The sequence below is a fragment of the Anopheles nili genome, chromosome 2, assembly GCF_943737925.1.
Source record: "Anopheles nili chromosome 2, idAnoNiliSN_F5_01, whole genome shotgun sequence".
NCBI classification, from domain to species: Eukaryota; Metazoa; Arthropoda; class Insecta; order Diptera; family Culicidae; genus Anopheles; species Anopheles nili.
Window position 1 is genome coordinate 25,043,691 of NC_071291.1, and position 121,588 is coordinate 25,165,278.

The following is a 121,588-nucleotide window of genomic DNA, read 5'->3' on the forward strand; positions in this document are numbered from 1 at the left end:
AGCATCCTCTTGGGCTGTGTTTGGGACCGCCAAATTACAGGGGTTGAAATTATACCCACGCACACAAACAGACACACACACACACACAGTACGCAGCTCGGACGCTGCATCTCGGAACGTTCCGGGAAGGATGGGATGGTTTTGTTTTTCCTTCGTTTTTTTTGCGAATGATGATGATTGCTTCCCCTTCGCTTCCGCTTTGCTCGAGCAGCCCGGAATGGGGCTGCGGTTATTATGCACTTGAGATTCGGTGTCGAGTGAGTCCCAAAACGAGCTGTTAAGCGTTTGTACATCATAAACGCATTTGCGTGCGTTTGCGAGACGGATGTGGGCTTGCGATGGTGCGATGTGCAAAAAAAAACCGATTGGCCTTTTCAATCAGACAAACGCGACACGATCTTCACCATTAGGTTGGAATAAATGTGCTTCGATGCGACGCTCGGCTGGCCTCGTCGAAGAATCGACGCTTATAATCACAATTCACGATAAAAGATTTTACAGGTACATTACGAAATATAACTTACTGCTCACGGTTTGCGTTTGGCCGCGATGTGATTGGGATGAATTGTGTGCAACACCCACACTCGGAACAAAACTTATCAACCCAAGTGGACCGTGTTCCAATCAACGGGCACATTTTATACCGCTTTGAATCATCCCTCGTTCGAAGGTGGCCATTCGCGCCCGCGGGATATTAAAACGAATCACTGCATATCGGAAGATCGGTATTTCGGTGGGTTGTTCGTCCCTGGTCCAAACAACCTCCCCGAGGCCCGAGGAACATAATCCATCAACCTGTTTTTTTTTTCTTCCAAACTACTGCGCGGTTCGATGGGAGAGCGAGCAAATAAAGCAACAGCGTAGATAAAGTCATCGTCAGGCGAGTGGATGCTGGCGGTTTAAAACCGAAACAGAAGAACACGCGGCGAACGGTTCGATTAAGAACCTGGGGGAAGCTCTCGATCGCATTCTCTCGAATCTGTCAATCATCAGCCCATAGATTTGGGGGTTCCGAGGTGGGCTTGTTGTGCCTCCCACAAACGCTACTACGCAAACGCGGCATTTTGGACCGCAAGAAACCCGAACCGAGGCCTCCAGGCCAATAGGTAAGAAAAAGATGACAGAAGAGTAGAAAAAAAAAACAACCAAAAAACACACACACACACCTAGCGTCCTGACCTGAAAGTGTTTGAAATCGAAAGTTCGTCGAACTCGACGTTAATCCGTCGATCCCAAGCAGGCGGATATGTAGCTAGAAGCAGAAGTAGCCAGATGGAATCGTAGAGCCGGAGCTGAACCGCCGGTACTATGCGCCATCAAACGCGCAAGGCCACGATCCATCATGCGTCAGTCCACATTTGCATATTTTTCGATAATCTGACCGCCGGGCGGATGCTACAAGCAGCTAGAGAGAGAGAGAGAGAGAGAGAGAGAGAGAGAGAGAGAGAGAGAGAGCCAGAAGTAAGGTGGTAAGGTTGGATTTCCAAGCACGACCGAGAAAGACCTGTTAGGCGGATGGGCGGATTCCACGATTCAAGAGAAACCAACAAACGATCGCTTTCGATCGTGTCGTGTGGCTATTTGAAGGCTCGAATTCGAAGACGATCGCTAGCTAGAACTAAGGCACTGTAGAATAATCGCCTGCATGTAGAAGTCGTGCCGCACGCACATATATATATGCATTCCATATGCAGCGCCAGTTCGTGACGGACGAAAGCTTGCGGCATTTCACTCGATACCCAACATGGCGCGACACGCGCGCGCGCGCCCGATATCCTTGTGGGCGTCTTCAGGTGGTGCGTTTTTTTCTTCTTCTTCAAGCATTTCCTGTTCTTGCTTGAGCCGCATCGTTTCGCATCCAAAAAAGCTTGTTTTTTTGTGACTCCTCCCGAAGGTGAATAACACCTAATGGGATGGTGCACACAAAGTCAATCGATTTGGGGTGGATTTTCGAGGGAGGTTCGAGTTGGACGCGAGTTTCCCGGAATTCCACACCGACCGATATCTTTATTGGCAGAGAAGCATAAATTTGGCTGCTTAATGGCGCGTGTGCTGACCAGCGCGTTCAATTGTTCCGCGATTGTTGGAAATGCATGTGGCCAGGTTTTTGCTGCATCGCCGGCGTTGAAGGTGGCATCGAACTGTGAACAACGCGGACGCATAAATCATAAGGCGCAATTCATTCAACTTACGCGAACGCGCCTGGATGGTCGGGAACGGTTTTAATCCGCGAGCCATGTGCCGCTAAAAAGGGACCGCTTTGGATTTGAGGAAAAAGAAAAACCACCCGTTTGCATGAATCATCTGCTTATGCCTGTGTCCCGTTCTGAACTGGCCCCCATACGGACGAATGACATTTAGCAGAAGGGCTTGAGAAGGTAATAAATGATGCAGTGAAGTGAAGCAAGTGAAGAAGAAAAATAAACGCGAAAGCAAACAGTGTCATTTCATTTTTTGGTCAAAAAAACTCACGCAAGTTCAGTTATCAGACAAGCGGACGGTGGTGTAAACTTAAACCAATTAAAGTTGGATTGCGAAACGCTGCAAAGAAGTGCGTGAGTAAATAGCCGCTAATGACCCTGCTGGGTGGATTAGTTTAAGACCCTGTCTGCCCAATAATCGCATGCAGTTCAATAAATCAACGATATCTTCGCGCAAGCCCAAAAGGCGCATTACGAGTGTAGCTTACCGCGTCGCCCGAAAGCGCTGGCTGGTCAATTGAGTTACACGAGCGCGTTATAAATTGACAGATTTTTATTCCCGACATGCCTCGTCCGGGCACGCGGTTTCGTGTGGTTAACCGCGAACCAGAATCGAACAACAACCAACCAGAATGGACCCTTCACGTGCGGTGTGTATGAATGTCTTCGCGCTCGTTGGAATAAAAAATAAAAAAGTCCCTCAGTCCCTCGGGTGGTTACATAATTTCCTTGCCACGGGGCACCAACCTCGAGCGAGATACATCCGGTCAGTCGGGTGAACATTACGACCGGCTCACGAGCCCAGGCAGCGGTGCTTCGTTCGGGTTGAATATCTTGGCCCTTGGAATGATAGTGTTGGGCGGTGGGTGATACGCAGCGTGCTGAATAATTAGAAGCGCACGCCATCATTATGCTACCGCATACGATCCCGTTTCTACGAGCGGGATAATTATTACAAGCAGTTAGGCTACCGTTTGAGCATCACGAGCCACCGCCGTTGGAGAGTGTAGAAATGAGTCACAGTTCGTTGACAGTATCTAGTGACCATTCAATCTTACCATCCTTTATCGTCCGAAAGGTTCTGACGGCGCATTTTTGTACCATTTGTATGATCGGTACATCTTGGACATAAAATTATTCTAGCATAGCGATGAATTCAGCATGATGGAGACACAAAAAACACGTTTTGGGACCGTCTACAAATTGATGTTTAATTAGCTGAACGTCGAAATGTCACGTTTCGGGTGGGAACGTAAAATTTCATGTTTAGAATTGGTAAGAATTGCTCACGTAGCTTGCTCACCGACAGATCGAAGGGTATGAATCGGCCACTGCCGATCGAGTGCTGATGAAGAAGCGTGTTGAAAAAAAAAAGGATTACTTTGCACAACTGTCCCTTTTTATTTCATCAGTAGTGTTCGCTGAAAAGGCATGCATGGATGCAAAGAAATCATCCACTAGACTATCCAATATCCACCAGAGATTCTTGTTCACGAGCAAAAAAAAAACACCCAGAACAGCTTCTGACGCTAGAGTGATATTAATGCTGCGTGCGCAATTTCCGAGACCGTCAATAATGACGCTTACCGCAAACATGTTTTAGCAGGAATCCATCAGACGTGCTCAAACGTGGCCATTTGTTTCGTGTGGCCTTCTGTAGAACCACGGAAAAAGGGAACGGCTAATGAAAGTAAATTAATTTCGCGTGTCGCGGTTTAGTTCACTCACCAGACGCATCTGCTGGACGGTCACTTTTACCGTCGCGAAGACAAACGTACCCCGGACTGCTCACTTTCATCACCGACACCGGACCGACCCGGACGGTTGTCGTCCAGACCGAGCCCAGACCAATGTTTGCACAAGTTAATCGCTATGCAAATAGTGCTCCCGCCACACGGCGCCCGTTCGATGCTTCGGTCGCCTTCTCATCCTTACGCCATTAGCGACGTGTCCGCGACGAGCAGCCACCAAACCAAGCCATCCCTGCGCGCCACGAAACGGCCAAGCTCGTCCGGCTGACCAATAAGTTATTAATCGCCGCTTGCAGCGACCTGCAGCTTAATGATTTAATAAGCTTCTGCGTAACGCCGGAGCATTCCCTTTTTTTGCTGCACTTCCATCATCGCCACCGTTGGGGTTCTTGTCACGCGAGCCTGGTTCAACGAACCACAAGCCGCTTCTTCGCCACGGATCCGGCCGCGTGTGCCGCGCACCGATTGCGAGTTGATTGAGATTTTAACCGCATCATTTCGCTATCGATTAACGCAAGAGACCACGCGCCCGGCCACATGTGGGAGGGCGCACGCAAATGTAAAACGCGCGCACGCGGTCAGTCGCATGGCGGACGAAATCGAAATATCGGAAACGAAGCCCTACCGTGCCCAGGTGGTGGTCGCGACGGCGACCACTCGGATCGGAATGTAATTAAATACGGTGGAGCCTTCTTAACGCTTGTCACGTACCCAACCTGGCCGGGTAATCGTCGAGACTGTGGGGACTTTCCGCGGGTTGCCCGACGGAGAAGGGTTTATGATTCTGCCGTGAGCGGTGATTGAATTGTGCACGGATTGGAAGGAACGTCAATCCTTTATGATGAATGCTGCCCCGCTCCGGTGGGTGATTAGTTATGCTGCAATCGAGTTGGGACTTTGCTGGTTCGCGATTCCGTTATGTGACCGCTCGAGCGACCGAGGAGTTTTCTCGCGAAAGCGATTGTGGATGGAAATGGGTGGGTTGGAAATCGCGACATAAATGCAGATGTTCGCAATCCACACGCATGAAAACTATGACACATTTCTACAACCTTTCCGTGGGTCATTTTGGCAAGCGAATCAACCGCTTGTTACTAACCAACCTTGTGGCGTTAAAGTGAAAAATCAACACGAGCAAAGGTGCACCGGTGATGAGCGGCTGTGAAAGAGGAGATCGAAATCCGCCCAATCCTGGAAACGTGACAAGCGACGGTGTGGGTGAGTTTGATGCAAATTTAAATTGCATTTTCCCGCCGACATGCCCCACACACCATGTGCACGTGCGAGCCCGAAAAAGGTCCTTTGCGAGGGAGAGAGAATGAATGCGAAAAAAAACCTACTCCCTGGCAGTACGCTACGCTCCTGTCTGTCGATCGTCTGGCAGGGAGTAGGAAAAGAACTAAACACCTGGACGGAAGGGACCCGTTCGGTTATGTCCCTGCCACATGCACGCGTAAATAATTTGTCCTTCCTAAAGCTGTTTATTTGCTTCCGTCCCGTACGCGGGTCGAGTCGGGCTGTCGATCCTGCCAGGATTCGGTGGTGCTCTGATACATTTATGGGGATTTTTTTTCAACCTCCATAACACACCCTGAACCTGGCTGTTTTGCTGGTAGCCGGGGAACAACACTCGATTGTTTCCAGTTATTGTGCTGCTGCTTCACCGAGAGAAGGCATGCGTTGGTGTGGCTCAATGTGGTGTTTTTCATCGCCCACTGACGCGGGGAGTGTCTCGCGTTTGGGTGCTATCGGTTCCGGACACGGTAGAAACCATCGATATTTTGCATCGATCGATTTTCGTGCGAACAGAGACACCCTCCCGGAACGGACAGTGTCGGTGCAATAATGAAAACTGAGGGGATAAAAAAAGTACACAAAAACTTAACACACCCAAATTGAAGATTTCCTCGAACAAAGGCGACAGTAGAGTGTCCTGTAACTGACAGGTGGCTTAAATGAATGGACTCGGGCGAGTCTACACCATGCGGATGGACCGAATAGATTGGCGATTCCGAAAACCATACAAACGAACCGAGCTGAAATGGAGCAAAGTGCTTTAGTGTTCGGTGACAATTTTCCATTAAAATTGGAATCAAAAATCAGCAATAAAATGCGTGTAAAATGTCACATCATCTCATCCCACAGCCTGCTGTGACTGTTTTACGGCGCACGCATAATCGGTAACGTTATCTTAAAGGCGTGCGAACTATTGCTAATGAAAGGCTATCATAACCACACAGCCTCTTATCGTCCGAAGTTTATCTCCACCGTGTATCAGTGCGATCAGTGCAAAGCCAACAAAACGCACAATTAAAAACTTGCCATTATAGCGGTTTTCCTTGGCCTATTACGTACCACCGCGTACCGGGCGAGCCTAGCACTAGCTGGAGCAGTATTTAATTACGCGAGTGCAAGCCGCGAGAACATTTTTCTGCTCACGTCGTACTATTTTATCAGCCGTTCTTAGCGTGGAAAAAGAAATACGCATCCGGATGAATTTCCTGTGCCCTTGTGCCTGCCAACTGCACCGACCGAGAGAAGGATGTCTTCAATTGAACCGGTTTTCCATCGGCACTTGCCAAAGCAAAAATCATGCACGGCTCCATGATTAAGGGACGACCGCTCGGGAAGCTCGGGAGGGCGAAAGTTGACACTGATGGGAAATAAATTGTACTCTTTAGAACAACAAAAAGTCCGCTATTAATCATGGATAGACAAGGTGTGCGTACCGGCAAAAGGGAACGTTAAGAAGATGGGATTTTTTTTCTCCTCCGTTCTGCTGCAACGGTGCATCCGCTTTGCCCGGGTTTGTTCGTTCGTTTGCTCTGTGGTGGACAAGATTGTCGCTTCCGTTCCGTGGCTGCTCTAGAGCACGAGGTGCACGCAAAAGGGACCCTTGAATCGTTAGGGTTAGGAGCCACAAAGAGCTAAACGAACGCACGCACAGCTGCGGACACAGATTATCGCAAATTTGCACTCCTCGGCTAACCGCTAGCGAAACCCCCTGCAGTGGTGATGAATAATTTGCCCAACAGGTCGATAGTGCGAACGTTGGGCCTCGCCCGGGAAAGAATCGCTACGATGATCGTGCGTTCAACGGGACTCGTCTAGTTGTGTTGCTAGCGGGATGAAAGTTTTCATCTGGCTCGCTAAAGACTACTGGGACAATATAAATAGGTCGTATCTGATAAGAGCGAAAATCGTACTTAACAAAAATCATCTTGCACAATTGATATAAAAGATAACTTATTTCACAGAGAGTGTCATGGTATAGATTTACGTGCACGTTTTCATAATTCAAATGTCCCATCCGATACATCATACTTAGCTTCATTTTTCTTGGTTTCTAAAAACATCCACCAGCATTGAGGCTAACAATCTTTGGCGACAAATAATCCCAAGAATGTTCATCAACGAGATTGCGCTACTTAACGCAGCGTTTATCTGCACGATAATTTGCATGCTTCGGAGCTGCACAATATGTGGCAAATATAAATCAGCTAGGAGGAAAAAAACTAACAAATGAAGTTTTCGTTCGTGATATCTCTAATATTGTCGTGCGAGGTCGAGAACGTCCAGCAAAGAAGATCGGAATGAAAAACATGAAGCAAAAAGGCTTGAAAAATGGAAACAACAAAAAGCATACATCACCGAAGAAATGGCGATTGTTTTGCATGTTCCGCTGAAAGTAATTTCTGCATGAATAAATGAATCCGAAATAAGACTTTTCGCGGCATGCTTCCTGCATATCAATTACACATAAAACGGTATCACAAATCAAACGGCTACAAAACGACCCTTTTCTTTCATTTATTGCTACTTGAATGGGCTAAGTATTCCATCCGCTGATGTTCTGTAGAATTTTATGTTCTTTTTTCTACTAACTGATTTACAGGATTTTTTTGCGGGTTGATACTAGTTTAGGCAATTACTTTTCCGTATATTTAAAGGGTTTTTGTTGGTTTACTCTTCTGCATTATTGAACTCATTTTATAAATCGAATGCATTGTAATCCATGTTTCTGTTCCGCTCTCTCCAAAATTTTACCAGTGTTAGCATTTATCCATTTCTAAAGTCTACTATTTAAGTCTTCGGATACATATTGACATACTTTACCCACGCTAACTCTTTTCTATTTAACTAGTAAAACTTGACTTGCTACCAAAACCAGCTTGTAGTAACAGGAGATCATGCGTTCGGAACGTTGCCTCGATCGATATGTGTCAAGCATTGTCCAAATCGACCAACTCTCTTTGAAAGGATGCGCTACCGAAAATCACAGACATAAATCAACATTCCTATTTATTTTATAGTTGATTTATGTTTTGATTGCTCTTTGCTTCAAAGTGTAATGCTTGAGCAGGCTCATTTATTTTAGGTGCTGTAAACAAACTGCTAAATATTAGTGAGAAATAGGTTGGAGAAATGAAATGGTTGATTTCATTACAATGAGGATGTTTTTTCTATGAACAAGTAAGCTCCCTCATTAGGCCACACAACCAGCAATAGTGATGCAGTGTTTGTGCTTTTGATTGGGTCAAAAATGAAGCGGAACATTTCGATTACGTTCTCGCATACATTGCGTTGTGTCGTTCTACTCTTATAAAACGCACGGTTGCATAGTTTGTGTATGCAATAGACCAAAGCAACCGACCAATGTTTACCCATCAAAAATTGCTCCACTACCGCAATACTTCACGCTCTGTCCTTAAAATCAGATAGAGCGAGATTTATATGAATTTTATGGACCAATAGCCAAACCACTTCTCTAGCAACGCAACCGGGAAAGGAAAAATGGCAAAAGTTGTGTAACTTATGTTGATTTAAAAGTTAGCCCGATGATGCCCTCTGTATGATAAGCTGGTCAAAGGGTTCGCCCACGCTGAAAGCGCAGAGTAAATATTTAAAGTGGACACCCAAACGGCAAGGACAGTAGGATGGGCTTTGCGTTGGTAAAATCTACAAAATCTGTCTCCGGACTCGGACGAGGACACATACAATTCGGAAGGGACCAACCGGGGCTCTCGTTGCTCCGGATTCGAGTGGTTGGGCGCCCATTTGCCTGTTGGGCGAAATGAAGCGTAAAGATTTATAGTTTGTTTGCTAATGAGTTGAAAAATGGGTCGTTTGTGGATCATTGGCTGGTAGGTCGCTATTCAGCCAGCCGTCTTGGGTTGCAATGGGGCGGTGTTTCTGTTTGCAATGAAGGTTTTTGAAATTTTACGAATGCTGAAAAGCCGAACGGCACAACCAGGAATGTATAAACAGAAAGGACTTAATGCTGGAGGGCAAAAAAAATGGGCTTTAACCACCACCACGGCATCAAGTGAGGCACCACCTGAGGGAAGCTATTCGGAAGGCAGAAACAATAACATTTACAAGGCGCATCCGCCCACCGTCGGTGAGTGAGGTACAATCCCGGGAAATGCTTGGCGCGCTGTTCTAAATTGTGGGGCTTGCTTTGTTTCCATAGAAACGTAGCGCCGGTGAAACCCGACCCGTGCCAGGATGTCCCATTCGGTTCAGGTTTGCAATGAGCTAAGTGAATGGCTCTCCGGTGAAGTTGATGGAGCAGATTCTGCAGTTTATTCGCCGCCCATTCATTGAAGCTCCATTTTCCTTTATTTCCCGTATGAATCCATGTGCGTCTTAAGTTATAAAACCAAAATTCATCATCCTAATATAGGCTCCTGGAAACGAGCGCCGGTGCCGGAACTGTATCACCTTTCAACTCACTGCTGCTGTAATCTCTGGGATGCAAATACAGTGTGAGTGGAATACTCCTTTGACAGGACGCTCCAATTCGTTACAAGAATTACACTCTATTCAGATTGTCTATCCTTTCTGGGAAATTGAAGCACCTTTCCTGTGGGCAGGTGGGCTCTACAGCAGATTGAAAATGCGAGAAATATTGTAATATTGCGTGGACTCTGAAACTTCATATCATATATTCTTCCGAACCAATCGACGCTGATGAATTGCCAAGCAAATGAACTGACAAGTAGATTGAAAAATAATGCATTTACTAGAACTGACGGAATTTGTTTAATACACTTTTCTCATTTGATCCACAAGCTTTAAAGTGAGAACAAACAACCCAACTTAAGGCTTATAGTCAGTGTTTGCCAGCAACGTTTTCTCTCTTTTTCGGTGCTAAATAGAAAACAAAATGCTGAACCAGCTCAAGTACCAAAAGCTCGCACAAAAAAATGCTCACCAAACAAACGTCAACTGCGCGTTACCATCCCTGCCGGTGCTGGACGCACACCAAAACGAATGGCCCTGTATGTTTCACGCGGTCTGAGCAGCTGGTAATCTCCCTTCTGGCACATTTCCACCCGCTTTCCACTTGCCGTGCACTGTGGGGAGTGGCTGGTGGTGGTTGAAAAAAAAAACAAATTATAATCCCATCAATCATGCCGTTCTGATCAAATGTTCACGACACATTCCAATTATCTTATCATGGTGGGGCGTTCTCTCGGGACTTGCAATCGAAGGCGGGTTCGCACCGGTTCACCAGTTCGCCACCGGTCCGGGGGGATCCATTCACTAATCGAACGGTCGAATGAATCGCAGCTGCAGGAGTGCCAACGTTCGAAATTAGAACGCACCCCAAAAGGGAGCGAGCATTAAAGAAGAAAATTAAACACAAAAAAAACAGGCGTTAAAAAAACCTTCAACCCACCAGCGGTCCAGAGCGAAGCGTGAATATCCTTAGCGCGGGTGAAAGCTCCTTGTTGAGGCGGGATCGACTTGTATTTCAACGTAAACAGCATGTTGACTTAATTTCATCCTTGACGTACGATGGAAAACGCCTTTAAACAGGTCGTTAGAGGTGAACAAAAACACCGTTCAGGAAATGCTACCTATCGTAATAACAATTTTTGCTCAAATGTTACACAAAAATCGTATTCCCACGCCTGTAAGTGAATCGATCAGCAACTTTCACGCAGGAAGAAAGAAAATTCAAGTTGCAAATTCAGTCCGTTGCCAAAGGAGCCACGTCCTTTTTGTTCCCCCCTTTCGTGGTGCTTTAAGAAAAACGATCATAAATCAATTTCATCTTTCCGCACGTAACCATCACTCAAGCTGGCGACGTGAAAAATCACCAAGTGGGTGAAAATTTATGCCAAACCACCAGGCGTGTTTGTGCGTCCTCGGGCGGGACCGGGAAGCGTTTTGTCACGGGCGCTCGTTGCCAAGGATTAACGGTAAGCCGAAAACCAGTTGCCAAGAAGGATAGCGGGAAAGCTGACGGGCTGGTCGGGAACACAGCCCGCTCGCAGCGCTCGAGAGTGAAAACGTGATAGGGGGCGACATTTGGGCGGAAATCTGTTACATATTATCAGGGGGTAAATGTCGGCTATTATATCGAGCCGTCGATCAATGGGCCTGTTGGCGGCAGCCGACCGGAAGGCAGACAAACCACTTTGGCGCTGGCAAGAACTCAGCCCTGCCAGCGCGACGCCAGCATACGAGCCGTGAAGTTTGTTAGACAAGGGCCATTTCCAGCAGCTGCTCGCTGGTTCGCTGGTGCGTAATCACAACCGTGTGTACTCGATCTCGATCCCGCTAGCTGCTGAGCTAGAGACGTCTAGAGATCCCAAGCCGGCTGCCGCGAGTCGCATCGCATCGGGAAATCGCGAAATCTGTTACCGTTTTAACGCAGTACGCTTCGCTCGAGGGCACGTGTTCGCGTACGACTGCCAACCAACCGTTTGTGGTCGTTTCTCGTGTTTTCGAGTGAGGGATTCGCACCACCACTAGCTCGCCCACATCAAAGGACGCGTGGGTATGGCCGCTTTGGTGAACGCGTGTCGCGAAGCATGTGACCCATGCCGAAAAGCAAACAGCACTGCCGGCGGTAAATATTGTTATTTATTTCATCGCCATAAAACTATGAGCGGTGGATTTACGTGCGCCATTATGCGCCGTTTTCGTTTGTGGCTCTCGAAAGGTCAAAAGAAGACAGCATTAAAGCTCGCCGGCCCAGCTACCGGTTCGAAGTGGAGCAAGTGTCAGGGAGGAATTTCAGCGATCCGATCAAACGGACGCGATAAGACGAATCAACGGCACAAAGCCGAGCAGACCGAGCGCGGACATAATCATAAGTCTCGAACACGGGGGCCCTTCAGCATCCATCATTTATCTCCCGCTTCTTTTTTTTTGCTTTTTGTTCATGATCCCAACGCAGCTCGCAGGCCAGATTAACGGTCGCCCGTTCTCGGAAGTCCGGCACAGAGCATTTTCTCCGAAAACGGCCGGCAAAGAAAACGAGCGAAAACATAAGACGACCATAACCGAACCGCATGGTACGGCACCGTATGGAAACTGTTTTCACCACTTCGACTTCGTTGATTTCTTGCAGGCGTCTTTTGTTTTCCCAAAACGAATTCTTGCCGTCGGATGCCCGCTAGGTGCGTTTAGCTTTTTACGGGGTTGTAATTTTACAGCATGCAGCTTCCTAAATAGTGGGTGTTGCGGCACGCATTCCAGGAATCGGGATGCGCATCATCGGATGCATTCATTCAACAGAAAAAGAAGGCACACACATTTCAAGGTTCAGTAGGTGAACGATAAACGATGCTTAGCGTTTTAATTCACGCTTTGTGTGCCTGCATTTGTGGTTTTCAACGACGCCTGTGGTCTTGGATCGCCTCAAGAGTGACATATTTTCGCAAATCTCAATCACCCTAGCTTCTGTGCAGACGCATTTGCCCATGGGCCGAAATCAACTGCTTGCCTGCCTGCAGCCGAAGCTATTTCAAGTGCAAAACTTCCGTGCAAGAGGGGCTAAATATTGCGCCGTGATTGCGAACCCATCATTCCCGGGAGTCCTGGCAGCGTCCTGAGGCGGCCAATTTGCAAGCACACGCAATGCACGACGCTGGTGTGCCGGTTGGCTCGCGGCCACCTGAGTCACACAATTGCACCATTTGCCTTTTTCCATCCCATTACATCCCGGGCAAACCTTCTCGCGGGACTGCTTTGTTTTCTGGTACGATCGGTTTCCTCGGGAGCGTGCGTTTTGTCTGGGATTACCGTGCCGTTGGCGGTGGTACACTTGAGTTAATATTTGCATGTTATTGTATCATTAAGTTCATTCACAATTTTCTACCGCATCCTTTTCCCGTGGCTTTGGGCGTTAGGCGTTGGCTCCTGCCAGTCGCAGTACTGCTGCATCGCACAATTATCGCAAGACCGGTTAATATGCAAGCATTTCAGGGCCCGCAAAACGCTACTTACCGCCGTTGAGAGAGTTGTTATTTTTTTTTCCTTGTTGCCTGCACCCATCCAGGAAGCCGGAGGATGCGTTCGGTTCGGCAGTAACATCCCGCGCTCATGATCCTTATCCCACCTGAATGGGTGCAGTCGGCTTGGGAGGTGATTTGGAAACCAACCAGGCACGACAATGGGGGCAAAACAAAAAAGAACATTCGCCACATTCCCAGGCCAACTCGGTTCGGGAGCGTGTGGGAAATTTGTGCGATAGCAATGAAATAGCCACCCAGTGCAGTGCGTACTTCGGTTCTAAGGACCTCGGAGGAATTTTGCGGTTTCCCGGGATGATCATACACCGCAAGGATTATACACCCGCGAGCATTCGCCTGAGCATGCGGATGGTGAGGCAAAATAAGGCGCAAGAAATGAACGTGGCTTGGGGCGCTTTTTCTGGGTCAATTATGTTGGATCGCCGAAATTCACAATTTTGCGATCCGCGTCTCAAGGCTAATGATTCATCCGAATGCTAGCGGATGCGGTAGAGTACGATCTTTTTGCGCGTGTGTATGTGTATGATCGCGTGTTTTCGTTGTTGGTGTTGTTGTTCTTGCACCCTTTGCAAAGTAATACGTTGGGTTTCTCTGTCGGCACCGGTTTTGCGAGCAGCGAGTTATTAATTCTTGCAGGATCCTCCTCCCTTAGGACCATTGAGCATTCGCACGTTTATTTTCGCTGTTGCTCCGCTGCTGCTGCTGCTGCCGTTGGTGTGTGCTTGGGCCAAGTTCAAATGCAACTCGTGTGGTAGGGCGAGTTTAAGGGCGGGTGCTGTGGAGACGATTAGTGCACCTCGCGTTTTGTAAAGCCCTTCGGGACGGATTCCCATCGATGCGGATGGGGCTCTGCTTGCCACTGGGTTTTTTGGCGCGAATTGCAAACGGACCAGTCAATGAAGCTGGGCCACACAAACTAACCGAAAGCGGCCGGAAAACATATAATTTCCGCACAGCTCGCTCCTTTCCCGCATCGTTGAGCGCATCGGCCAGGCTTCGGTCGGGAAACGTGTGCTGAGAGCCACCGAAATAAGCGGCATCAACCGGAATTTAATACGAATGCTCAATAACGATTGAAATCTAATAACATTCGTACAATTGGGCAAATTAACGATTTATTGCTATCCCTTTTAGGGCATTCCGTTTCGCAGGCTTCGTTCTGCAGTGATGTTTGCTGCCGAAGCTTATTATTACGAGTGTGATGGATTTTGCTTTAAATTAATAAACAATTGTTTTTATTGTCTTCCCGGGATGCGAGAGTTGTTGTGCTTTAAATGAGAAGCGTGCTTTAAATGTAAAACAAAATAGAATGCCACAAAACATGCTTTATTTTACGACCAACTTGTGCAAAGAAACAACACTTCTAAGTGAATCCCCTCGCTATGCTGAAATAAAAATCAATATTTAGGTTTTCAATTTTCTGTTGAAAAGGCTTTTATTTTTTTCAATAGTAACAGGTCCGTACCGACGATTTGTTTGGTTGTGATGGAACCAACACTATTATTGATTTTAATACAAAGTTTTTTTGGCTCTGTGTTATGCATTTATCATGCACGTGCTTTTTAATGAAAACATAAAAATAGGTTTAATATTTAACAATCATAGAGATTTATCAAAGCAAAACAAAAAATAACGTTATAAATATCGGCAATTGGTGCAAGGGAAACTATATCCCTGATAGTATAAAGAGAACAAAAAATCAACATTTCATTTTATATATTTTCCATCTGATTCCGGGTTTTGAATATCGCCATTTTGTATCCATTAGTCGGTTGAAAGAGATATTAATCGTTGGATGCGAGCATTGGGGTAGCAGAAAGCACGAAGTAATCAATCATGATTCTGTCGCGAATCATTGAAGCTAAAATCAGTAATTAATTGATAACCCAAAAATTGCCGCCGACGGTTTGGGAATTGAAACGACAATTCGCGTAATTTCTTTCCCCATCCGTGCGACGGGCTGCATCCATCACAACAAGTGGGTGGTGGTTTTCACAAATAGAAAAAAAATTGATAACACGACAGCATCCCGACCCTGCGCCCTCAGGCCGACAGATCAACAGTCGGAGATTGTGGCAGCAGCGTTAACAATGGCGACCAGTGTGGGGCGAGGGAGCCTGCTACAGTGGCTAGAAGTCAAGTACAAAGTAAACTTTTCCCCGGGAGTCGTTCGTTTTTCATTTATCATCGATCTCACCCTGTCAGCGGGGGCGTGTTGATATCGAGCGAGGGTGCCGGCTCGTATGTTGCACCACCCCTAACTAAGCTCCATGCGACATGATACAGCCCCATTGTGGGGATGTTGCATCTCAACACTCCGAGAGAGAGAGCTACGGACAAAGGTGTCCAACGCAAGGGGAGCGAGCATAACCGGGGGTTGCTGCCTTTTCTGGGATATTTACTTTTGTACTTGAGAATGAGCAAGAATAGAATTAGAATTCATAATACTAGTAACCACTCTGAATAATGCAAAGTAATCTGATTTTGATCAGATGAAAATTATTTTCATTGTACACATCTTTTAAGTAAATTTTTGCTGCATTTAATTGCAAAGTAAATTAAGAAAAAATGATAAATTATAATTCAAAATTTCATCTTCTCAAATCACTTCTCCAAATTTGCTTAAACAGTGAGTCATTGAATTAGCCTTTTGAATAAATTTTATATATCATACTTTTATTAATTGTGCAATTTAGAGCTTTCCATCGATTTGACTGGGTGTTTAAGGAACAGAAGTACTGACATTTCCACCTCATGCGGCCGGCTTTTCCCGAAACACGTGCGACACTCTTGAGGCGCGAAGTAACCCCTTTAAATCTCGCGGTCTGTCACGCACCACCCCTCTCTTTCGAGAGAGCGAGAGAGAAAGAGAGTCCATCCTGATGCAATTCTCTCCATTAAACTCTCGCTCTCGCTGCGCGGTTGTTTATTGGGGTTCGATGCTGCGATTCGCCTCCCGCGCTCAGCAATTCTCGTGGAGCTGTCGAGCCGACAGCAGCGTTGTCGAATGCGTGAGAGCACGCGTGTAAATCGTGCGCCGCCAGGACTACACGCTCGTCGGAGCCGCGAATTGGTGCGTTTCGTCCGTTTGGTCCAGTTGCCCCATGCCTGCGGCTGGCCCTTTGGCAGGAAGTGAACATCTAGTGCGATTCGTTACACACTCTGGTTTCGAAGTCTCGTTACGCCCTCGTGGCCGGTGGATTACGCGGTGTGCATGTTTTCGCAACCCCTCGGTGCCCGGGTCGGTTAGTGCATTCGTAACGTTCCTCCACGGTTTGGGGGGGAGGAGGGCAACGACAACGACAACGACAACGTGTGGGTGTATGTGCGCGTGTGCGTGAATGTGTTGATATCAGTAGGCAGTGCATCAAGTGGCAACGGTTGCAGGTGCACTATCGGTGCATTGTGAGTGAATGCGCGCGTGCCATGGCCAGGTTGGCGCCTGCGAAGGTGGAGAAAATAGTTCGATAATTGATAATTAAAAATTCTCCCCCCCCAACCTGTGGGCCGAGTTGCAGGTAGCTGAACAACCGGTGCATGCGCATCGCTGCATGCGTTTCGGTGCATCGAGCTCGAACGTCGCAATAGAAAGGCGTGATGAAAGTGAGAAGTTGTACGCGGCTGATGGTGCAAGAAATAAAGAAAGGTAATGCAACGAAGTAAACGAAGCGTCGAAAGGAAAAGCGGGCATAAAATGTCGATCGGGAGGGTGCCTTTTCCTTTTCGTCTCCTTTTCGGAGAGAGAGAGAGAGAGAGAAAGATGCGTGCTTTGTTTTCCCTATTAATTATGGCTTGTAACAAGAAGATAATCGATGCTCGTTTGACTCCACCCGCTCGCGAGCGAGCTTGTTAATTATGGGAACGATCGCGCAGGGCGAGCAATGATTAGTGATAAAGCCGGTGACGGTGATGAAAAACGCATCTTCCACCCTCGTGTTGGGATTTCGTCGTAGATCGAGTGAAAGCTTTCGGGTTTTCTTCCCATCACCACGCCTTGTTCCATTCGCCTTCGCGCGACCTGCTGGATGTGATAACGACCCTTCTGCGACCTGAACCCAGTGGCAAGATCCACCTGGTTGAGTGCGTTGAACGTGAAAGTGAACAGTGGCGGTCCCAACAATGGGACACCAGCGACGACAGCAGCGGCTCGGTTCTGGTTCGCGCTTCTTAAGATCAAAGACCGAGCGATGGGGCTTGTTGGAAAAACGGTTGCACTGGTGCTTCGCCGTATGTCCAGAGGGCAAGCATCTTGCTGCTTGGCCACGATTCACCGCCAGCCCGCGATGCACTATTCGCAGGCATTGTGAGCATCCACAAACAGAACAAAAGCGAAGCGTAAGATATGAAAAGTTGACTCGTTAAGTTCCGCACCGTTCTCAGCATTGTTTCTCGCGCGGTGCGGTGCTTCAGCCGGAACGTTTTGGTGTCGGCGAAGGTCTTCGGATCCTCCATCGCGTGCTGCCATCGCAGGGTCACGATGGGCATTTGTGAGCAAGTGGACGCTTCAGACCTCACCGATTACTCCCCGACAATGGTCGTGTGATTGTGACAGCAGTGTTTGGCTATTTGGCAACAGTTTATACGGTTTGTTGGGGCTAGTGGACGACGAGGGAAAAAAAAACAACCCCCGACGTATCAGGCCAATTGAACGGGTCCTGGTAAAATTCACCCCCGTGTGTACACGGCTCTCGTGCATTTTGGAATTGGAAACTATTTCGCAACGAAATGGCGGCTGAATGCGGCTCTCAAGCCAATTTCAACGCATCCAAGTAGCCAACGAGGGCGCAATCTCGAAACAAAGGCGTGAAATCTTGCCCATAATCTCCACCCTCCCACGCCGCATGGGAGAGGTCAACGGTACGGTGAAAATTGAATTGTCCCTAAAGAGCAGCACGGCTGTACATCCCGTGTACGACACGGTGTCGCCGCTAATCTCAACAAGCTGGTTGGGAGAAATCCGGCGACTTCGTTGGTCGCTTGGCTACCCTGCCAGTTTGGTGGGTCTGGTGGGATAATTAAAAACTTCCCGCTTCCCAAACAATGGCCGCTGCGGATCTTCCGCAAAGTTCGCCAGTTTGGTTCCGGAATGGCTGCGAAAGCAGCGAAACAGCACTCCGCCACGATGCAGCAGCGAGTTTGATTAGCGATGGGAGTTTGTTCAGATTATGTTTCGTAGAATTAGGTTCCCAGAAGCGATCCCCACGCCAGCAGTCGTGGGTTGGGAAACTGACAACCTGCCGGGGGTTTATAAACGTGGACTGCGCGTGGTCACAAGATCGAATGTTTGATTAATGAGGTTTGCTAATTTGCCGGTGCCGTATGATTGTCTCAGGCGATAAGGATTTTTTTTTTCAAACAAAAAAAACCCCAATCATTTACACGGTGCCAGTTGGCTTGGTACGGTAGAAAGGTCTGCTGCACCTGTCCGAAGGCAGCTTGTCGAGCTGGCAGTGCCGGAGTTGGAAATAGACCCGTGACATTTCCATTGTGCTTATTCATCTGCCCGCTCGAATCCCGCAGTCGTGCCGATCGTCAGGCCACACGATCATCCGTCAGATCGGCCACCGTTCTAGTAGTTCCGAGCAAACACCGCCAGAAAACTAACCAATCTGAAGACAACCGATTTGAAAACTCATTAAAATTTCATAATAAAAATCCCACCCCAAAAAAGCGAGGCCGGAGGTCGAAAGGGTTTTCTCTCCGTCCGCTCCGTCCGTCCTCCGGGGCCTTGGACTCGCTCAGCATGACGCCACCGAGGCGACTTAGTAATATCGTGAAAGTTTTTCAATTAAAATTAATAATTTTCCCTCCTCACCGTCCGTGCAGGGCCGTGTTGGCGGATGCGGTCGGATTGTCCAAACGCACGCCGCGTCGGGGGCCCAGTTTAGGGCAAGGGATACATAATATTGTGGATCGGTGTGCCAACCCCAATCCGAATGCTTGCACGCGACAGACACCAACAGATTGAGCAGGTACCAACGCCTGTTACAACCCGTGCTGGAGACATCAACGTGCTCGCACCGTCGCTTAGTGAAAGGATAATTACAAGCTGTTGCGCGTGATGTTCTAGCTGACTTTCGCAAAAAACTTTAAATGGTTGCCTTTCACCAAGCCCCGGTACCGGGAACCTTCGCAAGCTAATCAACACCCCCATGATCGTTGGATGAGCAAGCGGCACTGAATAATAAATGCGACAATGGCACCTGCGAATCTGGTCGGTGGTTCCGATTGCGTAATGGCAGGCGTGATAGATGTTGTGCAACAGCTTTTACACGGGTGTTCTCTCGCCCCCGGCCCTAACAACCCCTGCGGGAAATGGTTTTTCCCACACCCCCCCCCCCCCCCCCCCCACACACACACGGCGTAAAGTATCCGATTTCCTCGACAGGCAAACAAATACATCATCGGTTATCGAGCAATTTGTTACGCCAGCTCCAGCCGCATCGTTGGCTTCTCGCAAATCACGGTGCCTTCCCGGTGGAGTTCACTATCGGTTGCGATTATTAGATTGATACTTTCATCCCCGATTTGCTCGACGCGAGCATCCATAATCTTGGGCCATATTTCACGTTGCTCTGGCGCGCCGCTGGCGGGTATCGTGCCGTATCGTGGTGGGTTTCCTACCTTTTTTTTTTCTTCTTCCTTCCGTTCAGTTGTTTGTTTCGTTCTGCCGGGCGCCAGCGGATTAGAACACCAAACCGGCAGAAAAGATGGCGCCGCGAGTCACGCGATACGAGCGGAAAAACCACGAACCGGTGGGATGATGGGCGGTTCGTGCGCCCGGCTCGAAAGGTGCCGAGGATTAGAGGGCGAGATTTATCTGTTTACTCAAGATTGGGAAAAAATTTGATTGACAAATTGATCATTGCGATTTCCAGCGGGTTGGATGGGGTGGTTTGTTGTTTGCTTTTTTTTTGGTATTTTTTTTATGTGAGTGTGTATTTTGCACTGTACGCCTCGCTTGAAGACTGATAAGCGAGGTAGTTAAATTGAATTATCGTAATTTATTGACTTACTTCAGGTTCGTTATTGACTTTGTCCGCGTATCGCTGCGAGCGCTGCATAATACTAGTATTGTGCCATCGGTGGAGAAAAGATCCGCACTTCGTCTTCGCGAGAACGTACGCAAATAGCGAGTCAATCCCGCAAGGAATAACGAGGGGCTTACCAATCCAATTATGCTTTTACAATGAAAATGGAAAACAACTTCCGAAAACAATGACACAACAGCACACGACGCATAATTGATGTTATGGGGCCGCCTTTAAAAAGCAAATGCGTGTGAGCAATACTTTCGTCACCATTCGAGCTACCTCGCAGTGTCTTGAGCTGCTCGTTCGCAAAAGGAGCGAACCATTATTTTACCATCAGACGCTCGCAAATAAATTATTGATCAACGCGAACGCGAACGCGAACAGCTAAACGTTTCACGTGCCGGCCGAAACAAACGATCGCCAGCAGATAGACGACCAGGGCAAGGATCTGCGCCAGGCAGTAGCGAGAAAACATAATTAAAAATTCTTTTGACTTTCGCACTACTCGTCGGTGCGGCATTCCAAGAACCCTACGGGTACGCTCCGAGTCGTCCGTGCCTATTAATTGTTGCCAATTAAAACTGGTCACAACTAGGCCGAGTGCTTCGCGGTACGCTTGGGCGGTGCCGGGCATTAGTTATGCGCAAAGGAATGCGATCAAAGAAGCGATCCGGGGACGTTTGAGAGTGGCGTCGGTGGTTCGCTTTCTTGCGATTAATCTACTACGTACCCGAGAGAGAGAGAGACCCGTTGGTTCTGAACAAAAAAAATAAAGAAAAGCGAAACAGAAAGAACACAATGCGATAAGAAGCATCGAGAAAGCGACAAATTTCAGTGGAGTGAAGTGATCCAATTAGTGCAAAACCGATGGCCGTTACTACGCTGCCATTCGGTTTCGCGAAGGTCCTTTCTGAGGGGCGAAGTTTCTGCTTCTAATTCAATTCGCTCTCTACCATGGGTAGACGCACCCACAGGACATCAAAACAAAACCATTAATGCGTGCGTAATGGCACACGGTTGCTTTCGCGGAAGTGTGGTCTGGGAGTGTGCCGATGTCAAGTACACCTTCGAGTGGTGTACGAGTTTGGCAGGGAAAAGTAAATTATTCACTCGAGTGGAGCAGTGAGATGTTGGAAAATGTCCATCCTCCCTCGCGTGTGGACGATTCACCGATGTGATGTGGCTCCTGTGCCACACAATTACTGCGAATTTGGTTTTCTTCGACCTGGTGGTGTAGTTGAAAAGCGCCCCTGAAAGGACGATGAGAAGGTGCTCTTCGACAAACGCTCTCGCTCTCTATTTTCTGGGAGTTTGGTTTGGAAGGGGGTGGCACTCGGAATCAGCCCACGCCGGGGTGATTTGTTAAGGCAACGTTCGTCCTTTCCGAAACGACCCATTGGAGTGATGTGTTTAACATTTCAGTTCAATGCCTCGAACACCGTGGGTGAGTGGAATTGGTCCCGCTGAGCCGTATAATGGTGTTTTTTTCTTTCAATAGTCCTTTTTTTCTCCCGAAAACCGTCGCACACACACATATTGGCCGATGATGGATCGTGATGCAAGCCAACGTATTCAACGCGCGTGTCACCACCGTGTCATGGAGTGCAAATTATTTCGCGCTCAAAATAATCCCCACCCAAAAGGCTCGCTTGCGCCCAAGCCCATGGGATGCTGGTTTTTTTCTTCTCCTTTTACGGCCACGCGCTTATCCTTCCGATGGCTTTTCCCTTCCCCCGAACAAGCCCGATAATTTTCCGGATGAATAAATAATGAAGCAGTTTCCGATGAGATTTCCCGACCAGCCCTGCGCCAAAACGGGGCCCGACTCAGCGCTGATGCTGAGTGGGCGCACGCATGCCGAATTACGGTCGTTATCTAATTTTCCCTCGTCCGTGGCTGACCTTTTTGCAGCCCGCGGAAGGATCGACCACCGGAACCAAGCGAGGGGTGGATGAACCGGGTCGCCACCCCACCAAGCCACGGGGCTCCTTTTTTTGTCGGTTGTCCATTTTGTTGTTTTCCCGACTCTGAGCTCGCTTGTGTGGACGAGAGAGAGAGAGAGAGAGAGAGAGAGAGAGATGAATAACATCGAGCAGCTTTTTGTCCTCGCTCTCTGCTGGCTTCGCTTACCTTTTTCATCCCCATTTCTGGGGGGGTTTTGCTATCGCATCCTTGCGTTTACGTGCGCGTTTACTCGAGTCCTGTGCGAACTCGAAAATTCGCTCAAACCAACCACCAGCAGGACGACGCGTGGGAGACCCGGGATCCTTGTGTATGTTCCGGGTTGTTTCCGGTGGGCGAAGCGTGACGTTGACAGGAAAACGATAGCGCGGAGATTTACGTGCCTGCTGCTTCCACGCTGAGGGCCACAGGGACCATAGGGGGGGCATCGGAAGAAAAAGGAGAGAAAAAAAGGATGTTTCATATTTTCCACAAGCTTGCCGGTTTGCCAAACGGTCGAAAGGGACAGCACATAATGCGGTGGCCCATGTTATTTAATGCCTCATTGTGTTCAGAGTTCGAGTCGCGTTTGCCGAGAGGTCGCTCGCCCAAGACGCGCCGACCGGTCCCGGGATTTTGCTTCCGGAATGGGTTTGGAATCGAATTCACATGTGCTTTTGCCCCTGTTGAGCCTGATGGCAGATTACGGCCGAAATCGAGGGGCTTACGTCTAATTTGATGCGATGGGTGGAACATATGCAATCATGCTGATTGACACGGCTGACGTGGGCCGTGGTGTTCGATTCGTCGTTGTTCGATTCCACGAGAACTGCAGCTTCTTCGGCGTACACGCTGGGAGCAGAAATTGGAACCGTTCGTCTGCGTTCGGGTGAAATGTGTGTTCCATTTTCCCGGCGTACGGTTGTGGGTGATGAGAAAATAGGCCCTTCCCGCCATTGGAGCGTTTGATATTAGACCGGCAAACTGTTGCATTTTCAGCTTGGGCTCGTTTCACGCAGGAGTGTGTTCGAGTTTCCAGCAAACCGGTCATTTTGCCGAACGCCAAGGAAAATCACTAGCCGATGAGTGAGAGCTCCCAATACCGGCCACAGACTGGTATCGAATCCGCTTGAAGACGGGAGAAAGAGAGAGACAGAGAGAAAGAAAATTTGCCAACGACTAAAGAGACTACCAGGTCCCTTACGCTAGTTGGGGTGGAATCGAAGAAAAGCCCTCGCCAGCAGGACACGCATCTGCTTCCCATCTACGGAGTGTTCGATGCCGGGGAACCAGCTCGGGGAGATAGATAAAATGTTAGCAAGGCCACGAGCAAGACGGATTTGATGAGGATTTTCCTTCAACGTAGCCTCCCCCACAGCATGCGAATGAATGCGCAATGATAAAACAGCCCACTCGGTCCCTGTGCGCCCGTTTACGATCCCGAATCAAGCGCTCAGGGAGCCCAAACGCGTAGAAAAATCAAATGAATCAACGAAACAACCCTCCCAACGAGGCAACGGACGAGCGAGATGATTGACGGACCGGAACCCGGGCCTGGGCACTTTCTTCGGCTCGCCGTAATGAATAAATTAGCAATCTTGCTTGCCGGGAGGGTGGAAAATCACCACCAAGAGACCTGTTTGCGTTTGCGGTTGAGTCAACGCGGGCTCGCGCGTGTCCTGATGGACAAACAAAAGGAAATAAAAATGGGACAAAATTGGCGACTAATTATTTCCCACACCCAGAGCGCCGGAGAGCAGATTGCATTACATTCGACCGGCGATGGATGGATGGGATGGAACGGTTAGGTACCGTTCACCCGACAGTCAGGGCTAGCTGTAATGACAGACCACGGGACGGGTGTGACATTGTAACACTTCAAATCCCCTAATCAGCAGTCCGTGGCGATGTGGCCCGTGGTGTCAACGCGACGCTGTCAGCGCTGGCTGGCCTTTTTGCGCGCACGGAACTCGGCGACATCCTTTGCGGGACCGGTTTTGCCTGCCAGCACTTGTTGAACTTGTTATGCAAATAGCACCGCACCGAGGCACCGTAATCGATTTGAAGATGACAAGACATCTTACGGCGATAACGACATGTGTGCATATCGTCGCGAGGCGTAATGGCACTGCAAGGACCAGCCCGGGAAACTCACGTTTATCCCTTGCGACCATCGTCGCTTGTTGGCGTTCGTTCCATTTTTTCTTTTGCCATCTTCCGCAGCGAGATGAAAAACGCCGAGTGGCAAATATTGATCCTTCACCGGGCCTTGAGGGTGAGCGGACGATTTGGGGGTGAATATGATAGCCTTTCGAGCAGTTGGGGTCGAGATCCTTTTTTTTTTCGCCCAGCAACCCACCAACAAGCTGTGCCCGTGCCGGTGAAATAGGGCTCGATGCATGACGTGAAGTGCTTTTATTTCTTTCTCTTTTGCTACACTCTCCCAAGCCCAACACCACCCTTTTTTTACGCGCGTTAGCTCGTTAGCTCGCAACGTCAAGTGCGACATCCTTACGCGCGCCCGGAAAAAAAGGGCAGCGGGAAATCGCAACGAGTTATGTCTTTTTTAGGTCCCACCGGCGAAGGCTCGAATGCACGAGTCCCGGTTTGGCAGCGTCCCGTTTTGCTCGTGCGTCTCGCACCCGCAGGATGGCACTTTGATCCGCAAGTCGGCAAGGGTGAACGTCATTTTCTTCGGTGGGTGGTGGAGTTTTTTTTTGTCTTCTCCGCTCGCTTGTCAATCCACGCTGCGGCACGTTTTTGTGATCCGCATCCACTGATCCGGATGCTGCAAAGCGAGAACTGTACACGTCATCGAATCCGACGATGGCGTGTTAGTGTTATCTGCCGTACGCTCGGAATTCCATGTTGAATGGGGTTGCTTCCGGTCAACCCCCGCATCCAGGGCGCGTCGAAATTATTCTAATGATATCGCGGGCTATCGAGAACGGGCCGGTGAGCGGAAATAATCATCCGAAGATAATCAGCGCGCTACGATCGGTTCTCTACCTGCCCGGCTGCCGGCTGCCGGCTGCTGGCTGCTGATGATGATGATGAAGATGATCTTATGGTTCAGTGGTTCGATTTTCACCGGAGATTCGAGCTGTTTTTACGGCGCGTTTTCCATGCGGAGATCGTGGACGTAGTAACAAAAACTAAAAAAAGAGACACAAAGCTAGAACGTTAATCATGCCGAACCCGTGGCCGTTGAGCTTGAAGTTCTTTAACGAATCGTCGAACGGAAGGGATCAAGCGAGGCATTAGCGAAAAATGAGGCTCCGATGGGTCGGTCGGTCGTAAAAGAAAGGGCCCCGCGAACCGTGCAGGACGGAAAGAGAAAATACCGTTCGCTGGGTTGATGTCGTATCGCCGTTTTTTTTTTTGCTTTCTTCTTTATGCTCCTCTCCCCACATCTCACTCACGCGGCGTCTAATCTCGGTGGGGCTGGTTTATGCTCGTTCATTTCTCGCCCCGGCTCACGTGGCTGGAAGATCTCGACTCAGGCCCGTTCTGGACCGGTTGCCAAAGAGGGGGGCCCAGTTGACCCATTGAGCGGAAAGTTTATCGCTGATATGCCTGAAAATCGTTTTCTTTTATCATTTAAATTGGATTGATTTCCCGGTCCCAGCCCAGCGTTGCGTTTTCTCGCTGCCTTTTCTCACTCGGTTCTCGCGCTCGTTACCTTTCCGGCGCCATCCCAGATGGGGTTCGGAGACACCAACGTTAAGATCACCGGGGCCAGCCTGTTACGTAAAAGTGTGCCTCGCGAGCTGGCGTTTCTTTTCCGCTTGGTCGTGTCGGGCGCGATTCGCAATCGAACGGAGGAATTTGAACGAATGACCCATTTTCGAGCCAACAACTCGCACCGGTTTGGCCGAGTGACCGAACGCAAGGACCACAGAACCGGCCCCGTGATGATGCTGCTGCTGATGATGATGATGATGATGATGATTATTATTATGATGGTGCTTTATACGGTCGCCATCGATCGGTTGTTTGGTGAGGCGAATTGGTTTCCTAAACTGTTATGATTGTTGTGAAATTTTGGCTTAACGGTTTTTCTGCCCTTTTTCCTCGCTCTCTCTCTCTCTCTCTCTCTCTCTCTCTCTCTCGTTCGACCGGTTACCCGGAGCCGAGGAAGATCCACCGTTACGGTCATTTTATGGTTCTATTACGCGGAACCGACGCCGACCCAGCCCCTTCGCAGCAGTGCCACATTTGCTGGCGTTCGCTCATCGCTGTCAGTCCCTTTAATGAGCCGTTGTGCTGATCTTTGCTAGGTTTTTGTCTTATTGCGCCGATGCCATTGTCCCACGAAATAATGTTGTACAAATAGCCTTGGGAGGCTTCGGTTCAACCCTGCGAAACAGAAACGTCAACACTGCGACATCCTTTTCAAGGCCGTTCGTCGATTGTGAGCTAATTGACGTCAAAGTGAGTCATTATTAGCCCAGCCCGCTCCTTTTAGCAGGTCCTGTAGAAGGACACGCGCCTGAATTCAGGCCACTTGATCGACACACGATGATCGTCTGCCCGTAATTGTCGCCATTGTCGTCACATCGAAGCACACAAAAAGTGTTGATATAAGAGTGAGCAAAAAATAAAGCTACACCACCGGTGATGGAGTGCTTTTGAACCCACCCAAACTCACACCCGGCCACTGGAACTCGCTTGCCATCGGGGCCAGAAATGGGGCATGCTTTGGAACTTCCTTTTTTTTTATTGTCGCCTTTGTGCGGAGTTGCGTCCAGACGGCCGGAGGACAAGCGCGTTTGGTCGCAGAACAAACAGTCTCCATTTAGCTCGTTGTCCTGCGCCCGGTCCGGTTTTCCCGAGAACCGAGTGGCTCGTGTTACCTACGGCCAGACGGGCTGTTCGGTTTCAAAATTGCCGCCACACCGCAGACGCTGGAACGTTCTAGCAACGACTTCCCGCGTTCGAGTGAAGCGTTTAATTAATTAATTAAAGAAAGATAAACACTGGCCCATGCGTCTCGGAATTCCAGTCAGTACCAAGCCATGTCGCTCGGCTGCTGGAAAGAAAGTTTTGTGAGCGCAGTGTGCTCGCTTTCTGAGCGCAGTGTGCTCGCTTTTGGGGGGAAATGGATGGAAATGGTTTTTATTTTATTTTAAGCCACGTCGAGCGCAAAAGAAAACCGCTCCAGAGAACGCACCACACGATGGGTTCTACGATCTCGGGTGTATATTGGTGTTGGTTTCTTTCGGTGGCTAAAGTCCCCGAACCGGGCAGCTTCACGGAGCTGGTTCCGGTTGAGCGCTCGAACGGTTCTTCGGCCACTTTGTGCCGCATTTCTGGGCCTTCCCTCGTTTTAGCACGTTTTGTTTCGTTTGCCAGCCACGGCCCTTGACTTAAGCTACTTCTTAAGACCGTACCGTAGCCGGCATCGGAACCGTGTGAAGCGCGCAGGAAGCCTCGACGTAAGCGAACGAATCCCACCTGCCCAGTGGCCCAAAGGGGTTCTGGTGGGAATCAGAAACCCTTCTTCAGCTCGACCGAACGTTTATACGCGGTTCATTTGAATTTATTGTGCACCACGATCCATCAACCCGTGAGGGCCCGCTTGAAAACAATATGCTCTCGCGCTCCACTTCGCCACCCGAGCAGGGAGGTTGGAAAACTGCGAGATTTGACCCCCTTTTTCCCGGTTGAAACCGTGAACCGGCACCGGTGGTCTGGAGCCGGGAATCCGGAGCCGGGAATTCTTTCCCGCGCCTGAATGTCAGCACGCGTGAAACATGACATCCCGCGAGTGGCAGCTCCGATCGAGCGCATAATAAGGCGTAACGTTTAATCTCCACGATCTTCGAGCCTCCGTTTAGGGTTCCCTCTCCACGCAAGTAGGACCCCTAACGGCCTGTGAGATGTCTGTGAGATGTTTGTGTTGAATTTTGCTGGCAAAGGGGAAAGCCTTCAGCGACGCATCCCCACGGTGTGCGAGCACACGCGCTCTCAGCTGGAGAACCGTTTTCCCGCCAATGACAATGCTCAGCCTCATGGACAACGAGCTCGTGCTGTTACGCGACCGCATTCAATGAAACCGCGTGATCAGAGAGCGCGGTTTTATTCTTCAGTGGTTTTTTTTTCTCTTCTCGCCTTCCCCATCCAATGAGCCTCCCATTTCATTAACCTCCTTAACCGATCGCGACTTAATTGTGTTCGGTGTGGTGTGTCACCTGCTTGAATCGGTGGCGCTTCACGTGCCACAACAGCTGCGTGTCATCATCGGCTGCATCTTGAAAGCTTCCACCATCGCTGAGTCATGCGTCGCCAGCCGTAAGGTGGAAATGGTTTGGCCCCCGAAACGCAAACATCCCTGAAGCGTAACATTTGGTATCGATTCTCCGGCCTGTTGATGCTGGCGCTTTGTTCCTGTTTCCGTGCAGTCCACACTCACGGCAAATGGCAACCATCTGGTCATGCGGGGGGTGCCATCTTGTGTCGAGCGCGCCCTAAAACCGGCGTTCTAATGGCCGACCACGTGTGGCAGATATTGGCGTGGCAAATTCCGGATGCGAGTCCTCGAAACGCACCACAACGGTACGCGTTCTTTCACGAGTCATCGGTTTTAATGCGTCCCGGGTTCGTGGCCCCCCAGGGACAAATGACCTCTACGGTGGAAAGTGCCCCACGCTCGTAGATCAAATATTTATAATTAAAGAACACCTTTCACCGAAAAATGCGCACGGTTAGTCCGTGCGCTAGAACCGCCCGTGCGAGGATGATTCGACGTTGCTCCAGCATCCAGGTTTTGGTAGCGCATCCGCTCGGTTAGCTAACCACCGGGTATCGGGTCGCAACATGGAGCCGTTTTCCATTTTCCGTACGCGCATTGGCCGCAGATATCAATCATCTAATGAGCGGCATATACCCACCACAACACGGGCAACAACTGTCCGGTTCTCTCTCACTCTCTCTCTCTCTCTGTGGAAGATGCTGCTCTGGACAGTTGCCGCCTGCGAGGAGGCGAAAGTGATGCCCAACTCAAAGAGGGACCTGAAGTTCCACTGAACGACGACGGTCTGATCAGTTCTCCGTAGGTTCCGTAGATCCGTGCCAAGATAGCGAACGCCGGCGATCCGGCGGTCGAGCTTGGTCGATGGTCAACGTTCGTTACGTTTCGTTACGTTTCGTGTCCATCACCATCTGATTGAGATATGTGATTATGGAGAATTCGTGGTCTTCTTGGTTGCTACGTTTTTTTTCTTCTTGTTGTTTGCCTTGCTTTCGTTCCTTTGTTTCCCATCCACACGCGGTTTCCTCGATCGACCTAATCTTTCGATCGACCATCACCGTCCGTTTCGTCAGCACATGGAGCTTTTCTTTCCAACGCTTCATCCGTTCGAACGGGGATGGTCCAAAACAAAAAACCGCAACGACCCACGGAACGGAGGCGGAAATCGAATAGGTAAACACAGGTATTCTGGCTTGTGTTTTGTGTTGTGGTCTCTTTCGCCTGCTAGGATGTCGATCAGTTACAGATCAAAACGCTTCACCAAACGCCTCCTGGTCAATGACTCGAAGGCTCGGCTTCGGGTTAAACTAAACCACTCGTTCCGTACGGTTGCTGATGCACCTGATTCGCCGAGAGAGCCCGCTGGCTTCCGGAACAAGAAGCAGAAACCATCCACCATTTTCACCATTGCACCTTCGATCAAAGGCCCACCGGGTTTGGTCGGGTGAATTAACGACGTTTCCGTTAATCGCCCCCAACGTGCAAATGAGCATTCCAGCGAGCGAGTGGTGGCTTCGCGAATAAATTTGCCGTTGACAAATAGCCGCTAACGAGTTGGAATGGGGCTGTCCCGAGCTAGAACCTGGCCGGGAGGGCCCTCATTTAGGGCGCTAATTATGTCGAACGCAGCTCCCAAGACGAAGCTCCCGATAAATCAACAGGCCTCCTGGTTGGGTGGAAGGCTTTTGGCATACCGCCCAAGGGCTCGAGGCCACCGTTCGTTGTTATTAGCGGTAATTAATTACGCTCGGTACGGTTCCCGGTGCTGATGGGCTGCTTTCCCTACTACGAGCTATAAGAGCTGAAAGAAAGCATTACGACCATGCTTCGGTCTTTTCTCGTGAGACACAACCGAAGGCCGGGCGACTTTTGTGAGCACGGAAATTGTTTCATAACGCATCTCGAGAACGTAACCGCAGGCTTTTGGTGGCTCTGCGACGACGAGTTTGACCCTCGCAAAATGGCAAAAAACCAAACCAACCCCAAGCGGGAGTAAATGCCGATAACACGCCGGATGCAACTGCGCTTTACTTTCTTGCCTCTCAAGCTGGCTGTGATCGTGGTTTGCGCAGCATAGCTGCGGGATAATCCCGTAACACCCGGACCGGAAACCACAAATTATCCGTTCGCCTTTCGCCGCGTGATCAGAACGGTGCAGCGAGGCGGATGTTTGGTCGTCCTGAGATCACCATCACCGGGCACCGCAACCTGCCCAACAGCAGCTGTACTTTATCCGGCTGCGGCTTATTTCGAATCCGCCCCCCGGAAAGTGGTGCAGTCGGTCGGGCAAGGTGCCATCGCTCGGCGAAAGGGGAGCAGATTTGCATTGAAAGAGAGGAAATTGAATCATAAAATTTATACCCTTAATGGAAGAAATTCATAAATTCTCCACCGCACTCACCAGCCAGCGGTCGGGCACCGTGTCGGGAACCGGTGTTGGCCTCATTCGATGTTGGCCTGTCGTCGTCTTCTCGGCTCTTGGGAACGGGCCACAAACTGCGGCACAACGGGAATTGATGGGAATGGGTCCAGGTTCGGAGACGTTCGCGCAGCATTCGGAGGCTTCCGGAACATCCGCAGTAATGGTGGTGCCCGCGTTTGGGCCGCGTGTGTTCGTGTGGCTATTCTATTCAAATTTCACGTAATGCGAAACGTCTGAAACCTGCCTGGAAGGGCACCGAGGGTTGGTGCTAATTCCGCCACCACACCGTACCGCCGGTTTGGTAATCTCTGGCCGGCCTTTTTCCCCCAGCAACACCGGCGTAATGGAAAGAAATTACCCCCCCATTGGGTGGTGTTTTGGGGTGGGATGCTGGCCGATGCTGGGTGAGACTGGAACGTGCCAAATTCGCTAAGCAGCGCGCGTAGAAGCTAACACTATTTAAGGGCGAATGATTGGCAGCGAGTGCCTGGATGCGTCACGTCCTCGGTCGCCATCACCGCGATGGGCGGAAAAATGTTTACACTTATTGCGGTTTGACCTGGGGTGGGCGGATGTTGGCATTTATGGGTCCCCGGGGTATTTTCCCGACCACAGGAAATGGTCGCTTCGGCGGGTGCGATCGTAAAACGGTCGTGTCCCGTTCGAAACGGAACCGAAGAGGAAAAGCCACCAATTTCCCGGTACGATGAGGTGCCATCCGGGTGATTGAACTTCTGCCCGTCAACATGGCCTCACGAGGCTTAGAGCCTTCGTTGCCCACGCACGCGGTAAAAAGCACAATTAACACAATTATCAATCGCGCAACACCACGCACCGATTCACGCGGCGCAAATTTGTTTGTCGATCACTTACCGGCAAATGGCAAACAATCGCTGCGAATGGAAACTCAAACTCCCATTAGGGCAGTAATGCAGTAATAGGAAAATGACGAGCATCGCTATAATCGAATCGTAATCTCGTAACCACCCGGTGCCGAAATTGGGCCTCGACTTTAGGCTGATGCAACGCCGCCTGATTCACTTTGTGCGAAGATTCGCACCTTCGAAGAAGCGAACGGCCCATCGTGTTGGCCTTTATTTTGTTGGCGCTTTTGTTGGCCAAACGTGCCACCGTTGCCACGGTTGACCTCCGACACCGCTGGCAGTTGCATCAGATTGGGTCGGAGATTAATGAATCGCGGGCCCGAACTCGTGTTTGGTCAACGAGACCCAAGGGATGGCCGCGTATGGTTTGCGTGGTTTTCCCACCAAAAACAGCCCCTACCTCGGTTCGGTCGGTGCGTACTAAATCGCCGTTAACAAAAACCAAAAAGAAAAACAAACCGCCGTTCCTGCGCTCGCGTAGAGTTTTTCGCGCCACCGCATCGTTGCGGATTCTTGCGATCGTTGCGCAACCAGAGTTGTGGCGTTCGGCGAACCGTAAAACGGCTGGGAAGAGGTTGGCAGGAGGCGTGGAGTGAGACCACGGTGCCATAAACCAGGTGCGGCGTTTATGGCCGACCTGTGTGTGTGTGTGTGTGTGTGCACGAGTGAGTTTTTAATCTTCTGCCGGTTTCCAAATCAAATCAAATTACAATCGTAGTTCCAGCCGAACGGACCCAGGCACTCGGGAGGGGGGGGGGGGAAGAATTAGCTCGAGCATCGTCGAGTTAAACCCTTTTTTTTGACGGGGAGAGAATGAGCTGGAAAAGGAGGTTGGGCAGCTAGCGATGGATTTGTGCGGACGCGGTCAGTCAACGCGTCAGTTACGCAGCGCGCAGTCATCACCGGAGTTAACCCGTACTCGGTTCTGGTGTGTGGGGGCGCGTTCGAGGCGGAATTGGAAGCGACGATGTCTTGAATATTTAATTTTCCCCGAAAGCGAAGCGGGAGAAGGAGAATAAAAAAAAGGTAAAACGGCCCAGCAAACAGCGTAGTGAAAAAACAAAAAAAGTCCTAAAATAACACATCACAGGCGCGCCGGAACGTGCCGGTCCGGGCAGAACCACAGCAACGGGCAGCAGAAGGTGTTGCGTTCTCGTCTGCACGGCTCGGGAAGTCGATCGAAGACGATCTTGCCAGAGCTGCGCAGCGTGCACCAGAGGTGAATGTAAATGACTCCCGAATGCGTGCCTCCCTCGGGAACGTTTTTCATTTGGTACGCGAAAACATGGGGGGGGGTGAGAGTCTCGCACGTGGGAGGGGATGAAACAACAAAGTCCAGAAGTTCGGGAAAATTGTGGGCTCCCGATGATGGAATACAGACAGGCATGGATGGACCGTCGAGACGAGAGTGCCAGTGCTCGGACACGGTTAAAACGAAGATGCACCGAATCGAAGGAAAGAGAGAGAAAAAAAGGGGTGGCGAAGGATAGAGAGATAGAGAGAAAAGGAGAGAAAGAGAATGGTGGAGAAAAGCAGAGCCGGCAGACAGTAAATATTTTTCCCGTTATTTATGATTTTATTGAAGTTGAATGAATTTTTTCTTTCTCTCTCTCTCTCTCGCTTCTTCCGAACTCCTCGAGGCGAGTCGCATAAAACGGTCTTGACGGATGGATGGATGGGTTGGGTTATGCTGGCAACATGAAGGTGCAGCATAGGAATGCCACGTACGCCCTGGAAACGGGTGGAAGCGGCTCGACTGTTTATAGTTCATACATCACCTCGCCGGATGCGTTCGAAAAGTGCGCCTGTTTACGCCATCGAACGGACGCGCAGAAGAAAGTGAACGACTCGTCTTATGTGCGCGTGGTTTTGCTGGAACCAGAAGTCTTCTGGCAACAGCAGTTCACACAGCACAGGAACGGTGTTCAGCGGGAACGTGCCCGCGGATGCATCTCGTCTTGGGGGCTGAAATAATACGCTCCGGAATGCTTACGCAATAAGGGCGGCTTCCGTAAGGGAGCTGTTTGCAGTATCGCAAAATTACTGCACCGATCAAAGCGCGTCTTGCTTCGGTGTAAATATATGCGCTTGGGTGCGATTGTGCACTTTTGTTTCCATGGTAACGCAACATCAAACGTGTTCACGGTGCGCACACGTGTCTTTGGCGAAGCGTGTTCAGGAATAAAAAAACGCACCATTCCTTGTTCAAGATGCTTTGAGTTGATTCGAAATGACAAAAAAATAAAAGCTAGTTCACCCTTGAGATGAGTGGTGTGAGCCACAGCCTCTGGAATGCAACCCTTGTCACAACGCGCTGTGTGCACGTGGCTGTGTGAGTGTTTTTCCGCATTCGGGCACCGTGCCATTATCGGTTTACGAGCGCCCGACATGTGTCACTGGAAAAAGGGGGTGCATCAAACCGAAAGGGCATAATCTCGTAAAGCGAAACTTAGTCACCGGTCAACAGCGCCAGGATCGCCGCGAGGACCAAAGGGCACCGTTGGGTTTGCGGAACTCTCCAAAGAAGCGCATCGAAAGCGATATGAGAAAAGTTAGTCCTTCCGTCGACCCAGCCGGCGCCAGGATGCCCATGCGGTGAGCTGAGAAAATCCCGTGGAAAATCTCACCCCACCCGGCATTGAAATAGAAATTGCGGCAGAATTATTTACCGTCTTGCGCGCCGAAAAACCACGCGCCACCCGAGAAAGCGGCGCCACGGTCCAGTTAGTTGTGTCATTCGCGAGTGCGCTGGTAAAACCTTCGCTAGCATCCCTGCCAGCACACCGTGTGCCAGCCATTCGGAAAAGTGGGGTGGCAAAAAAGCAAAAAAAAAACGAAGTAACCCAAAAGCAGACGCACTCGCCAAGACGTTCAGAAGGAATGGTTCTGCGAGCGAAAAAGTGCACCCGGAGCTCGATTTCCTCGAGTTGCAGTGGGGTTGAAACTTTGCGCTTTATGTAACCATCTTGCAGTGGTTGCCCGTTTTGCTCTTGAGCCGCTTTTCGCCTTTGCACCACCGTCACACAGCGCATATGGTACGCTCCGGTGGCCAGCGAATCGAAACTGACTGATGGCGCATCGTGTCGACAGCTGGTGGGGCTTTTAATTTTTTTTTCTTTTTGCTTTCCTGCCCCACTGGAATCGGAATTTTGCAATTCCCAATTGCATTATAAATCACGCCCGATCCCTTCGGTAAAGCGGCGTTTTATTACTTCGACCAAACAGCGCCCACCCGCTGGGCGAACGAACGCGAGCACAATCTGGCCACCTCCATTTGCCGACTCCTTATTATTGCGATCGTGACGGAGTCCGGTTCCGATCCGATCGTCCCCGGTCCTGGTGCTTGTGGTGGTGCTGTCCCCCGAAATGTCCGTGACGGCGGAACAACGCCGGCACAGGAAGAACACGCGACACGGCAGGCGCGCACAATGACGGCACAATCACGAACTCACAAAATGGTACATTTTATTGCAAACGCGCTGTGATACGGGGTGACGGAAGGGCGAACATTTAGGGCGCACCGGTTGGGTGAGCGACGGCACGATCGCACGATGGAAAAGGACCACCAGCTGACCGGTTGGGATAAGGGCTTAGGGCTCGTGTTTCGCGGCTTTCCACGACGAATCTCAGCTAGGGTTGGCTGAGTCACCAAGCTGCAGCAAATGTGTAATGTCAGCCAGTGTTTGAGCAGGCTTAATGTCAACGTACCACGTCAGATAGGGCGTCCCAATCTGGGATGCGTTCCAGGTCCTTACACGCCACGCAGTCTCTGAACACCCCCGGAAACCGGACTTCCTGCAAAAGGTGGCTCAAAACCCTCACAAAGTCGGGGCAAGATAAATCGCGTTGTCGTTGTCACAGTGGTGCTCTTTTTTTTTTGCTTGCATTATTTCGGTCTTTCGCGGTCGTACATCTCCCGATAAGGGGTTGCGTTTAGCTCGCGGTTCGTTCCTTATTAATTTGATGACGACTTTGCAACGCGTCACCGTGCGTAGGTCGACCCCAAAACCGTCCAATTCTCGTCGTGTCCGTTCCGTTTCCACGTCCGACCAACGTTCCGACACACAGAAAGCGGATTACACTCGAGGACGTGGGCTTTTCATCATCTACACCCGCTACCGGGATCTGCACACTGTGACAAAGAAGGTGACAAGTCTCTGGCCCCGAACGTTCTCAAACCCAGGGGACAATTGACGCACCCCTAAACCTGCAGGAAGACGCTCGCGGTCGTAGTCGCGTTCCAGTTATGCAATGATTTATTGCCCGGACATCCATCACGTACGCCAGGCTCGTCGGTTGGCTTCGCGAATGCGTGACAGACTCACCGGACAGACCCGGCTTGCTAAGATGGAACCATGACTCCACTGGTGTGTGTGTGCGTGTGTGTGGAGAGGGTTGGGATGTCATCAACCCGCGACAAACGTGACGTGTGTGATTTCCACACGCACCGTAGTAATACGACCCTGCGAGAATAGATTCACCACCACCTGACGAACGGACGGACAACTGAGAAGGGATGAAATATTGCTAGCTCGGTTTTTGGAGAGCGCGTATTCGCTCCACATTCGAATGGTCCGAATGGTGACAGTCGTTCGATCAACAACACAACACACAACGGAACGGAACGAAGCCTAATGAACCGGGAGGGAGCGTTTGTAATTAGGCAAAATGGTTGTCCTCGACGGTTGGCGTGTGGCGCTTTACGGATCCGGATACGCTGCACCGTTAACGATGGTGACCATGATAGACGGTGTTCGAATCAACACTCACTAGCTGCACTAGACGGGTACGGGCATCGAACCCAGCCAAGCCAAGTGATAAGTGGAATTAATTAGCTCGTGCAGCAGCGAGACCCGTTACTCGAAGAGTCCATGGGGACAGAAAGAAAAGCACCACCGAGAGTGCGGGAATCCTGATGAAGCTCTGCGCAACCGAACCGAAAGGCGATGGCCGCCGGAGGAGCATTACGCAGGATGGAGCTGACGTAACCGGGCTGGGAGCTGTTCCCGTTTATGGGCATTCCAGCAGCCAACATTGTTGGCCCTGAGGCATCGTTGCACCTTTGGACTCGATCGCGTGCATTCGTACAAAATGGCGAATGGACGGCTTCGACGGGCAACTCTTGTCCAGTGGGTCAAAGGTATCGGTGATCGGGCGAGAACCGGCATTCGTCGGTTGCTTGGCCTCGAACTTGGATCGCTGGCTACCGTGTAGAGACCCTTCGAGGGCTCGTGTGATCGTCGCGTTTATGACAAGTACGCCGTTTCGCGCGCACCGGGATCGACTTCCTGCGTGAGAGGTCAGCGTCATGTGCGGTTGTTAAATCACTGTGGCGATTGCGACCAGCCCGCGGAGGGACCTATAAAATTGAAACCCATTCCGTGTTGGCCTAACGGGCCTAGGCGAAGGGTGCTCAACTTAGATCACTTGCCTTGCGTTCGCTGTGGTGGTGCAAAATGGAGTGGAAAAGGAAAAATGGACCCACACGTGCAGGATGACGCATAGCGGTTTGGAAGGGTTTGTGGTACAAGGGTGCTGGGAGAGAACGAGAAGCAGTCAAAGGGAACTGGAAAAGAGAGCAAGATGAGTCTATTAAATGAAAAATGAATGATGGTATATATATATTTATAATATATATATATATATATATATATATATATATATATATATATATATATATATATATATATATATATATATATATATATATATATATATATATATATATATATATATATATATATATATATATATATATATATATATATATATATATATAACAATCGATTCAAAGCCCCTTTAATTCATTTCCCGCATCAAAGGTTAATCGATCGATCATTAGTTTTTCCCTCCATGATTGAAACATTTAATTGGTGGTTATTCCAATTGACTATTTTGCCAATTGATTATTTGGCTAATTAGTTACGGCTAAAAAAGGAGAGCACGACCAATATATAGGTAGAAACAAATTGGTCAGAAAAGGTTGCTCGGAAGACGAAAGCACTATGTATTGCATTTTAGTCAGGCAAATCTGCCTAAACAGCTACAGAGATTAGGCAAATGAATTCGAAGAGGAAGAAGTGCTGATCAAACCTAATGACCCTCGAACGAGCAAACAAGTAATTCCCTCAAACAACATCGACCCCAATGAAATCGGGAACATCAGACTACGGTACTAATAAAAACGTCACCCGCGGTCACGCTGGAATGGGGCTTTTTTTTTGCAGTTTCGTGACCGCGCGATCCGACGCGATTTGCCACTGGCCTGCGCGTGGTCGCGTAATTCGATCACTCGATCGAGACCGCAGCAGCTGAAAGGAGCAACGCAAAACGAAGACGCAGAGACTCACGCAAATAAAAAAAGGAAGAAAAAGCAGCAGCAAGGCTCGATGGCTAACGATGCACTTTGCGCGACCGACTTCTGGTGACTCCAACGGCACTGCTGGCTCGACGCCCGCCGAAGGAGATGATGAAGCACATAATACGATAATTGGCTCGACCGGCCAACGGGCCAGTCCCGTAATTGAAATGAATCCGCGGCTCGGGCCACGGACGGGTGCGATCGATTATGTGGCGGTGGGTGGCACTTGGGACGGTTACGGAGAGCGAACGCTTCCGCCGCTAAATTATGGACTAAATGCACTAAATTTGCCGACAAGCGGTATCGCACCCGGGTTCCTTTTCGCAGCTACTGCCCCCTTTTGAGCCGGCTCGGATGTGGTCGATAGAGATGGGCTTTAATTTTTAGCTGCCTCATTTCGCTTAATTCCCACTTGATTCCCACTTAAACGAAAGTGTGCCACAAACCGGGACCCATCTTGTCGCCTTCTCGATGCGTGGTAAAATCGTCTAAGCGAGGTCCTCGTTATGATCGCTTCCTTGTTTCATTGAAGGAGCACCTTCGCTGAAGTGCCCTACGAACAATGCGTGATTATCTTATGCAGCAATGATTTGTTGCCACACCTGTGACCTAACAAGCGACCAATTCACGATGGCAGACCGTTTTGAGACGTGACGCACATCGCTAATGATGCCAAACGGACGCCATCGCTGGTTCTAGGAAATCAACGTTGTGGAAATTGCACCTTCCCGTCGGTGTACACTGATTGCATGTGTGTTAAGTCCACACCCCCACCCAAACAGCCCAAAGTTCATTGGCCTGCAGACCAACGCGACCAGAACAGCTGCAACTTGAATGCACCTCCGGGCCTTCGTGAGCGTGACATTTTTTCTTGCCTTCTTTAAGCCCCCTATTTATGCCACATGAGCCGGATTTACCGTTCACCCCAGTGGCCGGTAGTCCGAATTCCGTATCCAACCCGTAGACCCATGAATGGTGACTCAATTAAGGGCGACAAGGGCCCGAGCAGCCACCTAAATACCACGAGCTGCAGTCACTTTTGTACGGACACCTCACCGGACAGTAATTCGTTGTGACAAAGTAGGCAGGAAAACAATTAACAATAACCAAATTAAAGACCCCGCGTGTCCATTTTCCACCCAGTGCAGTGGCACGGTAAACGATCGCGACGTACAGCACCACCACAACCCCTGGAGCGCGGCTTCACGAAAGGGCGTAAACGAAAGCGAAAGTACTCGACCTGCCCGACCATGCTGGTTTCGCGGGTTTGCGTGCTCTCGTGTGCCACAAGTGGCATTAATTAGAGCCTGGCGCGATGGTGAGCACCGATTTGTGGCGTAGGTTGCGTTCTTCGGACACCTTTTGAGCGTGGGGACGGCGTTGAGACCCACGCGAACCTCGAGGACCCTCTGGAAACCGAGGGAAAGAGAGATCAGCACATCGTCAAAAGGAGCCCGGAATGACTTGTTCTTGAAGGTGTTGGTCACCAGGTTCAGGAGCGCGTGCCGTGTCACACGAAAACGCGATGCTTTCGACATTCCAAAGAAGGGCGCGAAAAAGGAAGCCAAAGAAGGGCGCGAAAATGAAGCACGAACGTGACAGAACGACCAGGAACTGGTAGATCCAAATTTAAGACTACCATAACCGTGCCGTTAAGCGAATGGCGAAGCATAAATAGACAACCACCCTCTGGGTGGGGGGTGTTCCATGTTCACCCCGTAAGATGAAGATTGTACACGTTCAACGGCCGTTAATGTGTAATTCCGGGAAAGGAAGAGCTAGCGCTCGGTTTCGCTCCTTCCATTCCCGGTGTCAGAGGGATCCGTTCTGTGCACCAAACGTCGCTGCGCTTTTCGCAAACTCGGAAGCATGATTATAAATGTTACGAGAAACGGGACACCATTTTCGTCCGCCCAACCACCACGCCACCCCCGAGAATGTCAACAAACATACTCACCGTGCGCGCCTGACAAACGTTTCATCTTTCATCCATTCATTCCGGCTCGCGATGGGTTCTTTTCGTTGTCGCGTTTTGTGCACACCGAATCCGGTCCGTTCGTGTGTCCTTGCGAGGGTAAGAATCTCGCCCTTGCTGCCTGGACGCGGTGAAGCGAATATTAGTGAAATTCCACGTCCCGTATAGCGCATTTCGCTGTAATTCACGCCACCTGATAAAGCTATCGCAGGCGGCCATGAAAAGCGTCACCGTTGGAGCTTTTTTTCATTTGGTTGCTACGATACCGGGCTGCAGTGGAGTCACACTTTTAAACAATTCCAAGCTTCCCAACGAGTGCTAAGAAGCGGCATTAGAGGGGGTGAGTTTGGGCGCATTACACGCTGCTAAACATTTGCACTGGAGCTTTTTTTTTGTTATTCGTGTGTGTGGCTGTGCGGTTGTGTGTGTGTGCGCGAAACCATCCTAGACCGGTGGATCGGTGGACTAATGTGGCCCGTTGGGAGCACTGGGGCGTTTCAGTTTAATGATATCGTCACCTCTCGGTCCGCCTTCTCAGTCTCCCCCGCTCAACCACCTCTCCTTCCCCCTCCCCCTCTCTCCTGCAACCCTCTTCTACCATGCGGGATAAAAATATCCGATCAACAAACGGTCCCTTGGAACCGTACGGACTGCAGCCACCTACAATTATAGACCATCGCGGACTAGCTCGTGGGCAGGGGTGGGTGAAAGGGGGGGGGGGCGTGTCCTGAAAGGGCACCCCACCCACGCAAAACCTCGCTTCCACCCAACCCTTGGCAACGGGATGCGGAATTCTCGCCGAGGGCGCATGGAGCAGCCAGTTGTTATGTTACCGTTGTTGTTGTCATTCGAGTGAAAGGAGATCGACGATAATTGCCAACTTGTTTGGTTACCTCGATATCCACCCCACGCCCACCGCCATCCCAAACCCCCCCCCCTCTTTTGCTCCCACCCAGTTCCACACGATGCCGGCCGGTTTGCTTTTTCATTCCCATTTTTTCTTTGTCCAATTCCAGCCGAGGGCCCCGGAATGGCTGGTCCCGAACTGGGTCCCGTCTGGATTTGCTCCACATTTTGGTCCACCCTCTCAATGGGCGGAAGGGGGGTGGTAAAGGGATTCACTCCGACGGGACTTGACGGGACCACTGGGCCAGAACTTGCGACGACAAGGACCCGTTCGTTCGCATCGAGAGACCACGATCGTTCGCCTCCGGGTGCCAACTGCACGTATACCGTTAATGATGTGTCCCCGGGCGCGATGATAGGGTGTGTTCTGAGCATGTGTGTGTGTGTGTGCCTCTCCCCAGTGGAGAGTGCTTTCGAGGAAAACGCAGCAAAGAACGCACCACCGCGAGCACAGCAGGGTAATCATTGACGGCGTTGGAAGCACCGCGGGACACGCGAATCTGTTATTAGCGTGATTTCAAATCGCTGGCCCGACGCAGCCCGTAACCAGGAGGGGCAGCTTTCCATGCACCCCTCCAAGGATGGCCCTTAGATGGCGTGTTTTTCCGCGCGCAAGACGCAGTTTTGTCGGTAGAACCGCGCCTGGAAGTGGCCATTTTCGCGCGGTCACCTTTTGCGTTGAAACGCGCGAATTCGCGAGCTAAGCGGATTTTAAACGAACATTTGTGCTATCAATGTCGGGAACCTTCCAACAGGTCCACAGTGAGGTCACGCAGAGGGCTTTACGAGGTGGACCCGTTAATTTTTAAATAATTTTCCTCAAACGCTCGACCCCCCGAAAAGGTTCTCGTTTGTGGCGGTTCCTCTCGATTCGTGTGGCCTTTGATGTGCGTGTGTGTGTGTGTGTGTGTCACAACGGTGAGTTGGGCAGCTAATTAGGGAGGGATGGAGAAGGATTGCCGCCTTTTCGCAGATGAGTATCGCGAAGGGGCGGTGCGTAAATGTGTGCCCGCGCGCGCCATTACGGTTTGGACGGTCGTGTGGATGGACGGCAGAAAAAGGGAGCAAGTGCTTTCGCTAAAGTTTCGTAATCTGCACGCGGGTGCCATTGGCATTTATGGCACTTCACTAGCACTTCATATTCGTTAGGTCTTAATTTTCGGGGCGTTTCAAGGTGCTTTTAATGGGCCTTTGGTGGGTCCTCCACACCACGCAACTGCCACACTTTTGCTTGACCATTTCGAAGGGCAGCTGAAGAGCCGTCGCGATGGATGGGCCAACGAGACGAGACGCATTAAAAAGCACGCTCACACACATGCACACGCACGTCGGTATAAAAAAGCTCACCCACCGAACCTCGAGACGGCTGGCAATTTGCTCGTCCACGCATTGAGCGAAGGGTTGACGTTGGTTTTTTGCAAGCTGACCCGACGCTGGCATGGCTTGGGTGGCCCTGGGAGTCGAAACGACCCTGCTAGAGGTCGTTAAAGAGGTGTGCGTGTGTGTGTTTGTGTGTAGTGAGGTGGAAAAATAAATCAGGACACTTAGCTGTCGGTTCCGTAATTTACACCGTCCAAAACCTCGCCAAACAAGGAAGGAAAAAAAAGGGCCCAGCTCCGATTGACTCCAACCGGAAGAGTTTTGTAATTGAAATAGTTTCCAAAGCTCCAAGCCCCCCACCATTCATGCCAGGTGCAAACCGAGTTCGAACGAAGAAGGCACAATCACCTGCCAGTGACACCGTCAAAAGCCGAAGTGCACTCGAACAACGCAGCTGCATAAGGTCCACGGTGTGAAGCACAGCTTCCGGCGTTCTTCTCGCAGTACGTCGTCTGTCACGCTGGAGTGTAGCCTCAAGGACACGCCTCAAGCGCCACTCGAACCCACACTATCCGCCAGGGGGAAGCGATTCATTCAATGCGCCCCCAAGTGCCCGATCGTTACGCTCCGTGGCTCGAGTGGGGTCTAAATTTTCCTAACCACTTTTGTCGCTGTCAGGCGACGTCAGACGTCCCGGAGTGTTTCTTTGAAATCGGACCCGGTTTGCTTGGCCATTGCTGCTCACGATGGCTCACTCGCTCGGTCGGCAGTTGTTGATAATTTATTTCAATTACTCTTCGCGGGGTCGCTTTTCACACTTTCGTCTCCGTGCGGCGACTCGATGCTATCGATGTGGCCGTATCGATGCGCCGGGATCGCCGGTCGAATTGAATCATCCACCACGGTCGAGCGAAGACCGGAGATAAACGGCACCGGCACACTGGGTTCCAGGGAGTCTCGATTGTGTGGCCCCTGAAGGGAGTCCTTTTCTCCCCATAATTGCGGCACGGCATCGTTCGTGGCCGTTGACAGAGCCGCAACCTCCCAACGGGTGAACGGCTTCCGAGCTCGTTTGGTGGAGCGATTTTTGCGATTTATCCGCTTGACGTGCGCGGTTAGTTATGAGCGCCGGTTGCATCAGTTCTGCCCGGAAACGGAGTGGTTCCTCGGTTGTTTGTCTTCGTCTGTCCAAGGCAGGCTGCTGGTTTGGCCGCTTTTCCCGAGAGGCTGGCAGGGCCGTCGAGATTAGCAGAGTGCCGGGAAATGGGGCGGAAAATCGCAAACATGCAATCCCATCGCAATGGTAATGGGTCAGATAAGGGAAGAATTTATGCCGGGTGAAAAGAAGCTCGCGTAATGCGAAACGCTGAGTAATTGAAATCGAGCTCAAGTGTAGCCCGTACCATCGTGGTTGCGTAATGCGTTGAAAATACGCAGAAAGCGAATGAGAAAGAGAGCCAAAAAATGTGTGTGCGTGTGTGTGTTTCTTACCGATTGCAGATTAGTCGTGAAATTAGGGATTCGTTACAAAGGGCCCAACTCGTTAGCCTTTGCCTGGCATTCAAGACATTTGCGGCGCACTAATTCACCCCGAAAACTCGAAACGCCAACTCCGGAAAGCTAACGCACCTTTCGCCGGGCGCCTTGGCGAACAAATTGGGCGGCTGTTTTGAGGGGAAGGTTTGGGAGCACATTATGTACGAATATTATGACCGTTCGCCCAACACCGGGTGCACCTTTCAGCGCATCTGTCGAAAGCACGTCAGTTGGCGGCGTTCCAGCGTGCCCATCTAATAACTCCAGAAGCTGCCCGTGGGTTGAGACTTTTCGGCTCGCAACACGAGAAGGATAATAGCCTCCATGCGTTCCGTGCCTTTTTTCGCGCGTTGCCCAATCATCTGGCCCCACCCGAATTACCACTCGCTCGCTCTCACGCTCACACTTCGTCCATTTTGTTTTCCATTCCAGATGCGCGCGAGATAATTATGTGAGGCGCTGCGGGCGTAATCGGCAACAAACAATAACCGGCACAGGCGCATTCCGGTGTGTAATTTATCAAGCCTTCCCAGCCCGCCAAACCAATCAATCAATCAATCAAACGGATCGCGCGGCCCCGATAGCTCGATCGCTCGATCCGGGCTCATATATGCCGCGGCTGTCCTTCACTGGTGCTCGTGCCAGAGCCAGAGTGCGAAAGTAGTGGACGAGTGAGTGAAAACCGGTAGAAAAAAATGGGGGAAAAAACGCCCCCTCCCAAGTGAAACCCTGCGAGCCTGTCAGAAGCCATCCTTGACCGCCGTTGAGTGCCCGGGCATCTTTCGACGTCCTTCGCGCCAGGAATGCTGCCTCCGGTTCTGCTTTATACGTACATTTTCGCCGTCTGCCCGGTGCTGCGTTCGGTAGTGCGCTTGCAAGCGATGACTTTCAAGTGACCTCTGTGAGCCGCGGAAATTAGAAAAAGCAAAAAGGCGCAGCACACCCCCGGTTCGGTTGGTGGGGTGAATATTGAACGTGAGCCGCAAACGGGCAGCACAAAAGGACACACCGAAACGGAAGCAAAATGTATTGCCTTTGCCGATCGTCGAAAACCATCACCGTGCGGATCGTGCTGCTGGACGAGACGGACTTTCTTCACGAACTGCAGGTGAGTGGCGCTCATTAGCTTGTCGGCCGGTCTTTAGGGGCTGGCCCCGCGTTACCGGAAGTCGCGTTTAATTCCGTGCCCCTTAAAGCACCACGGGCTCCAGGGTGGCATGTTTAAGGGCAACCGCAAGACGAATGGAAAATTGAATGGAAATTGAGCTCGTTAACAATCGGCACCTGTGCCAGAGCCGGCCAGCCTTGGTAAATGCCACTCCGTGCCATCGACCGGGGCCAAGCGAAGCCACCGATAATCGGGTGCCGCCATCTTGCCGCTCAGCTTGCCAAGGGCCGGATTTTATGGCCACGGCACACCCTCCGCTGGGCCAGCGGGACAGCTGCGGGATGAAATTTATTCGAATTGAAAATCAAATTTATTCAATTCCATACAATAGTTATATTATCGCCTCATTGTTCTAGCCCGCGGGATCGGTGGCCGGTTTCTCGTTCCTTCCCGGGCGGCCCTTTCGGCAAGGAAGCCAGCCAGGTTGGTGGGTTCGTAATTTCGTGCCGTGTGCCGCGGAAATGTGTCTTTCGCATTATTTCGCTGCTGCTGGTGGTGGGATTCCTGCCGCCCGGTGGCTCGTAATGAATAATCCGCCCTCTGCCGTTGGGGATATTGAATTCTGCCGTCGATCGCTATCGTTCTGATCGTGGGCAAAGGCTGCTTACGCTTTGCCGCATATTTAAGCGTGCAATTTGTGGCCAAAGAACGAGGAAAAATGCGTACGTTCTTGGGGCGACACGTTGGCGATTTGCTGCGTTTTGTCGCCGGAATAATTTATACTTATGATTTCTGCCCGTTCTTTTGCTTCCACCAGTACGCCGTCCACGGATATCACTAGCCCTTGCTGAACTTCGAGCTACTTTTCGAGCTCCGAAAAGCACAAACACTTAAACAATCCTCAACGAAAAGTGAAAAGCCCCTCGGGCTTGTGAACTCTTATCAAGCTTTTGTAAAAACGCCAAGCGAAAAACGCCAATTAAAACTCTATCGTTTCGCCCATTCCAATCGCTTGCCACCGTCCTTGGGAGCTTTCGCGTCGATAAGCCACTGGCGTAGCGGTGGCAATTTACAATTGTAAAATAATACCATTCTGCCGGCGATGGTGGTGGTTTTTCGAGTTCCGTTTTCCCAACCGCCATTATTGCGACTCGTTGTCGATTACGATTGGAGACGATTGGAATGCAACTCGAACGGCTTATCGTTCGATACGCTGTTAGTGCACAAGACAGCAGACCGAACCGTGGTCGGGTGAGTGAAAATTATGTGTCTTAAATTCTGACTCGCTTCCTACCAACGTTAACTAGCGTTGGCTGGACTAGACCAACGGTGCAAAAGGACACCGATCGCTTGTTGTCGATGTGAATCGACCGCATTGAGAACGCGAAACATTGTGCTGTTATCGTTGCGGACCTCGTTTTTGTAGAATCGATTAAAGCTAGCGCCGTTGGACGAGGAGCCTTTATGGGTAGTGATCATTCGTGCTCCCGTCGGAAGTTCCACCCATTCAATGCAGCAATGCTTTACGGCACAGGATGCGGGATTAAACGAGGCTAGCATGAAGAGTTATGTGTGTTTAAACCCGTTTTTACATCCAACCAAAAATTTAAACGAGCCCCTTCGACAGGAAACCAACCACAACCGGTGAGAACACGTTGCTAACCAACAATGACCAAACTGTGTCGGTAAACGGCAAAAAGGATACGGATAATCGTTTCACACCTCGGGCCCTCGGGTTCGGATACTATTTACTGATTCATTAGTCCTTTCCCGGAAAACAGCATCACATCCCGGCCCCGTCTACTTTTGTCGCACCGGCGCACGTCCTTGCAGCAAGGACCTTTGTAGCGACCGAATCCGGGCCCCCAGTCCCATGTTCCCGTTGTTCTTATTTATGTTTGAGCCGACCAAACCAACCATGCGCCTGCCCTAGCCGATAGCAATTATAGCATCTCCATGCTTCGAAACTTCTAGCCAAAGGCACACCCGAAAAGCCCGCATCGGGACGGTTGTATGTCTTTAAGATGAATGGTCCCAGCAGAGCGGATGCGCAAAGAAAGCACCCGGCTGCCGATTGTTCACACTTTCCGCAAAAAACCCGTGATCGTGGGTGTGGGAATGGGATGAGTTATTACGGGGCAGGCCTTTACGCGCTCCAATAACTCACAAGTTATGTGAACTTTGCAACGGGGCCCGGTATTTGTTGTCCGTTGCTTGGTTGCTTGGTTGCTTGGTTTGCGATTTCGAGCCTCTCGGGGACAACGTAACGGAAGTCTGGCCAAATAAATTCCAATCTTTTACGGCCATCTTGGAGACAATGGTGTACCAGGCATCGAGTTCGAGCACTGGCAACGAGTGTACTTAGCGCTGGCGAGGTTCGAATTATGATTACTATCAATTTTGTGTGAGTGTGCGCGTGTGTGTGTGGCTGTTTTCCGTGTCCCATGGAAAACTCTCGGTCACACCGGCTGGCTCGTAAAAAGCGTGCCAGTAATCGCTTAATCGGATCCGCTTCGAATCCGGTGAGAAAGCGGCGAGCGGCTGAATTAATGTCGAGCAGAGGAAAACCAGCACACTCGCCGATGCCGTGGCTTTCGTTAGGATGGTTCTTTCACCCACCGACCGCTGACGGTTGCTCCAGTTTATTCTTAGCATTAATGCGACCGGCAGCAAAGCTGCTAATTAACTGCAGGATTATGGGTTTGGCATCTTATTTACTCCGGTGCGAAAGAACAGCGCGAGGCCACCCGAAAGCTCCCCGATGGGTGGCTGCGTCCGGGTGATGGGACTTTCGCAAGAAGAGCCTCATTTTCCCGCAAAACAATGGACCGTTCCCTGACAATGGTATCGCAAATGGGTCGTAGCGGGAATGACGCCCCCCTGGTGGGACGTGTGAGTGTGTAAGCCAGATGGCAGGCTGTTATATAGGTGAAGGTTAGTGCTGGGAAAGCTGAAGCCAGCGCAATAAGGCTAGGGATTACGCTCGGCACGGATCAGTCCCCGGCCAGTGGGAAGAGATTGGATAAATCCGTCGAAATACGCCCCAGGGAGTGTAGTGTCCGTGCGAAGAAAGATGCAAATTTTCCAAAGCGCTTGTGCGGCAACAAAACACATTCAAACAAGACACAGAGCGCAAGGCTGTGGGAAATGTAATGGATTTCAAGCTGATGGTGCTGTTCGAAGTTCTTAGAGGGCTTGAAACATTCAATTTGGCTTGGTTTTTCTCATACAGTTGCAGTGAAACTGGTCAGTTTATCTGGCTGTCCAGTAGTCTCACCCTACGAACAGGCCCTTGGGAGCGACTTCGTAGCCTCCAAACAAGCTCTAGTTGCTCGTTTTCATCACTCTAGAAAAGCGCATCGCGCAACGAAAGCTGTAGGCTACCGAACCGGTTCATTGTTTCTTCATCACCCGCCCGGATAGATCACGCGAAAGCCTCCCCAAGGAAGAACCACCACCGTTTGAATCGCGTCCGCTTTCTACGAAATAATTAGCTAACACCGGCTCGATCGATCGAAAAGTGAGAGGACGCCCAGCAAACCGACCAATACGGCCACGGTGCAGCAGCTGCATTCCGCATGGCCGAGTTGGCGACGCGCTTGGATGGCCACTCGAATGAGAAGCCACCCCGTAATCGGTTCGTGAAAACAGGCATCAAGCATCCGCCCTAATACGCGACGCCACTCCGTTCACGCTGGGCTGATCATCCGGGTTTTTCACGATGCACGAGTCGCGGCTAATTAGCTCGATCGGTATCGGCGCTGGAATGGGGGCCAACTAATGGCCCCGACTAAAGACGTGGGTACTATTTTTCATACCACACCGTTGGGTTGGGCTGCATTTTCCTTTTAGGAATTTTCCACCGCTTTACCGGTCGGTGTGGTTTTCACTTTTACTCCCAAAAGGACACCCTCCTTGACTGGGTGGTACAGGGCAAGCGGCCGATTCGTCGATGGAGCAGATTGCCAAAAGTTAATTATGCACGAACTGGCCATCGAACGAGCCGCTTCAACGGATGCAAGGCCACCCACTGCATCGCTGCACATCCAATCGGAAATTATCACCGTTTTGATGAACCTCTTTATAGGCTCCATTGAAGCTGGCAGCTAACGGAAAGAGGCATCGATCCTGATGGCAATTCAGCTTTAAGCCGGCCCCGCTCGTTCAGCTATAGATAAATGGTTCGATTTTCAATAATTGCATCCGAATCGCGATCCGTTCGCTGAGTGACACTGCGCTGGGTGCATTTGCGGTGCAGCGACCGGATGTGACAAGGCGTGAGAACGGAGTAGGATGGTGGGACACATTATTTACTCGAAAAAAAATTCATTACCTCGTTTATAATGCAAATTTCATTTTTGATCTGATGAACGAACAAAAAAAAACCAGCTGGTCAGCGGCGCTACACAGAAACGCCCCATTATATCGCATTTTCACAAAGGGCGCCATCTCCCCGGGTTTGCCAAGAGCTGGGATGGGAAATGACCTGCGGTTGCGGTTTAAGCTGCGGTTCGCTTATTCGGTGTCGGATGGTGTGGCTGAATTTTATTTGATGAGCTAACCTCCGCTCCACGCGTAATGGGCCGCAGGGATGCAAATAATTAAATCATACACGTGAAGCCACCGCGCGCGATGGGAGTTGTGGTATTTAATTTAAACGCACATCGATTTCGGTATCGATCATGTTCAATAAAGGCATAGCTATGAAGCCACACCGGAATGTAGCGACTAATCAACCACATGTCAGAGGGCGCCGCTTGCGTTGTTCACGCGTAAAGCATGATCTTAAATGCCGAGAAGGTGATGGTGTCGTTGTTGCTGGCTCCAGTTGGGTCTGAAACTGAACCGGCACTGTTCAAACGCGATCGCGGGGGGAATTTGAATATTTTATCGTGCCCTCCATCGACCTTCACTCATCAATCAGCGCGAGATCCGCGCGAGGCCCCATTCGAAGCAGGCGAAGCTTGCGAGGGCTTGAATAAGTCTTGAATAAGGGGCGCAACTGCGGTCACGGGCAGTGAATGTCGGTGCTACTCCACCATTTTGGGGAGCCTCGGTGTCGATCGGTTTTGGATGGTGGGGATCTTTTTCTCTCTTTTTTTTTGCCCTTTCGCAGTATCGCTGGCCTCGGTGGCCTCCAGCAGATCGACGCTCGACCTGGGGAACTGTGTTTGGTCAGGAATCGAACGCCCGCTCGAAAGGTAATCGATTCCCGTTGGTGCGCAAAAAAAAAGCGACGATGCCACGAGCGATAGCGGCGAATAGAGAGGGCCCCTACGAACGAACAAAGATCGATGACCACTTGGTGTGGTGGTAGGCAGGAGAGGATTCGGCCGAAAAAGAAAAAGAGCAGAAAAAGAATGAAAAGTCAAGCGAAGAAGCGAGAATAAAAAGTTAAATAAACCCGCCTTGTGGTCTCTGCGTTTCAAGGGTTTTGCTACGGTTTGCTGAAAATTAAAATATTTACCGCCAACAGGGGGCGATTCGAATTGCTGCCCGCCCAATGGAGAAGAACTTCGAATGCTCCGCTTTCGATCGTGGCGTTTTTTTTTGTGGCGCAAAGGTGAACATTGCTTGGGCTGTGAGGCTCAAAATACCTCCAGAGCTTTCGCTTGCGTCGGAGGCGTACGCAAGAAGTGAACGTGCTTTTTATCAGCCTCCTGAGCCAGGGCTAGCATCCTCCAGCTGTACGTCATTCTCATCAAATAGGTTACCATCGGAAACGACCACAGCATGCTGTGTGTGTGTTTTTTTTTGGAGGTTGGGTGAAGAAAAAAAAACACACGCAAACCTTCCTCGATACATCATCTTACACCCGACCGTTGGCATGAAAGGCTTCGAATCGAAAGGTTTCGCTTTGTTTGCGTTCTATGTGTCAAGCACGTTGGCTTCCCTTTTTGAGGCCCAGCTAGGCCAAACCATTGGGCCATTGTTTTCATTCATCCCCCACGCCAGCAAGAAGCTATCGGTTGATCTGCGAGAGTGCTCATTTGCGTACGCCAGGGGGGATAAACGCTCAAACCGATGGTCCACCTGTGTCAGGGTCGCTTCTGAATTCTTTTTGTGACTTGCACTTTCCTGCACGGACGGGCAAGGTGTCCCGTGTTGAACTTTGTTCGCCTTTATTTTTTTTTCTCACTGCTGTTGCTTCTATCCTATTTTCATTTCGCTTCCAACCTACATGCGGTGCGGCCTAAATGGGGGTCTCTTTTTCTAGTGCCCGTTATCGACGTTGATAGATCTGTGAACCCCCTTCGGTGTTGGAGAGCCACTTGCATTCGTCGCACATAATGTGGTACAGCAAACAAATCGAGCAGTCTGTAACGTTTCATTCTGTCAATCGTACATTCGGAAAGGCTCACTATCAGCCTTGCGCACTTGCAGGGTAGTGATATGAATAACTTTTGATCAAAACAAACATTAGACGAATTTTTCGAATAACCAAACCATGGTTAGGTTTCCCAAAGTTCTAACAGATCGTCATTCAGCCCCATTGGCACAGCTCTACTTCTAGCGTTTACTCACGACCAGTTGGGTCGGAATTTCCTCAACCCACACTGATGCAGTTTTGCTGCAACAGGCGCTCCACAATCGGTGCACCGGTGCGCTCGGAAACTCACCATAAAAACCATCACAAACCGTATAGTTTTCATTTTGGGGCAAACACCAATTTGACCGGATGTGAGCGGAATTTGATTACAGCCTCCAGGTCTCCTCGGCCACAAGTATGGGTAAAGAAAATACGAGCAGAAAAAAAATCCCAACATCACAAATGGCAGGCAAAAAAAAGTGCATTTAAATACGCCTCGCCAACCATTGCACACAGCCGGTACAATCAAATCCCACCGTCCGGTCCGCATGGTCGGTGCACTTGCAAACCGTGGTGCCAGCAGGAGGGCACCAATAAAAAGGAAAGGCATCAACAGCAATCCCTCTCCACCAGGTTACCAACGCAAGGGCCAGCGGAAACGGCGCATAGGTCAAGCTCGTTATGTTGTTGCACGCCGTGGTGCATGTTGGCTGGCAACTTTTATCGTTATTTTTATTCCCTCCGGTCGTCCTCGGCCGTGTGTCGCTGACTCACGCCCTCGGCATGTCCTGTCAACGGCATCTGTCCGGCCGTCGGAATTCCACCACCCAGCCGGACCCACATTCCGAACAAGCAAAAGTTCAAAGCAAACGCTTGTGCACTCGGCTGCCGCGACGTGCTGATGAGGCGAACCTGGCGATCCTGGGAAGCTGGCCAAAAAGCTTCCCATCTCGGGTACCCTGTCGACTGCCAGAATGATGTTGGACCGTGTCCCCGCCGGCCGGGTTAGTATGCCCGCCCGCCCGTGTGTGTGTGAAGATGGACCGATGGCCGGGCGATATTTTCGCCGAGATTGCTATCTCGCCGGCCGCTGGAACGAACCGAGATCTCGGCGCCAACCATCCGGGTTAGGGCTTGTGGTGTGCGGAAACCGGGCCAAAGGAAATTATGCTCCGTTTGCAGCCGGGTCAGGGAAATAAACCACACACACACATACACACAGGCACACGGTCGTACAATGCTAATTCATTGTTACCAATGGGCCTCTTCACGGGGAGAAATAAAACCATCCAGCACAATCGGGCCGGTTCTGCCATCCCGCGTGCCTTCCTTTTCCATATTCATGGCCGATAGCGTGAGTCTTTTTTTTTCACTCCCCCTCCCCCGGCCCCCTCCCTACGCCACAGGGCAGTGTGTGGGTATGTTTTTCTTTGCGTTTTATTTCATTAAATTTGTTTCCTCGCTCGGGAAGAAGCCCAGGCTGAAACAATAGCGCCCGGGCAAGATAAAGCCTAATGATTATTTAATTTCCTCCACTGTTTATTGACTCGGGGCTCGAGCGGAAACCTCGGCAGCGCGTGGGCGTGTGTGTGTGGGTGTGAGAGAAGTTGCGAAGCCACGGGGAAAGCGTTTTTCCTCCGGTCTTACCCACGCCGGCCGGGAAGGTATATTGAATATAAATAATTTATCAAACTCGCCCGTGCGTGAAAAGTGCCGATGATGGAATATTTACGACTCGGTAAGCATCCGATCCAATTATTCCTGTTCGCTCATCCTTTTGTGCCGAAAGGATCAACTTATTGTGGGGCCCCCTTCTAATGGCAAGGCGCACCTGCACCGTAAGGCATGCCGATGTTTGCTTTAGCTTCACCGGGGCTGTTTATCGGGCTGGTTGCCTCTTTTGTATGCAAAAGAAGCCACTCTGTTGTCTTAGGCGATGTGATGGAAAGTGTGCTTCAGGGTTTGGTTCAGTGTGCTTGAGCAGTTGGTTTAATTAGTCAGGCGTAGGTGGAACACTGTTCCCTTTTAACAAGGGGGCGTAATTGTAATCGCTTCGAAGGCTTTTACATCTTGTGACATTTTGTGTGTTTTTTTTTTTCTCTCTTTCACGTCCCAATAAACATACACAATCAGCTGCATCTCTGGGCACGAGGGCGTAAAAATTGGATTGAATATAACGTTTTGTTATCGGAAGGAGAGAAAAAGATTTGCTTTGCCATTTCGACCAATTCAAGGGTGAGAACGTTACATGAGCAGTGCGTGAGTGTAAGGTGTCATTTACATGCAGCACACCACCAATCACGATGGAGGTCTGCCAACTTACGCGGTTGAAGCCGCTAACTTTCCACGTCAAAACATGCCACTTGACGCCGGGAAAAGCCGGCCACAAACGAACACCAGCTCGAGGTGCTTGGGTTTTGTCCACACAACACAACACAACTCCACTCGGCGGGTGGTTGAGCCAACAAACACGCCAAGCCAGCGAGCCAGCCGTCGTTCTTCGGCGGGAATCAAAATATGCATCGCTACCGTGGGACCATTTCCGCGACCCAAGCCCATCGGATGAGCGTAGGAAGTCGTGAAGCGTGGTCGCACGTAGGCAGCAAAATGGGCCTCCGGTTGTGGCTGATCGTGCACCGCCCGGTAGGCAGTGATTACTGCGGCCCTTGATTCCACCGGCAATCATTAACAATTCAAAACAACTACATAAATTATATCGCAAAAATGACAACCCACCCGGCGATGGTGGGCCCCAACGTTGCCCCACGGTTGCGAGCTTGCATGTGAATAAAACCGCACCGTTGTACCTTCGGATTGGCCGTAGTCTGACTGGGTCTCCGGGATTGGGGCCGTTTGAGCCGACTGGAACCGAGGCGGAAGAAGCACACTCAGGTTGGGTGCTTTATTTCGGCAGGTTGACATGCTTGCAGCCGCTACACGGGCCAAAAAAAACGGGAGGGGACACATACTCTAAACAACGCCAGCTACATGCGCTCACAAATCCCCTGCACCAGAACGATGCGACTCCATTAGCCTCGATTGTCTGGCAGTGAAGTACCGGTCCGTCGCATAAGTGCCGGTGCAGGTTTGTGCCGAAAACAACGCAAAAAGGCGGCACTAACGAAAAACAAAAAAACAAAAATAAACAAAATATATGCGACCACTCCGTTACACGCTCCGGCTCGCAAGCTTCCGTTGGGAATCTGTCCGACCTCGAGGACGGTGCCGGTCAAATGTGCCGAGTGTCAACGTCGACAAACAGAGCCGTCCTCGAGCGGGGTGTTCCAAACGACTGGGTGTTCGTTTTTCGACGCAACCAACAAACCCAGCCAACGGCTCGTGGGCGGGACCGTCTCGCCGGAAGGATAATGACATGAAAACATTTGCGAATATCCAAATGGTGAGCGTGCGGGAAAATGGGAAGCTAGCGGTGCCAGTAGGTCCTGCCAGGACCCATCCAGCTAAGCCGAGGATATTGTACTCGACAACGTTGGTTCACCAGGTAATTTACTGGCTGGGTTACTTTGTAGATTGTGTATTTTTTTTCCTTGATACAGTATGTTTGCATGTACTTTCACCGTATCATCGTCCTGCGATGGAAAGCAATCCGTTGCTAGGTGCACACTTCCGGGTTCGGGCAGTGGAAAATTGAGAAAACGTTCGTTCAAGGTGCTTCGTACGTTGCTATTGCCTACATTCAGGCGCATTCAGTACCGCTGCACGTTTGATTCTCGCCGGTCCGTTGCATTGGACGTGCGAGTGCGTAGGACGCCCGTTAAGACCTGCCATCAGGGGGCTCTAATCCGTAACAACGACGACCACAACCGGCAAACCGGGTAAGGTGGCATTGCGAACGTGTCCACCCGCGGCCAAACACCGGCCTAACGAGGGAAAATAAATAGTACCGCCGCCGGGTCACTCTGGCACAAGACGCGGGCCGTAATAAAACGGTATAAACAGCGATAATAGCTGTCGATTATAAGCGATTTCGTATAACTTAATATCGGCAATTATCATCCGTAATTATGGCCGAACACATGCGCCCGCAAACCGGATACGCGATACGGGCATGGGCCCGTGCTCTGTTGCGGCTTCATCGCATTTCGAATGCAAAAGCGCAACGGGCGCGCAGAAATGGGTGGCCGCATAATAAGCGCAGCAGCAGCAGCAGCAGCAGCAACACACAAGAAGCGTTTCTTCGCGCCCCGGCGACACTAATAATCACGGCCGCAGTCATTGAATAAAGTTCGGTTAATGAGCTATAATTACGAGCTCGGAAAGGTCTGCGGTCTGGATCGCCTGGATCGTGCACGAGGCTAGTTACATTCCTGCGGTGTGGAGCTGTTTCGGGAGCAATCCCGCCCGATCCAGATTCCACCCAGATTGACGCCCACGGTGGGTGGTGGCGACCGAACGGGTCTAACGAAGCGAAACCCGCGAGGTTTTCCGTCGCGCGGTGAAGCGTTATTATTGACGGAAAATTGGCGCACCAAGTGGCGGATGGAATAATCATTAGCACCGAGGTGTCGCTCAAGCATCGAAGCTCACTGGCGAAGAAGTGCTTAATTAAGCTGGTACATAACGGGTCTTCGTGTGGGGAGGCTTGAGCTAGCTTCAAGAAGTCGCTCTTTTGGTGGCTCCTAGAGAACGCTCTGGCTGGATGGTTGGTGCTCGAGCGTGCTGAATCTAGTTTTCCCCCCGCGAATGGGGGCTTTCTTTTGAGGGCACCAGCTTCATGCATTTTTACGCCCGACCTTTCCCTCGTTAGTGAGCATATCGAGTATTCAACCATGGGGTATGACTCACTCCCGCAAGGCGTCTCGAATGCCGAAGGTCACGGGATCGTCGCTTCGTTTGAAGTTATGCCCGCGGCGGCGTGACTGCGCGATGAAAGCGCCCGAGATGCAACCCGCGCGATGGTAAAACATTCCCAAGACCCTGATGAAGGTGGCCGAAGCTACTCTGCGCCCTTTCGGTGCCCTTTTTGCCGCTGTCAAGCCACAGCACGCCAGCGATCCTTCATGCCACTCCGGTGGACCCAACCGAGTGATGTCTTAATTATGGAATTGCCATAAAAAAACTCCCGCACGTTGCTCTCGTAATTTCAAGCCGTTTTATTTCACCAGCCCGCAAGTTGGCCTACGGGATGCGTTCCAAGCGATGGCGCTAGCGGCAAAAAAGGGCCTCCCACCGTTCGGACGCGTGACACGCCGACATGCAAATGAAGGATTGCGTCGCTCGTGCCACTCGCAGTAAACTCCCTCCCCAGCTAAAGAGGCGACGTTGACGGAGGCGTCTGTTCGTCTTTTCACTTGGAACGCTTCCGGCCGCGACATGGCCACGTTTACTGCAATCAATTGCGCTGGGTGCCGTATCCGGGGCGGTGTGTTTTTCGCGCCCCCTTTTGATCGCCCCACGCCGGAAGGATCGCTCCACGCGCGTAACTGCGGTGCGAACGACCGGGCGTCAGGTTGCGTGTTCCTTTTTCCTGGGCGCCAGTTTTTCGCGATTTTCCGCGCGTCATCGCGAGTCGCGTCGTAGCTCGTTTGGGTTGGCGTTCCGGCACGGCTCTTGAAGGCCCTGGAAGTGGAGTGTGAATTCACAATTAAATTACGAGTTTTATGCTCTGTTTTCCTGCACGTAATTAAATGTTTCCGTATGCAGTCCCAACCATCCCTAGCCCCGGCTGTGTCATGCGTTATTTTCGTTCTTGCGGCTGGGGGACTTTTCTTTCGGTGCTGCTCCGGTTCCTGGCGCTTGAAGGGAAGGCCTCGAACGAGGGCCGAAAAGTGAAACCATCAGGCAGAGCAGAAGAGCACTCGAGCGGTTCCATTGACTGAGTTTTCCTTTCTTTTGCTGGTTCATTGTGTTAGGAATCCTGTAACCCCAGGAAGGGCACGAGAGCCGTTTAGGCTTAATGAAATGTCGCTTTTCTCTAATCCCTTCCTTCCGAAACGGCTCGCAATCGACCGTCGTTCGCACATTGTAACCGAACCAAACGCATTCGGCGCCTTTAGTGGGTGACATATTTATTTGCTTCACTCGCTTGCCCGGCCTGTTAGGCGATCGACAAGCATGGCACCGCGAAACGATCGTAGAGACAGGGTTATGGATCAACCTGTCAGCTCAGGCAACGAGCTCGATCACTCACGTCACCTTATGACAGCCGCTTTGGAACCGCTCGCTCGCGTTTGGCCCAAATGCCGGTTCGGTTCACCTTCACTTTCATCGTTTGGGAAATCGCCGCCCTGCGCCGGCGGCACACGAAAATGGTTCAAGGTGCCCTATTCGAGGTGGCTTGCTTGGGATTCGCAGAACGATCGCACGGAATGATCGCGCGCACGCGATACGACGATCCACCGTAGCCACGATCCCTTTTTTTTTTAAGCGCGCCATTTATTATGCGCAGTTCGGTCGACTTGACGGATTTCTGACGCGCTTTTCCGCGTTCACCGTGCCCGTGGGGCACAAATTAGCCGTTCGCGATCGAAGCGCCCTATCTTCGCAACAGGGTACTGTGCGATCGCGACCCACGGACGGGTGGGCTCCATTTGGCGAGAAGTATCGCGATTAGACGAGATCATTACCGGGCTGAGCAACGCGGGAGGGCAGTAAATAAGTGAGAACACACACACAAAAAAAAACAGACATCTAGCAACTCGCACAGAACGGAACACGATCAGATGTCGCTCGATCGCCTCGTACGCTCGCGATCGCGGTACACAACCGAGGTGCGTTGCCGATGGTTATCGCACCCAAGGACCCAAGGCCCCCGGCTTGATTGATGCCTAGCATTTGTGAGAACAGTTGTTGAATTAATTACGAGCGTCCACCATAGAGCGGGGTTTGATCACCGCACCGAAGATCGAACTGGCCGTTACCGAGGTGCCAGCCGGCTCCAGGGCCGCTTAGCGAGGGAACCCGTAGTGTGTCAGCCTCCGAAGGCCATCGTGAGTTGTGGAGGCTTTCGCCGGTCGGTGGCCAATTTTATTGCACCCGAAAAAAAAACCGGCCCAAAAAGCGAAGCCGTTTATGGAGGAAATTCGAGCGAAATCGATGGCATCGGGGACGGTTTCACGCTTGCTGCGCCTTGAGAGTTAATTATGATTTTGGCTCGGTTTTATTAGCCAAACAGCGGCCCGGGACTCGCTGGTGCGCGGATTCCCAGCCATTTTCGGTAGCCGCTAGCTAGATTGATGGTTTCGAGCGGGTTTATGGTTCGGCGGAAGAAATATAATATATGTGAATTTATCGATTTTTTTTTGCTTTTTAATTCGTCGGCGAATTCTGCCCGACCTGTTTGCTTAACCATTATGATTTTTACGAGCCCGCGCCCGTTGGGGTTGATTTTGCCGAATAATCCGCGATCGGCCTTGGGGCTGCATCCATCAAGCATCGAATCCATCCTCTCAAGGATAGGGGAAGATAGTCGCGGACAGTTTATGGCTTGCCTTATTTTTAATGGATGAGCCCCGGTCATGGTATGCATGGCGCAACAGCACAACCGGACGCGATTCACGCGGCAATCGAGCTACAACCTTCACCGCCACAAAATGGCAATGCCGCTGCTGATGGATGAGTGCGAAGAAAAAAGAAGATGCCTCGTGAGGAGCGTTCGCGAAATTAGTCAACGCCCCAGAGCCGGGAAAGCCGCCATCAATTTAGCACAAAAAAAACCCCCCATCCGTTGCGAGGAAGTGCGCGAGAAATGCGAGTTCCTCCCACTGGAACCACATTAACCCGGCCAAAGGTGAGAGGTTCGCTCGTGGTTTTCTTTTTGTTGCTTCCTTTTCCGTCAAGCATCCCCGAGGGGGCCTCACGGGAAACGCCAAAGACAAATGTCCAGTCATTTCTTCTCCGCCGGACGCGCACAAATCCGTCTCCTCGATTGCCAGTGTTCCCGTTTTGCTTCTCGGTTCCTTTTCGCCTTCACACACAAACGCACACGGAACTCGCGCAAGGACTCAACCGAGCCGCCGAGGTACCGATAATGTGCTGCCGGTAACGAAATTAATTACACCATTAATCAGGTCCCCATTTTTCGGGAGGGCGGCAACAGTGGTCTTATCGGGTGTGTTCGATCTGCTGTTAAGATTGGCAGTGCAAGGTCCCTTGCAGAACACACTCAGGTGGGGGCAAACCCACGCAAAACGCGCAAATGAAGCGGTTTTACGCGTCCGGGTATTTGCCCACGGTGGGCTGTCGGACAAGCATGTCAAAGTACGCGCAATCGCGCAAGATCGATACGCGCCCGAATCCGCGGTGACAGGTGGCCATAAATACTCATTAGCATTTTTCGGCAGGCGCGTACAGGCGCGTCAAACGCTCAGGCGTGTCAAACTCTCGTCGGGCGCGCCGGGCGGGTTTGCAACAAAGTGGCTACAAAATCACTCGCCGCTCGCTCGCTGGCAAACGGCGGCTTTGTTTACAATGTTTTATCAATCTGTCGGACCGCCCCGGGACCGCTCTTGGAGTCCGCTCGGCGATGCATAATTTATGGGCGCGAGTCCTTTTATCCCACGCCGGCAGCACGGCCGGCGCATTCCGGCTAGGTGCAGGTTTTCCGCGGCCACGCACGCCCCAACACACTCGTTTTTATTTTTTTTTTCAGCAACAATCCAAGTCCCGAGTGCCATCGCGATACCTGGTCCGGGCCGCATTCCAAGGCCCGCGGTTGGTACGCGCGCATTATGTTGCCGCGAAGGAAAAGCGCACCACGATAAGATCGCGCTCGGACGCGCGTCCCAAGCTGAAAGGGCTTCGGGAGTGCTTGCGCGAGCGTCCTTATCGCGGGCGGTAGATAGCGGGCCGTGAACGTGGACAAGTTTATTAGCGGTTTTCGTACGCCTGGCTTGGTCTATTTTTGTACGCGCCCGTTCGTGACCTTATACGGGCCCCCATTGGCTGTTTCGTTCTGTGCCTTCCGAAAACCGACGCCGGTGCATCCTTCGAGAAGGCCAGCCAGGCCAACTTCAGGTGCGCCTAGAACGCACTTTACCTTTTGGGTGGTTTCTTTCCTCCGTCTCCTCCTCCTTCTTCTCTTCTTCTTTTTGTCAAGGGCTCGCCATCGCGCACAATGGGCACATAATTCAACATTTGATTGGAGCGGCCGGTCAGCGATGCCGAGATGATTTTCACAGCCCTTGTGCCGCGTGCCTTTAAGAGCAGGGTTGGTGAGGTCCTCCATTGTACCGGGGGGCTGGAGAGCCGCGGGAGAAAAAAGGACATTGTTTTATCGTCTGTCAGGAAAACCCACAATCAGCCGGAAAGCGCCCGTTCGGTGGGCGCAAAAAAAAAACCGACAAATAATAGCAAGCCACCTCGCGGAACCTCGCTCCCTCGAGTCGGGCCAGCGCAAATGGCTCACCTCGCGGGGACTATCGTGATTTATTGTTTTCCGCTCGCTGTTTATAAATAAAGGCAATTCAAGCGATGTTTTATTTGCTTCTTATTATTTTTCGTTAATAAATCCACCCCCAACCAGCACAGCCAACGCTCTTACCCGATAATCCACTCGCGGTCGGCCGCGGGCTGCCGTCCATCGAGTGGCCCCTTGAAGCCCCTTCCAACCACCCGACCCCACTACCCTACACCCCCTCATCTCATCTCCTCAAGGATGTACATTGGAGTGGAGAGATTTTTTCTGTTGTTGTTGTTTTGCCTGCACCATCGCACGATTGTTTGGCCCCCTGTTCGGTCCCTTGCCCGAGCACACTTGCTAGACGGGCAGAAAACTAGTTTCCTCGTAGGGCGGCCAGGTTCGCAGCTTGCGAAGGATTTATGGGCCAATAAGTGGCAGCACCGGCAGCCCGACACCGACCCACCACCAAGCCCCAACCAGGGCGCTTGACGTTTTCGGTGCAGAGACGATGCATTTTTACGCCGTGCGCTCGAAACAACACCGCCAGCCGAAGGTTTCGCCAGGTCGCTCGCGGGGTCCGATTTCCGCGAACGGTGGAAGATGGACCCAAGTGTGCGGCCCTTCGGACTCGCGAGCGAATGGTGAATGGCTTTGACTTTATTATCTTATTACGCTAATCAATTTGACTTATAATTGCAAATTGGAGTAATTGTTCAAAGTCCGCCCTGTGCGAGGCTCCGGTTTCGCGCGGGTGGTGATGGAAAAGGGGAGTGGGGAGAGGGGGAGAGGGGCTGGGAGATGGGGAGTGAAACTCAAGACGGTTCCTGTTCCGCGGGACTCCAAGCGAGCCACCGCCAGCGAGCGGAAAAGTAACGAATTCATTATAACCTTTAAGCGGTGATTTACGATATCAGGTGACTGAAGGGCTCTCTCCTGTCCTGTCCGGAGTCCGGAGCCTTCACGCGGGCTGGTCATGGAGCTTTGTTGTGCTGAACAACGACCGAAACCCCCGGTCCACTTTTCCCACCTACCCACCCGAGGACGGGGAGCATAATGAGTGCGCAAACGCCCGGAGTCGGGAAAGCCGGCAAGAAATCGCCACTTGCACTTTGCATCTCCGTGGTTCGCCTCTTCTGCAAACTTTGAGCAGCATCCGGCCCTGTTCTGGTTGGGTTTCGCGAACTATATTTGCAACGAAAGTGCAACTCGAGAGGGGAAATAGAGCGCGTATTCACCTCAAAACGCACCTGAAACGAAGAACGCCGGGTCCGGTTTTATCGCCGGAACGGTGTGTTTGGCTTCCAGTCTTTTTCAATTTATGATAAAATGGTTTAAATAGTTTTAATTAATGCCTTGCTCGGGTGGGCTCCGTTCATTGGCAGCGATGCATCCTGGCGGACGGTGCATTGCAAAAAGAAAAGAGGGCGTAAAATAGCTCGCCGCTAGAAGCACCCAGAGCAGGTACCTTTTATCTCTCGGCTTCATTTAGCGAAAAGCGTTCCCGAGTGGCACCGAGAGTCGTCTTGGTTCCGTTGACCGCTGGCTAGGCTACGAAGAAAGCGTCCTAGCCTTTCGGTAGAGGTTTTTCCAGCCAGACGCCAACGGGTAGTCCATGCAGGCATTACGCGGTTAATTATCAATTGAAAAGTGACGTGTGCTTATCTGATCATGGCCTATCACCGAGTGCATTTTCGAAATTGGAATTGAAAATGTAATTACAATTGCATGAGAATAAAATACAAAAAAACCCCAAACACTCACACACAGATTTTCCACTCCACCCTTTTGCTGGCGCCTTCCCACAACGAGGCCCCATAATCGATCGAGCAATGAGACCGGAAATTCATAACCAAACGCATAACACGCAACACGCAGGATCCAATTTTGTTCTTTGTGCAAGCTGGTTTTCGTGCAATTTAATTTCGCTCCCATTCGCGGCGCAACAGTGCCACGGGTGGTGATGGTTTTTATTCACTCACCCACCCCCATCAACGGGTGGTAGTTTCCCGGTAGGGAAAGCTATATTTGATCGATCGAAAGCAAACACCGATGGATGCTCAACGAATAAGCAGAAGCGCCGTTTTTCCACTCAAATGGGTGAGCTCTCGTCCACTGCGTATTTACGACGCAGTCGGTGCATTTTGACCGCGAGTGAAAACGAACCATTTTATAATGTACCGGTCTCCATCCGGTGGCTTTTATTTTTCGTTGTATGCGGCTCGCTGCACTGCAAAAGCGGGGGGTTTATTTGAACATATGATTAAGCCCGTGAAAGGTTTTTCGAGAGGGCGCGCTTCCGTCGCGTCAAGGATATTACCAATTTTCCATCCATGCCCAATCACCCGTTCGATGGGTCGGCTTTCGAGGGCACGAACCATCCCTTGATGGTTTTGAGGCTTCGCACACCCAAATCAATGTACTTCGCTGGTGCGCTAATGCGGTCAAGTTGTATTGAAGAGGTGCAACGATTTACGCCACTCGCCAACCAGCGGATGAATGTGAGTTTCCTATGAGAATTTCCGAACAAATCGAGTCGGAGGATGGTCACGAAAAGCCAGAAGTAAATCGATAATCTCCGAAACGTCGTAAATTATCGCACCCTTAACCACCACCGCTGGCAAACTCGCACCCAACAGTAACAGGACACCGGGCGCCTTTTAGAAGTAATTCACATTTCTATTAACGATATGGATTTTAATCCACTTTATGGATGGTTTACTGCGCCCTGCGCCCGACCATATTTAACCGGGGAAATACCCTTCTTTATAGGCGTGGAAAGTTTGCCCTTTCCGATCCCCCACGGTGGCCCTGGGTGGCCGCAAATCCAAATTTATAACGCATCTCTGGTGGGTTTTTTTTCCACTTGGAGCGTTGCGTACGCGCGATTCCATCCTCCCCTGGCGGATGGTCGCACGAAACATCGGCGATTGTGCCGAAATAACAGAGCGAAAATGTCGCAATAAAAATTCATGAATTATTTTATGCTCACGAGCGGGCTCTGACGAAACCCCGAAAAAACAATGCCCTTCGAAGAGAGAGTGTGTGAAAGGGCGTGAACAATACGCGGAAGGCAGTGCAGACGCGACACGACCGTGTAACTCAGCAGCTTTTGCTTGGCAAGGACATAACCGCACCACGTGGCCCCTTACCGGGGCGTGCCATAACCGTTAAGTTTAATTTTCTTCTCCAACAGCCCCAACCAGCCGCGCTCAAACGACCGGGTGGAGCACATTCGATTAGATATGCGCCGTTTTTCCTCGCAGCTTATCGCGCATTACCAGTCATGGCCTGCTGCGATCCTAGACGCACGTGCGCACATGCGTATGTATTTGTGGGCGTTTGTGTGCTACAGCACCTTAAGAAAATGTTCTTTTTGTGGTGGCACGAGCGGGCAAGGAATCGAAGGTTGTTGCTACGATATGCCCGCCAGACTGGCCGCAAATGTCCTCGCCCTGCTCGGACCAAAGTATCCCGATCGTTATCGTTCCGTGCGAAGCCCACGCGCGCAATAAACCCAAGCGTTTGCATGCCGGGGTTGTGTAAGGGCTACGCGTAGAAATCGTGCATTAAAGTGAGCAACGGACGGTGCCGAGTGCATTAGCTGAATCGAATGCTAGTGCGGCGCTTTAATCAACGGTCGGCCACACCTCACTGTTTGGCAGGAAACTTCAATCCAACCCGACGGGCTCGTCCGGTCCTTGCGTGACGGACGTCGAGCGTTACACGGCAACCCTTCGGTTTGGTTGTTGGTTGTTGGCCACATAACGCACCCGGGGAGGTTGGATTGAAGGCTTAGGGCCGACCGGTGCCAATCCGCCAACGATACAGTGTCGAACGAAGCATTCGCTATTCGGCATTTGCTGTCGAAGGTTTATCAAACTTTAGCGTTTTCAAGCATGAACTACGTTGATGTGAGATCAAACATCGAATACCAAAGAGTACCCACTGAAATGCAAAAAACAATCTTGCTTCATCTGCAGCTGGTAAATTTTCCTCCTCACACTGTGAACTGGCAAGGAAAGGATCGAGGGAGTTGCAATAAAAAAAAGGGAAATGGAAATGGAAATAGAACCCAAAGCCCTCCCGAGTAGGTGTTCCATTCGACTGCCGGTAATAAAATGTACCGGCGCAGTAAAATCTTCCTTAATAAATAATTTGTAAGCCATCGTGCTGTCGGAGAAAACGCACCGTCCACCCTAAGGGTGGTGTAACTGGGTCGACTCGACGGCAAACCAAACCGTACGCTCACCGTGCGCTTACATGTGCAAAGTAATTGAGTAACCGAACGAACCCGGGCACGAGTCTACCGTCTGCGTTGAGTTTTCCGCACCGCCAGAGAAAAAGGAAAACCCGGCACCGAAGAACACCGAAAGACGGCGAAACAAGGTGCGAATGCGAAACCGTGGGCCGGGCCAAACCGGGCCACCGGAAGAAAATCTTTCCCCAAGGAGTTACCCGTAATGTGTTGCCTCCCTCAGCAATCACGGAATCGCACCGTGGGCTGGAGAACGCACACACAACCGCCGGAAGGGCCATCGAACCTGAAGGAAAATGAAGCCCTAACCAAAAGGGTGTGCCGAGACTAGGAACGCACTGTGCACACGCCGAGGCTCATAAAATTTCCTTACACGTTGCGGAGGGCTTCCCTTATCGGCACAGCCCAGCACACGGGTGTCCTTCGTCCTGCGTGGTTCGCGTGACTCGTTTGTCGCTCGTCGATGTCGGAAGACATCGCAACCTAGCGGGCCGATATCTAAACAACAAATTGAAAGTTATTGCGGTCAGGTGCCGGTGCCGGCACGCCTTTTCGGTTGATGTGCGAAGATTCGTCGGTTTGACATTTTCAAACGGAGTGGCCACAGATAGGCAGAACATAAATAGCAGCAGGAAGCAAAAAAAACTGAACCTTCTCACCCACACACACACACACCCACTCGTTCTGTCAGGATTCTTCTCCCCCAGCACATGCGTGTGTGCCGCAGGGCGAAGTTGCAGGACTTCACAGGCAAACTTTGTTATCAGTGTTCGGTTTGTTATCAGTTTCGTGGCAGGGTGAGCTGGCGTCTTACGTTTAATCGAGGAACCCCCGGGGCAGCGGCCCAGGCGACGGTGGGAAGGAAATGAAAATGGAATTGAATGAAACGGTGCCCTTAAACTGGTTGAAAAGCTTTCCAATTAACTATTGGGGCGAGGGTTTCGAGGAGTGAAGAACTTTTCCACCCGCCCTCGAGTTCTGTTTCGCTGCTTTGAGTCGTGCCGGGGTTGTCCTTCGAATCGGTGGTGGTGGAAACTTTTCCACACGGCTGGATGAATGTTCCACTGATTAGAAATACGTTCTGTTCCATTCCCCTTTCCGAGCGTAGTCCGGACGATGGTCGTATGTGAGATGATTGAAGTTTAGAGCTCGCCAAATACGGGCGGTTGGAAAAACCCCACCGATCCTGGGATTAAGAGCAGCAGCCAGTCGGTTTGTGATAAAAAACACCCCCACCATGTGTGATGGCCGATGTGAGTCGATTTGAAACCACGCTCCAGTATGACACTCCACCAGCAACGAACCACTTTAATGGCCATTGTAAAACCTGCACGCGAATAGGTCAACACTCTTGACCAGCGTGTACACATCGCTTGCAGGCGTTCAGGCGTAGGCAGGTTCGCAGGATCGCAAACCGATCGTAAATAGTGCGGATCGATGGTGGCCCTGAAAGCTCGGGACAGTTGGGCAGCGAGTGTCATGTAACACACCACACAACGTTGGATCGTTCTCTGTCCCATCGTGTGCTGGTTCCGATGCAAATGCCATCCGCACTAGGCGGACATATGGCACCGCATCGTGCCTTTAATATTTTTTTTTCGCTCCCCTCCGCTAGTTTCGCAACTTGCCATCACAAGCTGCCTTTAAAGCTGCCCGCGAGAGTCGGTTTTATGGTGGATCGTGTGAATGCAACCGGCGGTGAGGCCGGCTATAAATTTCCCACCAAACAGGCGCCGGACAGGTGGGGACAGCAAGCACAATCCCGGATGGTCGTAATGTGTCGAATTTCGATTACAATTAACCTTGTTTATCAACCGCCCGAACATCCCAGGCACTTTTCCTTTCGCCCGGCGCAGTGCTCCCTTGGTGGGGTGAAATTTATGACCCACACTTGGTGGAGCCTTCTTAAGGCATCTCAAGGATAGAGCGCCATCGCCATCGTTCGGTTGCTACAGGAGGAAATGGATCGAAAAGGGATCAAAGTCGATTCGAAATACGCTCGGCGAAAAAAAAACGGACATTGCGAACAACAAAAGTGAGGCTTATGATAATTACGCGAACGTTCGCATGTTTTTACGATAAAAAAAAAACGCAGGCTAAATGCGACTATTGTGGAGAGAAGCAATTTTAATCCCCCCGCAGTAAGTTTGCTCGAAAATATTCGCTCAATTCCAGAACCGAGCGCTCGTCAGTTCTGCCGCCAATTCTCCACGATGCACTGTAACCATGGCAACGAAGCTGCACTTCAGCGAGCGAAACAGCAGTCAAAATATGTGCCCGGGATGTGCATATTAATATTGGAGTGCATGTGCTCGAGGTCGGAAAAGGACCCCATAGCGCACGGTGACAAAGAGGATGCTAATCGTACGTCCGTCAGTTGCGCAGCTTCCCTGCCGAGCGTTGCGTTGGTAATTCGAAAATTAATTATTCGCTTCCCCGACGAGCAAACATCGTGTGGTGCGTTTCCCTCGCGTGTAAGCGAACCACCGGTAGAGGAAAGCGTGTTGCGGTTACACCTGGTGGCTGGTAAACCACAGTAAATGCCATTCAGCCCGCACCGGGCGGCATATTGTCCTGGCCCGGAGTGTGCTCGGTGGCGACCCATCGGCAAGGACCCGCACCGGGACGCCGGTTGGCTTTGATTTGGGTTTTGAATCTGAAAATGAGATTTCACTAGCTCCGGCACGGGAGTGTGGCTGCTTTGATGAATTTTGTACATCTTTCATCTACGCGACCGGGTAGTAATGGTTGCCTCAGCAAGGATGCAGCGATGCTGCAGCATTAATGAGCTAGAAAATCGTAATGCAATTTGAAAAGCAATGCCCTGAAGTGAGCATGAGTTTATAGCTCATTGTTAACATTTCCACCCGAGCTTATGATTTCAGTAACTGGTGTGGGGCCAACAACTCCGAACACGCCATTCGTACACTCCAGCAACGCCGGAAATGGATTCACCTTTCGCTTTCTTCTTTCTGTTTTTTCCCTTATCTGTTGCTTTGGGAACCGGTGGTCGTATTTCTCATGACTCGGGTCTAGAAGACAAGTCAGAAGGTTACGCCAACCAGTTGGGTATGCGAACGGTAAAACACACCACCATTCGGTGCCACGTCGACTTCCTCGTCGGTCGAGAAATGAACTCCATCCCATCCGGCACTGTGAGGAAAACTCACCCTCCCGAGGGGACCGCTTGAAGCGAATGAACGGGCGTAGGATTCTTTCAATAAATTTTTCCACCCTACCACTGGGGCCGCAGGATTGCTCATTTTCTGTAAATTAACAACATTAAAGAAACATCGCCTGCGAGTGGCAGGGTACTTCCTTTTTTTGTTGCTTTTCGTTTCTTTTCTTTCCCTATTCCGGTTATTCCTTCACCGCACGTTGGGCAATTGCCGGGATAAAAGTCAAAAAAAAAATCTGCGATTTTTGAAAAACAGTTGTATACTGCAACTAGAGGGTTAAACTTAGTTAACACCAATATATTATGGTTTTAAATCCAACATTCTCGGAGTAATAGCCTGTCAAAGTCGGAAATGTGTGAAATAATTGAAATATTTTCACGGCCTAGCCGTATTGTTTTTCAAGCTAGCTTAATCATAATACATAATACATTCCAAATTCTCAATCCACAGTACAAAATTCTACAATTGTTCATATTCTTCATTTTAAAATTTCATTGCTGGTGGGCATTTCCTTCCAGTTCGGCAATGGTAATGCGGCGATGAGAGTGCCATCGAGCAACCCCTTTTGGTCAAAAGATCTGCATATTCATTGCCGGGAAATTCGATTTCAGCTATATAATTGATTTTATAACTTGGTACTGGAAAACTCGATCCTTTCAAAAAACTCTTGCATACGCTCACAGATTATGTAAAATTGTTTAAAAGCGTCACCGGAATTTATATGAAAATACCACATGACGACGACGCACGCTGCTGCTCTGCTATCGGGACGATTTCGACGACGCATTTTGAACGCCAAAAGCGACAAATTTCATATCGTGAGTAACAAGAGATCATGCGTCGAAGAGGTTGCATGCACCAGCTGGACTATCACACCAAATTTAATGGATTTCCCCTCCTAATGTTATCGGTACATATCGTCGATCTTTCCGGCTCATGATAATCAGCATCCCATCTCGTTTGCTCTCGTTTGCTATCGATCGCAATTTTCTACGCACATTGTAGGATCTCGTTGAGTGTCTCATCTTGCTGGTCATAATCCGATCGCAGTATTTTGCCAGTCATAATAATTTGTCCGGCTGCATACATTAAATGCTTTTTTTATACAAAACATAGCAGCAAACGGTATGCGATAAATTGCTGTTACTTAAACCACTGCTCCCCATATCATTGAGCATCTTTTTATCACAAAACTATATGAAAATAACGGGTTAATCCAACACGGTGTCCAATTAGCACGCAGTACTCCATAGTGCAAGCAATTGTCACCTCCTAAGCTCGCCTGGTACAAAATATAGTAGCTTGTCCTTGTTGCGCTCACGTGCTACTCCCGTTATCCGAAATAGTAATCTTTAAGCAGTGGGCGTGCTTTTTTATCAGTAATGTCAAATCTGGCGTCGTTGCGCATGGTTTTTGCGCATGTGGATTCCACAAAATTCTATCAATCACACGCAACCTCTTTGACTCATGATCTCTTGTTACTCACGATATGAAATTTGTCGCTTTTGGCGTTCAAAATACGTCGTCGAAATCCTCCCGATTAGCAAGCAGGGTGCGTCATGTGATCTTTCCATATATATTCCGATGACCCTTTTCAAAAATTTTTACATAATCTGCGTGTGCATACGTGAGTTTTTGGAAAGGAGCGAGTTTTCCAGTACCAAGTAATAACATCGGTTATATTGCTGAAAGGATCGAATTTCCCGGCAATGAGAATGCAGATCTTTTGGCCAAAAGGGGAGCGCTCGAAGGCGCCATTTTTAACAGACCGATCCTAACGATAAAAGCTCCATCGGTTTTCTTCGGCCAATGGCTTGGTCATCTGATTCCCTACCCTGATTGGAATTCAAAAATTCGGAATTGTTAACTGTGGCATGAATTTTATATTATGTACTACATTTTGTATTATGAATAACGTAGGTTAAGAACAAAACGGCCAGGCCTTCACTATAATAAAAAAAAGTAAGAGAATTACTCAAAACTGATCATGTATCGTTTCCAATAATACCAATTTGTACGTTTAAATCAAATTCTTCAGTAAATAATGGCGCTAGACTTTTATCCCGCTTATTGTATGGGAGTGCCCACTGTGCACCGGCGCGAAGATGATACGGCAACCCACCAGTCGTGGCCGTGGCAGGGAATAAGCGGTGGAAAATCTGTTTTCTTTACGCTCCGCTATCTACCTGCCCTAAAGAAGAAGCCGCAGGATGAGACCAAAAACGAAGGAAAAAACGGCAGGGCAACAGGATATGCTGCTTTCCATTGCCTCTGGTGCAAAAGCGCGGTAGACGGCGAGATAAAACTGGGAAGAAGCGTTCAATACAGACACAAAAAAAAACCTCCTCAGCATTCAGCATTCACTGAACGAGAAGAAAATACGCTCACCATCCTCGGTCGGCGCACCGTAGGATGAGAACACATTTTCCAATTAAATATTATAATCTAAATTGTAATTCTATCCACTCGCTGAGGCTCGTGGGGAAATGACTAAAGGCGAAGGGAGCTGGTGGCTCAAGAGGGTGGCAAGAAAAGCGCAACACGAAAAAAGGTACACACTTGGTTCGTTTTTCACTTGTGTATGTGTGTGTGTATGTGTTTTGTTTTGTTTCCACAACAAAAGCCACTTTATCCGTTGTCATGCCATGCAAGCTCTCGAGGACTAAACAAGCACGCTAACAAGTTAAAGCGAATGCCACCCCGGGCGGGTGTTCGCCATTTTGTAGCAGGCTCCCAATTTCGACGCGCTGCCCATTTCGTCAGGATCTCTGCGTTCGTGATTTCGCCACTTCATCTGTCACTGGTTGCGGGTTTCAATCTGGTTCGCGTTACGACGACGGGCAGATGGGTAGATGAAGTGAATTAATTTAATCATACTTTCAACAAGGGGAGAGAGTAAAAACTCTGGCACACTCACCGCTACTCACCGCTACTGGGATCGTTGAGACAAAATAAATATTTAGCTAAAGTGCCAGGACACAGGCCACAGGACGAGGCCGAGCGATGGTGAAGGAATCAGCGGCAACAGAAACAAGCAGGCAAAAAAAAACAAGCCAACAGGCGAACAGATAAAGGCTCCCAACCGTGCCTGAAACAGTCCGGAATGGGGAGTCAGCTTTCGCTCGTCCAAAAGCGTGGCGGTTTCGCGTGGCAGGAAGCAAGGAACCATTCCGCAAACATGATCCGCACCGGTACTGCTGAGCGCGTTTGAGAAATGGACGAGATAAGAGAGTTGACAGCCGCCAGGGTTCTGGTGCACGGGCTAATGGCAAGAAATAAGGCTGGCGGCGTGGTGTAGGGAAGGACCACTCGGAAGCCACCGGCGAGTACGGTTAATGCACGGCAAATGGGGAGAAAAAAAAAACAAAGGGACCGTGAACATTGCAACCGTTGCGAGGAAAAATAAGAGAGCGAGAGACAGGAGAAAAATGCAAAAAAAAAATATATAAAACGATGGGAAATAGAATATCGTCTGTGAGTCAGCAGACCGAAGAATGCAACGAGGCCTCACTCTTGCGTCGAGAGTTCAGCTCGTGCTGGCAGCGAGGCGTACCGAAGCACGAGTGATCTCATAAACGCGACCTTTGCCAGGTGCACCTTTGCAAACCTGTGTTTTCCTGCTCTTTGTTTTCCCTCCCACGGTGGCACAATATGGGATGCTACAAAAAGCACTAGAGCTGAAAGAAGAAGCTAATATTGTATGAAGTCGCGGATCACGTCATTCACTCCCCTGCCAGAGCCGAGTCCTTGGACGGTGAAGAACGCACAGGGATAGAGCATTAACAGCCTCGGAATGGCCTATGACGTACGCTCGGAAGGACCCTAAGGACGGTGCTTTTACCATCGCACCCGAGTGCATCGAAATTGGCATTCGTGGAGTAAAAACAAACGTGCCCTAACGCTGGCCGGGGCTCGGTCTCATTCATCTCCACTATGCGGATGATGCTCGAGCTCGGCTCTCAGACGGGTCCAAAAGCCATGGCCCGGCTTGTTGCTGTAGCAAGCTTGCTTCCTTTCCTTGTCAGTTCATTTGTCCCTCCGCACGGTAGAATTATTCACAAATATTACTTCCGTAACCACGCTCCGACCCAAGCTATCGAATCACTCCGTTACATTTCACTTACAGCACGCTGGGGTAGGAAAAGCGTGGGAAAGAATTAATCACCACAGCCGGAAAGCAATTTGCACAGATCGACATGCCACGTGATCAGGATGCCGAAGCCCCAGTCGTTCATTGTGCGATTCGATTTGATTTGCCCAAAATCAACAAAGAACGTACGAAACGTGGTGTTCCCTGGGGCACCACGTATCATGTTGCCGGAAGTGGATCCATTTTACTATTAAGCCCCCAAAGCCCAACCGAAAAGCTCCACACCACACACGGTCGGTTCATTTCCGTTTGACCACCGCAGTGTGCCAGCAGTTGCACGGGAAACACCGAGCGCTGGGCACCGAGAAGCAGCCAGGCTAGTCTCACATTTCCATAAATTCGACTACAAAGGCATCACACGACGGGAAGCACCCAGTCAACGCCCAAGCGTACCGGGTGGCGCAGTTCCGGAATTTATGCCCGAACAGTGCAGACATCCGGCCCACAAAACCGGCACAATGCGACCGGCAGGTTCTAGTTCTTCGCTGCAGAGAACCGACCCGTGCAACCGCAGCCGCTATCGATACATGACATTCGACCTCCCGACGGTCACAAAAGGGCGAAGAACGCCACCCACGTGGGGGTGGGTCAATTGTGCTCAAGCGATCAGGCGAGCCGTAAGCAGCCGGCGTGCAGCATTTGCTATGCGACATTGGTAGCAATATCGGAAGAATCGCATTAAATTGAGACAAATAAATTACGCCCTCGTTTGGTCCGTCGTTCCGGGCCTTTTCCGGGCGTAGGTAGGAGGCCTCCACCAGGCCGATGTAAGTGTGCGTCCTCGGGCAGGTTCCCATTGTTGGTTGGCTTCCCGGTGGAACTGGTAACCGCAAATCCTGCCAGCCAAACGGGATTGTGCTCTGGCCATCCGAGAAGCTCTTCGGGATTGCATGGGGAAGACTAGCATTAAAAAAAAAGCAGAAAAGGAAATCCCCAAACCGACAATAGCCTCGGTGAGGACAACCAACGGGTTGTGTTGAGCGATCTGTTAACTGGCACGGCACCGGTTCTGGGGAGTTCGTTCCGATTTATTCACTCTGTCGTTTGTCCCGTCGTCAGGGTTAGTGTCATCTTGACGTACGTCTTGATCTATGCGCTTGAACCGCACGATAAAACCAACCCAGTGGGCATCGTGATTGGGGTTGTTAAAAGGGGTTTTTTGGAAGGGATGGAAAACCTGACCGATTGTGCCGAATCTCGGCCTGAGTGGGCGCGCTAATAGCCGCCGCGTGAAGATGTATGGCTGCATTGTGCGGTGGGTTGAACGAGTAGTGAATGACTCCACGACGCGCAGCGGTCAAGGATAACGAGCAGCCGGACCGGATGAGTGAGTGTTTTTTTGTTTGTTTGTTTGTTTTGTAACGCTACCTTGTTATGGGCCACTAAAATCTAGAACGAACAGCCATTTAGTTTGCATTGAATCGAATCGATTATCATAATGAAAGACGCAATTTAGTACGCTCATTATGAGCCCATCTCAGAAGCACTCTTAACGCGTGGAATTTGTAAGAAATCGCATTATAATCTGCCACGGAGCTATCCATACCTGGGTCTATCTCACGGCTGTTTGTGCCTGCTGGTTAAACATATTTATATAAGTCCAGTGTGTTAAATAAATACGTGTAAAAGCAGCTCGCGCTGTAAATTATCCCTCCGTTCGAGATCATGCGCATACTTCTTGTTGCCTTAGGCGCCTACGCCTGCAACCCAATTGCCGCAAATAGAAACAGTTGGCATCGTTGTCCGCGCCATTGACAAATGAAATCGTTTTGTGTTCGAGTTGCCATGGCAACAGAAGATCGCTCAAGTTAATGCCTTTTTGTTGAATTTGCGCCTCAACATCCCGTCTCATATTTCCGTTTTATTTTCTCTCGCTTGCAGGTACGTACCGGTCGTGGCCACATCCGGGACGAGAAAATGGCCTATCGTCATCGAAGCGCATGTGATAACACGCTCCGGCTAAAGTGTATCGCTTATTTAAGACCTCCAAGAAGCGTCCAAACGGGCATGTTACGCCCAAATATACGCTCAGCCTGGCTGGTGGAAAACCACGCAAATGCAATCAGTGGCATGTTATGGCGGTTTCCCGATAAACCAGCCCCAAAGCCCCGCGAAGCAACGTTATGTACGGCTTAGGGTTCCGAGCCACCCCGAGCGTTCGTAACCGTTCCAAAAACCCACGGAAACCGTGCCCCAGTGTGAACATGATCGGAACATTCAAATTAATAGATTATTAAATTGATATAAATTCCTCGCGCCATAGGCTCCATGCTCAGGAAACGACGGCCTGGGAAAGCGCATCCGTCGGCAAGCGGTTAAACGATTTCACACATGCACATACACACACACACACATGTGCCAACGGAAAAGCCGCAACGGAGACCATCTCATGCCGCCGTTCGAGCAAATAAGATGCTTATCTTGGTAGTCTTGGTTTCGCCGCGGGTTGTATTCGGTACCGCGATGGTGGAAAATTGTCTATTGACTTTCCATGGCCATCGGGACACGGGAGCCCAGTGGGGTGGGCCAGCGATGATTAATCGATGCGCGGTATGCGATTAACCGGCGTCGTTTGTAGGTTTTTAATAAACCAGCACCGTTTGCGCGCCGCCGATGCACCGATTCCCGGTGCGTAACGCGGAACAATGAATGGGATGCGCTAACGGTATTCGGACCGTGCGCGGGCCAAGATAAATGATGGCGAAACTCAAACCAGCAAATGCACTACTAGTCCTTAGCTCCAGGCAGCTAGTTAGGAAGGGCACCTCCAGTGGCACCGTTTGCTTTTCTTTTTTTTTTGTTTTTTGAACCCTCATCTCAGCCCTTTTGCGCGCCGCTGAAGAACATTCCGCGAACCAGGGTTTAACGAACGCGTGAGTGATGAAGGTGGTTTTCCGTACGGCGTCTAATCGATGCTCTCTCTCTCGGTGCATGTGTGTATACGTGTGTGCGAGAGTCAGAGGAAATCATATTTTACCGTAATTACGACCACTCGAGGGCCTCGCAGAGTATCCTTGCGCGTTAGCCAGGCAAACCCGACGGAGACAGTAAACCATCGTGACACGCGTCAAATTAGTCACCGGCTACCATTCGATGGAGCCGCCGGCAAAACTGCACCCAGGTTCGGATTGCAGTCACGATTAATTTTTCAACACGTTGCGCTGAGCCTTGCGCCTTACGCGACCGGGGCCGCCCTGTAATGGTGGGTGCACTCGCTTTAGCACCCGGGCTGCGGGATATCTCAATTGATATTAGCGTGCAGTTTTTTTTTGTTTGTTTGTTGGCAAACGTACATAAATTGCTCGTGTCGTCTGGTGGGAAAAAGAGCCCTTGCAGACCGGCTTTGCCAATCGATAGCGGGAGGCCCTAAAATGGATGCAAACGGGCCTGCAGGCACACGATCGAGCAGAGTGTTTGTGTGTTTGAGCTTTAATTTTTTTCTTCTTCTTTATTTACCCACCCCCAGCATTTGGAGGCCACTGGAGGTTGTCCTTTTACCTGCCCGTGCTCGAGGTTCGTACACCAATTACGCTCCCCGAAATGGACTCTTGAATTATTAATGAGTTCACTGGGGGGTGAGCGTGATTGGGCCACGCCTTAATGTTTTACGAGTCGATTTTGTGCCGGCTTTTTGTAGCTTGTTTTATTTTTTCGTTCGTTCGTTCGCCCCATTTGCTCTGGGCCGGTGAATGCAAACGAAACTTCGTCGATTCGACGTTTTTGTTGACTGCAGCGCTTCACCGACAAGGAAGACCATAGCCCAAGCTATGGTTGATGATAATTTTATCACATTACACGATCATTCCGGCACGACAAATGGACAAAGGATCCTGCGCGGTTGATAAACGAGCGTTACATTTGAGTAAATATTGTCGCTTTAGCAGCGGCAGGCCAGTGATTTATCGATAACATTAAATAAAGATAGCCCGCGCTCGCGCCCGCTCGCACAAACGTGGATCGATTTATACGATTCGAGTACGCCGTCTGTTTCTTGAAAAGGGCGCACGAGCGAGGGGAGAAAAAAAAGGGCCGCACAAGGGCTATGTTTTACGAGCGGAGGGGAGCCGGTACGCTCCATAAATCAAGCGCGGAAGCACAGCACCGATGCAATTGGCGCCCCACCCCCCAGTGCAACTTGGCCGATGGAGTTGCATTTCGCGCGCATCCCCGGGCCGGTGTGAATCGAACGAATGTAAAACGATTCCATTAAGGCAATGGAAAAGAAATCCTATTAAAACGTGGTAAATAAAGGAGATTACTGGCGCGCGATAGCGGACCGGCACAATGACCATAATTATGTCGGCGGTGCGGCGTCCGCAACAGCTGCATCTGTTCTGGTCTGCCCGTGGGAGGAAAAACACATAGCCGGCTGGATGGAAAACCGTATTGATTGAGATACTGGGCGTTGGTTTGGTTGCAGGCACGCGGCGTTAAATCACCCAACCCAACGCGGTCGGACGATGAAAAGTGCGTCCTGCAAACGGCAGGATAATGCACTAATCGTCGTTGCCGTAGTGCGTGGAGTTTGGCGAATGGGTTTTAATTAAAACTTATCGAATCCGAAGTGAACCATCAACCGGTGAAAGGATGTTTTGCTAGTGGTGGAAAACAATTTTTCATCAACGCTCCGACATTAATGTCACACAACAGCCTTCATGTGTTCAACAACCGAGCGCTCGTTGTGCGGCAATGGGGCTTTGCTTTCAGAAAAAGCTCAACGGTTTGAATTGGTGTTCCCGTTGCTGTTTGCTACTTGAGCGAGCAGCCTAGCCAAGAAGTGAGGGTGAATTTATGAACACAACCTGCGGATGATAGCAACCACTAATTAAGACTAGTAACGAGCACTCAAAACTCTCCACCTTTGCAGCTTGGGGCAGACTACCTCTTATTGCTATTTTATGCCAAGGTAGACAAAAAATGCGTCCCATAGAAAACACTGCAACGCTACAGCAAACGACAATCATCATCTTTGGGTACATGCGGATCCGTGCCTAATATCGTAAGCGAACTACTTTAAGGTTTAATTAGTGTGACAGCATTGAATCCCCTTCCGGGTTGTTGAAGCTCAACGTATTTCAGTGTGCTTTTATTTTGCTATCTTTCAACTCGACTCGACTAATCAATTTCCCGGACCTCGGTAATTAGAGCCTAGATGCGACTAGTTGGGCACAGTACGTCATATCATCCGTTGACAAATGTTCCTGTTCATGCTAGCGCGCTTTTCCCAACTATTCCAATTTTAAAACATTCAATTTCGGTTAAAAAACAAGTAAAATGAAGCATTACAAAGGAAAAAGGAAAAAAATGCTCTAGTGTGCTGGTAGCTGTGCGTCACGGTTGACCTGTTTGGATGTTTTTAATTCTAGGATGCCCTGCATCATAGATGATGCGATTCCATGCCGTGCTTTTTCGTTTCAATTTATAGCGGCCTTAATTAAACATGAATAATCGGAAGCGTTTTAATCGGAAACGTTAAGCACGTACCACCCGAATGCTACAGTAACACCGGCCACAATCCAATAAAGCACCACACAAATTTCGGCACCGTTTGATTGCGGCAGGATCGATGCAATCCGCTTAAGCAAATGTGCTTGTTTATGGTAATTAAATTGGGCGCGTACAGCTTCGCCCAGCCCAGTGCCCGATAAAGCGCCGGATAAAGCGCCTCGTTTGCGCGCCAACAGCGAATAGGAAAAGAACTGTGCTGATTTAAATGGAGCACATAAATAAATACGTGACGCGAATGAGGCGACAAAACGCTCCGCTTCGGGTGGGTGAAATTGCGAAATCGATTCTCGTGAAATTGTTTTATTATTCAATTATCGCCCTTTAGCGCGGACACATCGCATCTGCTGGAGAAGCTCGGAAAACAGTGGTCGACAAAGCTCAAGTCGGTTGCCTGACTTGTACGATCACACCAGCCTCTCGAACGGTCCGTGGTGCATTCTTTCGATTGCACTGCGCGATCAAGTTCCCACCAAACGACGGGCGCGGTACGCTTGCAGTCTTGAAATGCAACCAAGTGCACCCGGGCGTGCGCGAGCCAGCGAGCTGGAAGTGGCCACCAGCGGATTTCCCATTCCAGTGCGGTTGACTGACAGCTCGATCGGTGTTTAGCCGAAGCGATCAATTAGCGTCGATGAAAGGGTAAAATCAGCGACACGTCCTCGCGCGATGCCGAAAGCCACACGAAGCTTACGTTCGAGTGATTGGTTTCAACCCACCCAACGCGGAGGGAGACAGAGACTTGCTTCAATCCGTACCCCAAGACGCTTGAGTCGCTGTGATTAATACGTAATTTGCCCTCACTTTGAGGCTCGGTCACCTCCGAACCATCGGTCGGTGGAAGCGCGGAATTTGTATTGCGCCATTTTCCGCCCATTTCAGCGATCGGTGCGGTTTCGCGTAAGGAGACGAGTGCCGTGTCGCGGTTTAACCGCTTTTAATGAGGTTTTTTTTCGTATGTGTCGCGTTCCTTTTTGAAATTGAATTACGAATCATTAGCGTGGCGCATGCATGGTGCCGTATGCGCCCAGCAAAAAGACCCACCCGTGGAACAGATATGGAGGTGATTCCTTCGCCCTGTGCGGTGGGAAAATTGGCTTCAATCCCGGTCACCTGGTGTCTCGAGGTGTTGGACAGGAAACGTGGATGATTGCACTACGTGCGCGCTTACGCGTGAGCATACACACGCTCCACGCACGATGATTAATGGCGGCCGTTACGCAAAGCGTTGCAAGCAAGAAAGCGAATCCACTTCACCACGGTGAGCCGGAAACGAAAAAGTGCCTCATTTTGTGGACCTTGCGAGATTGCTGTGCTATTGAACTGGCCCCTCCGATTGTGACGAATCGCGCCAGCATAATTAAGACTCGCCCGGCGAGGGTAATCAAATCGCGTCGACATCGCTCCCGTCAAGCCTCATGGGAAATGGGCCACGGCAAGGTCAACGATTCGGTCAAGGACGTGCCGGTTCGGGCCAATTGACGGGTTGCTGCCAACGCCGCCCCAAACCATATACAGCTTTCTCGCTGCTAATGAATCGCACAAAAAGGCACCCCATTCGCGGGGATGCTAATGGAAATTCGTTCTCCCGCGTAACGGCGTCGACTGTAATGGCGTTTTGCAAATAGCCTATCTCATTAATGGGACCCTTAGTGTGGCGTCCTTCGCGGAGTGAAGCTGGCTGCTTGCTGTGAGCGCATGATTTGCGTGATTGATGCGTTTATACAAATTATGCTGCCTTCTTTCGGAGAACCATTGCGTAGCGAGCATAGAGTTGATGCACTGCGCCTGGAAGTATGCAATCTCAGGCTTCCTTCGGTGACTAATTGTTCAGCGAGATCGAGCGGAACCGTGTGGCATGGTTTCATCCACGTAGGCTGGTTTAGTAAGCGGAAACGGAAAGCCCACCACCGAGTGATGGTGGAATTTATTCGCAATGGCTTTATTTCCCGCGGGTTCACGACCTAACGGCCGCTGGGTTTGGGTTGATTGTGACCCCTCGCGATGGCAGCTAATTTAACGCGCTGCTTCCTCGTTCAAAGCCTTATTCAATGCAAATCAGCCTTCAGCTCATTTCGTGGAATGTTTGCTTGCGGGAAGCGTTTATTAACCCCCCCCCCCCCCCCCCACCAACTTCAAACCAGGCAGCATTCCACGCTTCCACCGGAACACGGAAGGAAACAACTTAAAGTGAACCAAAATATCGCCAACCCCTGCGGGAGTCGGACCGTGCGCGAGATTATGACATTGAATAAAACATTACGCCTTCAAACGAGGCTACGAACTTCTCACGTGGCTCCTGCGTGGCCCTTGACGAGCGATCGTTAAGCTGATAGTACCCCTAAGAAGTGAATTACAACGAGATTCATTAGGTTCACGAGTGGCCAACAAAACGCTGGCCAGGGAAAACTCCACAGAACAATGGCCCAATGGCTGGCGGGTGCCAGCGTTCTGTACTTCGTGTATCGCTACAAACGCTGCTTTTCCTGCCCATCGAGAGTCCCAGCTGCGTCCAATGGAAGGTGCCATCAGTAGGTCGATGTTTCTTCCCATCGGTCGCAGATGTTGAAGCTCGGCTAGTTTTTTTTTGTTTCTATCTCACACCCTAACTCTCAGCTCGTTTGCCCGATCTCGGTTTGAGCGTTCGGTTATCCAGTGGCAAACGAAAATGGCCAAAGCCAAAGGGCACACAATCCTGCCGACAAATGGAGCACAAAAGTTCACTTAAATAGATGATGACAGTCTTGACGGAGGTTTCAATCCGTCTGTGGAAGGAAAAATCAGCCACCTGTTAACGGAGCTTTCCCGGTGTTCCAAGGAGGAAGGAGCACTTTTTGGCTTCCTCGCTTTTCCTTGCAGTGACTTTCGCTCCCGGACAACCGAATCGGCACGACGAACGCAGACCCCGATTCAGCGGAGTGTTTGTGGAGAAAAGCGAAAGAGAAAAAAAGGCCACCATTTCAATTATGTCGGCGATGTTTGAGATGGTTAAATGACACATCAAAGAGCTGCTCGGTTCGTTTGTGGGGCATGCAGAAGTTCCTTGAGGTTGTCCGGTCGACGGTTTCGGTTGCGAGCAGCCCGACCGTAGATCCGAGTGCAATTATAACGAAAACGAATTTTTTCGTGTCCTCTTAAACACTGCTTACCATCAATCGGGATGGGTTAAATGGTGAAACTCTTTCATCATTCCACCAACAAAGCGGGCGCCCTTTCATGTTGATTTCGCAGCATTTTTCACAGCCCTTAGTATGAAAACGTCACAATGCAAATCAGGATTTTGACGTCAGGCGCGAGTCAACAGTCGCTCTGAAGGTTAAGCCCCCTGTGCGCGATTAGTTCCAGAGGCTCGGTAATCGATTGGTGAGCAGAATGCGTTTCCCGGTGCACCGCAATTAGCGATGAATGGTTGCATCCATCATCGCAACCCTGTCGGAAGAAGGATGCGTATTGGAGGACGTGTAATTTAACTCCCATCAATATTAACGTACCAACCCTGTCCCAGATGCGCTCGGTCAAAAGCTGACCATGCGACCAAACGTCCATTCATATGGCGCACGGAAGCATCACCGGTGTTTATTAACGATCTGCTCACAGCATGCGTTGGTAGCGTTTTCAGACCCTAGGATGTGTCAAAGCAGTAAACACGTCATGTTAGCAGGATTCGTAACAGGATTCAAGGGTTGCTGAGTTCAGGCAAACGAATATTGTGAGGCAAACGAGAGTTAAAACTTATCATCTCTCTCATCGCTTATACGTAACAAAAAAAAAGTCAGCTTTATCCCATCACCGACTCGCGGATGTATCTCGAAACAGTATAATTCACCTTTCATTCACCACCACCACAACAGTGTGGGGAGTTTCCGGACCGCCGAATGAGCGTGCGCTCCCACAAAACCACATCCTTGACGCTGCAGGATCCATCCCGTTGGCAGCGAAAGCTCGAGCTAGCTACCGGCGTGGCTTGACGGTTGTGAAAAATGAGCGCACAATAAGTCCTGAAACAAGATTAACGACATCATAAACCAGCGCCTCCTCGCAAAAGCACCTCCGAAAAATAATTCCCAAACCGCCATCCCGTGCGTGGGTGCGAGCTTTTTTTTCTCCTTTCAAGGGATCTTTCGCCTCCAGCGCAAGGACTTTAACAAATTTCAACCACCATCCGTGGCGTGGGAGCAAAACTTAATTTGCACTGATAACGGAAAAGTTGTGCTTTGGACAGCTCGCTTCCGGTGGTGCCTAGGTTGCGGTGGTGAAATCGCCGCCAGGCTCGAAAACTAACTCCTAATTGATTTCACCGGAGATTACATTAATTAAGTGCTTACGTAGAAAAGCATGTCACCCATTTGCGAGCTAATTGGGACCCCCTGGGAAGGTTTCTACATCGTAGCAGGGCTTCTACACCAGCCGCTTGAAACCGACAACCGTACCGAAAGAACAAATCATCCTTCCGTGGCACCTAACGGCTCGTGGAGAGTCATCAGTTCTAGCTCGCGAGCACGCGGACTTCGCGCGCGATGCAAATTCCCACCGCCGTGCTGGTGAGCCTGAACAAACAATTTATCATTCCTAATCGTACCTCAAGTCGTGGCGTGGCTCGAACACCTCCTGGCAGCGCAGCAGGAAGTCCTAGTTCTCACCCACCGGTGCCCGGTGCCCGTTCCAAGCTCCACAGATTGGCTTGAAATTGCACAGCTTCACGCTCGCGAAAGGGAATTCCGCCATTCCATCGACCTCCGCCATCACGTCTCGACAACGCCATTGACGACCTGAATTGGCACCTATCGCGAACCACTCAAGAAAAGGCCATTGGGCCACTCGGGCGGTTGGACAAAGAGTACTCCGATCTCAAGATGTCCAGCCCATTGAGCCAGCGTGACGCAGCGAACCTGCTGGTGGTATGACTTGAATGACGCATTCGGTCTGCGAAATCGGTCCCCGAGCGGTCTCCGGGCATGGAGAATCGAGAAATCGGAAAGAAAAACACGCGCAAACTCCAAACGGGGAAGTGCGAATCGGTCAGGAACCGGGCACCGAACGGCACCTCTAGAACGAACGCGTGGGTGCGTTCGACTAGCCACCATCTATCATCGACCCGTGCGGGCGTTGTGTCAGCAGTACAGCTGTGTCCCGCGGTGCAACAGGGTGCCACACCCCGAGTGACCTCCTTTTTAGGGGTGGCTGCAAATGCAACCTCGTGTCCGGGTGGATTTTGCTGCAGCACCGTTGCACCGCGAGCGCGTTGTGAAATCGTTGCTCCAGCTCGAGGACGAAATCCGCCCAAGCCTACCGGTCAGCCGGTTGTGCCATATTGGACACGCGTGATGACGGCATATGGCCATAGCGACATTGTTGCATGGAAAGAGGGGAAATACGAGTCCGGTTCCGTCCATTTTGCTCGCATTTATCATCACCACAATGCCACCGGAACCATTATCCGGCAAACATGGCGCTGTCGACGCGTTTCGTGCGGGTTGAATTGATGAAACGCAAATAGTAGTCCCTTTTTCCGGGGTGCATCCTGTCTCCGGTCTCCGGGGGATGGGTTATTTTACGATATGAACTTGGGCAATAGGCAACAACACCACACCAGTGGGTGGGAAAACGGGATCACCACGCAACAGCCAACAAATCATTAATTTTCTGACCACCACCACCACCCGAAAAAGAGACACGCACAGTGTGGGGAATTTTCACTTGGTTCAATATTTATGTTTTTCCATCTTTTTTCCGGCTTGCCCGGTTTCACCACCACAGGACGATCTGCCCGGTCAGGCCCTGCTGGATGTGGTGTTCGCTCGGCTCAACCTGATAGAGACGGCGTACTTCGGCATCCGGTACATCGATCAGGACAATCAGACGGTAAGTGGCGTACAAAAGGCGTACGATGGCGCTCGGATACTGAGCCCGATGTTTGTCGTTCCCACAGCACTGGCTTGATCCTGGAGCGCGCCTATCTCGGCAGCTGAAGGCGGGTAAGCTGCCGTACGACCTGTACTTTGGCGTCAAATTCTACGCGTGTGACCCGTGCAAGCTGGTCGAGGAAATCACGAGGTTTGTGTCCCAGCCACAGCCAGAGCCCAGACTCAACTGGCATAAATCACCAACCACTAATCCCTCCGTCTAATGGTGTCCTTTTGCGCCGTAGGTACCAGCTGTACTTGCAGGTCAAGCAGGACATCCTCCAGGGCCGGCTGCCCGTATCCTTCGAGCTGGCGGCCGAACTGGGAGCGTACGTCGTGCAGGGTGAGTGTCCTTTTTCTTCTCCCTTCAAGCTAGCCGGTAGATCGATAATCCGCCATCGTGCAATTCGCGTTACAGCCGAGCTGGGAAACTACGACCCCCGGAAGCATCCGCCCGGGTACGTGTCGGAGTTCCGGCTGCTCAACAACCAAACGAAGGAGATCGAAAGCCGCATCCATGAGCTGCACATCCAGCTGGAAGGGATGGCCCCATCGCAGGCCGAGTTCAACTATCTGGACAAGGTCAAGTGGCATGACATGTACGGTGTCGATCTTCACCCGGTGCTGGTACGTGTGTGGGTGTGAGCGAGGGTTTCAAAAAGGACATCCGAAGGGCTGGTTGGTTTAAAAAACACCGTTCTCTCGTTCACAGGGTGAAGACAGCGTGGAGTACTTTCTCGGACTGACACCAGGTGGCATCGTGGTGCTGCGGAACAAAACCACCGTCGCGCACTACTACTGGCCGCGGATAGCGAAGGTTTACTACAAGGGCCGGTACTTTATGCTTCGCGTCTGTGATAAAAACGTAAGTAGCGACAGAAACCCCTTTTGGTAAGTGACCGTTTATTCGAGCGATGCCGGTTTCGAATCGATTTCCAGAACGAAGTGAGCACGTACGGTTTTGAGACACCAAAAAAGAGCGCCTGCAAGCATCTGTGGAAGTGCTGCGTTGAGCATCATTCGTTCTTCCGGTTGGTCCGGGTGGCACCGATGCAGGCCACTGGCACGCTGGGCAGCAAGTACAGGTAGAATAGCCCTTTGCAGGAGTCAGCTGAACAGTTGCTAAAACTCCCCTTTATGCGCTCCCCATTCTCAGCTCCCGGTCGGATCGTCACACCGGTAAGGATCTACACACACAGCAACGTGTTCCACCGGTCTTTACCAGGACACCTTCGAGGAGACAACCGAGACGTGTGCTGAACGATCCACCAGTAGAGGACAAAATGTTCGACGCCCCGAAGTACATCCAGCAGGAGATCAAGTCCGTGTCCATACCTCAACCGGCCCAGTCGTAAGTTCCATTCCAAAGCCAATCACTTCCAACATTCCCGTGTGTTTGTGTGATTATTGGGATTTTTTTTGGGATTATTCCTCCAGCTTTGAGAGTCCTTACCGTTCAACATGCAGCATCCCGGCAGCATTGAGCGGTGGAGCGCCCTCTAGCGGTACGACCCGCTCACAAGGTCCTGCAGCTCCAGACTCGCCTCGCAGCACCCGTAGCGCACCCTGGATGCGATCCCAACAACGTGGTCTGTTCGGCATCAACTCAAGCCCCAAATCCGTACGCTCGGTGTCAACGCGCATGAGCGCGCCAGCCAACAACAGCCGGATGCGGTCCAGCTCGGTCGAAAGCCACTCGTCAAGTGAATCCCGTTCAGGACGACGTCGCCGGCATCGAAGTCGCCGCGTGTCAGACAACGAGAGCGAGATGAGCCGTGGATCGGGACGGTCCGGTCGATCACACGGTTCACACCGGAAACACCGGCGCCACCGTTCGAAGAACCGGCGCAATCGATCCGACACGGAAAGTCGCGATAGAAGCTACTCCGGACATCGCCGATCCGCGGACTCGATCGAGCTTGTTGACTCCGGTGAGCAGTGGCTCGAGGTGCAGCGTAAGCAACACTCCGATGCCGTCCCGAAAGCGGCCGTCATCAAGAGCAGCCAGGTGATGAAGGGTTCCCATCCGGACGCTGGCATTGTGCAGCATCACCAGCGTAGCCGACGCCACCGTAAGCACCGTTCGCCCTCGGACAAGATCTGGTCGAGTGAGCTGACTAAACACCTGCAGTTCGGGTTGGTCGATACGACCGGCATGACGGAGGATCAGCTGCGCGAGATCCCGTACACGGTTGTCGAGACGAACCACGCCGCGAAGAAACCGACCACGCTGAAGGTGCACAAGACTAGTCATCAGTCGGCGGGCGCGCTTGGGCACCATCAACATCATCTGCCGCATCAGCACCAGCTCGGGCAGGCGCATCAACACCTTCACCATCAGGCGAGTAACAACCGCATCGATCGGATACGGGAGTACCCGAAGGATGGTGCCGGTGTCCTACCGGAACATGCGCTTAATGGTGGCTCGATCCGGTCGGCCAGTACGATCAGCTCTTCGCGGGACTATGATCGGAGTTCGGGACTTATCAGGTACGCAAGGGGTTCTCGTAGGTTTTGGGGTGTTTCTGAAAGTGATCTATCAGCGATATGTCTCACGATCGCGCTTTACGATCTTCCCGCAGGATGATGTCGAGCATGAGCATGGGTGACTTTATCTCACCGACCAGCTCGAGTCTTAGCCCGCTGGATGGTTCTGCGGGCTTGCGAGTGTCCCACGAGCACACCGATTCTGGGTTGGGCGCCGACCAGGACTACGCGTACTCCTCGGAAAGGTGAGTCTAGGTCCCGAAGGTGTTGACGCTCAGACTCTGGTCGATGTTGACGAGCGCTTTCGCCTTCATTTACAGGTCCAGCGATAGCGCGAAATACGGCACAAACAAGTCGTCCGGAGCGTCAGTGACATCCGGCCACACGAAGTCATCCTCATCGAACAACGTGAAGCCGCATCATCACACTGTGAGTAGTCGGAAACCTCCACTCTGTCCGGGGCGACCCGGACCCACGAACCCTATCACTCAGCAGCCACAGCCCCAGCAACAGCTGCAGCAGCAACCCCAGCAGCAGCAACAACCGCTGCCGCTGAGCAAATACTCCTCGGTACCTGGTGTACATAGCGCCAACGGCAGTAACAGTCGCTTGATTAATACTAATAACACGCACTACCAAAACAACCACTACACGTTTAGTCTAACCCGAACCCCTCACCAGCATCAGCATCGCCAGCAGCAGCATCAGCAGTCTCGGCACAACCTCACTAACAACCTTGGCGGTCGCGTTCAACCGCCCGGTGTCGGTAGCATAGGCAGTGGGTTGGGTTCTAGCACGTACCTGGACGCGGTCGCGACCCTATCGTCGTCAGCCGCGCCCTATCACTGCTACTTCGACGGTGCGGGTTTCCGGTCATCCGGAAATGGACTTCCCGCTGTCACGGGATCCGCTTCCCGAGGCACAAAGTCCGACATCGGTGTACCGATCCGCCCGAAGCGACACTATCATCATCAGCACCAGCAGCAGCAGCATCAGCATCAGCATCAACATCAGCAACAGGCACGCCAGCAGCTGACGAGCGTGCACAATTACGGTCGGCCGGGTGACCGGAAGCAGCGCCACGCAATGGTGGCCTCTCCATCGTTCAACAAGTCGATCGATTACCTGGAGAACTACAAGACTGGCGTCGAGCGGCTGCACCAGGGCAGCATCGCGCACAACAACAACGGACCGGAGGTGTTCGCCGGGCTGCTCGGGATTGGTGCCGGTCCCACGGCCGCTGGCAGCCAGAACGCTCTCAACAACAACACCCAGCAGTGGGTAGCCCAGGGTGAGGGCTCGCTGGCGTGTTTCGATACCAATCGCAATCAGGATGGGTCTTGTGTGGAGGATACTGGCGTCACGGTGGCCACGCCAACGTCCGGTCGCGGTCGTCCTGACGCGGGCAGCGTAAGTAGCTGATATATTCGCTTTTGCCCGCATGTGCTCGCTTGATTATAGAAAGAGAGAGAGAGAGAGAGAGTGGGGGTGGGAGTGAGAGTGAGTGAGGTCCATTCTCTTGTTCTCCCGCTCTATCTTTCTCCAAAGATTTGTGTTGATTTGCATGCGTATCCTGTCCCGCACGAATCCTTATTGCAGCCTTCTGACCCCTGGAAGGTATGCAACCAGCTGAGCATTTATGCTGCGCATCCTATTTCTGCTACAGTTTGAAGGTTATTCGTGCACTTTAATTCCCAGAGAGGAAGAGAGAGAGAGAGAGAACGATAGACACTTCCTATGCTCTATCTTTCCAGCAATTTGCGTTAATATGCATGCATTTCCTGCCCCAAGCTTCCTATCTGTTAGCCCCTGGAAGGTATACAACAAGTGAAACATTTATGCTTCTCATGTTGTGTTTGCTACGATTTGAGGGCTCGCGAATTCGCGTGTCGGCGCCATTTTAAGCCACACACAGCTTCATACCTTGCGCGAGCCCTTTCACGTAACTTGTGCTCCAGTTCGCCTGCACCTCGCGGTTTCAGGTGAAAAACGGTAAATGCTTTCTCGGTGGCTTTTCTATTGTTTGTGGCGTTTTCCCGCCCGTTTGCCGAATAGAGACAGTTCGTACCTTTTGCGAGCCTTCTGTCCATCCGCCCGTGCCGTGATCAACCCAAAACTAGGTAGATGCTCACGGAACCCGTCAAAGCATAACACATTTCCCCGTAACAGAAGAACTCGAGATGTTCTTTATTTTTTGCCAGCTCGTTCCTGCCCTTCCAACTCATTATTAAACCCGGCAAACCTCCGTGCATCTACCTTTATGCCTCTCGAAACGCGCGGGCAAGCTTCGTGAACCATTTGATGCATCTGATGCATGCTCCAGCGAACAATGAAAGCTTTCTTTCAATGCTTTCGTTTTTTTTTTTGTTTTCATTCCACTTTCATAGTTGCCGTCACTTTTTGTTTGAGCCGCGATCCGCCGACGACGGGGTAAACCCAGCCCGGGAGAAGAACAAAAAAAAAGAAAGCAAACTGCATAAAAGTGTATGGAATTCGGATGCAACTTGCGCCGGTATTATCACGGTCCGCTCAAGGGGAGCGTTGTTGTTCTGTTTTGCCTTCCATTTTCATGCACGCTTTTTTTTATCTTCTTCCGCTGGAACTTTTTCCCACCCACGCTAGCTGCACGGTGCAACTTTTCATAAGCATTCTTCGCTTTTCCGACCACGCGCTGCTACCTGCCGGCGGGATGACAGTGGCCGTCGTCTGAAATGGCAACCGCGTGACGTGGGTGGGGGTGGCGATTTTTTTTTCTCTCTCCTCCATTTTCCCACAACCATTACCCACGGTACGGTAACAGTTCGTTTGTTTTGTGGGAAAAGTAAACGATGTAAAAGTTTTTCCCGCACCCCGAGCGCTCGCCCACCTGGCCGTGTAAGCTTTCCAGCTTTCCCGCACAAAGCTTTTCGACTTTTCTCCTTTTCGCTAAAGTGCATCCAGGGTGGGTGCGGGAAATATTTTCCAGGACACTGCCTGTCGACTACCTTGCGCTAGCGTTCCACACGATGGATCGTCCTTGCGGTCTCGCTTTCACCCATCCTATCAAACCCACGAAACCAATATCTGACCGGTGAGGCTGGTTCCCGAGTGTTTTGTGGATTGTGTGTTTGTTTCCTCCACGGCAAAGTTGGCAAACTGTGTGCGTGTGCTTTTTTTTTGCATTTTCCTATACTTTTATAATTTTCAACGGTTTCAATCACGTGCATGTGCGGTTCTTGAGGTGAAAGTAAACCCTCCCAACGATTGGACACCGTAAAACAACGCTCAATTAAGTGCGCATAGAAATCAACAAACATCCTAACACACTCGTCCTTCCGCTCGTTTCTAAGGACGAAAAATCGCAAGCACAGCGATCAAACAATGAAAAAGGTGTATTGTTTCGCACTACATCATATTCCGCCCAGTGAATGCCAGATCCTAGACACGGTAGACCCTCCGCATGTCCTTCCCGTATATATATATATGTGTGTGTATGTGTGTTGCATGCTTTAATTGTTTTAGTACCGTACCTGTTTGTACCACCCATCCCTGTCGTGTTGTAAAACAACGTGCCCGTTTGCGCGCGTTTTTTGTTTGTGTTGTAAAACCGTTCACACACTGCTACGCCCTCGCACGATGTACCTAACACTTGCATGCATTCGTGTGTCGTCCTTTTCCCGGTTCCGGCTCGGCCGAACCGATACGACCGGCGGGTCTAATAAAGCATCCTGCGCTTGTTTCTTCCTTACACGACTTTCACCGATCGCCAGCAGCCAAGATCGTCCGCGGGCGTTCCCGGCGACAACGGCAACGCGCCATCGGAGCCCGGAAGTGGGCCGCTCGGCTCGCAGGACAGCCCGGCCAGGACGGGTGACTCGGTGGCGCTGGGCAAGCGGCCTGCGTACGGGTCCGGCTCGGTCTGGTTTGGGGCCGGTAAGAACAGCAACCATCGATCGTCCAGCTTAGAGCTGATACTAACACCTATCATACAGAGCCGACGGTAAGTAGCAGCCGAGGGTTTTGAGTGCATGACTTACTTCGATCAGCTTCACGAGTCCAACAGCGTTTGCAAAAGGGGAAAAAATTCGATGCAAAAACACAGAACGCTACCCAAATTAGGTGCCATAGCGAGTTGTGAGTTCGTATTCGTAGTGGAAGTAAATCTTGAACCTAAAAATATCTTGATTCTTTAGCCTCTCGCAGCAAACGGAGACCACTTTGCATTAGTTGCTCAACGCCTTAATCAAACATGCCGCTGCGCTGTTACTCGATTGTATGTTTGCTTGAAAAGAGATGAAAAAAAACACACCCAGCTGCGAACGGGAGAACCCACTTTGATGTTGCTCTTTCATGTTGCGGCACATGGATAAATGCTGCCCTCGATGTTGCTGCTCAAGAAAAGCGAATTGCGTATCGAATTGGGTGGGGAAATGAAATCGGTTCGATAATCTTGATGAAGAAAATGAAAAGAAATGAATGGAAAGCAATGGAAATGGGCACTCTAGGAAAGGAATCGAACAGAAAAATCTTTACTAGCTGGCCAAGAGCCGCATGCTTCAACCTTGCAAAAGAAGGCTGTATTCAATATTTATACGATGGCGTGCGGAAAAAAAGGCCCCCATATGAAACGGCACGTAGGTTAGCTAGTCGTTATGTGTTCGATAAACATTTTACCATGACGCGAAAGCGCCCGTAAAACTTGTCCTCCTGCAAGGCAGGTCCCACATTAAGCGTGTGTGACAAAGGCGCATCATTACGGAAAAGCTGTTAATGAATCCCTTTCCCAAAAGACCGTTACGATCGAGAAAATGATACCGCTCTGAACGCACACAGCTCCATCTAACGGGCCTCTGGGCAACGTGACGCCTCACACTCGAGCTTATCATAACAATTCACCTTCTTTGAAAACAGCTTTCTCGCCGTGGACTCGTGCGTCGGGTCCGGACTCCAGAACGTGTCCCCTTGGCAACAAATTCCACCCTCCTGCCCGGCCGCGCTAGCCCCATGACGGGTGAAAGTTGAAAGAAAATTCCACCGACGACTCGGTACGCAATCTCGGTGAAACTCTTTGAACTTTGCACCGCACGGCGTGAGGGCTGCTGCTGGCGAGGACGAACCGGCGCTTTGATTATCCCTTCCGTCTTGAGCGAAATGGCGCCGGTAAGATGGCAGTTATGATGACAACGACCAGGCGTTCTAGTGGCCCGGCAGCACCCGGGAAAACGGGCCGAAAAGGGTGCGAGTTTTCCGCTCCCGGTGACGGGCGAATTAAACCCACTCGCGCCGTGAGATGGCAGCACACATGGGCGGTCTTTTGCTAGGCAGAGTAATAATACGAGCGAATCTCTCGTACGAAATAGTTCGCTCAACCAAACAGGCCCTACCCGGGGAGGGTTTTTGCCACCTGTCGACGGTGGGATTGGGCATAGCTTTCAAAATTTCTCCCAAAAACATGCACCATCCGTCCATCGCGTCGAACCGTCCCGAACCACCAAACCGAGAGGATCGTTTTGCCCAAAAATTGCTCATCAAACATTCCAACCCGGCCGGCATTCCGCGCCGAGCTAAGGTCCATTGTCAGTTGCTCGGTCTATTGAAATTACAGCTCATTAAGCAAACCGTGCCCCGGCCGGTGAGCGATGAGACCAACAACAAGAGCAGCAGCGCTGGTTGCGCCAAAAAAAAAAGCCCCCGAATGATGAATATTGCCCCCGTCGGCCGTTTGGTCGTGGACTACGATTTTCCTTCTCAAATGCCCAACTGCTCAAAAAAGGGCCCCACCGATCCGCGTAGCTCGCTGTTGTATTTGAGCGTGCTTACAGCACCCACACCACGGGCCGGTGTCGGGTTTTCCTAATTCAACTTTCCCGAACCCGAAAGTTGATATTCCGAAAATTCCTCCTACAAAAACATGCCGGCGTTTCGCGGTATGGCTCGGCTCATGGCAAAAATAAAAAAAAACCACATCCTTGCCCGCGAGCACGCTTGCGAATGGGAGTGGGTGGGTTGTGTTTGCCTCCTTCCCCACGACCACCCCGTGCCCCATGGCAGACGAAAGGGTTCCGCAGACGATTGCGCCCTTGCAAGTGGCCACGATTCGGTCGCCGAGGGATGGGCACTTGGAAAAAATTAACAGTTCGTACTTGAAGCTTCGCGCCACAGTGCGCTGGCTGATTGGAGGATGGCCGTATCAACGAACGGACGAACGTACCCAAGCACGGCAGTAAGGACGAACCGCAAGCGATTCACACGCCGCTAGATTGGCGTCCGTAGCGAACGTGGGATCGCGATGGAAGGCGAAATAACAAAAAAAAATACACCCACCACGTTAAGACCACTCCGTCTCGAGACCGTAAGCAACCGTTCGTTCACAGGTGTGGTCGGTGAACTACATCGAGGTACGCTTCAGGATGCCACGATTAACGACAAGGGTTTTCAGGGCGGGTCAGCCCTACCATGACGTATGAATCAGGACGCCCTTAGCCAGCGCTCGAGATGAAAACCACTAAACTCAGACCAGTCCGGCATGACTCGATGTGTACGCCCAAATAATTACGAGTCCGTTTTAACGAAGCATCATGCGGCGTAGGATTTGCATTTCGCTCGCGAAAATCTGGACGATATGCTGAACACGTTTTTGAGAGAAATGCTATTCATGATTTTTAGTGTGAAATATAACCGTGAGTCGTTCGAACCGCCGTTCGTTGCTCAAAATTACACCGACAAACGCAAATCACACTCCAACCAAGACGTTTTTTTTATGTTTCATCTCCATTGAAAGCCTCATCTCCACGAAATGTTTTTCTGTCGAGACAAACAATAATTCATCCCATCAGCACAAAACACAATACATCCGGAGCGATACATCCGGCATCAACAAATGCGCATTTGCAAAGCGCTCTTTTCCAGCGAGAGTGCGTATTGTATTGCTGCGTAAAGGTGGCATGTAAAATCGATTGGAAAAGCACATCATCAAAGGGTGAGCCGAGTTTGCTGGCAACAACCACAGGTCAGATTTCAAAAACGCACCACCTCAAAGCGATGAACTGGCCGCAATGCCGATCGGTGGATTTTGCAACACGATCCTGCCTGCTTGCACGGCAACGACAACGCCGCATAGGCAGTGTTATGTTATCCACCCTCACCATAACCACCCTCCGGGGGAGCTTTTGTGCTTTAAATTCCACCCACCTGCGCCCGTGGGAACTCCCGCAACTCCAAACGGGCGTTTATTATCAACCCATCGACAAAGGATGCCTCGGCTCGGTTCGTGGAAAATGGCCCAGATAAACAATTATTTCGAAATCAATTTCCCACCCCCACTAGGGTGAGGACGAACCTCGTGCGTTGGTACGCGGCGCGAATAGCACGGCGAACTAATAGAGCAATCTATTTGCTTTAAAACTATGATTAATTATTCATCCACCCACCCACCGAACGACGCGACCGTGTGCGTGCACTCGGTTCGGTGCGCATCCTTTCCTGGTGGGTGGCACATCATCGTCCTTCGATGATGGGTACCGCATCGGCGCAAAAAAAAAACGGGACGCCTTTTTCACTTATTTATCGAACGCGCGTGTGGACGCCCTCCGGGTGAGTCGAGCCGGGCGTGAAGGTGGATCATTATTCACTTAGTATCGCCACACGCCACGCCACACGAGGGCGCCACATTCAGTGCAAATTAGTTGAACAAATTTAATTTAATCCCACCGGTACCACCCATTGCGCCAGCGTGCAAATCCGGCAGCGTGTGGGGGCCATGTAAAATAAAACGTTACAAAACCCACCCCTATCCTCCATGGCATGGTGGTCGTCTTCTTTTTTTATTTTACTTCTTCTTTGTATCTCCATTCAGCACGATGAATAAATGATAACACACCTAACAACGTAACCGTTAGCAGTAGTCTTTTCAGCGCGCTAAGCGAACATCCTCAGTTGTGTGTTCGCATCAAAGCAAACCGGTGCCGCGGAAAATCCATCATTACCGTTCTATGTGCGTGCGTGCAAGTGTGTGCACAGGCGAGGGCCCACTGCAGCGGCCGGATGTGGCCGTGTTTTCGTACCGCTTTGTGCCACCGATTATCCCTTTTAGCCGGGGTGCCGTTCTTGCTAGTGTGGAGGCATCATTCATCTGCGTTATTACGGTGGAAAATTGTTGTGGCACCCCGGAAACAAGTGCGGCACGTCGCGGTGGTAGGATTATACAATGTACCCGGCACACCTCGTTAGCGCATTTTCGAATGTAATTAAGTATCGAAACTCACGGCGACCGATTTAGCGGAACACATTTACACGTACTGGTTTCGGTGTACATACCATAGTTGCGTTGTGGGGTGCTTTTAGTTAGCAAACAAACTAAAAAAAGAACACATACACACAAACATTCCCCGCAGTTTTCACTACAAACACCCAGCTACAAAGCGGCCCATTTGAGTGGCTGCCCGATGTTGATATTTTCCATTTTTCGTTTGCAACGCCGCAACAATCTACTCATGTATTTAACACGCTGCCTGTTTATTTGAACGTTCCCTCTTCCAGGGCCCAGTAATCCTGGGTGAAATGAGCACGGAATTATGATTGCGGCTAAGGCGACCACAAAGGACGAGGGAAACTCGTGGCATCCCCATGACAGGACATCAGACTGGAGCCCCGGATGGTACCGTACATCGAAGCGGACGGGTTCGTTCCAGTTACTAATCTCATTCAACCGTGAAGCAACCGTAAGGGTTGATGTAACAGACGGTCACAGCTACGTCTTCATTACTGTCTGCCAGAAAAGGAAAAGAAGACTTCAATTTTGTGGGCTTTTTTTAGCAACTACGGATACCAGCCTGAAGCGCAAGGCTGACAGGGAGCAGGAAACTATTTAACCTCTTGTACTAGCAGCTCGACCAGGGGGGCTCGATTGGGCTGTTTTTATTCGATCCTTCCGCATAAATGTACGCATATAAAAATAGGACGTGACGAGTTGACGCGGTGGAGTAAGGTATGTTTTAACGAGGGCAGTACCACCAATGCAATCCCGAACCAAAAAGAGTTAAAGAAAAAGCTACATAAATCAAAACGCAAAACGAACTACGGATAAGGACTTAAGCTAGGGTGAACGCAAGAGTGAGACATTCTCGATGTGTATGTGTGTTAGGCGTAAGGAAATTTCTAAAGTCTATACATTAAGGACGCGTGGCGTGGCGCGGAGTCGATAACGTTTATTATTCACTGTTAGCGATTAAGTTTTTCGATGTACGTACTTTATTCTCGTAGCAGCGTAAGCATTCGTCATTTTACCCCGGCACACACACGCACATTTATGCAATCCACGCGCGCAATCTTATTGTTAGATGTTTCAGCTAAAACAAAAGGTATCGAATCGTGTGTCAAATGTGTTTCTATCTGTTCGTCACTTTAAGGAGTATTATGTATTATTGATATATTACCGTCACGTTTATTGCTACGGTGCGATGCCAGCTTTTACATCCGTACGCTGCTGGCTTATAACTGCTCTTCGTTCGATGGTGTAAAAACAAATCGCGATCGCGTTCTGCGTCGTGGAGAATGAAATTTCTTTCTAAATAACGCTCGTCCTTAAGCCGTACGCTTGCGATAATTAAGCAAAACACGCACATACACTCACACGCATACCATTTATTACAATTCTTTAACAAAGCGAACTACGAAGTGCTCTTGGCGTCGGTTTGAATGGAGAAATTGTTTTTTTTTTTTTTTTTGAATTCGTCAGGCGGCAGAAAACGGAAAAAACCCGCAACTTTTACATCGTACGCAAAATTTAAATGTACCGAACGACTAAACGACCCCAACACCCCATGAGATACAATAAAATCAAACCTGGATTGTAAACATAAACGCACGGTGTTCGCCAATGGGGTCCGTTTGGGAAACTAATATGTCGATGATGACCATATAATGCATGCATGAGGTGTTTTATTATCTCACCAGCTAACTGTTGTCCCCACGCAAGTAGACGTTTGTTCGCATTTTGCTGTGGTACTTTACAAAAGTGAAATGAAATTGTATCCACAGATCTCGCTCTGATGACGCCCACTTCACTCAAAGGTACGTCGCCATTTAACGCGCCGATAAAACCGCCTCGCTTCGTCGCGGAACACCATTTTATTGGCTCGTAAAATAATGAAAAAAACACGCCTCAAACTCCAGGGTTGAGCGCAAAAAAGAACCCTCCGATCGACTTCAATACACTCAATGACTCGCCACCGATAATGGTTCACGTTCGTCCTTGTACACCAGCCCAGCGTAGGTCCCGAGGTTGCTCTGCAAGGTGGAATGAATATTAATGCCCCGTTTGCCGTTGCAACCCCAAACGGCGAGCGAACATACTACCGTGTCATTACCGGAAACCGACACACCCGGGTTTCGGGTAAGGGGGTTGTTATTTATTTCCATACAAATCATCCGTAATGATTCCGGCCCGATCCGCGTGTCCCAAAAGCGTCCAATTCGCGCTCGTCAAGGAGACAGCGCGTACCAACGAACCGGATGTGGCGTTGCTATTGCTTCCGCGGATCGCTCGCTTCCCATGTAGAGTAAATATTTGATGCCAAAAGGGCGTCCCGAACTGTAAAGCAAGGATGTAAAAACAATCAACCTCCACCCACTGCTGGCGCGTTCTCGCCAAGGACACTCGTCGGCGTCGTTCTCGTCGTCAGTGAACCTGTGCTCGTGCAGTCTGGCTTTGATCTCCGGCAGTCGAAGGACGTCGCGTTCTCGACGAAACTCCCTCAAACAGCGCATTCATTTCGACTCTAGACGCAAACCACACACACACACACACCCCCCACCCGGCCAGAGTCTGCTGGTGGTTATTAAAAGGATTAAACGCCACGTGTCCCGATTCAATACTCACCATCGAAAGTGCATCGAAACGTTTCCGATGAAAGCACGAACCCATCCGGAAGTGGCAGCCATATCCGGCTCCGGCTTGGTGGCCACCCCAAGTGGCATGGATTCACCATCATCAAGGACACACCGTCACCGGCAAGGATACAGCTTCACGACCGAGCTGTTCCGGTTGTTCGGTTCCATCACAGCCCACTGCTACCGGCAGCTGGCACAGAAAGACCGCAGCGTGTGGGAACGACTGTTCTGGTTGCTGGTGCTCATCCTCGAGGCAGCCACACTGGTTGCGATCATCATCTCGGCGTGGAGTAAGTTCACGGCTAACCCACTCATCACCACCCTGTACGATACGATCTACCCGATCGAGTTGGTGCCCTTTCCGGCGGTTTCGTTGTGCAGCAACAATCGCATCTCGCGAACGGCCGCGTACCGATACGCCCGCCAGTTGGCGGAACGGGACACCGAACGCCGGAATGTGAGCTACTTTCTCGAGCAGATCGTGCTGCTTGGGAAGCTGTACGATTATGATCACGAGAATCTGCACCAGATGACCAAGTTCCAGGAGTTTCTCGATCTGAACGACGTCAGTAATGCGACCGGCATGTACAACGCGCTGGACACGCTTGCCAGGGTAGGTAGGTTCTTTCTGGGTTGATTTGCGTCAGCTTTTTCACCGCCACGGCAGCTTTCGCCACGCTGCGAGGATATGCTGCTGCGGTGCTTCTGGAAGAGCATAGAGTTGCCGTGTCTGCTGCGGAACGATATGATCGAGGTGCGTCGGACGCAGTACGGATTTTGCTGTACGTTTAACTTTATTGGCCACGTCGAGGACAACGAGTAAGTAGCGGACATCCCTTTTGGGGCGAGCGGGTTTATTCTCTTTATCAGCACGGTACGTGAAATGGCACGGAAAGTTTTGTACTACGAGTTGTTACACGTTTGGAGCGCCGCGTAAATTCGAGTAGTTTAGCGCACGGCGTGGATTCCGAGGAACTTTTCTTCTTGCGCCTAGCTTCGGGTGGGCGCATCCACCGAATAGAGCATTGGTATATGTACGAGCAAATAGTAGGCGGTGAAAATTACAGCCTTTTCCGGTGAACTGGCTGCCCTATGAAAGGGCATGTTTTGAAAATGCTTGGCAGGCAAAAAAAACAATGCTAATTTCAAAGTGCTGTACACGAAACGAGACGTGGGTTTTGTGCAATTTTCATTTCCCCTTCTAATGAGCCGCTGCAGGTGGCCAAACCACCGGGGATTGGCTTCCCGGGAAACACAAAATCAAAGATAAAGTGGCGCCCTCACGAACCTAAAACAACCACTTCTACTAGGGGGGTGGATTTTGTGTGTTTTTTTTTCATCCACCCCTCCCAAAAGTGATCACGTGACTGTGAGAAGACCTCGATGGGGAATGGGGGATAATCCAAAACCCACGTGCCGAAAATTGAAAACCCTCCTCATCCGGTGCAATTTTCCTCGTCCTTCGCCACAGGATTCATCCCTCACCGTACTTCCTCGACGTCACTGGACCGGAAATGGGATTGGTGCTCCTGCTGAATGGCTCCTCTAATGACTATTTCTACAACTTGTTCAACAGCATCGGCTTCAACGTACGGTTCCACCGTCCCACGCCCACGTCAATGTAACGTTCACCCGCGTCTCTTTCTCTCTCACTCTCTCTCTCTCTCTCGCTGCCACGAAAAGCTCCAGATTTTCAACCCCCACGAGGCACCCGACAGCACGGCCGGCGGTGTTAGCGAGCAGTTCGTCCACCTGGGCACGGAAACGTTCATTCGGGTTGATGCCATCACCATCAACAGCGAACCGGACGTGCTGCGCTACTCGAGACAGAAGGTGAGATCCCTTCGTTTTTTTTTTGCAGCCGGATTCGCTCGTTCCTCTTTCGCAGGATGCAGCACCGATGCACCGATGGGCGCTGCGGTTTGCATCCGAGCGGGAATCACGCGGGAAGCAGGTAATTAATTTATTTCGAAGCCCTGCTTTCAATGCCCGACACGGGCGGGTGTCCTGGAATGCAGCCTGCACCGGACATACTTTCACCGGAATGGAATTTTGGGTTCCGCGTCCATCGAGAACCGTGCTTGGGGGCTATTTTCCACGACTCAACCAGGTAGATCCGACCGGACGGACATCGAGGAGTGGGGAGTGTGTAAAACGAGCGAGCTCATAATCCAATTAGAATGCGATTGGAACTGGGCTGCTGCGAGGACAGGACGAACGTTCCGATGCCCTTTCGACCTGCAGTTGCCGACTCACCATCGCCCCATCATTTAACACCAAAAATGCCCATTTCTCCCACCGGATGTTACCGTCTCCGGTGGGCAGTACTCCATATCGAACATGTGTGCGTGTGCAAATAATTGCATTGTTAATCCTGCGATTTCACGTACGACCGTGGTTACGACCACGGCACAACCAGGACGACCGACTGACCCTAACAAACCCGCATCCTTTCTGCGAGGCGAACCAGAAAGACAACATGTTTTGTGGCCGCTTCAAAGACACCAACCGAAAGGGGTGGCCCCAAAAACCGCATCGTTACGAGGCCACCGTGCCATTCGCGCCAGGACACACCGCAGGACGATATTTATGCATGCCCGTGCATGCCGTCCGTTATCACGCTTGTCTGCCTGCGCGCGTGTGGCTGCCATTTAAATAACGATTATTTACGCCTCTCGCTGCGGATGCGCGGCTAACGCTTGTTTCGTTCTTTCGTTTCCTTAATCCACCAGCGCCAGTGCGTGTTTCGCAACGAGCTGCTAAAGTACGGCGCCAACTACGGCCGTAGCAACTGCGTGGCCGCGTGTCGCCTCCGTAGCGTGGTGGCACTGTGCGAGTGTGTGCCCTTTTTCATGCCATCAACCGGAGCTGCCGCCGCCAGTCGGTCCGTGACGACCTGCAATCTGCAGCACATCGGTTGCCTGAACAAGTACAAGAGTAAGTGTGGGCTTTGCGCGCGGTACAAACCCGATAATAATGGCCCATGGTTGGTTTTTCCCGCCCACAGTCAAGTGGTCCACCGTGATCACGAACATCGTGCAGATCCAGGGTCTCGAGAAGGAGATGGAAGAATCGCTCTACTGTCCGGAGTGTTTGCCACCGTGCTCGGAGAGCAAGTACCAGGTGACGGCCTCGGAGTTGCCCCTCATACGGTCGCGCCGGGATGGGGCCAGCATTACGGCCGGGATCGCGGACGTAACCGAGGTGGCCGTGGTGCGGATCTTTTTCGGTCAACCGGAAACGTGGATGTACAAGCAGAACGTGGCGTACTACTGGTTCGAGATAGTGAGCAACTTCGGTGGGATGTTCGGTATCATGGCCGGGATGTCACTGATAACGCTTACGGAGGCGGTGTACTTCGTTGGTCGCCAGTTGGTGTTGGTTTTTGTGACCCGCACGTGGAGTGCCAGGATCCGGCAGCCAGCGCTCGAGCTGCTCCAATGAGTCACTGGTGGTGTGCAAGGATTTTGGTGGTGTGGAAACAAAAAACCGGCAGCTAGCGGTTCGCTATGTTTTTCGTCCCAATTAGCACCCTGGTGTGTTCCTGCTAACTTACCCAACACCGGACAACTCTTGCCGGTTGCCTTGTTACTGGCTGCTGTTACTGTTTCTGAGCGGCTGCAGGAGATAGTTTTTATCACCATCCCTTTATCGGATGTCCTAATCCGAACCAGACCCGTCTGTCTGACACACGTGCGCGTGGTGGAATTAGCTGTAACTTCATTTTTCTCACTTATTGCCTCGCGTTCAACGCACTCTGGCAGAAATGTATCCATCAGTAGCAGAAAGCCACAAATTCTCCATGACCGAACACCGGAACCGTATAGCAACCGGGATTTTGTGCTAGCGAAGCAACCGCTGCAGCACCCGACTGCGTGATATAAACGATGGAAATTGCGAATAAATCATTACCAAAGCGGGTTTAACCTCTGCACTACAACAATGGCAAATCCCGGGTACGTTTGTCAGCGTCAGAATCACACCACCGGCCAGTTCGGGGCGGGTTTATGTAACGTGTCACCCCCAAAAACCCAACCCCAGCTGGAAGGTGTCCGAACCGAAGCAGAAACGGAAATGTGACACCAAGCGGAAGAACACGTGTACGATGACGGACAAGTGTTTAACAGATTCACACAGCCCACGTGGGTGTGTCGAGTTTATTGTCGAGTTTCCGAGCTTCCCGAGTGGCCAATCGTCACGTGCGGTGACCGGATTCCTCCCATCCCCACGTGAGCTTTGGATCAAAGAACCATCCACCGGTCGATGGAGCTAATTAGGGCCGGCACGGGTTACGCAGCTCGTTGCCCCGCGTGTGGATGATTTTCTTCGCCGTCCACTTCGAGTCCTCCAGCATCGGGCAGTTGCTGTAGCGCATCTTCACGTTCGGTTCGCCTGTATTTTGCAGGTTGTACCAGAACGCGGCCGAACCCTTGCGCGGGCGAATAGTCAACCGTAGCTTGGGAAAAATGGTAAAACCACCCTCCTCCACATCGCTTAGCTGCGGGAATGACGAAGAAAAATGTTACGTTAGTGACCCATAGCCAGGACTGTTTTGTTCAAATCCTTCCTTACAAAGAACAGCATCGATGCGAGCCGGTCACCGGCGTACGCGAACCGTCGCAGTTCATCCTCAGTCTGGATCGCGTCCATGTCGGACGCTATGTACGCGCCAGCCTCGTTGTAGATCACCTTCAGGTCCTCCGCCGACTCACAGCTCAACCCAGTCACCTGTTCGACACGGTGCGTCAACCGTTGCACCACAGGGTGATCCCGATCGTGCAGCGTGTACGTCTGATGATCCTCGTAGAACACCGGCAACCAGCTATCGTTGGTCAGACCGGAGCGTTTAATGTGCGAATCACCCAGCGCCTGCAGCTGACTGATTTCACCCTCGTACAGGATGCCATGGAACAGCGCCACGAACGGGTTAACGTTGATCATTTCCACCTTGGACGGGGCGATCGTACCGTACGCATTTCGCACGTCATACCAACAGTAGAGCACGCTCGTTAGCGCGGGTGAACGCTCGTACGTTCCACGGCACAACTCCATGTACGGATCGAACTGGATCTTAATGGGCTCTTGGTCGTCTGCTTCCGGTTCAGCGCAAACGACTGACCAGAGCATTGCGAGACCCACGAAGCACCATCCTATCCGAGCTACCATTTTCCACACGCCACTGTTCTGAGGCTCTAGCGACACCGAAATACGTTCGAATGAGACGACGGTTACAGACGACCCATTCGAACAGCGACGTGTCGGGTTAGGAGCGACCCATTCCGAGCACTTGATCAAACACCAACACCAAATATGCGCGATTTATATCTCAGTTCCCGCGCGCGCGCCCTCGTCGACAAGTGCGAGTCTGAGACAACATCTACTACAGCACGCTGAAGTGCCCGTTTCCCGATTGTCAGAATGGCAGCAACACCAACACTCGAAGCAAAACCCACCATGTGACACAAACAACCTCCGATGGGGGTTGGATGCTGAAGGTGGTTGCTGCTTTTTTTTTCCACCCGCCGCAACAGAGCGCGCCAAATATAAAACACCCACCCCGTGGAGCTATGGAAAAGCCTACCTATCCCATACAGCCGGCTCGATCCGGGCAGCTGCAACTGGAATCAATATAAATTCCAATCCCAACCCGGTCGGCAATCGGTCGAGCTGTGGGTGAGCTCGCATCGGAAAAGCCACGCTCGCATCGTGATACGAGAGGGAGACAAATCGGTGGCACAATCATGCGAGAGAAAGAAAGAGCGAAACACAAAAAAAAGGATATCCCTGACCCCAAGTCGCGTGCACTTCATTTCGCATGCACCCCGACGCCGGGAATTGATCACTCTCGCGAAGTGCATTTGCATTCATCCACGCCACGGTTTGCACGTGGGCTTTGTTTTCTTTTTTTGCCGTGCTTCCATTGTCGAGTGTCCTGCCAGCCATCAAGGACTCGCACCCCCCCCCCCCCCCATGGTATCCCATACGCTCAGCATAACTGGGGTGGAATGAATCGAATGAAATGCATGAAATATTTAGTTGTTATGAAATCCAATCATAACGATAAATGTGCCTTCGATAAATTGTTTTCCCAATCCACCAGCCCGCCCATGCATGCCGGTGACGACGCATGAAGGACACCACCCTGTTCGGGGGGTTGAAAGGATTCCTAGGATTCACCCAGTCAACCCCATAGGCCCAGCGCTAGGACCTGATCAGGCCGCCGAGGGCTTCCTTTTGTTGCTTCTTTTACAATTTTCCACCCACCGGGCGGGGTCTAATGTTTCGTGCTGTGTTTTTCCAACCTCCCCCTCGGGTGGGTGTAACCGAACACCCGCAACCCGGGTGCGGGATCGCACCGGGAGGCATGAAACCGTGCTCATGTTTGCGTTTTGCTTCGGGTTGGTTCCCATTTGTGCAAATATTGACCGGAGCGGCGTGCGCCCTTTTTCATAATTTCGCTTAGAAATAGGGCCGTTGTATCGCTCTATTTTTTTTGCTTTTCTTTTGTTTTATTAATCGAATCTTCCCTGGTCAGGCGCAGGTTTACTCACGCGGTAGCAACCCGGCATCACGATTGAAGCGTGATTCAACGAGCTGTCCTGCGATCAATCGATCGATCAGCGAACGCTTTTGAGGTTGCGAAACTGCATTCGTTTGATGGACGCCTTGCACCGGATGCGAGCACCGTTCACGTGCATTATCGATGTTGAGCCAACACGGCTCACAAATTGATGCACACCGGTAACGCTTGAGACGCTTCAACGTGGATACGCAAGCAAACGTCCTTTCGCTGGTGCATGGTTCGATGAAACGCCGGAAATCTCTTCATTCTCGTCCTGCCCAGAATCAATCAGCAGTGTGTCAACGGAACGGAAATGGAAGATTGTTTCAATCTATAATGGATGGTCGATAAAGATAATATCACATGCGAGTCCGGCCCAGGTGGTAAACATTGTTAGGTACGTCGTCGTCCTTTCGGCAGGACACGGTTGGGCAGAAGCAACAATAGCGCAGTTCGTACTACGCACGACGACGAGGACGACGACGACGACGGTTCAGCGCATCAATACGCTAACAACACATCCGTCCTAGAAGGTCCTACCGATTGTCGGCATAACCGTACCGGGCCTCAGCATCCTAGACAAACGCAGCAAACCATGCATCGTCTCGACCGGCGGGAATGTTGCCCTACGAAAACATTCCAAAGGCACTCCCTGGAATCCAAGCACTCAAGCTTGTAACACAAACGAACCCGGCATTCGGCTATCAGCATTTAAAGCAAACTTAATTTCATTCCACCAGCGTCGGCAGCTCGATTGAGTGATGTTTTATTGCTACGTTCGAGCGGCAGTGTGCTGTTTTTTGCTGTATCTATGCGCAGGGAAGCAAAAAGGGCGCTCGAGCACTGAGCGTACCGGGAAGGACACGGCACCGGGCAGTGCTTCGACTTTGCATCCTTTGAGAAGCTTGCTGAAGCGTTTGCTGCTCCACCGAATGCCGGGTCCACTTACGGAATGACAACTCTGCTCATATCTGATTAAAAAGCAACAGCCCGTACGGGAAGCGCCCCGTCCGGTTTAAATAGAGACCGGTAACAGATGGAGTGTCGAGGGACACTTCCACATCGGGCTCTAATTTTTACGGTCCGCATGGGAGCCACCGATTCAACCATGGCGTTTTCCCGACCATAACAACCCAACCTCCGGCGAGATTAAAGCCGGCTCGCTCCCAATTGCCATGGGTACGGTGGCAGGTGTATTTTGGGGGTGAAAAATGAAACCTCCCTCGCCGGCTTGGGACGTCGAGGGGCTAGCGTAGGGTGGTGACGGCGAAGAAGTGTTTGCCAGGACGAATATTATATTTATCCGAGCTGCTCTCACCGCCTGGCACGCCCTGTTGCGTGCTGTATGCCTCACCAAACACCACGATAAGAGGCTGAGAGCGTATACGGTCCTATTTATCGGCTCTTCTAGTACGTGCATGTAAGCGAGCGGCTAAATCCGACGGTCGGTTGAGCTGATGGATTGCACGGCCGGTGGAGCGGGACGTGCGAATTTACGTGTTGAAAATACCGCTGTTTTGCAACACGAATCTCCGGCAAACAGATACGCCCGGGAAGGAGTGTAGGTTCGTCTCCTATTCCACCGTTCTGCCGCTCTTCACCGTGGCAAGGGATACCACGGCCCATGGAACTGCTTCCTTAACGCCAGGAAAGAAAAAAGGAAACCCTCGACGAAACCGAGCGGAGTGATGAATAAAATATTACCTATATTTCAAAGCATTTTTCATCTGCAAGTTGTACATCCTGGCGGATCGACCTCAGTGAGTGTTGCACAAACAAGTTAAATTTCCTGCCGGACCGTGCGCGCGATACCCACTCTTGCTGGATTCAGATGATGAGCGAAACATTCACGTACACTAGCGCAGTCAAATGTGTTTCCACCCATCCGGAAGCAACGAAAGGATTACGCTTCCGTTGTGTGATTTCCGGAATAATCTGTCGGTCCCGTTGGATGCTGCGGTAGCATATCACAAAAAAAATAGATTATTTCGTTGTTACAACTTTATATAGCTTTCCAATGGAGCACCAACGATTCCAAAATTGTAGATATGTTAAAATTTTGGTATTACAAATTATTGGTTAATCTGTTCGAAATGCAAATAGCAAATTTTTTGTTCATAGAATAGCTGGAGTCTTTCTTTTTTTGAAGATAATTTGACTAAGCGAAAATGGATTATTTTATAATATTGTGAATGTTCATTCAATAAAACATGGATAATTAAATTTCAATTGTAAAAACAGTATCAAATGTATCAGTTACCGACTTTAAATTTTATCGTTTATGGGAGAGAAAATCAAAAAGGATATTTGTAGACTTTCTGAGGGGTGCGCAACAGCGATAAAGAGAGCTTTATAGCATGTATCCAGCTATATTCGAAAACCGGAAATTATTCAATTGCAGCAACACAGGACACACGATAAACAATGTATTTCAAAGATTAGTGTATTAATGCTTGGGTTGATTACTAAATTGACTAAAAGCGTACATAATTTTGGAGACATTTTAATTTATTGCAGACACAAATTATAAACAACGTCTGGGATACAATCCCAAATCACCTTCATTCTATGAATAAAGATGTCCAATATTTATATTATCATTGTAAAAGGTTCGTTCCACTATTGCTTTTGGGATACTTCTTTAAAGTTTAATCGCAAAAACATATCAATAACAATATGAAATTAAGTATAATTTTCTTATTCGAATTCACACTCCGAACAAGCTGTAGTTAGTTAAATTAAACGATGAATAAACGATTTTTATTCGACGTTTGAGACAGCGGAGGTTAACTGAAGGTCAACAGCCAAATGCAATCTCGAATCTTTTTTTATCAGCCGTATATTTTTTGAATCATAGCAAATAACGAAGGTTGTGTGTGCCGATTTATGCAACGGTGTTGTTAATGTTGGTATTTTCTTACCTTTGACACTGCCCTCTCCCAGATAAGCGCTAATATTCCCCGTCGGGTTGTGGAACTTATTTTCATTCCGCTCCACAGTGAGGCCATAACACATTGCGTGTGCACAAGTTTCGTGTTCCATTATCTCATCGCCTAATCGAGAAGCACCATGGGTCGTAAGTTCTGCGTTGGAGGCAACTGGAAGATGAATGGCGACAAAGCCAGCATCGCCGAGCTGTGCAAAGTTCTGTCCGCCGGTCCGCTCGACCCCAACACCGAGGTGGTCGTCGGCTGCCCAGCCCCCTATCTCTCGCTTGCCCGCTCCCAGTTGCCGGAAACGATCGGCGTCGCGGCGCAAAATAGCTACAAGGTTGCGAAGGGCGCCTTCACCGGAGAAATTTCGCCCGCCATGCTGAAAGATCTCGGACTGGGCTGGGTCATTTTGGGCCACTCGGAACGCCGGGCCATTTTCGGCGAGACCGATGAACTGATCGCGGAGAAAGTCGCCCATGCCCTTGCCGAAGGATTGAAGGTCATTGCTTGTATTGGCGAAACGCTGCAGGAGCGTGAAGCCGGTCAAACGGAGGCAGTGTGCTTCCGACAGACGAAAGCCATCGCCGCCCAGGTGAAGGACTGGAGCAATGTCGTGATTGCGTACGAACCGGTATGGGCCATCGGCACTGGCAAAACGGCCACTCCGGAGCAAGCACAGGAAGTTCACGCCGCGCTCCGCAAGTGGTTCACCGAAAACGTGTCCGCCGACGTGTCGAACTCGATCCGTATTCAATACGGTGGTTCGGTAACGGCTGCTAACTGCCGCGAGCTTGCTGCCAAGCCCGACATCGATGGATTCCTAGTGGGCGGTGCCTCGCTAAAGCCGGAGTTCGTTCAGATCGTCAACGCCAAGCAGTAGGACAGCTAGGGACTGCTGAACGTTAGTAGTTTTGCTGGGAGTCACGCAATCCCACTCCGATGTGTGTTATGTCTCGTATTATTTTAAGTAACCCACTACGCCAGTGGTGCATGCACTGATTAAATTGTTACGTTTAAGCATTAAAACCAAAAGTAACTGCGTTCAATAAAAGCTTGTAACAGTGAAATCGTGCTGTATTTGTCCGAGGTTAAGGTGCTGCTTCCACATTGTCGTAAATATCTTCCACACCTTCCATGGCTTTCAATTTCTCTTTCAGCTTCTCGTACACTTGCATCGCGTCGGGATTGAGCTTAACCGTGGACTTAGGGAAAAACGCATGATCACAATGCTCGACGTTGTAGTTTAGCTTTTCTAGCTCCTTTTTCACCTTATCCAAATCCCGTGGGTCACATAAGAACTGAAAATAATCAAATGTTACCATCAAATCACACCTACACGAGCTTATCGCTATCAAGCTACCCTTATCAGCCGGTTGTTCTCGTCCATCACTTCAATATCCTCAGCACCTGTGTCGATCGCATGGTCGGTGCAAACCGACAACAGGTGCTCGGTCTGCACTTCAGCAGGGGGTATTGCTTCGATAAAGCCTTTCTCATCGAAACCATGCATGGTATCGATGAAAAGCGCACTGCAAAAGTGAAAAAAAACCCATCACATGCATCTATTTTCGAGCGTCTATAGCGGTCCTTTGTTCTACTCACAAGTTCTTCCGTAGAATAGTGGCCATTTCCATCTTCAACTGGGTGAATCGATCCGTGTAAAGCACGCATATCACATTTACCTGATCCAGTGCCTTAATTTCAAGTGTATATTTCTTCAGCTCTGCCGATTGTGTCGAGCATTTCTTCAGGATACCTTGAATGGTGGCGTTGGGCATATTTTTCTTCAGAGCTTCGTCGATCACTGCCCGCAGTACATTGTTTACACCAGGGTTTGGTCCACCGGCTGTAAAATTCAATGTTCGTATTTAAAAATCGGTCGTGAAACAAACGATGAATTGTTGGTTACAGCAGACATTTTTATACCTTGCACAGCAAACCTAATTTGTCGAGCTAATTTAATGAATAATACCGCCTTTCGCCCATCGTTCAGTGCCTTCACGTGTCGGATATTTTGCCATTTCGAATGGCCCGCGTTGAGCGTGTGACCGCGATGAAAACTCCGAGAAATTGGATAAGCATGGAGACGTACTTTCACAGCCCTTGCTAACTGTCCTACAGCAGCCGATAACATTCTTCACTATAATGATCACCTTTGTATGGTATATTTCTCGCTATATTAAATTAATATAAATATTATCTCATATTATGTTTATGAATTTGCCGTGACATAACGAATGTTTTGATCCGAATACCGGATTGCATCAAATGTGACAGCTTCATGAAATATTTCACCCTACTCCAACTCGAAGGACCTTTTACTTTCTCTTTTTACTTTTAGGACAGTTTGAAATTATAATAAGTTCACGAGCTATATTAAAGCATTCATTATACTGAATTATCTTTTGATTTATGTAAATCATAACGATACTGTTACAGCAGCTCATTTAAACTCATTCAATGAAACATTTCAATTCATTTTCAAAAATGATCCTTAAGATTCGATCGTTTCCAAAATGTTATTACAATGTTCGTCTGTCCAGTTTCTGATTTTTTCAACTATAGTATGATTTACTTTGCGCACTATATTTTGGTTCATTAACCTAATATTATTTTACTATGCGTATTCAACCATTTCTCTAACCGTAACAAAGAAGAGTGTTGCACGTTCGAATGTAAACATATAATACAGGGTACAGTATGTTGTCAACATTACTGTTTACAAAAATTTAAGGAAAACAAAATAAATCATCTAAACTACTCATTGAAATAATCATGTGTGAACGTAGGACAGGGTTTTCCTAAAATCATATCCATTATATAAGTAAAAATGCAACAATAGTGTGTGTACTAATTGTTTGAGAAGTGTGGACAGTTTATTAACTTGGATTTCCACCCAATACACTGATTGGGCTAGACAACAATAATTATCTAAGTTCTAGCAATTAGTTCTTCACCGGGTTATTCGCCTCAGCTAAAACATGCATGAGGCTTATATTGTTTACCCGCCGGAGAAAATCTCCGTGCAAATTGAGTCGATGACGGGTTTTGGTAAGATTTCGATTACAAAAACCACCTATTAATGGGAGGACATGATGAATCATTGTTTATTTATTTTTTTCTTTTCAGATAACAAACTCATTCTGGGGACCCGGCAAGGGCATCTATTGATGTATTCATTTGAGAAAAATTCGGATACTAATAAGCTTGATCTGCAGCTGCTGCAATATGATAAAAACTTCAGCAAAAAGCCAATCACTCAGATTGATGTTATTCCAGAATATACGATGCTATTCAGTCTGACGGATGGTATGCTGAACGTGAACGATTTCAGCCGGCATGGGTTCCCTTTAATTCATGCCGCCCAACGCACGAAAGGTGCAAACGTGTTTGCTTTAGACATAAAGGTTTAGTTTTGTTTTGATTGCTCCAGTCTACACACTCGGAGGGATTCAACTTTATCCGTTTTCTTTTACAGCGCTCCAAATCGTTAACAAGTGAAATCAAGATTGTCTGCCGCGTGTGTGTGGCCGTGAAACGAAAGCTGCAGTGTTATTACTGGAAGCAGAACTTGTTGCTCTCGCTGGACTGCGAGATAGATTTGAACGATGTGCCAAAAACCGTCGCTTGGAACAACAATTTCATCTGCGTCGGTTACAAGACGGAGTACGTCCTGTATGATGTAAGTGCACAGAACGTGGCAAAAGTGCAAGAGATACCCATTTTGTTTAACGATTTATCTCCTTTGCAGATGTCGGGCGCTCAGCCTCGAAAAGTCGATCTCTTTCCCACAAGCTCCTCAAAAACTATTGAACCATGCATAACGCTGATTGAGGATAGCGTGTTTGCCGTGGTGAAAGATGAATTTCTTATTACTATCTACACGGAAAAGTATCGGGCAGACGATCGTGAAGGACCCAACAATATGTCTGGTTCGGTTAAACCCACCGACACAATGGCTTCCGCAAAGGCTGACGCAGCCAAACGAACAATGAATCTGAAGTCATTGATCTGGAGTGAGCCATTCCAGTGCCTGGTTTGGGATGACCCATATGCAGTAGGACTGATCAATGACGCAATAGAGGTGCGTGTGTTTGAAAACGTGCAGGATAAAGGCACACTGATACAGAGCATTCCACAACTACATAAGGCGCGATTTTTGGTACGCGGCAAGCAGGGCTTGCTGTACGTGGCCTCGGTTTCGCATTTGTGGTGCATACAGGCTGTGGATATTTCCAAACAACGAGAACATTTGCTGCAAGAAGAAAACTTCCAGCTGGCTTTGAAATTGACGGTTTGTTAAAGGCGTTTAAAACGCAAGAACGATCGACAAGCGCATTAATTTGGTTTTATTCTTCTTCACAGCATATATCCGATGAAAGTCCAGAATTCAAAGCAACGAAAATAAACGAAATTCAAACCCGGCACGCATATAACCTATTCGTGAACAAGCACTTTCGAGAGTCAATGCAAGAATTCGCCCAGTTAGATACCGATCCGATCGATGTGATACGCCTATTCCCAGATCTGCTACCGGACAGTTGCAAAAACAAACTGAGTCTTTACTCCGACAAGCCGGCTCCGGTTCTAGACGAAAAAGAATTGGAAAAAGGCATTTTGGCATTGATTAACTACCTAGCAGACAAACGCTTCCCACTACGCAAAGGCGGCAAGACGAACGCGGATGGAACGACGGACAAGAATGTAATGGCGCTGCTTGCGATCATCGATACGACCCTGCTAAAATGCTACCTACTAACAAATGATTCACTAATTGCTCCGGTGTTGCGCATGAACCATTGTTATTTAGAAGAATCAGAACGGGTACTAAAAAAACACGAAAAGTTCGTCGAGCTCATCATCCTCTACCAAACGAAGGGTCAACATAAGCGTGCACTGCAGCTTCTGCACACGCAAGCGGATATTCCTGATTCCCCCTTGGTTGGACATGAAAGAACGATTCAATACCTCCAACAGCTAGGGTCCGAATTCAAGCAGCTTATATTTGAGTTCTCTGGGTGGGTGTTGGCTAAACACCCCGACGATGGATTGAAAGTGTTTATCGAAGAAATGCCGGAGGTGAAGAACCTCCCGCGGGCAGAAGTTCTTGATTTCTTACTAAAGGATCACCGAATGCTAGTTATCCGCTATTTGGAGCATATCATCAACGTATGGAATGAGGAAAAGGCGTTGTTCCATAATATTCTTATTCAGCAATATCGCGAAAAGTTGACTACGCTGAAAAACGATCCAGAGCTGAGCAGCAATTTGTAAGTAGCTACCTTGCTTGTTAAACAAAAGTGCCAATGAATATATGAAATGATTAAATTTATATGTTTTTTATAGGTCAAAAAAAGCAGAAATGGATGAAACGAGAGAAAAACTATTGATGTTCCTTAAAAAGTCCAAGTACTACCACGCGGAAAAGGTTCTAGGAGAATTTCCGTACACGGACATGTTCGAGGAGCGAGCCATTATTCTGGGAAGACTAGGTAAGGTGCTGTTCCAATTATAAATTACATGAAACAATATTTACATTGCGGAGTGAAAGAGAGTAGAAAAGGGTGCGAGAGTTCAGACGACACACAAAATTGTAACGAAGTCCTCTAGAGGTACTCGGAACCATGATAAGTATTACCAAGAAATGGCTAGCCACCGACACATCTTCGTACATAAGGCGAGCTGCTGTTCGAATTATGATGGGTATTTGGTCAGTTACAAGCCTCTTCAGATTGGGCCAGTAATTAGATAGTAATTAATCTATGAAAACGATCAATCAATGAGAGCGTAATAGATGAAATTGAGACGGAGTGGAGTCGTTGATGCCTCCGCTAAGAATCGAAATTGTTTAAAAACGGTGCTTGACCGTAAAGGGTTCTAGGACGACAAATCTTGTAAATGATTGCGTTTGCTCACTAATTATCCGCTTATTACTTCCTTTCCACAGGCAAACACGAGAAAGCATTAGCGATATTCGTGCAAATACTGGGTGACTTTGAGAAGGGACTTGCATACTGCGACGACGTGTATGATGCAAATGACCCGCAGAACTGCGACGTCTACGTGACACTAATGAAAATCATTCTTACACCACCGACGGCACCGCCTTACAGCGATGTGGCGCTGCACCCGCGGTGTCAAGTGCCTGATCACGATATGGTCGTCAGCATTTTGGAGAAGCACGCGGAAAAAATCAACCCGTACGCGGCGTTGCAGATCCTACCCGACAGCATCCCGCTGGTGCGCATCAAGCAGTTTCTGGAAAACGCGCTGAAGTTCTATCTCGAGAAAAAGCAACGGGCTCAGGTCCTGAAGGGGCTGTACTATGCCGAGCATCTGCAGATTATGGAACAGAAGATGCTGTGCGAATCGAAACACTTTCTCGTGACCGATCTTAGCGTGTGTGCAGTTTGTAAGAAGAAGTTTAGCAACCAGAGCGCTTTTGTAAGGCTGCCCGACGGGGTAATAGTGCACTTTTCCTGCCAGGATCGGATACTTAGTTGAAATGTTGGATACTGCCAGGCATTCTCATGTCACCACTGCTAATACAAACCAATAAAAATATGTGCTGCTATAATTGATGTGCACCAATAAAGCTATACTCGTTCTCTGCATTCACTGTTGTAAAGCTTTCTCCATTTTTGTTTGTTTCCTCCATTTAATTTACCCACCATTATTTTTATACATCAAAATCACAACGGAAATAATATTTACTCAGATCGCTTGGCGCCTGATTCTCAAAAAGAATGAAAAACGGTAGCATAATTTTATTAGATCCAACAATTCATAATTTCTGTCAAAAACAAAGTAATGTAAAATAAGTTCTTATTATTTGTTTGATTGTTCTTATAAAAACTACTTCAAAAATCAGATATAATTTAAATTCCAAATATTATTTGAATGTATTCGATGTACCTATGCAAAAGTGTTCCGGTGTTTTCGATGTTTCTACGGTAGCACAAATCACAGATGACTGCTTGTCGTTTGAATGCTCTCAAAACATGAAACTACCAATGTGGTTTCACTTCGGCGCTTCGTTGTCGTCGTGTAGAATTATGTTCTTCTACGCTATCCGCCAGCCGGTCGGTTTTTCATCGAACAATCCCGCTCAAGCGACCCAGCGCGAAGATCATATCAAACGTGAGCTGGTCCAAAAACATTCAATCAAAACAGGCCCGGGTGAGCAGAATCCGGTTTCAGCGGCCACATACGTAAGGAACGGGTTTTTCCGGCGATAATGACCCACAACGGCCCGGCGCCCATCGGCATTACAGGTCGTGCTCACGTATTCACGTTACTAATTTATCCGGCTGCAGGCCGTGTCCCTCTGCCAGGATAACGGGCATTGTTAGCTGACCGAGGCCCCGCCAAAAGGGGTAGGCCACGCAACCATCTGGTGCCTCTGGACCGTCCGAACGGGGTTCGTCCAGGGGTTGGCCGACCGTTGCAGCGCATCCCTTTCCCAAACATGTCCACCGGGCCGCGGGAAATCCTGGAACCGGTTTTCCCACAATTCGCCCGTCGACCGTTATCCTTTGTCCTGCCCGTGGGTCCATCGGCAAACCAGTTTTCGTCCCATGTCCCTTTTTTGGAAGGCAATCGAAGATTGTGAGCGAACGAATTTTTTTTTTTCGGCTCAGGTGAAATGCAATCTTGCAAACCAGTTCTAACCCTTTACCTTGGGAGGACAGCTAGGGCCGACGGGACCCGCTGGGGTGACCAGGCGGCCCGCCGGAAGCTAGACTGGCCTGCTTCCCCCGGGGGAAAACGGGACGCTCACACCGGCCGAGAGGAAAAGGTCATTGTGTGCCTAATTTATGCACCAAAACCGAGGACCCCAACAGCAGCCCGCAGGATGGACGAGCCGGTCGCCATGGTCATGGGACGAAGGAAAACGAACCCGCTAGGGGTTGTCCGAAAAGTATAAATTTCCTTCGCCAAGCGGAAAAGATGCTCTGCGGATGGCATGCAAATCTGCACCCGATGGAGAAACCGACAAGGACATCTAAGAAAGCACGGTAAGAAAAAATAAACGCTCAACCGCACCACGTTTGCGCCAGGTTGTCGTTAATGTGACCATGGCAACCCAAACGCAGCCACCCTTTCGCTCGACCAGTGATGATGAGAAACATGTCAAACAGCTCACCAAGCGAACCCCTCTTAGTAGCCCTTGTGAAGCGAAACCCTTAGACCGTTGTCTTAGGAAAGGGCACGCCTGACGGGCGGTTGATTGCGCGCAGGGGGAATTAAAAAAGAAAAAGATATAAGGGTTCGAGAAAAGGAAGTGAAACAAAAAAAAAGCACGAGGTTAAGAAGGACCTGAATGCCATGCGCGTACCTTCTTCCCTTTCGGTTGGTCTAAAGGGCTGAAACCGAAGCGCGCCGCCCGAGGGGTGGAAAAAAGTAAGGCAAAAGTAAAAAAAAAAGGATACATAAAACGGCCATTCTTTCTTCGCTGGCACCGCCGACGCCTACGCCACCCGCCATCCGTTTCCTGTTACTCGGTGCGTGACCATTACTGGGCGAAGGTTTTTCTTCGCCACCCAGCGGGAGGGGATTTTCCGCATTTGCAGCGCTTTTTTAGCGCGCAGTGGGTGAGAGAAGGAAAAAAGGAAAACAGCTCGAGGAAATCAATTTCGCTACGCTCAAAATTATTGATAATGTTTTTGGGTGCCATTTCGCGGACGCTGTGCTCGCTCCGCTGGGGTGAGCAAGCAAGAGAAACAAATATTGAAACACGCTGAATGGACAAGTTTCACGTTGTGTTGATGGAAAAATAACGAACATTGATAGAAAATGTTCGAAACGATTTTGGAAGGAAAAAAGGAACCAAGATTTTGTGGTTTGTAGCGAAGAAAATGGGCTGCCGAATTGAGAAGAATTATTTGTGCGGAATTTACAACAAAAACATTCAATACACTGATACTTTATGGCTTTTATTATTCGCCCTGTATTATTCGTTCTCACTTAAAAGGCATGTGAATTTCATTTGTCGGAATATAGTTAAAAAAAATTATATGCATTTGTTCAAAATTCAAGGCAAATAACCGCTTTCAAAAGGAAACATTTGTATAATGAGTGGCGAGTTGAATGCTTTATTAATTTTTACTGATTGAAAATGCTGCTGTTTCATGCAACTTGCCTAGATCGTAATCGATTCATTTAAATTTATTTCCCCAAGTTTAATATTCACTGCTGATAAATTGCTTCTGTGTGCCGTGAATCGTTGAAACATCGTTTACCTTGGGTTTCCGCGTGTAAGATGTTTCATGAAAGACCTAAATTTGTAAACAATTTAACGATTTTTAATTAAATTCTTCATCTCTTTTGCGATGGGAAAATGTCCAGATGGAATGTAATGAAACAGTCAAATTTAAATTTTGTCTCAATGAACCCGTTTTTTTTTCATTCTTAAAATTTAATCATTTTAGATTAATTTGAACATTTTAGTCATCCATAAGCTAAAAAATTGTTATATGCGCTCAAGCCCAAATTGAAAAAGAGCTATTAAAAAATTGTTTATTTCAGTATATATTTCAGTGTATAGTATAGCATAGTAATTATGAATCTTCTAATCTTCTTCGAGCAAGACTTCGACGAGGAAAATTGCGAACGCACCGTAAAATGTTCCCTTTTTTCGCTCCGACCATCGACACCGCTGGAAAGAGCTCCTTCCGTGATGATGACACGCGAAACAAAACGCAAGAAATTTTATTTAAATTTATTTCTTTTCCCTTTTTTTCAGCCCATCGCCCACCGCTGAGTGATGCCTGCAAATGATTGGACACCGGCGCGGAGTCCTGATGCTCCTTCGCGCGTTCGGCTGCGGATCGTGACTTTCGAAATCTTCCGCCACCATCGGGTTCCGTTGGCAAGGGCGGAACAATGATAGAATTCCATCTAACCGGCAACGATTTGAAGAAAATGATGGTTGTTAATCGGACATTGCAGGAAAAAGCCCCCCCTCTTCCTGCTCCTGGCCAATGGGAGGTGGGGGGGAAGGTGCTTTCCGGCGGGGGTGCGCAAGGGATGAATGATAAGTGGGTATTCCGGGCCTCTTTTCGCCCCCGGTTGTGAAATTGTGCCGGCCCGGTCCAACCCGCCGGGAAGCAGCGAGGAACACAATCCAAACAAGCGCGGAAAAAAGTAAATGGAAAGCCTGAAAGAAAAGAAAAATTGCTCGAATCAATCTTTCGCGCGCGTGGGCTTGGGTGGGAAAAGAGAAGAAGGAATGGGCGCGTTTGGGGTGGGTGGAGTGAAAAATAAGGAAACCCCTTTGCGCACTATGTACTGCTTGGCTGCGGCCATCCAGCTGCTGGTTTGGCCTTCTTTCTTTTTGCCCGGCCTGCTTTATGTATTGGAAAATGCGCGAGGAAGGAATGAATTAATGAGATAAAAAAGGAACGCGCGCGGCACCCAGCGAGTGGGTGGCGGGCGCCGAGACACTTAATTTCAGCGAAAAAGGGGTGAAAAATTAAAAACGAAAAGAAAAAATTTGAATAATGGAAAACTTTTTGGCTGCCGGGCGTGGAAAACGCGGCCTGGTCTGCCCGGTGCCTTTCGCCGGGGACGAGCGATCTTGAAATTCAATATCACAGCCTCCGAATTTGTTTCCAACTGGCGCAACGGAAGGATGACGACGCCACGGCCACGAATCAACAACGCCAACTGCTGGTGCTTCTCCGGGGGCCGTCCTTTTCGTCCATCCTCCTCCTCCTCCCCCCGAAAGGGCACGGTGATCCGGAGGAAATTGTGAAACCGTGTCCTTGCGCGGGACAGTTCTTTTTCGCTTCTTCGAGCGCGGCTCGGGTGGCGTGCTTGGGGGGCTGCTGTTTTCGACGCACTTTTGAATATTTGCCGCGCAATTTTGCGCTTTCAGGACTTTCGGTGGTGCTGCTGTAGCTAAAGTTGTAATAGGTAACACGGTTTGAGGTCAATTTTGGGAAATTTTAGCCTACGGGAGAGGAGTATCACTCGCAAAGTTCGAGCCAACGAGATCAACGAAACATTTTTTTTGTAATTACGATTTCTTCGCTTTATAAAGCATTTATTTTTTGTAGAGATCTCTTCATATTACTCCTCAAATGAATGATACAAGTTTGTGATATTTTGATGTAGAAGCATACCAGTGTATTACGAAAAACAATAATTTTTACTTTAAATGCTTTATTATCACAAAAAACAGGACATAATTGAGATAATCATACCTTGGACTGTATTACAAATAATCTATTCATATTTTGATGTAAACTAAATCAGCTTGGTTTCGTATCGAGTTATAAAGATGCACATGCAACGATAATTGTTTCATGATTTAACGTTCCAACAGCGTTACTACAAAGCCACCAAAGGAAACGCAGCATAATCATAAATTTACATAAAGCGCTTAATTTTATGTTGTGTTTTCGCTCGTTTCCGCTTCATTAGAGATATGTTTGACTCGTTGTAAGTTTGCTGAGAAAAAAAAAGAGCTAGCAAACGAGCACCGAATGCAGTTGGCGTTCACATATTCGCACATCATTCCAGGACACTCCTCATTAACGCGTAATTAAACCACTGCTCGCTTGTTTGAATCGATCCGAGTAATAAACAAAGCATCGCATGTACCACCGTGTAATGGCACCCAGCCAAAGAGTTACAATTTGTTTTAGATCCCGTAAACTCGAACGCGTTTTGATGAATTTAAACAACTTCCACGATTCCGCTCGCTTGCGGGCACGTGTCAGGCTGCCCGGCAACAGAAGGAAGGCTCCAACAATTTTACCTCGTATTCGATTACACCGCCCTGAAAATGTGCCATCTTTCGGTTGCCTGCATGAAGCATAATTATCGCAAAAGTGCACGTCCACAACCCGGTGCACCGCCAGGGAACGCCAACGCCATCCCACCGGCCGCCATTGCGTTCCAGGGCGGCGTTTCAGTTATGGCCGCCATTTCGAGCTGTTTTGGCTTCCTCGAGCGCGAATACCGAACCACCGTGTGGGTACGAGCCACGATGCACACCCTCGTTTTACCCACTGCCAAATGCAATTCTCGTGCGAGCGAACACCAGCAACAAAACAGAACCCAGCCATCTCGCACACTCACGCACACCGAAGAACTTTTGCGCGCGTCAGCACGCACCCCTCGCTATAGCGGCGCCAGGATACGGCCGGCATTCGCACGCGTGGTGGTGCATTGCATTCATTGCACGCACCGTGTCCTCGGAGCCCTTTCCGGTACGCTCCGTGGTACGTCCCCTTGCCAGCAAAGCAGCAGAGGGCCGGCTGGGTTCCGGATTTACATAAGCGTGCCAACCCTCCGTCCAATGACTGGCCGACCGGTTGGCCGGTTGGTTGTGCATGTGTGTGCGATGCACATCCTTGCACGTTCCGTGGTCAGGCATGCTTGCGTCTTTAGACTGAAGGTCAGCGGTTCGCACTAGTCCACTTACACGGTCTAGCCCCGGCAGGACGTTCGTTTATCGCTCCGTGGTCCTTCTGTTCGCCTCGCAGGACATTCCCGGCATACGCGTGGTGCTTCCCGATGCCAATCGGTGACCTCTGGTGGTGTTTCTTAGCAGCAGCAGCAGCAGCAGCAGCATCGACAGCGTGTTTCGGCGGCTTCCGTGCTTCAGCCAGCCCAATTCACCTTCAATGATCGGCGAGGATCATCCGCAGGCTGAAACAGTAATTCCGCTTCCATGTGTTCCGTGTGGCGGTCATCGCACGATTGCGCCTTCTTGCGGTTTGGATGCTATGTTTCGTTGTTGTGAGAATTTGCGTGGTTTTGGTTTTCGTTTGGTTTGGTTTTTGTTTCATTTAAACGTTATGCTTGTGAAACCCTCTTAAGTTACGTGTGCGAAAATGCTCCCCCGTATGCCAGGAGCGTGCGTGTGTGGCTAGTGATTTTGTGCGCCTCGAAAAGGCTTTAGGTGCTTTTAGGCGATTAAACAACGCACAGCTTGCGCAGGAGCGCGAAAGGCGCGAGATTCATGGTGCAACATTGGTCTGAACAGGCGGGTGGAATCACAAACGCCGCAGAAGCGCATCTGATTGCATTTCTCATGGTGTTTTAACAAGTAACTTTCATTACTGTTTGAGTTATCTTCACTTTTTTGGGCAGTAAAATTGCTCAACAGAATAAGAACTCACAAGGAAACTGTACATTTTTGATAAAAATTTGAACATAATAATGTACTGAGAGTTGATTTACAATTAGTGTTCCAAATTGAATCGTCTATTGAACCTTCTTTCGTATTATTGAACAAGTTACAACCAATTTGAAATTGATGAGCGCGATATAAGCTCAAAACCAACAAAGGTTCCTTATTTTTTGTCTAGAGTAGTTTTTACTTTTCAAATTACGTGTTCTCTAATCGATTTAAGATAAATTTCAGTTGAGTAATTTGAACTGTGAGTACAACAATTTCTTTCGTATTTTATTTAAAAATGTTCTGCTAACAACATGAAACACTTGGTTTGCGCGACAAGTTTTACATAAAACAAGATTATTTTTTCTCGAAAAAAAGATAAAAAAATGTTCATACGTATATTGCTCTAAACGTATATTTTTGTTTTCCACAGTATATTTTTTATACTTTTCTAATTCTTTAGTCTCATGACGCGCTTCAAACAATTCTTAACCTTATTAAATATTTTAAAGATAAATTTCACATTTAATTTATTACATTGTTAGCAGGAAATTATAAAATATGGTTCAGCAAAGCTTGCATTTTTCGTTACGCAAAAAAATCTCAACCACAACACATCTCCCAGCTTTTAACACCCATGCATACGCTCAATGAAATTGAGAGTCCTTAAAACAAAAGATGCAGTTAGCTTTTACAATGGTTTACGACTGCGAAAAATTAAAGCATCGTGCAGTGTGGCTTGAAATCTGTTGTCGCTTTATCTGTTTTGTCCAGTGTTGCATATATGATGTGCACAAGTGAATGCTTAACTGTTTTTAACTTATAAATTCCATATTACCTCAAATCGTGTGAAATGTGTATTGAATTGTATTTAAATTTTTGCGAATGGAAATACAGAACATGTTATAATTTCTAAACTTATGTTGTTTTATTTATCATTTCAACCGCGTGTGTGTGTGTGCCTGACTTGCATTAGGTTTTGTTTTTGTCTCCCTCTCCTCGATTGTCTCCCAAAAGCAACAATTAATGAGCGCTAGATCCCCGGGAGTGAACGGGGCAAAAATCACCCGTCCGGGTGCGGGTCCGGGTTGGATCGAGCCATTCCAAACCCGCAAACGAAACGCTGGGTCGATGATCGATGTACTACGGGCGAAAGGGTGGCTACTTTGAACTACGAATCGCCCGCCCGCCCACACGCCGGTGGGCAAGTTCGCTGAAGTGGCCATCATCAACCTTCCAAGGGCGCGGGTGATGGGCCATCCCCACCAGGGCTCCTTCACCCGGCGAGCTCACGGAGCGCACCCTATTTACTAGCCGGAAAAGAAAGTGAAACTGCGCGCGGCACATAGCGCGGGGTGAAAAAAGTGCGCTAAAAGTGGAGCATATAGGTACGTTTTCAATATAGATAACGGCCTGGACATTTAAATTGATAACAAACGGGCGAAGCGGACGGTGGCTGCCCCGAGGGAGGGTGGGAAAAAAGGATGGAAGGAGTCGCAAAAAAACCGTGGGCGAAAAAGAGGAGCAAAAAAAAAGGCATCTAATACCACTTCAAGACGGACCGAAGATTCCGCGCGTCCAAGCGATCCGACGCGGGAACGAGAGCAATAGACCGTCGGTAAGGAGCTCCTGAAGAAAGAACGGCTTGAACCGACGCAGGGACGACGAGCGAAAGAGAGAGAGAAAGAACAATCAAGAGAAGGATAGTGAGCAGTCAGGCGCGAATTTCGCGTAGGACGAGTATCCTTCCAGCAACAATACGAAACAAACCGGGCCAAGAAATGGTGGCCCGAGAGCGGCTCCAACAAGAAGAAAAAAAAAATAAGCACGCGAAAACCGAACAAATAAAACGCAGCGATAGGGAAAAAGCCACCCCCCCCCCCCAACGGTAGCTAGCCGGAGGGTGGAAGGGGGGATGGGAATGAAGGTGGCAAGGGGCTCATTTTCCGCTGGCCCAACGGCCCGCAGAGCAGCTCTT

At 50.0% G+C, this 121,588-nt stretch overlaps 6 protein-coding genes across 6 annotated transcripts; 4 read left to right on the top strand and 2 right to left on the bottom strand.

Moving 5' to 3' along the window:
• Positions 1-44,880: 44,880 nt before the first annotated feature.
• LOC128722119 (uncharacterized) lies at positions 44,881-90,097 on the top strand. The gene is made up of 12 exons (XM_053815953.1): positions 44,881-44,964; positions 83,482-83,586; positions 83,654-83,778; positions 83,873-83,970; positions 84,046-84,254; positions 84,340-84,492; positions 84,567-84,712; positions 84,784-84,978; positions 85,065-86,117; positions 86,210-86,359; positions 86,435-87,524; positions 89,867-90,097. The coding sequence occupies exons 1-12, from the start codon at positions 44,881-44,883 to the stop codon at positions 90,095-90,097; spliced, it is 3,639 nt and encodes a 1,212-aa protein (XP_053671928.1).
• A 6,971-nt stretch (positions 90,098-97,068) lies between these two features.
• On the top strand, positions 97,069-100,427 carry LOC128720251 (pickpocket protein 28-like). Its single transcript, XM_053813914.1, has 6 exons — positions 97,069-97,596; positions 97,651-97,802; positions 98,455-98,573; positions 98,629-98,816; positions 99,716-99,920; positions 99,991-100,427. Exons 1-6 carry the CDS (start codon positions 97,069-97,071, stop codon positions 100,425-100,427), a joined length of 1,629 nt encoding a protein of 542 aa, XP_053669889.1.
• Positions 100,428-101,132: 705 nt separating this feature from the next.
• Positions 101,133-102,175, bottom strand: LOC128731310 (prolyl 4-hydroxylase subunit alpha-1-like). The gene is made up of 2 exons (XM_053824420.1): positions 101,556-102,175; positions 101,133-101,481 (listed from the first exon to the last, which is right to left on the bottom strand). Exons 1-2 carry the CDS (start codon positions 102,147-102,149, stop codon positions 101,257-101,259), a joined length of 819 nt encoding a protein of 272 aa, XP_053680395.1. The 5' UTR covers positions 102,150-102,175; the 3' UTR covers positions 101,133-101,256.
• Positions 102,176-106,386: 4,211 nt separating this feature from the next.
• On the top strand, positions 106,387-107,557 carry LOC128721526 (triosephosphate isomerase). The gene is made up of 2 exons (XM_053815288.1): positions 106,387-106,450; positions 106,545-107,557. The coding sequence occupies exon 2, from the start codon at positions 106,615-106,617 to the stop codon at positions 107,356-107,358; it is 744 nt and encodes a 247-aa protein (XP_053671263.1). The 5' UTR covers positions 106,387-106,450; positions 106,545-106,614; the 3' UTR covers positions 107,359-107,557.
• On the bottom strand, positions 107,536-108,612 carry LOC128721525 (probable transcriptional regulatory protein Teth514_1449). The gene is made up of 4 exons (XM_053815287.1): positions 108,405-108,612; positions 108,081-108,324; positions 107,839-108,007; positions 107,536-107,776 (listed from the first exon to the last, which is right to left on the bottom strand). The coding sequence occupies exons 1-4, from the start codon at positions 108,610-108,612 to the stop codon at positions 107,567-107,569; spliced, it is 831 nt and encodes a 276-aa protein (XP_053671262.1). The 3' UTR covers positions 107,536-107,566.
• Positions 108,613-109,459: 847 nt separating this feature from the next.
• LOC128732070 (vam6/Vps39-like protein) lies at positions 109,460-112,982 on the top strand. The gene is made up of 7 exons (XM_053825232.1): positions 109,460-109,529; positions 109,608-109,885; positions 109,957-110,160; positions 110,230-110,772; positions 110,844-111,748; positions 111,825-111,970; positions 112,426-112,982. The coding sequence occupies exons 1-7, from the start codon at positions 109,460-109,462 to the stop codon at positions 112,980-112,982; spliced, it is 2,703 nt and encodes a 900-aa protein (XP_053681207.1).
• Positions 112,983-121,588: the final 8,606 nt, after the last annotated feature.

Coding starts and splice junctions, on each gene's coding strand:
- LOC128731310 (XM_053824420.1), bottom strand. CDS start 102,149: ATGGTAGCTCGGATAGGATGGTGCTTCGTGGGTCTCGCAATGCTCTGG. Junction 101,482..101,555: donor TCGCATCGATGCTGTTCTTT/GTAAGGAAGGAT, acceptor TCATTCCCGCAG/CTAAGCGATGTGGAGGAGGG.
- LOC128720251 (XM_053813914.1), top strand. CDS start 97,069: ATGGATTCACCATCATCAAGGACACACCGTCACCGGCAAGGATACAGC. Junction 97,597..97,650: donor CGCTGGACACGCTTGCCAGG/GTAGGTAGGTTC, acceptor CCGCCACGGCAG/CTTTCGCCACGCTGCGAGGA. Junction 97,803..98,454: donor GGCCACGTCGAGGACAACGA/GTAAGTAGCGGA, acceptor CCTTCGCCACAG/GATTCATCCCTCACCGTACT.
- LOC128722119 (XM_053815953.1), top strand. CDS start 44,881: ATGTATTGCCTTTGCCGATCGTCGAAAACCATCACCGTGCGGATCGTG. Junction 83,587..83,653: donor TCGATCAGGACAATCAGACG/GTAAGTGGCGTA, acceptor TCGTTCCCACAG/CACTGGCTTGATCCTGGAGC. Junction 83,779..83,872: donor CTGGTCGAGGAAATCACGAG/GTTTGTGTCCCA, acceptor TTTGCGCCGTAG/GTACCAGCTGTACTTGCAGG.
- LOC128732070 (XM_053825232.1), top strand. CDS start 109,460: ATGCATGAGGCTTATATTGTTTACCCGCCGGAGAAAATCTCCGTGCAA. Junction 109,530..109,607: donor TGAGTCGATGACGGGTTTTG/GTAAGATTTCGA, acceptor TTTTCTTTTCAG/ATAACAAACTCATTCTGGGG. Junction 110,773..110,843: donor AGCTGGCTTTGAAATTGACG/GTTTGTTAAAGG, acceptor TCTTCTTCACAG/CATATATCCGATGAAAGTCC.
- LOC128721525 (XM_053815287.1), bottom strand. CDS start 108,612: ATGTTATCGGCTGCTGTAGGACAGTTAGCAAGGGCTGTGAAAGTACGT. Junction 108,325..108,404: donor AATTAGGTTTGCTGTGCAAG/GTATAAAAATGT, acceptor TGAATTTTACAG/CCGGTGGACCAAACCCTGGT. Junction 107,777..107,838: donor AGAACAACCGGCTGATAAGG/GTAGCTTGATAG, acceptor GATTATTTTCAG/TTCTTATGTGACCCACGGGA.
- LOC128721526 (XM_053815288.1), top strand. CDS start 106,615: ATGGGTCGTAAGTTCTGCGTTGGAGGCAACTGGAAGATGAATGGCGAC.